Source organism: Salmo salar, chromosome ssa13 (genome assembly GCF_905237065.1).
Source record: "Salmo salar chromosome ssa13, Ssal_v3.1, whole genome shotgun sequence".
Classification (NCBI taxonomy): domain Eukaryota; kingdom Metazoa; phylum Chordata; class Actinopteri; order Salmoniformes; family Salmonidae; genus Salmo; species Salmo salar.
In genome coordinates, this window is record NC_059454.1 from 44,022,711 (window position 1) to 44,153,402 (window position 130,692).

The 130,692-nt window shown below is 42.5% G+C and overlaps 1 protein-coding gene across 11 annotated transcripts; it reads right to left on the minus strand.

Moving 5' to 3' along the window:
* Nucleotides 1-9,076: 9,076 nt before the first annotated feature.
* LOC106567001 (sodium channel protein type 8 subunit alpha) lies at nt 9,077-96,831 on the minus strand. Of its 11 annotated transcripts, none has more exons than XM_014135747.2 (29): nt 96,530-96,831; nt 89,976-90,308; nt 69,625-69,743; nt 66,488-66,577; nt 65,977-66,105; nt 65,275-65,366; nt 53,357-53,578; nt 53,083-53,146; nt 51,738-51,879; nt 46,926-47,132; nt 46,782-46,793; nt 45,792-46,079; nt 42,803-43,126; nt 41,758-41,778; nt 40,605-40,740; nt 38,547-38,785; nt 36,109-36,282; nt 35,332-35,688; nt 34,599-35,072; nt 34,379-34,381; nt 32,782-32,902; nt 32,420-32,574; nt 31,006-31,179; nt 23,582-23,704; nt 17,847-18,131; nt 17,293-17,484; nt 16,879-16,983; nt 15,872-16,142; nt 9,077-15,505 (listed from the first exon to the last, which is right to left on the minus strand). In XM_014135747.2, exons 2-29 carry the CDS (start codon nt 90,249-90,251, stop codon nt 14,355-14,357), a joined length of 5,946 nt encoding a protein of 1,981 aa, XP_013991222.1. In that variant the 5' UTR covers nt 90,252-90,308; nt 96,530-96,831; the 3' UTR covers nt 9,077-14,354. The 11 variants fall into 11 exon arrangements, with proteins under 11 accessions (XP_013991222.1, XP_013991220.1, XP_045549260.1 ...); XM_014135745.2 differs by lacking the exon at nt 65,275-65,366 and adding an exon at nt 64,947-65,038 and having other exon boundaries at nt 96,530-96,830; XM_045693304.1 differs by lacking the exon at nt 41,758-41,778.
* Between the last annotated feature and the right edge of the window lie 33,861 nt (nt 96,832-130,692).

Consider the following 130,692-nt stretch of genomic DNA (forward strand, 5'->3'; position numbering starts at 1 on the left):
CAAATATTTACCCCCAAAGTTTCTTCAGAAGGTTCTTCAAGGATCCATTAAAAGGGGTTCTTTAAAGAACCCTTTTAAAGGGTTCTTTGGTGAACTTATTGGTGTTCCCTCACAGTTTCAATTTGAAGAAGCCCTGAAGGATACTCCAGGAACCTTTTCTCTTTAGAGTGTATGGTAGACCCAAATCAGTGAAGTTGACCTATATCTGCTCTTTTCTGTACACTCAACTTAACCCAGGTGGTACACTTTTGATACTAGCAACAATACTGAATGGAGATTTTGAAGAGTCCACATTCTCGGGTAGGTAATTAGAGCCTTTTGAGCCTCCAACCTTTGTAATCTTGGACACCCAGCGCATCTGTCCACAACAGATTACTACCTTGTGACAGTTATTCGTTGAGAAGAAAATAAATACTAAATTGGTGATTTTTGTAACACACGGTAACAAGAATTTGTTGTTACACCTCTGTAATTACAGACTGCAATTACTACCAGGCACATGTTGTTATTACAGCGAAACTATGAAATTATGGAACTACAATTAACTAATATACTTGTTACAGTGTAATTACACATGTAATTACACTGTAATAATGACCCTTTAAAATGAAGTGTTACCGGGAAGGGTAAGACAAAGGTGAGGCTTCTACAGCCATAGGAAAACTGTTAAATGTGTGTTGTATCGGTATCTACCGGTGTACAGAGGCGACAGATTCAACTTGAACAACCTGAGTTTTCCCAACACAGGAGGTACCAAAGTAATTGAATCATATTAAACCATTTCATGGTCAACACCAATGTTTTCACATTTTTACCCTGCTTTGAATTAGAATAAAAGTCTTGCTCCGATTTGAAAATACCAGTGTGAACAGAACAATGTTCATTCCAGGGTTAAAATTAATTCTGTTACAATATATATGAATATTTGTGACCTTAGAATTACAAGCATCTTTATGCAAAAATATGATTCTGAGATAATTGATAATACAGTTGAATGTTGTAAGCTATTTTTATTGGTAGAGAACATTGTACAGAACAAGGCAATGTCAATAACTCAATTTGTACACAAATGCCGATATAACCTTTCAAGCTCTTGATTTGTGTGAATATTAAATGTTTTATTTAACCTTTGTTTAACCAGGGAAACCCAGTGAAAGGAGGGTCTCATTTCCAATGGTGCCCTGTGAACAACTATTCATCATATCAATACAATATTACAAAATAAATGATGGTTAACTTCAAAAGGGAGCAATAGATATAAATTATATCAGTCAAAATCAGTCCTCATTTATCAGGTTCTTCAAACTGAGCTTTTGAGACCAGACAATTAAGTTTAAAGTGACCTATAGGTCATTCCAGGAGCTACTATAGGGGCAAAGTAACTAAATTCAGTCTTCCCCAACTCAGAGGGGACCCGCAGAACCTCTAAACCCGCCAGCCTTGAGTTCCAAGAAAATTTTATGAGAACAGTCAGCCCTCAAATGCTAGCCACCTGACGTTAGCTATCAAATCAGAGTTGAACAAGCTAGCTAATGTGAGTTAGCAGTCATTTTAGCTGACCAGGTCGTGTTGAAAGCTAGCTATCTAGCTAGCTACATCATATCAAACCTATCATCTGGTTTGCTTGGTTAGCTAGCTAAAAGCTAATGCCATGGCAAGCAAGGTAGGAATTAAGCTAGCTAGCCTGTTATGCTAACAATGACGCTAACCGTTTAGCTAGCTAGCTAATGTCATGAAAACAGTCAGCCCTCAAATGCTAGCCACCTGACGTAAGCTAGCAAATCAGAGTTGAACAAGCTGGCTAGCTCACGTGAGTTAGCAGTCATTTTAGCTGGCCAGGTCGTGTTGAAAGCTAGCTATCTAGCTAGCTACATCATATCAAACCTATCATCTGGTTTGCTTGGTTAGCTAGCTAATAGCCAATGCCATGGCAAGCAAGGTAGGAATTAAGGTAGGAATTAAGCTAGCTAGCCTGTTATGCTAAGAATGACGCTAACCGTTTAGCTAGCTAGCTAATGTCCGCAAGCTAAATACTACATAGCTATGCGTCTGGCTGGCACTGGCAGGAGTATGGGGTAACGTTGGTTACATTAAATTCTTCAACATCTTGCTAGCTAGCTAGCTTACAACATTAGCGAAGCCAGCTGCAGTCACATATTGGCTACCTAGCAACATGACATCGTTTATAATTTATGGATACAGTGGAAATGCAATTTGAGCTAGCCCACCGCAACCTGGGTTGACTTCAAAATGAAAACGGGGCTTAAGAGTTCCAAACCTCTTTGCCAATAACAGCTAGTTTTCATTTTTCCCCTTCCCACTCAGACCACTCCCAGAGAGTCCTAGCAAAATTCTTGCTTGAGAAATTGCTCTTTGCTAAGAAGCTATTTTGTTTTTTCTTTGACCATTTTAACTGAAAACAATCACAGAGGACGTATTTAATTGTTATTCAGAAATGATTTGATATTGAGATAAAAATGACATAAAACAGGACTTTCTACAACCAAAAAAGAAAAGGCAGTCCTGTCATTGGTTTATGTTGTGGTAAATTACATAGAAACCTGGACGTTATTTCTGAACTGTATTACAGGCTATGTCATGTATGGTAACAGGCTGTTCTGATTTTCTACCGCAAAAAGTCCAGGTGATAACATAAAAATTGAGTTTGGTATGCAACAGAATGTCAACCTTCAGGTCTAAACAGCTTACAATGTATTTTCAGTAAAAGTGGCCATTTTGGTTTTCAAATAGGACCGTAAAAATCCACATCAACCAAATTCGAAGGACAGTTCGGTCAGAGATAGCACACTATACAATGTCAGTCGGTAGAGCATGGCGCTTGCAATGCCAAGGGTTGTGGGTTTGATTCCAGCTGGGGCCACCCATATGTAAAAAATGTATGCATAACTGTAAGTTGCTTTGGATAAATGGCATATACTATTATTATTTTAAGGGTTTTTATTGGATGATAATACGGGATGACAAATAAAATGTGTACTGCATTATGACATTTTTACATTTACTGTGAAGTATTTAATTTTGAGCATGAAATTGTGAACTGAAAATCGGCATTTATGGAAAAAAGCTGTATCATTTCAACAGACTGATACACTCTGTATTAGAGGTTGTACATTATGTTTGATACTTTAATAATTTGGATGGTGCTTATATTTGTCCTATTTCATACATGTACAAGTGTGTATTATATTATTTTTGCATATCCCAACTCCCCCTGAGAGTGGGGTCGTGGTCAGCCATTATCAACATTGACCCTGGAACAATTAGGATTAAGTGCCTTGCTCAAGGGCACATCAACCGATTTTCACCTTGGGGATTCGAACTAGCAACTATTCGGTTACCAGGAAGGCGCCATGCACTTTCCTTGTTAGTGCATAGTCATGCTTGAGACACAGGGCTGTGACAGAGACAGGTGATTTTGCAATTAATCTTTCCTCAATTACTCCTATTGTCTCTCTTCGGATTTTACTCAGAGGCCGACAGGTAGCCTAGCGGATAGAGTGTTGGGCCAATAACAGATAGGTCAGCAGTTCAAATCCCTGAACTGACATGGTGAAAAATCTGTCATTGTCCCCATGAGCATGCCACATAACCCTAAATTCTCCAGGGTCACCATTAACAATGTCAGGGAATGTTGTGATACACACTTGTAAAAACAAGCTAGATTTAATCCATATCGCCAATGACCCGTGTTAAAATGTCAAGTTCATTTCTGGCATTTACTGTGAATGCAGTCTCTGCGACCGCAGGAACACGCCTGGAACTGTTCAGTGCTACAGATAGCCTCAAATTTATTTAATTTTATTAAACCGCGTTGAAGGAGAGGAACATTAGACTTTCTCCTCCAATATGGTTGAGAAGGAGATGAGGGGCAAGTAGATCATGGAAAGAAGAATTGAGATAGAGCCTAATACATCATCTGAAATGAGACCCACTGAGAGGGACTGTTGGTAGACTAGCCAATGATGCCAGCCTACTAGTTTCAGTACACTTACATCACCTAACCAGTAGTGGGCACCCTTGCTCTTCAGATGAGACACCAGCCACCAACAACAGAACCACAGCTTCCCACCACAGACATGTATGTTGACTTGGGAATGTAGCCTAGAAACGCTATGCGTGGGAGTGAGTAACAGCATATGTTTAGCAATCACAGTAAATACACTGCAAACATCAACAGTGTCTTCCCACCACAGTAATTATTGCAGGCTATCATCCATGTTACTCATATGTGCTGGCTGTATCATGTGATAGATATCTAGAGAAGGAATGACTACCGGTAATAGAATTGCATTATCCACTGATGGAAGGAGGGCGAGATGGAAGGAGGGAGCAGGTGGGAGGGAGGGGATGTAGATGCAGGAGGGAGGGAGGGGTACAGCGCAGCCTGTGTCCGCCTCTCATTGGAGGGAGAGGCTGCTGGCCACTACTGAAATGGAGAGAGCCCCCTCCCGGCTACCCCCCTCCTCTACCCGGGTTCCCCTACACAGCTCCCTGGAGAGAGACAGAGGATGCAGGGAGGACCAGGAGAGAGAGCGAGCGAGGGAGCGAGAGAGCGGGAGAGAGAGAGAGAGGGAAGGGAGAAAGAGAGAGGAGAGAGAGAGGAGGCAGTAGGACTAGGGGAGGATAGAGGAGGCAGGGAGAGACAGAAAAGAGGGGTAGATGAGAAGGCAGGGAGAGACAAGAGAGAGGGGTAGATGAGAAGGCAGGGAGAGACAGAAGAGAGAGAGGGGTAGATGAGAAGGCAGGGAGAGACAGAAGAGAGAGAGGGGTAGATGAGAAGGCAGGGAGAGACAGAAGAGAGAGAGGGGTAGATGAGAAGGCAGGGAGAGACAGAAGAGAGAGAGGGGTAGATGAGAAGGCAGAGAGAGACAGAAGAGAGAGAAGGGTATATGAGAAGGCAGGGAGAGACAAGAGAGAGGGGTAGATGAGAAGGCAGGGAGAGACAGAAGAGAGAGAGGGGTAGATGAGAAGGCAGAGAGAGACAGAAGAGAGAGAAGGGTATATGAGAAGGCAGAGAGGAACAGGAGTTGCTAGAAAATGCTGAGAGAAGTCACACATGCTTTTCTCACTGCTGATTTTGGCTTTCACCACCTGTGTGTATTGGAAAAAGGCTAATTCCAAATTGAATTAAATTCTGTGTTAAATACCTCAAATGGTTAATAGCTAGCACAATACACCTGTCATATATCATACACATGCTATTCCTGTGTGATACACGAATTGAAAGATCTTAACAAAGCTATACCAATAAACAATAATGGTTGATTATTATAGACGTAAATTGTTAACCAGAATAATGGCCCCCAATTCGTGTCATAAAGAGAGGAATCACATGCTAAGTACTGCAGCTACATGACCAAATACACCCCAGTGAGAGGGGAGGGAGAGAGAGAAAGGGGCAGTGAGAAAGAGAGAATGAGGGAGAGAGTGAGTGGGAAAGTAAGAAACAGAGAAAGAGACAGGAGAGAGAGCGGTAGGTGTGGCTGTCTATGAAGTAGGTCGGACTGTAAGCCTGCCTGCTCACACTAAACACATGACCATTCCGGGGCTCAGCCTATGCCTACAAGCCAACTTCCCCTCCCACCAACCCATGGGACAAGAGGACGTTGTTCTGTAGCTCTGGTCCTTCAGGAAGGCTCAGCGTTAGTAAGCTGCACTAACGCTCTGGACCAGCGCTAACTGTACTGTAGCAAGCTAGCAGAGCACTCGCTGAACACCTACCTACCAGCTCACACACACATCCCATCACACCGCCTCCACAAAATAATAACATTAAATAACATCACTGACTACACTCTCAGTACATGTCTGTCCTGAGACGAAGAGAGGTATAGGGCTGGCCGTTATAATGGTTATAAAGCTCTATGAATGTGATATGTGTTTTTGTTTGGCGTGTGTAGTGTGAGCAAGGTGGAGGCAGGGAGGCTAGTAGCTAGCACAGCATATCCCAGTGCCATGGTGATGTCCCAGTGCTCTGGTTGTTGTCTCCCAGCGTAGTCACTGGGCCATGTGTGTGTGTGTGTGTGTGTGTGTGTGTGTGTGTGTGTGTGTGTGTGTGTGTGTGTGTGTGTGTGTGTGTGTGTGTGGGGGGGGCGGGGGGCATACTGGGAGTGGGCTGCTGAGTCAGCCTGCTCTGCTGCATTAATTTATCTGCACTGCAGTGCTCCACTCCACCACTCCCTCCCCCTCCCCTTCTCTCTGCCGCTCTCTCTCCACCTCACTGCACTCACACAGTCATCCCCGGCAGAGCGAGGGAGAGGCGAAGGAAGAGAAGAGACGGTCAATAGAAAAAAGGACTGGGTCCGACACGCATAATTGTCCAGATGAATGGATAAGATAGAGAAAAACATTTCATATAGAAAAAACCCTGTGAGACCGAACGAGAGAGAGGAGGAGGAGCGGGGGAAGAAGAAGAGAGAGAAACACTGGGAGAGAGCTGAGCAGAGCAGGGGAGACCATGTGACTAGAAGAGAGAACCAGGCAGGGTTGAACATTTTGTGACAGTGAAAAAAAGGGAAAGGGAGGGAGGGGACAAGAAGACGGAGCGATGAGGAGAGAAAGAGGGAGGGAAGGGACAGGGAGAAGGAGAGAGAAAGGAGAGGAAGGAAATGTGAATGTGTACAGTGCAATATACACATAAAGAGAGTCAGTACCATACACTGTCTGTGTGGACGTCAGCAATACAACTCTACTACATCAGATTCATACAACTCCATCTCCTCCTAAATGTATTTCCCCTCTTCCTGCTCTTATTTCAGGCGATGACAGAAATTCACACATATGCTGCATCCCAAATGGGAGCCATTTGGTCAATATTGCTGCACTATAAAGGGAATAGGGTGTCATTTGGGACGGCTGATCAAAAGTAGTGTACTATAAAGGGAATAGGGTGCCATTTGGGACGCAAACAGGGTCTTAAGGTTAGGGGGTGGTGATAGTGATACTGGACCATTGGGCTATCTACTCTCTGGTTCTTTACAATTAACCACAAAGAGAAGCAGCAGTGTTGCTATACAGATGGACTCACCAACATAATGGTCTTTGGTCTGTCTTATGGCTGTGGGGGGGATGTCGTTAACATGGGGCTTTAAACAAATTCAATACAGCCTTACATTTCAAAGGATGGCTTTCAACGGCCTGGAAGGACTGTTAGCTGCTATGCCACACCACACTTGACTCTATTTCCTGGAGTGTGTTGTGATGCACTAATGACATCCACAGTACTGTAGGAACCAAACAAAACGAGCTAATACACACAGAATGGTGAAAGAGTGCAGGGCAAGGGATTCTCAGTGCTAGGCTAGTAACAACACATTGTAAATGATGAGTAAGAGTCAGTAAAAAAGGAACTATAAAAGACTTCCATATTCGAATTTGCATCAAAAGTGTTGCCTGCTGTAACGAAAATTAGTGAAGAATCACAATATTGTATAAGTCTATACTGTAGATACAGTGACTTTGGAAAGTATTCAGACCCCTTGACTTTTTCCAAACGTTATTCTAAAATGGATTAAATAAGTTAAAAAATGTACATAAGTATTCAGACTATGCTATGAGACTCGAAATTGAGCTCAGGTACATCCTGTTTCCATTGATCATCCTTGAGATGTTTCTACAACTTGATTGGAGTCCACCTGTGGTAAATTCAGTTGATTGGACATGATTTGGAAAGGCACACACCTGTCTACATAAGGTCCCACAGTTGACAGTGCATGTCAGAGCAAAAACCAAGCCATGAGGTCGAAGGAATTGTCCGTAGAGCTCCGAGACAGGATTGTGTCGAGGCACAGATCTGGAGAAGGGTACCAACAAATTTCTGCAGCATTGAAGGTCTGCAAGAACACAATGACCTCCATCATTCTTAAATGGAAGAAGTTTGGAACCACCATGACTCTTCCTAGAACTGGCCGCCCTGCCAAACTGAGCAATCTGGGGAGAAGGGCCTTGGTCAGGGAGGTGTTCTCGACAGAGCTCTCGAATTCCTCTGTGGAGATGGGAGAACCTTCCAGTAGGACAACCATCTCTGCAACACTCTACCAATCAGGCTTTTATGGTAGAGTGGCCAGACGGAAGCAACTCCTCAGTAAAAGGCATATGACAGCCCTCTTGGAGTTTGCCAAAAGGCACCTAAAGACTCTCAGACCATGAGAAACAAGATTCTCTGGTCTGATGAAACCAAAATTGAACTATTTTGCCTGAATACCAAACGTTACATCTGGAGGAAACCTGGCACCATTCCTACGGTGAAGCATGGTGGTGGCAGCATCATGCTGTGGGGATGTTTTTCAGAGGCAGGGAGACTAGTCAGGATCGAGGCAAAGATGAATGGAGCAAACAACAGAGAGATCCTTGATGAAAACCTGTTCCAGAGTGCTCAGCACCTCAGACTGGGGCAAAGGTTCACCTTCCAACAGGACAACGACCCTAAGCACACAGCCAAGACAATGCAGGAGTGGCTTCGGGACAAGTCTCTGAATGTCCTGGAGTAGCCCAGCCAGAGCCCGGACTTGAACCCAATCAAGCATCTCTGGAGAGACCTGAAAATAGCTGTGCAGCAACACTCCCCATCCAACCTGACAGAGTTTGAGAGGATCTGCAGAGAAGAATGGGAGAAACTCCCCAAATACAGATGTGCCAAGCATGTAGCGTCATACCAAAGAAGACTTGAAGCTTTAGTCACTGCCATAGATGTTTCAACAAAGTACTGAGTAAAGGGTCTGAATACTTATGTAAATGCTATATTTCAGTTTAAAAAAATATATAAATTAGCAAAAAATTCTAAAACCCTGTTTTTGCTGTCTCATTATTGGGTATTGTGTGTATATTGATGAGGGAAAAAACAATTTAATCAATTTTGGTATAAGGCTGTAACGTATCAAAATGTGGAAAAAGTCAAGGGGTCTGAATACTTTCCGAAGGCACTGCATGTGGAAATATTTTGAAATCTCAACCAATTGCTTTAATAAATCACAATATTGTAGAAGTCTTCTGTACTGTAGAACACTGATATTCTGAATCTTGATCTATAGTTAAAAATAACCCACAGACAATACAGTTTGTAACTGGAAGGCTGCTTTATTGGTAATAAAAAGGTTCGTGCTCAAATGAAGACAATCTTTCATAAGTTCTTACTAAGAGTCCAAGTGGTTGTGCATCACTACCATCATACTGTATATATCCTGTTTTATATCACGGTGTTCAAATGATAAACAACAGTTTGAAAAGCACTTTTTAATTATTTTTCAGCAAAAAAAGAAAAAAGCCTGTAATAAATCCATGCCAAAAAAAAGAAAGAAAAAAAGAAAACAGAGTCCCGTAATTTAATTAATTCAATATTGATACAAAAATAAATTTCAGATGGAAAGAACAGAAATATAGAAGGCAAGCTGCTTTTTCACAAGCGATAGAAGTGGGTGACACACATAAGCACAAGAAACATAACATTTTGACTTTGAGCTGTTTTGTTAGGCAACATCACATTGTTGAAGTCTATCGAGAAGAGAAGAAGTGGGGTGTTAGTTTTGTTTTCTCTTTTGTAATAGTGGTTAGGATGATCTGATCCTCGGCAGTATCATTTCTGACTCGCGTCGTGTGGTACGGACAGACGATGTCGCGCTGTAGCCCCGAGTCCCCGATATATACGTTGTGCTCCATATGTTTAACTCAACGACCACCCCACCCTCACCTGTTCCCTCCTTACACAGTTTTGAACATGTGTGGTATCATCATCTTCCCAAAAATCACAGAAAAAAGCAGAAAAAGGCACATGCCAATGAGTGGAGTTAAACACTAGATTAGAAACAAACCATTCAAAGTAAAAGTGAGAGACGATTGAAGCACAAATGATCAGACACTGAAGTGTTGAACTGTAACAGTACTAATGTTGTGTGACTGTATTTATGTGTGGGTAGTTACTCCTAATAGGCTTTGTGGCTGTAGGTGTGGATAGATACATTTACATTGACATGTAATGATAGATAGATTGGCCTGCTAGACCTTATGTATAGATAGATAGATACTAGAGCGTTGGACGTATCTATAGATAGATCTACTATGCCTTGGTTGGGATAGACATACTCCATCTTCACTGGAAGAGGCAGTCACATCCAACCTACTTCATCTTGTTGGGACAAATTACTGATTAGTTAGGTTGGTGAGTGAATAGTTGTGTGTCAATTTGAATGTGTGTGTGTGTGTGTGTGTGTGTGTGTGTGTGTGTGTGTGTGTGTGTGTGTGTGTGTGTGTGTGTGTGTGTGTGTGTGTGTGTGTCTATTCTGTGTATGTGTTTGTGTGTGTTAAGTGAAGGTTAAAAAGTATGAAAAGTTTGCAGTAGAATGTGAGAAATGTGCTGGTAGCATAAACCTCTAATCATATCAGGCTACAATCCATGGCAGCAGCTCCAGTGACATTGTATGAGCTATTTCCCAACACATACAGTAGGGTGCTGGAAACCAACCAGTTTTACACATCCACTGAACATGTTGCACATAAATCAAATGTGACAAACAAACAGTGTTCTTTTGTAATATGTATATACATATAGACATATATATGTATACATGTATATATATTTTTGTATTATATAATATCTATATTTCATTCAATTTCCGTCAACAAAGTGAAAAGTGTCTCAAAAAATCCAAAAGGTAACAAATGTGACAAAGGGCATAGCTGGAAGCCATTCTATACTGTTATTGTTTCATTTTACATTATTAGTGGTAACTTTTTAAAATTCCGTATTTACAAAAAACACAACAAAGCATGCCGATAAAATAAAAGAATATAGTACATTATTTATAGTTTCTCTCAAAAAGTTCCTTCCTTTTCAGTGATTGTGCCACCATAGTCTGCACTGTACATATATTTCTTATTTTTGTTCATTTTTTTTCTCTCCAAGTAAGTTCAATGATCAATGCATCACTCATCTAAAACATCACATCCAAAATGAACACGGGTTAAAATTGGATGGCATTGTTTGCTCTTATGGTTGTATCGTCAGTGAACGATCAATCGGGAATGTATTTGGTTTTAAGTGTGCAGCAGCCAAACAGACGGACGTTATCTGGAGACATGTCTTCATATTGTAAACAGTCCTCTAGATAGTATTATAATAGACAGGACATGGGGATATCAGGTACGGGTACAGGCAGTGTTCAATCAACACACCACAATGGCTTTAATGGTGTGTCCGTAGATACCAGGTTGTTGTCCGACCAGGCATCCGTTTGTTTGTTTGTTTGTATAGAGGACCGACCATCAAGCCTGTGTAAAAAAAAAACAGCAGAGACCTTAAAGAGGAAGTGTTAATATTATGTCTCATCTTGTCTAACCTGCCTGTCACTCACAGAGATCTGACTCGTATTGTTGGTTCGGCCTACGCTGGCCTGGCCTGGCCTAGCGCTCGCTCTCTCATCTTGTTTCATCTGAGTCGTAGTAGCTTCAAACTGCCTTTAAAATCCCCTCACGAGTTCCTAAAGGCACGATTCTACTGTGAATCATGAATCAACTTACCATGAGTTGATACGAGTTGATCATACAAGGCCTATCTGATAGAAGTCTAACAGATTCTGAAGAGACGGAGACAATCTGTGAGAAACTACGGTTGGACGGTTCACACCACTTTGAGCTTATCCCCAGGCAGATTTTTCATTTATCAAACATACAGCAGGTGACCAATAAAATAATAGCCTGCTAGCATATGACATGATGATGCAAGCCTGGGTCCAACATCCATACACTACAAACAGTGTTGAAGCGGTCCCACAAAGCGCAATGATACACTGACAAACATGGGACTTTCAGCACTCACTCCTAAGAAGACAAAATCACTATTCTCCCTGCTGCTCTGGCTCGCCATCTTTACTTTCTCTGATCATTTTCATTCATGGCAGTCAGTCTAGAAACTGTGGAGGGTCCGGGAGAGGATCTGTCGAGTCTCTCCATTGGTCCATTGTTATACCATCCTCCACCTCCCTAATTAAGCCTATCAAATCAGATCTGTTTTTATTCTCTACAAACCTTCCATGGCCGACCGTCTTTTAGTCCTACAGCACATCATGCCAGGAGTGACTGAGCATGTCTTGCTGCAGCTGCTCTATGTATCCTCTATCTGTCCTCTATGTTACTTCTACAGTATGCATCTATGCTGCTTTATAGATGGCTACGCCACATACATTCTCACTGCTCGAAAATTCGAACTTTCTTCTGAGAATGATTGCACTGCAAGAAGGACATCAGATCCAGAGAAGGACATCTATTTACTTCAGAGCTGGCAACTCAAAGTGTCTGGAAAAGGCCATTGATGTACCACTGGGTCACAGTGAACAATATTCTAATAGGGAACTAACTAAGTGACAGAGGAGAGAAGTGGATAAAACAGATATGAAAAGAAGAACGAATCTATGGAAGCATCGCTATATCTTTAGTACATTTCAAACAGCTGTTTCAAAATCTGTTACATCTCCCCCTACAGATGACACTCTCTCTTCTCTGTCCACAGATAGACAAAGCACTGAAGGAGAATTAAACATTTCAACTGACACTTGATCTCGCTACACACAAATCTGTAAAGGATATGGCTATACAGGATATGGCATCAAACATTGCCTGTTCGTACTGCCACAGCAACAACAACAAGACGGAGTTGGTTGGAGACCACAGGTAAGGGGAGTAGCCGTAGTAACACAGCTAAGACTGGTAACCATAGTAACACAGACAAGGGTGGTAACCGTTGGATGTAAAAAGGTAAATCAAGGTATGTCGCTAAGCCCCAGATTTGGTTTCTTTAGAATGGTCTGAAAAGTTTTTTTTCTAAATCTGTGCATCCTCATTCTGAAGATATACTCTTGGTACAACTCAGCAGCAACTTTCCCTATCCCTCTCAGTACAAACAGAGCAGCAAAAAACCCTTCTAGTTTCTATTTTTCATAAATGTGCCTGAATAAAGCTTTGCCTCTGAGTGCCTCACTACATCCCCTGTTAAAATCCCAATGGGCTTCATAAAAAGATTGGTCTGGCAGTTGAAAAGCAACATTATAGTAAAGGGTAGGTCATACCACTTTATTCCTTCAATATTGTATATATAGATATATATATATATATATATATATATAAAATCATTTTCCAGTTATTGTTCTCATATACATTTTTCCAGTGGACGGCCTCAAACGTATGGTCAAGCCATTGTAGTGGTCAGAGAATTAGTGTCTTGTAGACTATGATTACGTCATGCATGATTCCTGATCAAAACATGCCTTCATGCAAGTCATTTCTATGCATTGAACGAGCACAATAATTATTAGTTATCTGAGACTCGGTCGGTCAGAGCGAGTCCCCGCCCTTCTTCAGCCCAAGTCTAAACGCTGACTAATGCCCCCTACCCAGTGTGACAGTGTGAAAGCCCATGTAGAAAATGTATTTTCCATTATGTCGGTATAACAAAGAGAGAGAAGATGAAAAGAGGCAAGTGTGACATGGGCTAAACGTTATTTGTTCTTTTTTTTGTTGCTGCTCAAATAATGTAAAGACGCAAGTATATTCAGCACAAACAAATGAAAAGTAAAAACCCTTGTCTGCTGTTCTGGGTTTTTTCCTTTCTTTCTCTAATCTTTCATTCTTCGTATTTAAAACTTGCTTAGATGTTGATTATTGTATGTGTTTCCTTGATAAGAAGGACGGTACCGGAACTGGATGTTACAGAGGCCCAGTCAGACTGCGTAGTAGAACAGTTCTAGAGGGTTCTGTAGTGTTCCGTTCCGTTCCACTCCTGGGGTGCTCCCATAGTGGTGGACCTTTCGCTGCAGGGGCTCGTCCACACAGGGTGGTGGCAGTCAGAGACTATTTGCTCCAATAAATCTCCCTCCATTTTGTTTGCAGGGGTTTCTGTCCCTTTTTTTCCGACGATACCCAACATATATGTAATATGTAGTATGCCAATGGCAGGCACACTTTTATTATTATTGAGTTATTATTGATAATTATTTATATTATCATGGTTCTTCCTCACATTATTTCCAAGATATAAAGAAGAAATTCATCATTAGGCAGTAAAATCCTTTTGTGATAATGATGGTGTCCTAACTAAATCCTTATCGTGGGCAACATGTACATCGCCATCGGTGGTTTTCTTCAACCGAACCTAAGTATCCAACGACGAATCTCGATCCTTCATTTTGTATTGAATTTAAGTCCGTAAACATATTTTTTTTTTATATAGTTTCCGTACATTTGTTTTAACTTGCAAATGATCTTTTTATACAGTTGTCTGTTTGTTGGGCTCAGAGTCTGTTCTCGTTGTGTGTCTTAATTTGCTAACGACAGTCACTGAACCCTAACTAACACTTCGATTCCCGCTCATCTTTTTGGTTTCTGTCCTTCTCTTTCCTCTCTCCCTCGTTCTCCTCCTGTTTCTCCTTGTCAGGTTTGGTCACGCTGTCGTAGGAGGGAAGAGAGGCGGTGGAGGGTGTGCTCTCTTTCTTCTCCTCGTTGTTGGTCCCACCATTCTCCAGCTTGGTCTTGGGCCTGCGCTTGCAGATGAAGCCCCGTTTAAGCAGGTGAGCGCGGTAGGCTTTCTGGATGCACCGTGCGGATACGTCCTCCTGGCGCCGGCGCAGTGTAGAAGTGATGGGCTCGTATGAGACCTTGGAGGGGTTAGCCGCCACAAAGCGCTCCTCCATCTGCGTGCGTAGCATGTCCAGCTCCCCACTGTCGCCCAGCACACGCTTGGTGAAGGCAAACAGGATGTCCAGGCAGTGGATGCGGTCGCCACTGACCATGGGCATGTCCATGGCGATCAGCTCGATGGTGTTGGGTTTGGGAACGCGGAAAGGGTGCTCCAGGGTGTCGGCAAAGTCACCCAGTTTTTGGAAGGTGATGAACTGGGAAGCGGAGGGGTCAAATTTCTCCCAGATTTCATAGAAGGTCTCGAAGTCGTCTTCACTGAGCGGGTCGGCGCTCTCTTCTGTTGCTACACTGAAATTCTCTAAGATGATGGCGATGTACATATTGACTACGACAAGGAAGGAAATAATGATATACATGACAAAGAAAAATATGCCGACTGAGGGGTTGCCGCAGTTGCCTGTAGACGGTGCACCTGGGTTCTCCATGGTTGGGTCACAGTCAGGAGGGTAGTTGAGGATTGGGAGCAAGAGACCATCCCAGCCTGCAGATGTAGTGATCATGAATAAGCAGATCATGCTGTTCCCGAAGGTCTCAAAGTTATACATATCGTCTATCCCGGCCCCGTGTTTGACGTAGCCGAAGTTGGACATTCCAAAGATGCTGAAGATGAACATGACCAGGAAGAGCAGGAGGCCGATGTTGAACAGGGCTGGAAGTGACATCATCAAGGCGAAGAGTAAAGTCCGTATGCCCTTGGCTCCTTTGATCAGACGCAGGATGCGGCCGATTCGAGCCAATCGGATAACCCTGAAAAGGGTTGGTGAAACGAAGTACTTCTCAATGATGTCAGCCAGGAACATGCCTGTGGAGGGAGAAGGTAGAGACAAGACAGAGCACACAGTCAGCAGAAATGACTCCCAGTGTCTACCTTCAAATTGTCTCTTCCCTTCTACGATTTTTGGAATTATAGTTACGTTTCCATCCAATTGGCTCCAGAATTTCATGCGAATATTCTACAATCCACATAAAGAAAATATGCCTTTTTCCCACCAGCGGATTGTTTCCACAAAACGGACTTGTTGCGGATAAAAATCAGTGCGTTTTGATGTAGTGCTCACAGAATGTACTTTTTCGCTGCGTCCTGGCCAATAATTAGTGCACTACATAAGGAAGCGGGTGCCATTCTAGACACAGCCTCACACTTCTTACACAGCCTCACTCTACTTACCCGCGATGGACAGGATGACAACGACCGTGTCGAACACGTTCCAGCCATTGGTGAAGTAGTAGTGGCGCAGGGCGAAGAGTTTCAGGACGAACTCGATGGTGAAAGCCACGATGAAAATGAAGTTGACCCAATAGAGGATGTTCTCTGTCTCGTCCGACTGGTCGTCTGTCTCCACCATCATGGTGACCATGTTGAGGCAGATCAACATCATAATGGAGATGTCGAAGACTTGCTGGGTCACAAAGTCAAACACCAACCCTTGGATATAGTTCTGTAGAGACAAGGAGACAACAGCAAGACACATACACACACACACACACACACACACACACACACACACACACACACACACACACACACACACACACACACACACACACACACACACACACACACACACAGAAACGTACGCATGCAGAGAACACACACACACAGACAACAACAACAACAACAACGACGACGACGACACACACACACACATTTTGTTAATCGCAGGGAAATCAATATGTTATCGATTGAAATCAATATTTCAGTGTTAACATCAAATCAGAGTTTATTTGTCACATGCACAGGATACAGCAGGTGTAAACAGTACAGTGAAATGCTTCCTTGCAAGCTCTTCCTCAACAATGCAGTTATGTATACTAAGTCATATAAAGTAAATACATACAAGAACATGAGAATAGTTCAAATAATGCAACAACAACAAAAAAAACCCACTAAAAACAACAGAAAACTGCAAAGTTGAGTAGGCGCTAGCAACAAGGCGGCAGTCTCTGTCATCTTTCCATATCACTATTCAGTGTTCCGTCAACAATGAAATACTGACAATACTGATTTCATTATTTTGTGGCAGTGTTTTACACCATAAAGACCTAGCCTTGTCCCATACTGTGTGTTGAGCTGGCTAAACAAATATGGAGTGATATTACTGCCAACAAATTGTTGGCACTAATATCACTCCATAAAAAAAGCCAGGCTAATAAAAGCAGAGAGCAACAGCCAACCTGTGGTCTGGGAATGGGTTTCTGGGGCTTCTTTGAACCCAGTTTCTTCATGGCATTGTAGTACTTCTTCTGTTCCTCTGTCATGAAGATGTCCTGACCTCCAAAGTATAGGGACACACAAACATTTGGTTACAACCCAAACCTAACCCTAACCAATAACACAGCACTAGGCCATTAGCCAAACGTTGATAACAATACCATTAGCTGCATTATACATTCAGAGCCGTATGCAAACAGTGTAAATAACTACATTAAACTTTGATACTTTCATATGACCAGGTAAAATGCTTTATAACAGGTGATAAGCATGTTTGAGCCATTATAATTTTTTTATAACAAGGCCGTATATAATATGCTATAGGATTTAGCAAAAAGAGGAGGATGAGGAGGAGGAAGAAAGAAAATAGGTCTTATCTTTTTCTTCTGTTGGTTGAAGTTGTCAATGATGACACCGATGAAGAGGTTGAGGGTGAAGAAGGATCCGAAGATGATGAAGATGACGAAGTAGATGTACATGTAGAGGTTGTCTTCATAGATGGGCTGGTCCTCCACCCTTCTGGAGTCTATGGCTGCGTACATGATGTCCATCCAGCCTTTGAATGTCGCCTTGGAGGCAAAGAGATTCGATTAACTTAGAATATTCAAAACACAAAAAAAGTTAAGTCTCGTTTTCATATGAAGAAAAATAAAAAATGTCGAACTCAAACCCAAATTTGATGTGTATCCTGGAGAAGAGCTTGTACATGGAAAGAAATGAGCACATGTGGAAAACAGTATAAAGAACCAATAAATGGACAAACGCATAAAGGAGAGGAATAGAGGGAGAGAGAAGAGCCTCAGAGCGCTGTGCAAGAGGATGGAAGGAAGAGAGAAGAGTAGACACATGACAAAATAGGTTAAAAACAGTGAACGGACGTGTGTGGGGGGGTGGGGTAAGAGAGAGAGGAGGGATGAAGTGACATTCTCACCACTTGAAGCAGAGCCAGGTATCCAGCGCCAACATTGTCAAAGTTGATCTTGACATTCTTCCACCTGACCTCAGTGAAGTTCTGATTAATAAGGGCCAGGCACTGTGTCTTGTTGTTGACCTCGGTGGCAAGAAAGTTATCCTCTGAGGTCTGGTTGAAACAGTAGTAGTACTTGCCCGCAAACAAGTTGACTCCCATGATACTGAAAATCAGCCAAAAGATGAGGCAAACCAGCAACACATTCATAATGGAGGGGATGGCTCCCACCAGGGCGTTGACTACCACCTAGACCCGACCCGACGGAGGAGACAGGAGGATAGAACAGTGTGAGAGACAAAACATACTCCATGATACCTATCAAACCCCCCATCAGAGCAGCAGCATACTGTTATGGCATCTTATAGCAGAAAGTGGTAGCGGAATTGAATTTGACATGTTTTATTATTGGAGTCATATAACAAATTGTGTTTCAACGTTATTATGATATTTGTATCAAGTATAGTATAGTTTACAGTACGGTTAAGAATATAGTTAGAGTACAATTTAGAGTATGTTTGTGTATATTGTAGTATAGTACAGTATAGTATAATGTAATACAGCACAGTATACTACAGTATTATCATAGTATAGTACAGTATCATATAGTATATTACAGTATAATATAGTATAGTTTAGTAAAATCATATATAGTATAACAGTGAAAGAGCAGTATCAGCTCTGTTCTAATTAGAAGGAATAGTCTTTGATCTGATCAAGCACACCGCTATGATTGCCTAAGGGGTCTGCGCACAAACTTTCCTTTAGAGTGAGCATATAACTGTCAAACAAATTGAACTACAACTGTTTTGCCACACCAGTATGCGGCCTCATCTCTTCCCAAACATTCACCCCCCTCCCTCCATCTGTCCCTTTTCATAAAACAGACTCTAAACACCCTCCACCCAAACTACCACTATCATTTCAACACAATGCAATGGAAAGCATTCTGATCCATAGGGTGCATCCTAAATAGCACCATATTCCCTATACTGTATTGCGCATTACTATATTACAAAAGTAGTGCACTTTCTGGTTAAAAGTAGTTCACTATATAGGGAATAGGGTGCAATTTGAGGCACAACACATAGACTACGTCCGACTTCCACAACACCCACGCCCCCCTCGCCTATCCTCCTTTACAGCTTCTATCTCCACACTACCCAGCATCCGGACAGACCGGCCTTCCATACACTGACGTGCACTAAGCTCAGCGTTCTACACTATCCAGAACCTAAAAGGGTCATTCGGCTGTCCCCAAAGGAGAACCCTTTGAAGAAGCCTTGTTGGTTCGAGGTAGAACCCTTTTGGTTCCAAGTAGAACCCTTCGGGAACCCTTTTTTCTAAGAGGGTAGTGCGTAGTGGGGTTTACCACTAGCTCACTAACAGTGTTAGGCAGGCCGACCAGACCAGCAGCTCTCAGGCACACAGCTGAGCTAAGCATGCATGTCATCTGTTTTTAGCAGACAGACTTGTTTTGTGGAGCCATATTCCCTCCTTGCATACAGTCAGGCAGACAGAGAGTAGAACGAGAGCTTCACGAGCAGCATTCTCTCAGCAACGTGCAGGACGTTGCAATGATTATTTAAAGCTACAGTCAGGGATTTTGGGAGCTGTTCAACGGTCATGTCAATGATGGATATTTATTGATTTACCCATTGGTTCTTAGAGAAATATTACTTACAAATGCTTTGAGTGCTTAGCATAAGTGGATGTCTTTATTTTAACCAAAAATATAGGTTCACTCTTCTCTAAGAGGTTAACATGTAAATTATGACATCATAGGTACTCTCTTTCTACATGTTATTGGAAGTGTTAACTACAGGCTTTTGACTGTTCCTCTTGAATGATTACGGCATATGGAGCTACTGGCTGCTAACTGGCTGCTATGGCACTGGGGTTGGATAAACACCATATGGCCAGAATGGACGCTTCAGGTAGTTGGGTGCCAACTTCTTTCTGTGTGAGCATCCCAAAAAATATTATAAAAATAGCTTACTGAAATAGCTGAATTAGCTGAAGGCTTGTTTTTGGACCTCTAATAATGCATGTAAGAATCTATTGTGAAAAATCAAATAGCTGCGAAGGAAAAGCTACCTTTGGAGAGGGAACGATCACGATGCGTAAAGAGTTATCAGTATGCCGCATCATCTCACTAACATCACACCTCCCACCTTTCCCATAAGAGAACACATATCACTGCACATGCTGAGAGAATGAACTACTTGCTCCTACTGAGGTAGTATAATTTAACTTGTTTTCAAAGATTCAAGGTAATATTAGCCATGCCTTATATAATCAAATTGGCCATGCCTTATATCATATATAATATATATACCTGTATATATCATATATTATAAATATATTCTCAAAGCAGAGGGAAAATGGCTTTCAAAAGTGCATAATGTGCATCGGCAATTAGAGTACATGCGTGTTGTTACATGGATGGCATTGTTGTGCAATCTCAAGAACCGTTCAAATTGATAAATAAACAGATAGAGAAATGTTTTGGATAGAGAGATAAAGAGATAACCGCCCAAAATGTTGCTTGTCTTTATGTTACATATCTATCTGACAAGTGGATTTGACACTTGTGTACCTTCTGACACAAATCAAGACCAGTCAGGAATAGATGGTGTAGAGTTAGAATTCAGTCCCTCTGTTCTAAGAACTCAGGCATCTGTGTTAAGGTTCTCAGAACTCAATTCTAAGGTTCCGTGGTTCTAAGGTCTCTCTGTGATTGGTCTGTAACTCATGATGTTTCCTGCTCACGTGTCTGCTGCACATTTTTTACATGATGCAGCTGGAAGGTTTTTTTGTAATTTTTTTTTTACATTTCAAGTTAATAATATACAAAATGTTTTAGAACTAAACATTGAAAATGCAACCAAAGACTAGAGAGCAAGCTCATTAGAAAATATATAGTAAGACAGGTGTAAGGGTGACTTGGCGACTGTGTCATGCTTGTACAGTACATTGCATCGCTCCAAAAGTAAAGAAATGAGGCTACAAAGCAGCATAATTAAAGATATAGCATTTAACAAGTGAACATAGGCAGTCAGGTAGGTAGGAACAGCCCATTGCATCATTGCATGTTAAGCAGTGCAATATATTCAAATTTAAAGCTGTGTTATGCTGCTCTCTCTCAGAGCTGTTGACTTGCATTGGCCTCCACCATCACACAACCTTCCATTGCAACGGCCAGAAAATTCAAGTCAGCAAGAGTTCTCAACATTCTAACTCTCCAGAATCTCTTTCATTATTATGGTTGTTGGTGTCATCTCTCCATTCTCGTACTTCCCTATCAATTTATTTACTACTTTGACTTGTCAATTTTAATTTCAAGTTTTCAAAACAAAATAGCAACTCAATTGATGAACATAGACATTGTCTTGAATAGGTGAGTAAGTCAAGTTTTTTTGGTTTTTTCACTGCTACAGGTATTAGCCTACTGGGCCACCCTCACCTCCTACCACACACACCCAATGAATGAGATCATTCATAGGGGCAATGCAATGTTTGACTACAACATTCCTTAAAAAATGTACCATGATTTTTCACCCAAAAATGACATTGGAATTTTGACCAGTCTAGCTGCCATAGAAATACAACCCTTCTAATTCAATGCTAGTCTCATACCTGAGTAAACCAAACAAAGTAAGTATAGTAGCCATAAGTATAGTAGCCTACATCCATAAAGCCTATCCAGGGCCTAAAAGTTTTGTGATGTCATCAGCTCGTATTTGCAATGTCATCCTCAAATTTAGCCACTGGATATTTAATATGAATGGGCACTTCAGTATGAACAGAAATGTCAGTCAAATTGATGATTAGCTAGCTAACCTCTCCTGTACCGTAGTAACAGTAGTGCATAGCACACGTCTAAGCCACTACACCTGGTCTGTCATTTTTGGGACATAATGAAGAGGAATGGGGGAAATGCTCTGTGACTGTCTAGGGTTTAAGAAAGACGAGTGTTGTACTTATAGTTTAATATAATATTGGCCCTGCCTGCCACCCAACCCACTCCTATTATTTAAGAAAATATAAGATATAAGAGAAAGCTCCAGCGTGCTAAACAATGTTGCCTCCCAGTTTTACTTCCTGTGTGAGTGGAAGGCAACAGGAAGCAGGAAGTAGGAAGCTCTATAAGACCTGCAGTATAGTTGCTATGTAGCATATTGTGTTATGACATGGGGATAGTAATGCCTTAGGTGAGATGGCAGCCTATCAGCATATTTCCTAAGCTTCTGCCTTAGGGTCAAGAAGAAGACAAAAAAGCTAAGATACTGAATCGGGTCTGCATTTACATTAAAATCGGCTCTCGGGCCACATCTGGCCAATGGGCCGTGAGTTTCAAGCCCCTGGTCTACATTGAACTAACTGACATGACTTAACTGACCTCTGCGATTCAGCCATTTAACATCTCAGCCATTTAACATCTCAGCCATTTAACATCACACAAAGTGATAATCACAATGACAGGCAGAAGCTTAGAAAATATTCTCTTCTCAAACCCACAACAATGTGAGTGTGGAGTGTATGTGTGGTTCTTTCTCAGTCCCTGATGATGCAGATAGATCCTGGACGAGCAGGAAACAGAGAGGAGCAGACAGACTGAGACCTGCTGCAGGCCCAGCAGATCTACTTGGCAAAGATGGAGTGAGCAGTGGAAGGTTAGGAGGAGAGGTAGGGGTAGAGGTAAGGGGGTGCTGCACAGGGCTGCACTTACATACGAGGATTCAGGAGAGGGTGAGGGTGGAGAGGGTGGTAAGCTCAAACTAGATGACAACGCAACCAATCCAAGGATAGGGAGATAGAAAGGGACTACATGTGACAGAGAGAAAGAGGGACTACGGGTGACAACAACCAGTTGTAACCTGTCTTTACCACCAGGTACCTGGTTCCTACTGGTTGTTCTCTGTGCCAGGTAGATGTGTTAAATGATAGGGTGAGTATAGTGGTTGGGGTGAGAGTTGGGGTGGGTTAGGGGAACTGGGGACAGGTGGTGGTAGGGGGGAGGGGGGCTTCTCGATTAAAAGCAGAGATTGAGAATCAGGCCAAATGAACAGCCAATTGTTGATTCAAATGTTCTATGAAATGGTATGTAGTTTGGCTTTGTTGACATGTAGTGTTGACTCGTATTAATTTTTATCTTATCCCTCCAGCCAATCATTAAAACAAAAATTAAATAAATAATAGTTTATTTTTCTAGTTTTTATGTGATGAGGCAGCTTTGTGACATATCCCTCTAGTTCACTCTTTTTTATTATTTTCTTTCTGTACATAGCAGTAATACTGAAAATATGAATTAGTATTTATATATATTTTTTATTCAATTAAAACCAGGGAAATAGTTTCTGCTGGTAATAGTGTATAACTTTGTGGCATTAATATTTAACATTACTTTACACTTCCAGCTGCATCATGACGTGTGCGTATATATATATCTATATATAAATTGTATGTGTAAAGTATGGTACAGGATTTGTGTGCATGAAAAGGTGACTTCTTGTCTTGACTATTTTCTTCAAGTTCCTATTAAAAAAATATCCCCCAATAAATAAATGTATCATTTTCTTGTCATTAAAAAAAATTGAGTTTGGTTACTTTTTGAAAAGATTTCAGTTTCTAGCATGCTTTAATAAACTGTTGAATGGGCATGCGTAAGGATCAGCTGCTTAGCGTTTGGATCTTACCCTCATCCCTTCAAAACGTGACAAGGCTCTGAGGGGTCTCAAGGCCCTTAGTGTCCTTAGTGATTTAATAGGACCTAGATCCGAGTAGCCCAGTGCATTAGCTACCAGACTGATTATAGACACCTACACACAAACAGAGAAGCAAAAGAGTTCCAAACTGTTAGAAGTAGTGAGAATATTCTCTAAAAGTAGAAGAGAGACTCAGACGAGAGCCCTTGGAGCAATAGGGCTGGCATGGGTGGAGAGAGTTGCTTGACATACACACATAAATCTATATGTATGTATATACATGTATAATATTGCATTTATATATGTATATACATTGAGAGAGAAGGTCAATGTTTAGTATAGGTTTTATGTGCGTTGTGTTTTAGTAGCAGTAGTAGGTAGGCCGCAGGAGGAAGGGTTTGTTTCTGTTATTTTATGGCAGTTGGACGAGACTTGACAAACTCCTTTGTACCTGCAAAGAAACTTGTGGTTGAGAGAGAGAGAGAGAGAGAGAGAGAGAGAGAGAGAGAGAGAGAGAGAGAGAGAGAGAAAGAGGAGAAAGAGAAATACATAAGACTCAAAGGAAGGGAAAAATAGGCCAAAAATGTTTTGCCACAGCACACGACTGATTCAGTACAGATACAGACAGGCGAACGAAGGGGACCAGGGAGGAGGAGGAGGAGGAGGGGAGGGAGGAAAGGAGAGAGGTTACAACCTGTAGAAGTTAATATAAAAACCCAACAGACTTGTAGAACCTTACCCTGGCCCCTCTAACATTGTCTCTCCATGTCTGTCGCTCTCGGTTGAGGCATAATATCCCATATAATTTAAGACAGACAAACTTAACGGAACCTAAGAGAAAGAATACAGGTAAATATGTACATGTACGTCATTTTGATTTGCCAAAAATCTCCTTATCATATTCACACAGCATTAGAATCAAATAGGAGCCACATACAATTCATACAGTTAACCACACACTGACAGTAGAAAAGGGTTGGGATAGAGGGTTAAGGGGAGATTGGACACATTAGTTATTTGGCACTGGATGGCACTTAAAGGACCACTGGAGAGACACAGAGTACAGTAGAGTTACACACAGGAACAGGTAACAACACACAACCTCAAAGAAACGGGTGCATCTCCCCCACTCTCACACACAATGGCGCAACACCAAATCAACCCCTAAGCTATGCACTTGTGAAGCACTGAGAGGATTTCTCAGGGGTAAGTAATATTGGTAATAGCTCCACCTTGCTCGACCCACTCTCACACACAGTACCGCAGCTGCCACTCAGTCATGGGGCCCGAGTTCTTTTATTTTGATATATTTCTTTTTTAAGACTCATGAGCGTTGATCAGGTTTTATTTGTACTTGCAAACATGATTTTGGGGAATAACACTAGCCAAAAATAAAAGTTTACAGCAGTGACTTTTCTGTAATCAACGCAAAGAATTCACCTAAGCTTGACACTTTAAATATTGATTAGTCCTCATTCCTCCCATTTATCATTCATAGAAAGGCAACATACCGACAGTCAACAAATGAATTGCTTCCATCTCAGAGGTTTCGTAATATAGCTAGATAATAATGCATTGGACCGCTCAGTAAGTGCTTAGCCCAGAGCTGGGCCTCAGACTCTCAGCGTTCTTAAATAAGCTCTGCCTATGGAAATGGACTAGGAACCTTGGTACTAAGTTCAAGCATCAGGTTAGACACTCAGCGGAAAGGGAGCTTTTGCAGAGTCATCATTAACAGGAGAGTCTGGTGATCAATAGGCAGCAGCACATACTGTATGCACTGTATAGAAGCGAGGGAGGGGTGTTAAGGAATGATGAGGTAACCTCAAGGAGGCAATGCCTGTCGTTAGAAGATGAAGGGGAGCTGCTATGACCAGTAGGCCTGTACAGTAGCCACTTCCTGTTGTATCAGACACAATTGGGGTCGGAGCGCCATGAGTCTGGAAAGCAGAACCAGTAGGCATATAGTGAAGAGAGGAGAGCAAGGCTAGTTGTGGCAATGGCTTTTTTCAGTCAATATAGGAAGTAAACTGAAATTCCAATGTCAATTTTCATCATTAGTCATTTCCGTTTACTTCCTGAATTGAAATAGAACTGACCCCCACCCTGACGTGACTAAATGGTACTACAGTATCTCATTGACTCAACATTACAGATGTCCATCTAATAGTTCTTAGAACGGCAAACACAAAATGTTTGGCCCGATCTCTCACACTGCCATTGTTCAGGTGGTGAGACTGGGAAGAGAGAGAGCACCAGTTCCGTAACAAAGGGAAAACAGTGGTACAGAGTAAAAACATGTGAAGGCACCTCCAACCAGCCAACCAGAACATACTGGTCAAACTCACTGCAAAGAACACAACATCCAAAGCTGACCAGACCAGTCACAGATAGAGGGGGGATTCTAACAAAGGCAAAATCTTTATTTAGATTTTAAGGCCATTGGCGGTACTACAGTCTATGAAAACTGATATGATACGCACAATGGCACTCTGGTCATTCCAGTTGATAGCGATGAAGCTATCGGCATGGAACTCACCACTGGACTCATGACTCATGATGAGTCATCTCTGGGTTATGTGGTTCAAGGGCTCCTGAGTCTCCAGGACTCCGTATGACCTGTATATTACACACGATTCCATCAGATTCTAGCTAGCTCAATTCTTTTAGTTGAGGACATCCCATTTGTTGATAATCAGTATAGCTGTATAATAACCCAGCAAGCTGTATGATCTGGGCGATGATAAATTGATTGAATGTATTAATAATATATATTTTTTTAAACACACACATCAAGGATAAAACAATAAAGTCACTGACTTATTTCCATTCTGCTTCTTTAAAACAGATGCAAAAATAAAATAAAGATTTTGCCTTTATTCTACCGTCACAGTATTTGGGGTATTTGTCACCTTCAGCCTCAGCCTGACCCCTTGGAGTGCCCCTCCCCCTTAGAGATCAAGGGGCCTGCTGTGTGGGTGTGGCAGCCCTCAGCGAATCAGCGTCGAGCTCTGCAAGGCAAGGCCAATCACATCTCTGGGCTGTGATCCAATGAGGAACAGTGGAACAGAAACAGAAAGAAAAACAGAAAGACAACGGAAACTAAAATCAAACAGAACAAAAACAACAATGATGAAAATGGCTAAATGTCTTATAAAATAAAAAGGATGGATGGATGGATCCAGCCTCATTCCACTATTACATAACGACTCCATCCCCAACCTCAACTGGCTACTAGCTTTACTAGAAGGATTTGTTTTGATCTAGATTCTACCTTACAGCACTGTGAATATACAATTGAATAGTACTGAGTCCTGCATAAAAATGTTGGTATCCAAAGAAATACTGTACTGTATTATTAAGAAAGCGTCATTAAGATAGCGGTGTACTGTAACTGACTGTTTTCTCAACAATGTAAAGCACATGATTTGATAAAAATCTATTCTTCAAATTTTGGACCAAATAGACTAGAGGTATATTGTAAGTAATGTATGGCTAAACAAAGCAAGGGTCCAGTAAGTTACTCTGTCTTCTCAAAGTAATTCTACTGTATCACATTTGCTATTCACATTTCTAAAATACAAATCAAGAACCAGAGAGGCCAATGAAAATATAACTCAACAGAAATATATCAAAACACAAAAGGTATGTGGAACAGATAAACACGCACACACACACAGAGAGTAATTCATGCTCGTATAAACTTAAGCAATGATGGTGTCCCCCTTCTGATGGTGCCCACAGAGAGACAACATGGTTAATTCCAAACCAAACCACAGACATCACAGTGACAATGACAGACAGTAGAGTCACAGACAGGCCACAAACAGACGGACTACCCAGGACGACCTAGACTCGGTGAGGCACAGCAGCATTATAAGAGGGACTGACTGCTTGTTTGCCAGTCTGGAGGACCAAACTTACCAACTGGCTGCCACCATCATTACATCATCACCTCAGCACAAGGTCAAAGGTCACTCACAACATTCCTGGGGTAAGAGGAAGCGTAAGACTTTAAGGAGGACGGGAGGGGGGTGAGGGTTGGGTCGAGGGAGGGAGGGAGGGAGGGGGTATAGGGGGTGGGGGTATGTCACACTTTGTTGTCAATCATTGACAGCTTGGGAGGGAATTGTCGCCCCCGTACCATACGACCATCCCAAGTGCATCTTGGGAAATGTAGGCCACTGTACGGCCGTAGTACAGTACGGCCATCCTCCCAAGTGTTGGTTCACACCGCAACAATGAACACACTGCAGCTCTGTGCATCACAACCCTGTTGGCTCGGGCTGAAGCCGAGGGTTGTGGGTAAAGATGGGGGTGGGGAGGGGCGTGGTAGAGCCATCAATATACAGAGTTTGGTGAAGTGTTCTGATGGAACCCCATAGTGGCACCAAACTCACCACCTAACTATATTGTAGTGTATATCAATGGCTCTGGGTCGTGGGTTACATTGGAGTCAGTCAGTCCATGGAGGGGACACTAACCCTGTGGGGTACATATAGGACTTCAATTAGATTTAGGTAGAATTTGTTCTACCAGAATCAACACCGAAGGTAAGGTGTCTTGTGTTTTACATGATTGTTTTGTAAGCTACGGTATGTTTTAGGTTACTGTTAACTATATTCTACCACAGTTACTACTGTACATAAAACAGCACCATATCTGGAACATGTCTGACATTAACAATGACTGAAAATAGTTAGCAAAAAGACTGATATTAATTCAAGTTGATTATTCCTTAGGGAATTACTGTGTAACAATGTCATTTGAAAGGCATGAAAAGGAAGTAACTGTACTAAAAATGAGATCGGTATAATATGCCTTCAACTCTGACAATGGCTAATGCCAATCAATACAGCCTGTTGTAAAGTCAAGCATACTGTGACCGTAAAGGCCAAAACACACCGTGACTACCAACGGCTAAAAACAGCGGGCGCCCGTCATTTTCTGTTCATTTCGAGTCTACATATTGTATCACCACCGTTCGTTGACACCCAGCAGGCGTTCGCTAACAGAGCACGGCCACCCGCTGCTTTTCGCCATTTGTCTTTTCTGTGCGTCTCAGCAGTGTTCGTTCGGTGTTTAAGAATAGATGGGTCAACCACGGAAATACATAGAGAATCACAGGATCTCTATGGGGTCAACAGTCACATTCCCATACTGTATCATCTCCAGTGGCGGCTGGTGGCACTTTAAATTGGAGGACGGGCTCACGGTAATGGCTGGAACGGAATGGAATGGTATCAAACACACGTATTCCATCGATGCGTTTGATACCATTCCATTCCAGCTTTTTCTAAGAGCTGTCCTCCACTCACCAGCCTCCACTGATCATATCTAACCTCCAACCATTAGGGGTTAGATAGAACTCCTGTCAGACAGAGATGGCTTGGGCTGGACCATACAAACAGTGTGTCGGCGACTGTTGAGAGGTGGTTAGTTCAAGGGCAGAGGTAAGAATTCAAAAACACACAGAAGAGAGCTTCTTCATCTTTCCAATGACAAGGTAATAACCAAGGTCATTGGCCAAATCTGACCATCGAAGCAGGATTTCCACACCACAGATACAGTTAAGTCAGGGGATTGGATCATATCTAGGCAACATGACATTACTCAATGCCCCTTGCTGAGGCGTCAACTTTCAAGTCTGAAGGAATTTCTCTGCCTGTTTTTATATATATATATATATATATATATATATATATATATATATATTACTGTTAAAGCAACCAACCGTGAATTATAATTCCCATAACTAATCGATTCAATGGTCCTGGATTCATTTAGAATGAATTAATCAACTTAGAATTACATAACGGAATTAAAGAAATTTCACTTTTCCAAAGACTGTCAAGAGTTGTGTCACAGAAGGGGCAGAGAATGACCAATAACACAGAGATATAAAAGACATCCAGTACATTAGACATACAGTAGATTACACTGTAGACAGGTCAGAGACACAGCAGAGGACACAGTAGAGACACAGTAGAGACACAATAGAAGACGGTAGAAGACGCATACCCTGTTGTTGCAGAGCATTCCTTGAATATGTTGATCAATAATCTTGGTTATTGATTGGCTGATTGATTCCAATTTGTGCTGCTGCTTAGCTACCAGCGTTCGCATTCCAATATCATTGTCATCAAATTTGAATCATTTTTCTTATCGCTGTTATTTCATAAAACAATAGAATTGGTTTCTATTTGCACATGATGGGAAACAGAGAGTGCACAATTCCTTGCTTCATCGCACACGAAGGCACATAATAGACAAACTCACAAACAGAGAATTGCCGTTCATATTCAAGCATTGCAGATTGACAAGAAACCAAGTAAACAGAGAGAGAGAGAGAGAGAGAGAGAGAAATTGCTTCATGGAGATGCAAGTGGTGAGAGACATAGATTCACTTTGAAATTGATGGACTAACTCATGGTATAGTAAACATTTCCATGTTCTCTTGGGATATGGATATTGGATATTGTAAGATTGATGTATCCTACACTTTCTGTTAATGTGAATATCATCATGTCTTCTCACCCATTGCGTAACATGAAGTTGCTGTTCGTTTACTACTCTATCTATCCTCTCAACCCTACCGTACCACACCACACCCTGTTAGACAGAAGCCTATGTTAGGAATAACTGTACCAAATACCTCTATAGGGGATAACTTAAAGTAACTGTCCAGTGAAAATCTCACTTTTAAAAAACACATAATCTGTTAACTCATACTCAAATCGAGATGTTGACTTGTCCTATACTCATATTTGTTGCCAAAGCATAGATTAGAGAAAAAAAACTCTAACTTGTATCACAAACAGACCGTTTAAAAAATGTTTTCTATTTCCTCATAGAGTATGACATAATGTTTTTGTCTGAGACGTCGCATTGGCTGAACTGGCCAATCAGCTGTTTACTTGTCATAAAAAAACATTTATTTATTGACAGGTGTACGCCCACACCATTCTGTTGTTGGTGTACGCCCACACCATTCAAACACAGAAAATCTGCTTTTTAACATACTTTATACAAAAAACTTGGAAGGAAAACTATTTCACTCATATTGTAATTAATTATAGATCATATTTCATAGAAATCTAGAAACACTGGACAGCTACTTTAACAGTGTACTGTGTGACTGAAAGCACGCCTTAGGCCCTATATATAATATATGGAATATATCTATTTTTACATAAAAATGTGTGTTTTCACCGTAACTCTAAATGACAGGCAGCCTTTTAGAATGTACACAGTATAGTATGTTGCTTCAACAGAGTGTGGTTGCCATAGAAATAGAATTCCAAGAATGGGCCTCCCCATTCAAGTCAGTTCTATTTCTAAGGTCCTAGCCTCCTATCCTGCCTATACAAAATGGCTACCAAATCTAATGTAAAGAACCAGAAAATGTTACTTACATCGACAATAAAGAAGTCGAGCCAGCACCAGGCATTGGTGAAGTACTTGTGGAATCCGTAGGCGACCCACTTGAGCAACATCTCTAAGATAAAGATGTATGTGAACACACTGTCGGCGTATTCCAAGATGGTCCTGATGGTCTTCCTCTGCTGGATGTACACATCCTCAAAAGCCTGGGGGTGGGGGGGGGGGGGGGCGGGCACATACACAGTTAGCTTCAGCTGAATTGTGGGGTAAATGAACATGCTCTGTGATTGATGAATTTATTGATAGATTTGAAATACATAGCCTATAATTTGCCTCCGCCATATAAGTACAACAATGAATATATAATAAATCATGGAGGATTAGAAACACAATAAAGTCAACAGACTATTTACATTAAAAGTGATGAAAATGTATACAACAACGGTTCTGTTGCTCAATCATGACAAAAAAATATATTTAAAATTCCCAGGAAAAATGTAGTATTGATTGCACTATTCCATTCCTGCTGATTTGACGTCATGCCTGAGGACATAGCTCCCTTGGCACCAGAAATAGATTCCCCCCGCCTATCCTATCTGATAAATCACACAGTCCATTAGATCCCCTCTCAGATAAATGGTACAGTCCATTAATCACAGAGAGAGTCCAGATGTGTCTCAAATGGCAGCCTATTCCCTATGTAGTACACTACTTTTGGTCAAAAGTAGTGCACTATAAAGGGAATAGACTGCCATTTGGGACAAAGCCTCAGTCAGCCTCTGCTCTGATGCTCCTGCCTGGACCCACCCACCCTTCTTAGTACAGCGACTGGCTGAGATGCTGCTGCCTGGCCCATCCCCCCACTCTCCTTAGAACAGTGACTGGCTGAGATGCTCCTGCCTGGCCCCTCCCCCCACTCTCCTTAGAACAGTGACTGGCTGAGATGCTCCTGCCTGGCCCCTCCCCCCACCCTCCTTAGAACAGTGACTGGCTGAGATGCTCCTGCCTGGCCCCTCCCCCCACTCTCCTTAGAACAGTGACTGGCTGAGATGCTCCTGCCTGGCCCCTCCCCCCACTCTCCTTAGTACAGTGACTGGCTGAGATGCTCCTGCCTGGCCCCTCCCCCCACTCTCCTTAGTACAGTGACTAGCTTCTTAGTGACTGGGCCTGCTGACTGCACCACTCCATGTTTTGTCCTATGTCCTCATAGCCAGGCAGAGAGAAACACAGCCCTTAAACAGCCAACCTTCTCCACTCACACTCGACCTCCTTTCTGCCTCCAAAATGGCATCCTACCCTAGTCTCTAGCGCACAAATTTTGACCAAAGCCTCTCTGTCCCGCTGTGTGTGTGTGTGTGTGTGTGTGTGTGTGTGTGTGTGTGTGTGTGTGTGTGTGTGTGTGTGTGTGTGTGTGTGTGTGTGTGAACGTTCCACACTGTGACTTACCAGGGCCCCACTACTGAGTAGGATCATAAAGATAATGACGGTTTCGAACCAGTTATGCTCCACAATTAGATAGCATGTCTTTCTCAGGAACCACCAATATTTTCCCCACCCGTGAGTGATGGGCACGTCGCAGCATGGATACTTGATAATACACTCTGTACGGAAGGGGACAGGAGCAAACACACAACATCATACCGTTACTAAAACATTGAAAAGAATGTTACGAATTACAAACTGGGAGGAGCGGGGCAGGGCAGGAAGGGGCACGGAACGCAAGGGAGTGTCAGGGCGTGGTTTAGGGCAGGGAGGGGCGGGGCACGGAGGGGCGGGGCGGGGCAAGGAAGAGCAAGGTGCAGTCCTACCAGGTGTCCAACAGTTTTCTGGGTCTAGGTACTCTTCCACAGCCTCCACCACCACCGCCTCCACCTCCACATCAGGCTTGATGTCTATGGTGCTGCCCTCCGATGAGCTGGTGTCGTCCAGCTACACACACAGACAGAGATGCGCACACACACACACACACACACACACACACACACACACACACACACACACACACACACACACACACACACACACACACACACACACACACACACACACACACACACACACACACACACACACACACACACACACACACACACACAGAGATACAGACAGACGCAGAGAGAGAGAGACAGAGAGCGAGCGAGCGACAGAGAGACACACAGACACAAAACACACAGAGAGGACGTGAGAATGACAGGGCAAGGGACAGAGGAAATACATCATCGGCAGCAGGTTGACTGATCAGTAGCCCTGTCGGCAGCAACGGCTCTTGGGTTATTGGTACACAGAGAGAGAAAGACAAGAGAGAGACATGACCAACGGCGAAGCCTCTCTCACAGCCATTCATACGTACTGCTGCGTGCATAGCAGTGGGTCTCACTTCCTGTCTCAATGTATAAATAGCTACCTCCCTGAGGCTTCATATAGGTAGACAGATGACGATACAGAGATTAAAGGATGAAGAAGGAGAAGATGTAGACACACTCCTGGGGCTAAGATACATTCTGGTCATACACATAATGAGCTGCGTCTACCCATGTCTACATGCTGAGTGTGTGATCGGTCATGCGCGACGTGTTCTAAATGACCTTGAGTAAACACATGCCATGACTAGCAGAGAACCAATGACCTGGTTGTAATTCACCTGGACTTTACATTACATTAGAGAGCGCTAGATTTTAAACGAGAGCCTCCAATGAGCGATTCAAGTTGACTTAAACACTAGACTACCGTAATAATAAGCAAACGATGAGACTTAACTGGAAATATCAAAACCCCAGCAGCTGACTGCAATTCCTAACCTTATGATATGCCACAGATTTAAGACTACAGGGCTGGAATATCAAATAACCATCCACTCCAGCCATACTGCTAAATGTATTGGCGACGTTTTAAGAAAAGAAAAAAAAACACCAGTCAGCAGATATCCATTTCATCCACGGCTGTAGCCATTACTATATGAGTGTGTGTATATATGAGTAGTGGAGTTACATAAGAGCCTTGGGCAGTGGAAACTAATGTTACACTGGTGACCACACCCATGCTTTACAGCCAGGAGACCACAAAACAACAACCATGGAGTAATGCATTACTCCTACATTGATACAACATCACCGCAACATTACAATAAGATTACCTTGGCATTACCAAAGCACTAATACAACATTACCACAACATTACAATAAGATTACCTCGGCATTACCAAAGCATTAATACAACATTACCACAACGTTACAGTAAGATTACCTCAACATTACCAAAGCATAACTACAACATTGCCACAACATTAATACAACATTACCACAACATTACTACAACATAACCACACCATTTGGTGACTGCAACATTACCCCCATGCAACATTACTACATCGCTGCAACATTACAACATAACCACAACATTACTTACCCCCTGTAAAAATACCACAACATTACTACAACATAATCCTCAAATGACCTCCTGCAACATTACAACAACATCATTATCAAGAAACAAACTATGGGTGTATCTAAAATGGCACCCTATTCCTGGTCATGTGCTACTTTTCATCAGAGCCATATTGATGTACCAGGTTCTCATGACAACATGCTCATTAAACATTTGGCTAACTAACTCTCTGTTCACTCACCTCTTTGCTGTTCTCGTTCTCCGACTCGCTACTGAAGTCCTCAGTGTTGAGGTTCTCAAAGTCGGACTCTCCGACCGCGATGGGAACGCACACGGTCAGGTTCGGATTATGGATGAAGGACATGTGGTCCTCGTCGATCATGTACTTCCCGACGCTGCTCCCTATACCACTAGTGGTGCCGTTACCATTCTTGGTGTAGTCCAGGTCGCGGTTGATATCCACACCACTGTGGTTGGCGATACAGTTCAGTTTCTTGTTGTACATGTCGTCTAAAGGTTTCTGTTCGTCCTCCACCGGCGGCTTCTTGGTCAAGCTGAGCACCAACTCTGCCAGCTTGATCTTGAACCAGGCGATGCCCTTCTTGATGCGGATGACGGAGATCTGAAGGTTGTTCATTTCTCCGTCGTCATCTGTTGCGGCTAAGTTGTCTGCGCTGAACGAGGACAGCAGCAAGGCAAGGAAAAGGTTCAACACCTATAGGGAGGAGAATCAGGCACACACTGGGTCAGACGTGAGGATGGATCTGGTATGGCCAACGGAGATGTGTGTACACATGGGACCTGGTATGTGTAGTGCAACGAACCTGCCGTTCATAAGACGGCAAACTGCTCCCAGAGAGTTACGTTTCTTGGGCCAGTGATTACGGTCACTGCCCTCGGTTATGGCGACTGGGGTTTGAGGGCCATCAGGAAGGCTAGTATTGTATACAAAGATACACTCTGGGGACACTTACCACCAAGTTCCCGATAACCATGACCATCATGAAGACGATGAGACACATGCCCTGGCCGGCCACCTCCATACAGTCCCACATGGTCTCGATCCACTCCCCGCACAGCACCCGGAACACCATCAGGAACGAGTGGAAGAAGTCGTGCATGTGCCAGCGGGGCAGCTTACAGTCCAGGGCGATCTTACACACACAGTCCTTGTAGTTCTTGCCGAACAGCTGCATGCCAACCACGGCAAAGATGAAGACGATGAGCGCTAAGACGAGGGTCAGGTTTCCCAGGGCGCCAACAGAGTTACCGATGATCTTGATCAGCATGTTGAGTGTGGGCCACGACTTGGCCAGTTTAAACACTCTTAGCTGAGGGAGAGGGGCATGGAAGAGAGTGATGGAGAGGGGAGGGAGGAAGAGAGAGAGAGGGAGAGAGGATGTGAGAATGATGGAAGAAGGGAGAGCGGAAACTACTAATTAGCAGCTGGGGTTTGAGTGATCAATAGTTCTGGTTGCGGTAATGGCTCTTGGGGTATTGGTATGGTAATTGATAGAGCAGAAGAAGTAATTATGAAAACTAGCAGTACATATACTAGTAAGGCAGTATATACAGTAAGTTGTATTGCATACAAGTAAATGTATCACTACAACAGACAGTGCTGTAGTTGAGCAACACCATGTAATCATTCAGTACGTGAATCAATGCACACTGTGGAATTGATATGATTTGTGTACACAACTGACAGACACGTACATTTGGGGGGAGGGCGGGGATAAAAGAGAGATTACCAATCGGAATGATCTGAGCACAGACAGCCCCTCCACGTCAGCCAATGCCAGCTCCACTAACGATAGGGTCACGATGAAGCCGTCAAAGCAGTTCCACCCTTCCTGGAAATAGTAGTAGGGATCCATGGCAACCAGCTTGGCAAACATCTCCACAGCAAAGATCCCTGTGAACACCTGGCAGGGACAAATAGAGGTCAGAGGTCAGTTAGAGTAACTGCTACGGAAACATTTACCTTTCAAAGTGACAAACAGAGGTCAGACGTACTGTACTGTAGGAACTGGTACTATAATTATTTTAAAAAGTTAGCGGTGAGCACTACCTTAGATGGAAGTTAAGATTAGCCCACTAGCAAGAGGCTAGCACTTACCTCAATTAAGATTCAAGAACGCTTTCTGGAGTCTCTTTGAATGCATTTCCAATGTCTCCATGGCGTGTGTTTCTCTGTCTAAAGATGACCCTTGTGTAGGCTGCCTTCACGTTCAAAATGTGCAAAACTAGCTCCCTTAGGACAGTGACATTTTCATCACAGGACAGACATTTGGCTAGCAGAATGTCACCTAAGCTAGTAGAAATTGTGGTTTACTAGCCCGGCTAGTCAGTGCCCAAAATCCTTACTTTCCATCCCTTACAGCTGTTCTGAAGTCAGTAAGGCCATTGTGACACCTCTGTGTTCTGCTAATGAGTCTAATGAATGGCTGAAGGTCATCGTTAATCATGGAGTCAGCTGATGTAACACCCTGGGCGTCCATAGATCAAGGCGTGGCCAGGCAGTGTGTGTGTGTGTGTGTGTGTGTGTGTGTGTGTGTGTGTGTGTGTGTGTGTGTGTGTGTGTGTGTGTGTGTGTGTGTGTGTGTGTGTGTGTGTGTGTGTGTGTTTATGTGCGTGAGAGCATTTGTGTGTGTGAAGACTCATGCTTCAAGGTTATACCCAACCCATGAATGAAAATACCTCTAAGAGAACACACACACTGCCCGATGCTGAATATCACAGAAATAGGTAATACACAGTTTCTTTACAAATTATTTCACAACAAGCACACACTGGTCTAATATGTAAAACATGAAGACTGATCTCATAATCTACTGCAAGTGATACATTTTCCAGCTGCTGTAAATTGATCAAACCCCTAATATCAATATCCTAACCATACCACAGAAAGAGAGACTGTGTTCTACTGATATGCTATCCATGCTAACAACATGAACGAGTAGCTTTAGCTGACATGCTAACTAGACAGTGAAATCCTATGTGCATCAGCTCTACTTTTACTGTGTTTCTGTGGAAATTCTAATAGTATCCATGATAACAGCATTAGCTAGTTGCTTTAGCTTTAGCTTGCATTAGCTAGTAGGCTTAAGGCCCTAAGCAATATACTGAAACCGTATGTGCAGCTCAGGAATTTTACTCAGTTTCTGTAGAAATGCTAATTGTAAAAAGGGCCAGGTTGAGATTTCAGAAAGAAAGAGCCGTTCTTCAGGCACCATTTTAGGGGAGCTCATCGATCAGGCAGCATAAAATATTAATGTGGGCCACCCACCAGCCTGGCATGCAGCACAGAGAAAGAGCAGGCAGCGTGAAGCAGATTGCTGCCTGGGACAAGGAAATAGCAGCACAGAAGAATTATATGATAAGAGAGGGGGGTTGAGAGGAAGGAAAAAAGGACAGAGAGAGAGAAAGAGACTCCTACAGTATACAGACCAGCACCATGTAAGAAATTGGGGGGGAGATGAGCAGAGAGGAGAAAGACACAAGGAAGATTTGTATAGATACAGGGACACTTTGGGTAAGGGGTCCGGGAACGTTTTCATTTAGCTTTGAATAGCCAATGAAAGAACTGCCAATTACGTGCACCAAAATAACACAGCTCTCTCAGCAGACGACAAGCGAATAGATCTTATAAGAGGAGTTGTCATTGTCAACGCACCATGACAAGGACGAGATAACAATGAAATGCCAGATTCTGTTCAGTTTTTTAAATGAACACACTATCAATGATGGGATATACAATGGAAACGAGACAGAGAGCTGAGAGAGAGAGAGAGAGAGAGAGCCTGGGGTGGTCACATCGTGGTCTAGCTCGCAGTTAGTGTCGCCGCCCCAGGTGCACACATATGAATCTGTCTGACACACACACTCTCCTCCTGTCTTTCTCGTCCCCTCTGCTGACTGTCCTATCAAGTGGGTTGAATTATTTGAGCTAAATACTGGAAAGTGTCTAATGTTACCATATACTTTCTAAGTTAATACCACACAAATACTAGGTAAGTACTAACTTAAAGTACTTTTTAAAGTGACACTTCACCACTTTTTAACCTCATATTCATTATCTACAGCGCCATACCAGTGTCTACATGTGAATATGAGGTTAAAAAATTCCCCTTTAATTATCAGCTTATAACGGCTGTAAAATACCACACAAAAAAAGAGAGATCCTCACCAGGTTACCCACAGACAGCACCTCCTCAAAGTGCGGTGTCATGGGGTAGTGCTCCATGGCCATGAAGAGGGTGTTGAGGACGATACAGATGGTGATGGCCAGGTCCACGAAAGGGTCCATGACGATCAGGTTGACAATCTCCTTGATCTTCAGCCAGATGGGACAACACTCCCAGATGAGGAAGATGTTGGAGAACTTATACCAGCAAGGTGGACAACTACGCTGAGACTCCTCCAGTTCTGAGAAAATTGATTAAGAGACCACGCCAGGAAAGGAATATATCAAAAATCCAAATAATAGAATAGTCTCCAACAGCGCAAAATCCTGTCCCCGCCCACCTGGCGCTACAGCCAGGCTTAAGGAAACACTCAAAAGTATTTGAAAGAAAACAGAGATACATGTTATAAAATAATAATAATAATAATAATATGTTCTGTTTATGTAATAATAATATGTATGTCATGCAGTGTCTGTAAGTACAAGAATGACAAGCAATAGTTTTAGAACACCTACTCATACAAGGGTTTTTCTTTATTTGTACTATTTTCTACATTGTAGAATAATAGTGAAGACATCAAAACTATGAAATAACACATGGAATCACCAAAAAAAGTGTTAAACAAATCAAAATATATGTTATGTTTTGAGATTCTTCAAATAGCCACCCTTTGCCTTGATGACAGCTTTGCACACTCTTGGCATTCTCTCAACCAGTTTCATGAGGTAGTCATCTGGAATGCATATCAATAAACAGGTGTGCCTTGTTAAAAGTTAATTTGTGTAATTTCTTTCCTTCTTAATGCTTTTGAGCCAATCAGTTGTGTTGTGACAAGGTAGGGGGGTATACAGAAGATATTTGGCAAAAGACCAAGTACATATTATGGCAAGAACAGCTCAAATAAACAAAGAGAAATGACAGTCCATCATTACTTTAAGGCATGAAGGTCAGTCAATATGGAAAATTTAGACATTAGACCGGTGGAAATTTGTAATTTGGTCGGGAGTCCAAATTGGAGATTTTTGGTTCCAACAGCCGTGTCTTTGTGAGACGCGGTGTGGGTGAACGGATGATGTTCGCATGTGTGGTTCCCACCGTAAAGCATGGAGGAGGAGATGTTATGGTGTGGGGGTGCTTTACTGGTGACACTGTCTGTGATTGATTTAGAATTCAAGGCACACTTAACCAGCATGAATACAACAGCATTCTGCAGGACTATCATCTGGTAGGACTATCATTTGTTTTTCAACAGGACAATGACCCAACACACCTCCAGGCGGTGTAAGGGATATTTGACCAAGAAGGAGAGTGATGGAGGGCTGCATCAGATGACCTGGCCTCCACAATCCCCCGACCTCAACCAAATTGAGATGGTTTAGGATGAGTCGGACCGCAGAGTGAAGGAAAAGCAGCCAACAAGTGCTCAGCCTATGTGGGAACTCCTTCAAGACTGTTGGAAAAGCATTCCAGGTGAAGCTGGTTGAGAGAATGCCAAGAGTGTGCAAAGCTGTCATCAAGGCAAAGGGTGGCTATTTGAAGAATCTCAAATATAAAATATATTTTGCTTTGTTTAACACTTTTTTGGTTTCTACATGATTCCATATGTGTTATTTCATAGTTTTGATGTCTTCACCATTATTCTATAATGTGTAAAATAGTACAAATAAATAAAAACACTTGAATGAGTAGGTGTTCTAAAATGTTTGACCGGTAGTGTATATAGATATAGATATAGGAGATGTAGAACTGTTCGTCCAACGAGAGAGAAGGGCACCTCAGTTGAATCCCGTTTGGGGATTAATAAAGTCTTAATGTAAAAATCTTATCTTATCTTAAATCAGTTAGAAAAGGAAATAGCGAAATAGAAAGAACTGTTCGTCCCCAAAAAAAGGGTGTCTAAGGTAAGAGCCTGTTTAGACTAAGAAAATATGGGAAGTAAGATCTGCCTTTCTTCAACATCAGATTTGTAACTTTTTGGTTTACACTGTCAGCTGAAAACAATAGAGCATGGAAATAGCTAGTTAGTTAGTGTAGGGAAATTAATAGTATGAATAGAGTACCCTCCACTAGTGTGTTGGTGATGACGCTCATGACACTGTTGGCCCGCTCTTTCCTTCCGAAGGAGGTATTGAGCTGGTCCACAGACACCATCAGGGAACCAGACAGCTTCTTCTTCACCTCAACCTCAGTAGTGGGCTGCCAGGAGGAAGAAGAAGAATCAAGCACTGATGGTAGTCAAACCATGAACACCATCCCACAGCGCCATCGCTGGCCAGGGAGGGATGTGCACTTGTAACAAGACTGGATTGGAAGGAGGGGTTAGGCCCATATTGGAGGTTGGTCATTCTTTGGTTGGCACAGCAGATAGTACTGTATTTGTCTTGTTATTGCTAGATGTTGAGAATATGTTGGTTCTAGAAACATGCAGGTCATACGCAGCCAGAGTGGGAGCAGTGGTATGGGGATATTTGACTGTTACATAATACTTGAATAAGAACGTAATATTCTGATATTGAGCAGGGAAGTGTTTTGTATTTGTGTGTGTATGTATTAACGTTGTGACTTACCTATTCTCTGAAACTTGTAAAATAGATTCCAACCACCATTACATCACACCCATTCTAACTAAATGCCCCCCTGCCTAAATGTTCCAATGCTGCCACTTTGACCGTGTCCGAAAACCCGTACTTGCGTTCTCAATAGTAGGCTGATTGAGTATAGGAAAATGTAACGTTTTATAGTATGTGACATTTTGAAAATGTTATATGGTTTAAATGCCAGGATGTCATACTAATTTCGCCTTTTATCTAGTAGAATTCGCTGCAACACTATTGAGGAAGAAAAGCGCCTTTTCAGACCCATGTGTGTTTGACAACAGCTGATAATCAGATAAGAGGACGCGCTCTACCAAAATGAAGGAATGGAGGGAAACAACGCAATTGCGCATTAGATGACACCTTCTCAGTATGGGTGAGCCTAGTATGTTGATATTTGTTGCTTACTGCATACATATATACTAGACAGTACGGTCTAAATAGTACGTAGTATGATTAGTGCACAGTATGCTGTTTTATTTAGTAGTAGGCAAGAAAGATTTCGGACACAGCCTTTTGTTCTACTTTCCAAGCATTATCCTGTCCCTAACCCCATCCATACACAGAACTCCACACTATCTGATAGTAATCCATTTTCTATTTGACCCTGAAATATCACCTTCAAGTCCTGTAACAAATCCTGTAGCATTTGAGGAGAACATAGAGGGAAGAGTAGTCTGGTTACTGTAGGAGAACACAGGGGCAACACTATTCGGATTGCAGTTGTTCCAATCGTCATGCATTGAGCATGCACCAAGTCAAAGAGTAGGAGAGGAGAGACATCATAGCCACTAGTTTGGTTGTTATCATGCTGGCTAATTCAAAACATTGTACAAGACCTGGTAGAAGGGCAGGTCAAACTACCATGCTGCTTACTAGCAAGAGAGAAAGATTGGTTTGGTTTTTTCCCGTTTTCTTTGTTTTGGTTTGCTCACTGTTGATTGTTTGAAAAGGGAGGAAATATTTCCTCTATTTTGAAGAGGGTTTTTACTTACAATGACTGTTATATGTGGTTGTTTATACGTATATTTGTTGAATGCACTGACTGAAGTCACTCTAAGATCAGACAGTTTGCTAAATGACTAAAATGTTAAAGGGATAGTTAAAGATTTTGGCAATTAAGCCCTTTTTTTCGTACTTACACAGAGTCAGATGAGCTCATGGATACCATTATGTCTCTGTCTGCAGTTTGAAGGAAGTTGAAGGTAGTTTCTGGAGCCATTCCTAACTAGCATGAGTGCAATGACATGGAAGTCTACAGGAGCAAGGGCCTTGTTGCCAAAATCTCGAACTATCCCTTTAATGTCAATGTAATGTAACACCGTTTGGAGTGAGAAAATGAAAACGTTGAGATATAAAACAACAGTATGCTGGAAGTCACTGAAAACCCCAGTTATAAAGTAACAATAAGAACATGTTTTTCTGATTAAGTAAACTAAAGTTTCTCTATTTTGCTTCTTTGGGTTGGGGGGCAGCATGTCATACACGAGACACTAGGAGCAGGGGAGGAGGGCGAGCGCAGATAGCGCAGACATACGGACTTGCAAAGAAAAAAGTTGAGAAGAGAGACAGAGAGAATAAGAAAGTGAGGGAAGAGAGAAAGTTGAGAAAGAGGGGGCCATGCCTAGAGGAGACGGGTCTGAGTTACTCATTGACTTCCTTACACTGTCGTCAGCAGATGCCTTATCTATTTTCACCTCAGGCAGAAGGCGTCCGCCGGTCCCCGGACTGATCAGCGACACCACGCCGTTGCAGTCCACCGTTGAGTTCCTCTTCCCGCCGCCGTGGTGGTAGCCCGTGTAGCTGCTCCGCCGGTACGGGCTGAACAGGGAGTCCCGCCTCTCCTCGCACTCCTCCACAGTGCTATGCTCGTCGTCGGCGAACTCGTTCTCCGAGCCCACGTCCTTGCCGCGGCCCTTGAAGCTGAAGATGCTGCTCTTGCTGTTGTGCCTTGACAGGAACGGTGAGCCTGGGATACTGAGGAGGGACTGCAAGGGACAAGAAGACAACGAGATGAGGAGAGAAGAGGAAATGAGAGGAGAGGAGAGAGATTGATGTAGCTGTGTAAAACTCCTGACACAAAGCATACAAAAGAGCACTGAAGGTCGTGGGTTGAATCCCCACAACCACCTTTCCTGCTATCTGTCCTCCTGCCTTACGTCTTTATCTGTTTTAGTACTGTCTACATCTGGGATCTCCGTCCCATAGGTTCTCTCTCCAACCCTAATCCAGTGCACCTGATTGTAATAATTAGCTGGTTGACAAGTTGAATCAGGTTAGTTACAACTGGGGTTGGAGCGAAAACCTACAGGAGGGTAGTTGTCCAGGAACAGGGTTGGAGAGCCCTGGTCTAAATGTAGCTTCAGAAATTTGAAAGGAAGGTGGAATTCCTATTGAATTACATATGGAATTATAGGATCCTTATGAGAAGTCCAATCTCCTTGAGAGAAGAAAAGAGATGAGGGGGTTGTTTTGAGTCATTGATGGTGCCGTTACTTGGGACAATCCTCGTTGTCATCAATTCTGGGGTCAAAATGAAAGGCAACATCTGTGTGTGTGTGTGTGTGTGTGTGTGTGTGTGTGTGTGTGTGTGTGTGTGTGTGTGTGTGTGTGTGTGTGTGTGTGTGTGTGTGTGTGTGTCACTTAGGGAAATGCTGATGGAGAGTGATCAAGTGACCTACTAAACACAGGGAAATGCATCATAACAATAATAATATATTGGATTTCTATTTTCAATGATCCAATGCTGGTCTACAATTGTCGAAACTAAACAAAAAACAGAGATCCAAACAAGACAACGGCAGACTAACAACAGGAAGAACATGTAACAAAGAGAAGGGGGAGAGGCTTAAAGAAGGGAAAAGATTGTGATGTGTTGCACTTGGGAACGGCAAGGTGGCCTGCTGTGGTGGAACGGAGTGAGCGAGTAGGGTGCTAGGGGGAGAAGAAGGTCAGAGAGGTAGGTAGAGGGGGGGCAAGGTGATGAAGGGCTTTGTAGGTCAGAAGGAGGATATTGTAGTTAATGCGTTGGGTGACAGGAAGCCAGTGGAGTTCACAGAGGATGGGGGTGATGTGCTGCCAGGACGTAGTGTGCGTGAGGAGTTGGGCTGCAGAGTTCTGAAGCATTGGAGCTTATGGAGGGAGCTTGAGTTGATGCTGGAGAGTAGTGGCTTGCAGTAGTCGAGACAAGAGGTGATGAATGTGTGAATAAGGTTTTAGCTGCAGGAAGGAAGATTTGACGAAAAAGGATTTGACAGTTTGTTGGATGTAGTGGTCGAAGGAGAGGGTGGAGTCCAGGAGGACGCCAAGGTTGCGTGCAAGGGGGGGGCAATGGTGTCATCAATGGTGAGAGTAAGGTTGCCAACTTTGCAGAGTGTGGTTTTGGTGCCTATGAGGAGGAGTTTGGTTTTGTCACTTTTTAGCTTGAGGAAGTTGTGTTTCATCCAGGTTTTTAATGTGGCAGGATTCAATGTGGGTCAGAGGTGCGCTGAGGAGGGATTTGGTGCTCAGGTAGATCTGGGTGTCGTCGGCGTAGCAGTGGAAGTCGAGATTGAAGTGGCGGAGGATCTGACCAAGGGGGAGGATGTAGATGATGAAGGGTAGGGAACCCAGCACAGAGCCCTGGGGAACACCCTGTGTGTCAGAGGTATGGCCATTGAGGGAGATGTAGTGGGTCCGGTTGGTAAGGTATGATTGTAGCCAGTAAAGCGCAGTGCCCTCATACCCAGACCCTCAAGTCTGGTGAGCAGGACTTGATGGTTCATCGTGTCGTATAATCAAATAATTAGGCGACTGACATCCTACCCCAGCAAGGTCAAAAACAGGACAGTCAGACAGGAGAAACACACAGCTGAGCCCAACGCTGCATGGGAAAAGATTCACTTCCTGCTTCTACTTTGTGTTTTTCTTCTATGGGCACACTCAATATTGCTGCCAGTCTACGCATTGTCGGAACATTGATTTGAATGGGACTCTCCATTCTAGCTGTTCTATGGAAATATGAGCTGTTAGCATACCACTGTTCTCACAGTGAACCTGGACCTGTACTGTATCTGTATCCTCTGTACTGTATCCTCTTACTAATGTTGCATACAGAATCCTCTTTCTTACTACTGTTATGTACATGTTAGCTCTGCTGATTCGACATGTTTATGGTCACAAGCCTGCTAGAGTACTCATCTGGTTAGCGGGCCTATTCTCTAATACGGATGATGATGATGACCAAGATCTCAGACAAAACCTAGTTCTAACACCAATAGAATTCACATGAACGCATGAGCGAATACTGCCCTGTGTTGGGGAACAGATACGGTAACAGTACACTATGAAAGATGCCAGAGCAATACAGCACTGTGTGACTGCTCTTCTCTCACTGAAACATTCATGTACTCACTGTTAATAATTCAAGCCTTGGATGCATGCTACTGTATCTTCAGCTACAACAAATACACGCACAGTACTGTATATGTTATGATGCTATAAACTGGTTATAACCTTTAGCTAGAACCAATATACTTCACACACTGTAGTAGGAGCCTTAAACAGATACATTACAAAGCTCTAAATAGTGTTTATCTGAGTTTATCTCTCAAGGCTAAATGATCTATGCCCCAGAATGCATTGCACCGTGACCTTCAACCTTCGCCATCTCACCTGGTTCATGATGGAAGACTTTCGACCCAACCGGTTGTCAGGGAAACGGAAGCGGCTCCTCTTGCTGCCGTCGTCTGACTCGGATTTGACGAACTTCTCGCAGTCCCCCTTCTCCTCCCTCTGTGACTGCTCTTTCTGGCGCCACTTCTTCTTGCGGTTGCGCCGCTCCTTGGCGCTCTTGGAACTGAGCTTGGACATCTCTGACGAGCTACAGGACAGGTTCCCCCCACCGTCGTCCTCCGCTACGTCCTCCGACACCGTGCCTGCCGAAGTCGCCATGGCGTTGGCCTATCGCAGACCGCCACACCAGGACAGAGAGAGTGAAAAAAACACCTGTCTGTGTCCAGCCCTCCTGAAGCCTAATTTTTACCCTGTGCAAATACGCAACGCATTTAGCTAGCTACTCAAAATGGCGATCCTGCATAGTTTCATCAAGATACAAATTGCGGGGCTGCAGCTGCACTTGACTTACTTCACTTACTTGGGGCTGTGGAAGTATGCATCTTTTTGCTAAGCAAGTACGCAGAACGGCCATTTTGCGTAGCTAGGCTTCAGAGACATGGCTGTACAGCTTATATCAGGCTAAACAGATTTAAACTAAGCATTATGTGACAGACAGGGTTCGAACCCCGGTTTGCTGTGAGCCAGAAGAGTGCATTAGCCCGCTAAGCCAAAGCCTAGGCATTGGCTCAGGAAGCCCATGCAGATCTTCAGGTCTCAGGCAAGGTTACTCACCTCCGTCACAAACACAGTGAGGTATAGGAGCACGGTAACGAACACGGCTCCACTGCTTATATTAGGCACAACAGATTTAAACCAAAGAGACAGTCAAGGATAGGAGTGAAGTATAGTAAGCAGAGACAGTGGCAATAGAAAGACAAGCACATACAGTATACACAGAAAGCTGCTGAGAGACAGACAGACGGTCAGACAGAACTGACAGACAGAACAGACAGACAGAACAGACAGACAGAACAGACAGACACTGACCTGTGTGGCCTCCTGCAGAGCCAGTGACAACAGAGACAGAGAAACAAACACATTTAACCAAACACATATGCACTATATCCAGAGAAGGGTGCCATATCGCAACCTCATAGACATGCTGAGACACAAAGACACTGGGATACTGACCTGTGCAGCCTCTTGCTGGTTCTTGATCTGCTCCAGCATGGCTTTGAACTCAGCCTCTTTTTGCTCGGCCTCCTCCATGGTGGCCTGGTTCTGCTCCTCATAGGCCATGGCCACCACAGCCAGGATCAGATTGACCAGGTAGAAGGACCCCACGAAGATCACCAGCACAAAGAAGATCATGTAGGTCTTCCCTGCTGCCCGCAGGGTCTGGGAGGGGAGAGAGAAGACAACAGAGGGTCAGATACACTGATATTTGACCTATAACCACTGACCTCTAAACCGAACAACATCCCTTCCCTGCCATCCTCAGGGTCTGGAAGAGAACAGAGAGTACAGCAGAGCATCAGACACTTGTCACTCATCCAGTCCTCCAGAAGAGGCCGTCACTTTGTTCCCCCCTCCTGTACTCAGATCTGGTTCATTCCACTGCTAACTGGCTCATATGACAGAGCTGTGAGGTTCATATTGAGGTAGAGTTGGAGGGTAGAGGTCAGAGGTTATGTATCAGTTACTGAGTAGTCGTGAAGATGTCCAGGCTTTGTAGAAATGTAGTATCTACTGTAACACTTCATCACTTCAAACACAAGAAATTAGATTTAGATTCCCTTCTGCTTACTAGAGCGTGATGCTGATTCCAATTCACTGTCATGTACATTATGTACGCTGATAATCAATGATTTATAACTGATTTGAAACTAGGAAGTAGGAATTATTCTTGGGTGTGCCAGCGCCAGAAGCACTTCCATGCACTAACTGCATTTCGCTAGGTTCCCAGTGTGTGTGTGTGTGTGTTTATTAGTTTCCCAGCATGGGCACAACTCCCCAATATCTGCATTTTGACCTAGTTTTCCAAGCAGTGCAGTGGAAGCACACTCCATAAGCGAGCTAGCGAGCTAGCTAACACAAGCCCAATGATTTCAGTGGATTGGGATGCTATCCCCAGTGGAGAGAGGATTAAGAGGCTCAAGCAGAAGCACAGAGCAGCAGACAAAGAAGACTCCAACATACCTTTAAAAACAGCCTTTGAAAATAGCCCGTCTCTTAAATGTTTCATAATACTATTCAGAATTCCATGTATGTATTACATGATCATGTCATGTACTAGTTTTCTATTGTATAAATGCAGAGGCAATATTTCAGTCTACTAAAAAAAAATAGTCCACTTAGGGTATAGGTTGCCATTTTGGATGCACGTTTAGTTCCCCTTTCAATAGAGGGAGTACAGTACGGTCTGCACTAGGGCCCTTCAAAAGAGGGTGTATGGTCTGTAGGGAGCAGAGTTGAGGCAGAGAGAGAGGACTTCCTGGGTTCTGGCAGAAGCAATTCCCTACCCCATCAATTATGGATGCGGTTTACATGTAGCACTGGTAAGAATATTCAACACAACACACTGCGACACTCCCCAGCAAGACAGGGTAGGAGCACAAACTGACAAAAGGACAGGAACTCTACTGTCCTCCTGTTTCACACACGGACTTCCGCCCGACATTAGGACAGCAGAGCCCATAAAATAACTAGCTTACCAAGACTGTGATATGCGGTTGTCTCTCAAAGCTACCTTAACATTTCAAAAAATATTTGTCAATGTTTTACCTTGCTTTGGATAAGTACGTGGCTAAACGACCACATTGTAAATGTACTGCAGACCAAATATTCTACACACGCACACACACCTGAGCCTACTCTGGATACAGTGCATATGATTGGCTGCAATCTTAAAATCTGGTCATGTTTGAGCGGGTAGTGTATGCATGCAAAATCTAAATCCTAGGTTGAACCGTAACGGTCTGACAATCTGATACAATACAATGGGAAATCATTTCAGATCATTTCAGATTTTCCTCCTTAGAAAACAAGCACATATTGTACTGTAGTATCTTGATTTAAAACAGGACAGCACAAATATCCTTCTGGAATACAGATGAATGCAAATGATGACTTGAGTCTCCATATTACAACGCTCAGATGAGCGAACACTGGCGCGTGCACAACAGTAGATTTGGAGATCTGAGCAAAAAAACAGGTCTGTTCTGAGCTAAGAGAGAAGAAGCCATGTAACCTCCATCCCAAATGGCACCCAATTCCCTATATAGTGCACTACTTTAAACATAGCCCTATGGGCCCTGGTCAAAAGTGGCTCGCTACATAGGGAATAAGGTGCCATTTGGGATGCAGCCGTAGTCTCCTTGATTGCCCATACTGTAATCCCCAGGTTATTCTCTTCCTTTCCTTCTCCTCCCTCTGACCCCTCCTGCCCTCTCTGCTCTGTATGGCAGAGCCTAAGCGTATCTTTCCACCATTCCAGAGAGCCTGTCCGGCTGAGGAGCTGCATCCCATATGGCACCCTAAATATGTAGTGCACTATGGAATAAGGAGCCACAGTGTGGAAATTAGGCTGTAAAACAAGCAGCATGAGTTGAGCCAGGGGCCACAGTATGGAGATTAGGCTGTAAAACAGGCAGTATTAGTCGATCCAGGAGCCACAGTGTGGAGATTAGCCTGTAAAACAGACAGCATGAGTCGAGCCAGGAGCAACAGTATGGAGATTAGGCTGTAAAACAGGCAGCATGAGTCGATCCAGGAGCCACAGTATAGAGATTAGGCTGTAAAACAGGCAGTATTAGTCGATCCAGGAGCCACAGTGTGGAGATTAGCCTGTAAAACAGACAGTATGAGTCCAGCCAGGAGCCACAGTGTGGAGATTAGGCTGTAAAACAGGCAGTATTAGTCGATCCAGGAGCCACAGTATAGAGATTAGGCTGTAAAACAGGCAGTATGAGTCCAGCCAGGAGCCACAGTGTGGAGATTAGGCTGTAAAACAGACAGCATGAGTCGAGCCAGGAGCCACAGTACGGAGATTAGGCTGTAAAACAGGCAGCATGAGTCGATCCAGAAGCAACAGTTGTAATGTTGTAATATCACCCAAAGACAACCAAATCGGCCAGCTGAATATGTGGACAAAGCATGTTCCATTTTGCATTTGACTCAAAAGTGAAAACCAAACCAATATATAATTTGGTAAAGGATGACCATGTGATACAACCAGCATAGAGATACAATATCATAGATACACACTACCGTTCAAAAGTTTGGGGTCACTTAGAAAACATACATGAAATAAATTGTAAAATGAATAGGAAATATAGTCAAGACGTTGACAAGGTTAGAAATAATGATTTTTAATTGAAATAATAATTGTGTCCTTCAAACTTTGCTTTCGTCAAAGAATCCTGCATTTGCAGCAATTACAGCCTTGCAGACCTTTGGCATTCTAGTTGTCAATTTGTTGAGGTAATCTGAAGAGATTTCAACCCATGCTTCTTGAAGCACCTCCCACAAGTTGGATTGGATTGATGGGCACTTCTTACGTACCATACGGTCAAGCTGCTCCCTCAACAGCTCAATAGGGTTGAGATCCAGTGACTGTGCTGGCCACTCCATTATAGACAGAATACCAGCTGACTGCTTTTTCCCTAAATAGTTCTTGCATAGTTTAGAGCTGTGCTTTGGGTCATTGTCCTGTTGTAGGAGGAAATTGGCTCCAATTAAGCACCGTCCACAGGGTATGGCATGGCGTTGCATAATGGAGCGATAGCCTGCCTTCTTCAAGATCCCTTTTACCCTGTACAAATCTCCCACTTTACTACCACCAAAGCACCACCAGACCATCACATTGCCTCCACCATGCTTGACAGATGGTGTCAAGCACCCCTCCAGCATCTTTTCATTTTTTCTGCATCTCACGAATATTCTTCTTTGTGATGCGAACACCTCAAACTTAGATTTGTCTGTACATAACACTTTTTTCCAATCTTCCCCTATCCGGTGTCTGTGTTCTTTTGCCAATTTTAATCTTTTATTGGCCAGTCTGAGATATGGCTTTTTCTTTGCAACTCTGCCTAGAAGGCCAGCAACCCGGAGTCGCCTCTTCACTGTTGACGTTGAGATGTTGGTGTTTTGCGGGTACTATTTAATGAAGCTGCCAGTTGAGGACTTCTGAGGTGTCTGTTTCTCAAACTAGACACTCTAATGTACTTGTCCTCTTGCTCAGTTGTGCACCGGGGCCTCCCACTCCTCTTCTATTCTGGTTAGAGCCAGTTTGCGCTGTTCTGTGAAGGGAGTAGTACACAACGATGTACGAGATCTTCCATTTCTTGGCAATTTCTCGCATGGAATAGCCTTCATTTCTCAGAACAAGAATAGACTGACGAGTTTCAGAAGAAAAATCTTTGTTTCTGGCCATTTTGAGCCTGTAATCGAACCCACAAATACTGATGCTGCAGATTCTAAACTAGTCTAAAGAAGGCCAGTTTTATTGCTTCTGTAATCAGAACAACAGTTTTCAGCTGTGCTAACATAATTGCAAAATAGTTTCCTAATGATCAATTAGCCATTTAAAATGATAAACTTGGATTAGCTAACACAACGTGCCATTGGAACACAGGAGTGATGGTTGCTGATAATGGGCCTCTGTACACCTATGTAGATATTCCATTAAAAATCTGCCGTTTCCAGCTACAATAGTCATTTACAACATTAACAATATCTACACTGTATTTCTGATCAATTTTCTGATATTTTAATGGGTAAAAAAATTGCTTTTCTTTCAAAAACAAGGACGTTTCTAAGTGACCCCAAACTTTTGAACGGTAGTGTATACTGTATATAATACTGTATATCATACTGTTTACCCTATATCATACTGTATACTGTATATCCTACTGTATATCATACTGCACAATGTATATAATACTGTATACAATACTGTATACCATACTGTATATCATAATTTATACTGTATATCATACTCACCAGCATGTAGAGGTTCTCCCAGAAGTCCTGTGTCATGAGTCTGAAGAGAGCCAGGAAAGCCCATCCAAAGCTATCGAAGCTGGTGTAACCGTAGTTTGGATTCCTCCCAGCTTTCATGCATGTGTAGCCCTCGGGGCAGCGGCTGGGGGGAGAGGAGAGAGGGCCACACAGCCATTCAATGACTCAGCATTATACAGTGCATTCGGAAAGTAATCAGATTCACTTTTTCCAAATGTTGTTACGTTCCAGCCTTATTTTAAATTTATTCAATCTCCACACAATATCCCGTCACCCCAGTCTGAGGTCCTGAGCGCTCTGGAGCAGGTGTTCATCAAAGATCTCTCTGTACTTTGCGCCGTTCATCTTTGCCTTGATCCTGACTAGTCCCCTAGTCCCTGCCGCTGAAAATATCCTCACAGCATGATGCTGCCACCACCATGCTTCACCGTAGGGATAGTGCCAGGTATCCTCTAAATGTGACGCTTAGCATTTAGGCCAAAGAGTCTAATATTGGTTAAATCAGACCAGATAATCTTGTTCCTCATGGTCAGAGTCTTTAGTGGGCCAAGTGGGCTGTCAAGTGCCTTTTACTGAGGAGCGGCTTCTGTCTGGTCACTACCATAAAGGCCTGATTGGTGGAGTGCTGCAGAGATGGTTGTCCTTCTGGAAGGTTCTCCCACATTTTTTGGTACCTTTCCCCAGATCTGTGCCTCGACACAAACCTGTCTCGGAGTTCTACGGACAATTCCTTTGACCTCATAGCTTGGTTTTTGCTCTTACATGCACTGTCAACTGTAGGACCCAAGCAACTGAATTTACCATAGGTGGACTCCAATCAAGTTGCAGAAACATCTCAAGGATGATCAATGGAAACGGAATGCACCTGAGCTCAATTTTAAGTCTCATAGCAAAGGGTCTGAATACTTATGTAAATAAGGTTTTTCTGTTTTTTATTTGTAATAAATTTGCAAAAAAAATACAGTTTTCGCTTATGGGGTATTGTGTGTAGATTGATCAGGATTTTTTTTTTTTTTAATCCATTTTAGAATAAGGCAGTAACGTAACAAAACGTGGAAAATGTGAAGGAGTCTGAATACTTTAAAAATGCACTTAACATACAAAAACATCATGGCTGCCGTATCATACAGTTGTCTGGTTTAATAAAAGGATAAGAGAAGAGTGGGTCTGAAGAGGAGAAGGACAGACAGACAGACAGACAGACAGACAGACAGACAGACAGACAGACAGACAGACAGACAGACAGACAGACAGACAGACAGACAGACAGACAGACAGACAGACAGACAGACAGACAGACAGACAGACAGACAGAGTAGGTACTCACCCAGAATCGGAGCTGTTGCCACATAAAAGGGCATCCAATTGTCCAGGCAGGAAGTAGAAATTGGCTGGTGAAAGAAACAAACACACACACACACACACACACACACACACACACACACACACACAAAGAACAGCATCAGAATAACATCTCTCTCTAGCTATGTAGAGGGATATAGGACAAAGGTTTCCAGAGAATTTAACCCTTTTGCTATGGTGTGCCACTGTGCCCTAAAGAACACAACCCTGGTGTGTTTGACTGTGACTAGGCTACTTACTGTCGTTATTGATGTATTCATTCCACTCGAAGCCTTTGCTGCCGTTGGCCAAGTAGTTCTCGGTGGAGTTGATTGGCCAAATCACGCATTTGTGCCGTAGGTTGCCCATGAAGAGCTGTAGTCCAATCAAAGCGAAGACACTGAGACAGAAGACCGTGAGGATCATAACGTCTGACAATTTCTTCACAGATTGGATTAGAGCACCGACAATGGTCTTCAGGCCTGGAGAGGGAGAAACACACACACGCACGGACGAACGAACAGACAAACGTACGCACACACGCACAAACCAAAGAGGTGATGCAGAAGGTGTGTATACTTGAAGTGTCTTGAAGTTCCCAAACAAGGTGACTGCGATTTTTTAAAGATGCTATAGCTACAGTACTGTACTGTACTATCCTGTCTGTATTACGGCCATTCCTTCATCAGACAGTATTCAACTTACAGTATATTGTTTGAAGGGAATGGATTGTTCTGAGCATTATAATGACCATTATAATACGCATATTAAAACCTAATGCCTGAGCTGGTTATTTAATCACATACAATACGAATGTAAATGTTATCAGTATAATACACAGTTTTTATTTAAGCATTAAGGCCTGAGGAGGTGTGGTATATGGCCAATATACCATTGCTAAGGGCTGTTCTTCAGCACGACGCGACGCAGAGTGCCTGGACACAGCCCTTAGCCATGGTACATTGGCCATATATCACAAACCCCCGAGGTGCCTTATTACTATTATAAATGGGTTACCAATGTAGTTAGAGCAGTAAAAATGTTTTGTCATACCCCTGGTATACAGTCTGATATACCACGGCTGTCTGCCAATCAGCATTCAGGGCTCAAACCACCCAGTTTAAAATATGTTATATGTTATGTACAGTGCATTCGGAAAGTGTTCTGACCCCTTCCCTTTTTCCACATTTTGTTACGTTACAGCCTTATTCTAAAATTGATTAAATAAAAAATATCTACACACAATACCCTATAATGACAAAGTGCAAAAGGGGTTTTAGGAAGTTCTGCAAATGTATTAAAAATTAAAAACAGAAACATTTCATTTACATAAGTATTCAGACACTTTCCTATGAGACTCGAAATTTAGCTCGGGTACATCCTGTTTCCATTGATCATCCTTGAGATGTTTCTACAGCTTGATTGGAGTCCACCTGGGGTAAATTCAGTTGATTGGACATGATTTGTAAAGGCACACACCTGTCTATATAAGGTCCCACAGTTGACAGTGCATGTCAGAGTAAAAACCAAGCCATGAGGTCAAAGGAATTGTCCGTAGAGCTCCGAGAAAGGATTGTGTCGAGGCACAGGGGAAGGTACCAAAAAATGTCTGCAGCATTGAAGGTCCCCAAGAACACAGTGGCCTCCATCATTCTTAAACGGAAGAAGTTTGGAACCGCCAATACTCATCCTAGAGCTGGCCGCCCGGCCAAACTGAGCAATCAGGGGGAGAAGGGCATTGGTCAGGGAGGTGACCAAGAAACCGATGCTCTGACAGAGCTCCTCTGTGGAGATGGGAGAACCTTCCAGAAGGACATCCATCTCTGCAGCACTCCACTAATCAGGCCTTTATGGTAGAGTGACCAGACAGAAGCCACTCCTCAATAAAAGTCTCGACACCCCGCTTGGAGTTTGCCAAAAGGCACCTAAAGGATTTTCGAACCATGAGAAACAAGATTCTCTGGTCTGAGGATTTTCAAACCATGAGAAACAAGATTCTCTGGTCTGAGGGTGCCAAGATTAAACTCTTTGGCCTGAATGCCAAGGTCACGTCTGGAGGAAACCTGGCACCATCCCTACGGTGAAGCATGGTGGTGGCAGCATCATGCTGTGAGGATGTTTTTCAGCTGCACGGACTGGGAGACTAGTCAGGATCGAGGGAAAGATGAACGGAGCAAAGTACAGAGAGATCCTCGATGAAAACCTGCTCCAGATCGCTCAGAACCTCAGACTGGGGCGAAGGTTCATCTTCCAACAGGACAACGACCCTAAGCACATAGCCAAGACAACGCAGAAGTGGCTTCGGGACAAGTCTCTGAATGTCCTTGAGTGGTCCAGCCAGAGCCTGGACTTGAACCCGATCGAACATCTCTGGAGAGACCTGAAAATAGCTATGCAGGAACACTACCCATCCGACCTGTCAGAGCATGAGAGGATCTGCAGAGAAGAATGGGAAAACCTCCCCAAATACAGGTGTGCCAAGCTTGTAGCGTCATACCCAAGAAGACTCGAGGCTGTAATCGCTGCCAAAGGTGCTTCAACATATTATTTAGTAAAGGAGCAGAATACTTATGTAAATGTGCACTCAGCTTTTAATTTTACATTTGCAAAAATGTCTAAAAAACTGTTTTTTGCTTTGTCATTATGGGGTATTGTTTGTAGATTGATGAGGGTAAAAAACTATTTAATCCATTTTAGAATAAGGCTGTAAAGTAAAATGTGGAAAAAGTCAAGGGGTCTGAATACTTTCCCAAATGCACTTCATAAACTGATTATAGAAAACATTAAGAACACCTGTTCTTTTCATGTCATAGACTGACCAGGTGAATCCAGGTGAAAGCTATGGTCCCTTATTGATGTCACTTGTTAAATCCACTTCAATCAGTGTAGATGAAGGGGAGGAGACAGGTTAAATAATGATGTTTAAGCCCTGAGAGGGTGGATGGGCAAGACAAAAAATATAAGTTCCTTTCAACGGGGTATGGTAGTAGGTGCCAGGCACAGAGGTTTGTGTCAAGAATTGCAATGCTTCTGGGTTTTTTACGCTCAAGTTTCCCCTATGTATCAAGAATGCTCCACCATTCAGCCAACTTGACACAACTGTAGGAAGCATTGGAGACAACATGGGCCAACATCCCTGTGGAATGCTTTTGACACTTTGTAGAGTCCATACCCCCAACAAATTTAGACTGTTCTGAGGGCAAAAGGTTTGTGGGGGGGGGGGGGGGGGTCAAATCAATATTAGGAAGGTGTTCCTAATATTTGTTATACTCAGTGTATATCAAAAAGGTAAAATTGTCTCTAAGAAGGTGGGCTGAAAAACTGACATTTGGTTAAATCTTGGCAAATAGAATACTGAAAGTAGTTTCATTAACATAATCACAGAAATCCCACTTAAATTTACATTTCATTGGTTAAAGACAGTCAAAGTTTAGACAAATTTCAACAACTGAACACATACAACACGTTTTAAAATACAAAACGAACAAGAAATATTAAAGAGCCATCCCCCTCTGTTCTGAGCTTCAGTATTGAAACTCAATGGCTTTATACAGTTAGTCAGAGAAAAATATGACAGAGATAATATATCACTATTGAACCAGGAAGAGATATCACTATTGAACCAGGAAGAGACCTATAGTATCTTGCCTTTCAAAAGATTTGCACGTCTAGCCAGCAGGGCCAATGGTGGATTACACCTGAACTAGAGGGGGAGGACGAAACAAAACAGTGAAAATCCATAAGAAAGAAAGGAAAATAAATGAAGCACAGCAGCACAACACGGGGCCCATGATAAGAGGACAGAGGCACAAGCAGGCAAGGAAGTCGAAACCAACCACATGCAGGTCATTTAAACTCCAAGGCTGAACAGAAACAATTCAATGCCATTGCCACTCTGGGGCCTTTCCTTTCTTCTTTTCTTGTATTTTAGTGTCGTTAGGTTGAAGCACAGACTCTTACCCCTTCTTAGCCCAACCCTACTACAGCCAGACTCTTTCTCCAAACCTACAGCGCTTTACTGAAGACAGAATCATATTATTTTACCTTCAGGACAGGCATCATCCTCAGGCAGAACTCACAGTGGCTGAAGCAATGGGTCCATAAAGTGCAGGAGGATTCCAAACATTTTCGGAAGCGGAATGTCTCTTACTCTTGAAACCGGAAAGTCCCCTCAAACATGGAACTGAAACCCCTGAGGGGCTTCTGTTGACTCTTTACATTAGGGGTTCTTAAACCTTTTCAGCTCGAGACGCAAATGTGAAATTGAACATCGGTGACCCAAATCGTCATCCAACAACCCAAATTAAGAACAAAATAGGGTGTGATTATAGATGTACTCTCATAACTCGCGACTCACCTCTCACATACCCAGGGCCAATTTTTGGTTTAGGCCAAGCCTGCACTAGTGGTACAACAGGCTTGGCCTCTCATTCTATAATATGTTCCCATCTTATGGTGTGTTCAAGACAGCTCGGAACTCGGAACAAGGAAATCTCAGAACTCTGACGTCAGTGCATTCAATAGAACTGGGAACTCTGAAAAAAACGAGCTCAGACTGTGAAAAAAGTTTTTAACTGTCATCCAACTTGGAATTACAAATCGGAAACTCTGGCATCTTCCTAGAGTCACGACTTCTCCGACATGAAGAGATCACTGACGACCCCATTTTTCATAGTCTGAGATAGTTTTTTTCCAGAGTCCCCAGTTGTCTTGAACGCACCAAAAAACAAAACCACTACGATGCAGACTAGTGGCAAAAAACGGACCACTAACAAGGTGTCATGCACCTAATCAATATATCGTTGACATAATAAGAAACAATTTCTTCTATATTTTCAGTGACGCTCCTGAGTGAATTTACTTCATACATAATAAAATCTATTTATTCTTAATGGCCTTGCCCGAATACCCATTCCTGCGGTCTAAATAGTAAGCATTTTGGCTATGCGAAAATAATGTTTTTAGTATATAAAGTTTAAAAGAAAATGGTATGCTTTAAATGCCAGGAGATCCTAATCTTTTCGGCTTTTCATGCTATTGAGGAAGGGAATTGTCTTTTCATACCCATGTGTATTTGACAACAGCTGATAATCATCTGATAATCAGATAAGAGGACGCGCTATATCAAAATTAAGGAATGGTGGGAAACAACATTAGATGATGCATTCTAAGGAGGAACGTGGGCTATCTAACCCCCTGCCTATAATTCTCACAGAAACCACTTTATGTCACCAATTTTATTTGGAACACTTTCCCTGGCTGTCAAACCTCTTGCTCAGCTAATAATCTAATATTTTTCCTCAAAACAAAAAATAAAAGTCATTCCAGCAAAATGATTTTGAGGTAAATGTATTTAATAATTTAAGAAAAAGTAATATATAATCTAATTAAGTTATATATACACCATTAGGGGAGCCTAAAAATTTATAATTTACTTGTTTAATAAAGCAGTACAATTTAAGGTGAGAATGATTGGAGCAATCCAATGCAAGTCTATGGTACATAAATAAAACAATTTGGGGGACATGATTTGGTGCAGAAATGAAAGGAGGCTCCTTACACCCAAAACCTCATCATAGTGAGGATATATACAGTGCCTTCGGAAAGTGTTCAGACCCATTGACTTTTTCCACATTTTGTTACGTTACAGCCTTATTCTAAAATGGATTAAATAAAAAAGATCCTCAGCGATCTACACACGATACCTCATAATAACAAAGCGAAAACAGTTTTTTTTATTTTCATTTTATTTACATATCTTATTTACATAAGTATTCAGACCCTTTGCTATGAGACTCGAAATTGAGCTCAGGTGCATCCTGTTTCCATTGATCATCCTTGAGATGTTTCTACAACTTGATTGTGGTCCACCTGTGGTAAATTCAGTTGATTGGACATGATTTGGAAAGGCACACACCTGTCTATATAAGGTCCCACAGTTGACAGTGCATGTCAGAGCAAAAACCAAACCATGAGGTCAAAGGAATTGTCCGTAGAGCTCCGAGACAGGATTGTGTCGAGGCACAGATCTGGGGAAGGATACCAAAAAATGTCTGCAGCATTGAAAATCCCCAAGAACACAGTGGCCTCCATTATTCTTAAATGGAAAAAGTTTGGAACCACCAAGACTCTTCCTAGAGCTGTCCGCCCGGCCAAACTGAGCATACGGGGGAGAAGGGCCTTGGTCAGGGAGGTGACCAAGAACTTGATGGTCACTCTGACAGAGCTCCAGAGTTGTGGAGATGGGAGAAACTTCCAGAAGGACAACCATCTCTGCAGCACTCCATCAATCAGGCCTTTATGGTAGAGTGACCAGATGAAAGCCACTCCGCAGCAAAAGGCACATGACAGCCTGCTTGGAGTTTGCCAAAACGCACCTAAAGACTCTCAGACAATGAAAAACAAGATTCTCTGGTCTGATGAAACCAAGATTTAACTATTAGGCCTGAATGCCAAGCGTCACGTCTGGAGGATACCTGGCACCATCCCTATGGTGAAGCATGGTGGTGGCAGCATCATGCTGTGGGGATGTTTTTCAGAGGCAGGGACTGGGAGACTAGTCAGGATCGAGGCAAAGATGAACGGAGGTAAGTACAGAGAGATCCTTGATGAAAACCTGCTCCAGAGTGCTCAGGACCTCAGACTGGGGCGAAGGTTCACCTTCCAACAGGACAACAACCCTAAGCACACAGCCAAGACAACGCAGGAGTGGCTTCGGGACAAGTCTCTGAATGTCCTTGACTAGCCCAGCCAGAACCCAGACTTGAACACGATCTCTGGAGAGACCTGAAAATAGCTGTGCAGCAACGCTCCCCATCCAACAAGACAGAGCTTGAGAGGATCTGCAGAGAGGAATGGGAGAAACTCCCCAAATACAGGTGTGCCAAGCTTGTAATGTCATACCCAAGAAGACTTGAGGCTGTAGTCACTGCCAAAGGTGCTTCAACAAAGTACTGAGTAAAGGGTCTGACCCCTTATGTAAATGTCATATTTTTATAAATTAGCAAAAATGTCTACAAAACAGTTTTTGCTTTGACATTAGGGGGTATTGTGTGTAGATTGATGAGGGAAAAAAATATTTCATACATTTTAGAATAAGGCAAAATGTGGAAAAAAGTCAAGAGGTCTGAATTTCCCAAAGGCACTGTATAGTAACGTGTGTTGCCATTTTGTTTCAATATTTGATTAAAATAAGATACCTACACTGTACAGGGGTTACCATGAATTTGACAGTAAAATGTGGTAATTCAAATTACATGGTATCAAAGCAAGTACTGTGTAATGACAGTATTTTACTGTCATTACAAGGGATTGGTGCAAGCAGGTTGGCTGCTTAGTCAAGTGTTTACAAACATTACAGAATATTAATGAATATTTGGTGTTTATATCATATGCACTTCTAGAGGCCTTAACAAAGGCTTCCAAACTTGCAGTGACTACAGGGAAAACAAACCAAAAGGACATGACAAAATGCTCAACCATTTAAGGTTAAAGACGCTGCCACTCCAATCTGTCCCCTGTAAATGTTAAATTGATGGGGCACTATAACCACATATGAATGAAACTGGTACAAAATCTAAATAAAATATATAAAATATATTTCAATACACTAATTTTAACTCGACATAGGGGGAAAACGCTGCTTTTCTAAAAATATATATTTTATTAAACAACAAAAAATGTGTTAACAGTAGCCACTTACTTCCCTTCATAGTTTGTTTGCCTAAGCATAACCATCATCACATACTTAATTCTTACCAAACTTTACTTTTTTGAGCAAGCAATTAGACATTGTTTTTAAGGGGGGCAAGTTACCACAAGCTATCGATGAGTCTGGTATGTTGATATTTGTTGCTTACTGCATACATTTTTACTACACAGTACTTTCTAAAAAAGTATGTAGTATGATTAGAACACATTAAGTAGTTTTAGTAAGTGGTAGGCGAGACTTCGGACACGGCCATTGACTATTATCCAGACAGCGTTTACTTTAAATGAATCTGAGATAAATATTTGTTTATTTCTGGCACCTCACTGCTTTGACATCAACTGAGTTGTCAATATTATAATATATATAATATATAGATTCCCCCAAAAATGTTCCATCAAAATAAGAGAAAACCGCATTACTCTTTTCTATGAGAAGAACAATAACCCAGTGAGTAAACAGGTTAAAATGACATCATTACAACCAAAAAACAGGTCATCATGATGTCATTTCATCATGAAGTTATCATTAGGTAAATTCAACCAGTTTTGCTCAGCTTTGCCTGCTGAGAATAAAGAACCACATTTGACCATCCTTCATATATCATATACATTACCAGTAGAAAGTTTGGACACACGTACTTATTCAATGGTTTTTCTTTATTTGTACTATTTTCTACATTGTAGAATAATAGTGAAGAAATCAAAACTATGAAATAACACATTTGGAATCATGTAGTAACCAAAAAAGTCTTAAACAAATCCAAATATATTTTAGATTTTAGATTCTTCAAAGTAGCCACCCTTTGCCTTGATGACAGCTTTGCACACTCTTGGCATTCTCTCAACCAGCTTCCCTGGAATGCTTTTACAACAGTCTTGAAGGAGTTCCCACATATGCTGAGCACTTGTTGGCTGCTTTTCCTTCACTCTGCGGTCCAACTCATCCCAAACCATCTCAATTGGGTTGAGGTCATCTGATGCAGCACTCCATCACTCGCCTTCTTGGTCAAATAGCCCTTACACAGCCTGGAGGTGTGTTGGGTCATTGTCCTGTTGAAAAACAAATGATAGTCCCACTAAGCGCAAACCAGATGTGATGCCGTATCGGTGCAGAACGCTGTGCTAGCCATGCTGGTTAAGTGTGCCTTGAATTCTAAATAAATCACTGACAGTGTCACCAGCAAAGCACCCCCAAACCATCACACCTCCTTCTCCATGCTTCACTGTGGGAACCACACATGCAGAGATAATCCGTTCACCTACTCTGCATCTCACAAAAACACGGCAGTTGGAACCAAAAATCTCAAATTTGGACTCCAGACCAAAGGACAGATTTCCACCGGTCTAATGTCCATTGCTCGTGTTTCTTGGCCCAAGCAAGTCTCTTGTTATTATTGGTGTCCTTTAGTAGTGGTTTCTTTGCAGCAATTCGACCATGAAATATTCAATGCTTCTCTTTTTTTAACTCTTGAGAAAAAAGTACAAACAAAAAAAACACTTTCAGTGCATTCACACAGTCTCCCCTAAACAGTTGATGTTGAGATGTGTCTGTTACTTGAACTCCGTGAATAATTTATTTGGGCTGCAATCTGAGGGGCAGTTAAATGTAATGAACTTATCCTCTGCAGCAGAGGTAACTCTGGGTCTTCCTTTCCTATGGTGGTCCTCATGAGAGGCAGATTCATCATAGCGCTTGATGGTTTTTGCAACTGCACTTGAACAAACTTTCAAGTTCTTGACATTTTCAAGATTGACTGACCCTGTCTTAAAGTAATGATGGAATGTCGTTTCTCTTTGCTTATTTGAGCTGTTCTTGCCATAATATGGACTTGGTCTTTTAGCAAATAGGGCTATCTTCTGTATACCTCCCCTACCATGTCACAACACAACTGTTCCTTAAGAAGGAAAGAAATTCCACAAATTAACTTTTAACAAGGCACAGCTGTTAATTGAAATGCATTCCAGGTGACTACCTCATGAAGCTGGTTGAGAGAATGCCAAGAGTGTGCAAAGCTGTCATCAAGGTAAAGGGTGGCTACTTTGAAGAACCTCAAATCTAAAATATATTTGGATTTGTTTAACACTTTTTTGGTTATTACATGATTCCATTTGTGCTATTTCATAGTTTTGATGTCTTCACTATTATTCTACAAACTGGAAAATAGTACAAATAAAGAAAAACCCTTCGAATGAATCGGTGTCTCCAAACTTTTGACTGGTACTGTATGTAATGTAGGTACAGTATGAGTTGACTCAATTAAAGGTTAGCGGGTCATTCAGTCCCCCCGTCAGCAGAAAATATGCTCGTGTTCTACTTTCTTGTCAAGTATTATTTCTAAAAATGTATCATCAAAATAAACAAAACAACAACCGAAAACTGGAAAAACAAACGATTTCAATGCCATTTTGATATCAGCCAAGCTTCTTGGTAGGCTAATACTGTAAAGCAAGTGACTAAAAAGCATCATGCAGCATAAAATATGTCCACAAACTAGGCTTGGCAGTCTTCATCAATAATAGATATATTCACAGCCATATATATAGAGAGTTCACAGCCATACGTTCCGAGACGCCACTTTTTCCTCCATAGCAATTATTAAGTGATTATTAATGCTTCCGTTTGTGCTGTTTATTTATTAAATTTCTCTTGTTTTTTTGTATTTTACCCCCTTTTTTCTCCCCAATTTCGTGATATCCAATTGCGATCTTATCTTGCAACTCCCCAACGGGCTGGGGAGAGGCGAAGGTCGAGTCATGCGTCCTCCGAAACATGACCTGCCAAACCGCGCTTCTTAACACCCGCCAAACCCGGAAGTCAGCCGCACCAATATGTCGGAGGAAACACCGTTCAACTGACGACAGAAGTCAGCCTGCAGGCACCCTGCCCGTCACAAGACCGCGATGAGCCAAGTAAAGCCCGCCCGGACAAACCCTCCCCTAACCCGGACAATGCTGGGCCAATTGTGCGCCGCCCTACCGGACTCCCGGTCACAGCTGGTTGTGACACAGCCCAGAATCGAACCTGGGTCTGTAGTGACGCCTCAGACCTTAGACCACTGCGCCACTTGGGAGGCTGTTTATTCTGATAGTTTTCAAAACCTATTAAGACGTCCAGTGAAAGCAGATATGCAATTTTTTGAAGCTACAACACGTTATCCAGAATGCTAATCACTAAAAAAAAGTCTGTTCAATTCGCTGCTCTGTTTTGCTTGTTTACAGTGGGTCATTTCATAGGTCATTTGTCGGAGGTGCTCTCGTATTGTTACATCAACACCAACAATTCAAGAATAAAGTTCTATATGGAGGCTAACATGGCAGCCGTTCTAAAACCTGGTCTAACTCTCTATATATATGTTTCTGGATATATTCTGTGGGCTGTCGCTAAGAGCTATGTCAGCTCTCAACTTGACGTCAACATATTCTAGCTTTCCTCTTCAAGTCGGATACATAGAGTAAAATTCGGAAATGTCCATCCTTTGTAATAAATAATATAAATGGATTTGGTTAATTTAATCTTTTCTTCCAAGCCAATTATCAAGTTATTTTTGTATTATATGAATAATTATCTTCATCTTCCGAAAAACCTGGAGGCTTTTTCCAATGGTAAAAGTACTATGGATGAGCTTTACTGTAGCTGATGAGCTCAACTGTCTTCGACAAAGTGTATAGTACAGTGAATTAGGAAAGGTTAGTTAACTATAAGCTATTCCTTATGTTAAGTTAAAGAAAAATGTATCCCATAAATAATCGACATATATATTTGACTTTGTCTCTGGTTGTATTCTAGTGATATGCTATCGGACTGGTACTGTCATTGTCCTTTTCTTTATAATAGCCATTTGCAGTGGTTTACAGCTATTTCTGAGGAGAACCAAAGCTGCCTTAGAAACTAGAGCCTTATTTAGGATGAGAGTTTTAGTAGAAGAGAGTGCAGACACGTTGGAGGGCCCTGGAGTAGACTGCAAAGCCTATCAAAAATGTATTAGTACCATTTTTGATCATTTTGGAAAAAATAAAATAAAAATGATTATTATTTCCAAATCTTTTTTTTGTTGCTTAAAAATTATAATAATAGTGAGTATAAGAAAAGTAAAAGGGTGAGATATAAGTATCAGCCTTAGTGTTTAAACTGAATCTCACCTGGTATGACAGAGATAGTTTTCAATGCTCGGAGAACTCTGAATGTTCTCAGCGCAGAGACATTGCCCAGGTCCACAAACTCTGTTATATATCTGTAAACAGGGGAAGGATCACACACAAACAAACACCAATGACAAAACCACACGCAAGAGCACCACAACACCACCACGCACGCTACGCACGCACCGAACCAGGAAGTAACCACGACGCCACTCACAGAGCCTGTCCACTGAAGGGGAGGAAAGGAAAAAGGAAAGAAAAAACACGACCCACAATACACCTAACACTGACCCCATGGACCAAACCCCCATCCCCCATCCTGTCTTACCTGGAATTACAGAAATAGTTTTCAATGCCCTCAACACTCTGAACGTGCGCAGAGCTGAGACATTGCCTAGGTTTACAAACTCTGTTATATACCTGCAGAATCAAATCAAAGTTACAAACTCTTGTTATTTACACACAGATACAATCACAAATGTAGTGGTTCAACAGAAACACTCTTCTTGATGTTTAAGACATTGAAAGCCCAAGTCGCTGAACTAGTTCTACGTATCATCAAAAACATGGTAGCATACAGTTCTAAATAGTTAGCGTTATAGTTAGTATGTAAAAATGTCATGTATTAGTAACTATACATCTAAAAACATCTATATCATGTCAAATCCAACATGGTGAGAGCAAATTGAAAGAGAAAAATGGAGACTTGAGTGAGTAAGAGAGAGAGAGACAGAGAGAGAGAGACAGAGAGAGAGAGAGAGAGGGAGAGAGAGAGAGAGAGAGAGAGAGAGAGAGAAAAAATGGGAGAGAGATAAGGAAGTATGCAGGAACAGTCAGGAACCTTCTGAAAACACCTGATTGAACCACTCTTTCCCAAAGTAAAGAGAAAGAAAGAAAGACTGGACAGTTCTGGACAGTAAAAATAACTTGAGATGTATTTATGCTCTACTCAATGATCTCACACAGTAATAATGCTAAGTATTTCTTAGAAGAAGGACCAGGTAGGTATGTAGAGGAGTCTGATACTTACGCCATAGAAATGACCATGAAGTCCAGCCAGTTCCATGGATCCCTTAGGAATGTAAACCCATCTATACAGAATCCTCGAGCGACAATTTTTACAAGAGATTCAAACGTATAAATCCCTGTGAACGTGTACCTGGAAGACAGAAGCATGGAAGCATGATCAGAATTAGCAATTTATCAAATCCATGAACAACAAAGAGTTTTTATCTGTTGAAATGATGCACTGGCAATACACTAAGGCATCGTCCGAATACCCAACTTGCGTTCTAAATAGAACATTCTATAGTATGTGGAATTGAGTATGGCCTAATTGGCAGGATTTAATTTTATTACACGGTATGTAGTTTTAGTAAGTAGTAGGCAAGAAAGATTTCAGACACAACCTACGACTTTTAGTGCAGTTAGTAATACACCAATGATAAAATTAACCTTATGTTGGTTGAGACATGCATAATAAACTTGTGCTAGTATTTACTATGTACTTGTGTAGATAAATATACTAAACGTGTACTTACTCTACTTGTTTGGACCACTCAGGAGGATCACTAAAAGTCATGAATATACAGTTGGTCAAAATAGTACACATAATGATCATGCTGAAAAGAGTGGGGAAACGAATTAAGGAAAAGTCCAGAGATTCACAGTGGGAAACAAACCAAAAATGTCATCCAAAACAGTTTACTAACTATCAGATTACGTTTGATGGTAATTTTCCACTCAGTTCATGCAGATTATGCACACTCTTTTCACTATCTCTCATAGGAATATTACTATATGGATGATTCGACAGAAGTGGTGCAAATTGCAGTCCCACCCCAAAAAAAATATTTAAAAAAAACAGTCGTCTCCAAACTTAGGACATTTATTTACATCATGATACAGTACTGTATGGTCTAATTCAACCAACGGCTATTACAAACATATTGTTAAATTAAAATAGTACAAAGTCATTGTTTATACACCTATTTCTATTGAGCGGTGGCTGTGCATGGCTCTCTATTACTTCTTCACTATGTTTCAGTAGCGACAAATTTTGTGGGGCGGTAAGGAATTCAGGTAAATATTTCAAATATGCAATACAAACCAAGTGTGCGAGTAGTATAAATTATATATTGGAAGACGTGTGCTGAAAGTTTTGGAAAAATAGGATCCAAAATGTATTATTCTTTGCACCCCTTCTGTAGAATGACCCATATCCTACTACTGTAGTACTACTGAACCTTACTACTACCTACTAGAAATACAGATTTAGGATCTTAATTTGATCACCCTGTTGCAGGAGAACTTTCCTGCAATGCAGGATATTTAAAACTTGTAGAGTATGTGACGATTAAAAAGGCTTCTGAAGTTTGTAATTTCCATTTTGAAAATTCAGACTAGATTTTTCCTTACGAAAAATGTTTCAACCCCTACAAAAAAATGTCCATTAATTATAATTTCCTGTTGTTGCAGGATAATGTTCCTGCTGTAGCAAACTGGCTCAAATTAAGATCCTACATCTGTAGAACTATTCATACATCTGCAAAAGGCAAGAATGAACACATCAAATCGAGCTAACAGCATATCCTAACGGACGTTCATAGTAGATGAACTTAACACTAACTGAAATACTAGTACAATGGGTTAAGTGTGTCCACAGGTCACATATAGGTTCCCTCTAAAACCATTGTTTCCCATGAAATATGTATCTAACGTATAGGTGGTGGGAGTGGACAGCATCCTATTCCCTTTATAGACCCCTATGGGCCCTGGTCAAACATAGTGCACTATAATGGTGCCATTTGGGATGTAACCATGAACCATACTGCACTATACCTTTCAAGACTAACAAGGCTTCACCACAGGAAAAAATATGTGGTTGTGTGAAGGAAACGCCAATGTCAGCAGTAGAGCAACCAGGGATGTATTTCAATACTCTAAAGTGACTTCCTCTCCTCTATGTCTCCTTTCCTTTATCTGCACTGATCTCAAAACAGACCATGTGAAAATCAAAACGGAGTCCACCTAGCAATGAATTACATCTCACCTGTCTAGTGGTTTAATGACAAAGAGAAGAGAAGAGACCAGTAGGAGACAAGGAGAGGACACATCTTTAGACTAGCGAGATGCAGCCCCAATGTGTCAGCAGACCCACATGGCAGGCTGTGATTGGTGCTGAGTGGGAAGTCCAATCTAGGAAGTGACTGACATGATCAAACTACTCAAGACAGGATTAACCTTGAAGTAGTAGGCCTTATAGTGCCTACACATTGGATGATTTCAATAACTAAGACTCATCAGGACCGTATTCACAAAACGTCTCACAGTATGAGTGCTGATCTAGGATCAGGTCCTCCCTGTCCATATATTTGTATTCATTATAACTTAAAACTGATACGAGATCAGCACTCCTAGTCTGAGAAGCTTTATGACTTTGCGCCCTGGATTTGTGTGACTGTTAAAATAGCAGCAACCCCACTGAAAAACCAAAGCAACCCCCATATTAATTTCACTCTCAAATCTCAAAGTAATCCTTCAAAACAGATTGTCTGTGGTATACGAGCACAATCTCTTGTGGGTGCATGGATGGATTGTGGGTCAAACACACATTTTGTAACTGGATATGTCTATACGTCTACCTGTCGAATCTGTAGCAATATATGATGTCTATAAGTCAGTGCCCAGGTCAGGATCACGAATGAAGATCAGTTTCAGTGCTATTTTCAGCATCTTAATACATCAATGGATGTAGGATGTACGGACTAAGCCATCTGACCTCCTCTTATATTGGTAGACAATAGCTATCCCTTCTTCTAACATCTAAAGACTGGATGTGACATCATTATTAGTCAGAGTTCCCTCCCCCTTCTCCATGGCCGAGAGTCATCCTGATGAAATAATACATTATAAGGGGGTCCTTTACCATAACAAGTCTTAATACATTATAACTGAATAATACTGGATTAATACCTGCATTCTTATCGAAGTCACTCTTACACTAGCCCTCCACTCCTCCCCTCTCCCAATTTAGCAATCTGCTCTGATCAGTTCCGTAAGCGTAAACCCAGGTATGTCTACGTTACCTAAGGTTTCTGTGGAAATCATTGGGTGCTAGCCTGGGTTAATAGATACTAGAAGTCTCCCAAAAAAAGGGAAAGAAGAAAAGGTAATCCCTCATTGTAGAAGACTTTAGAAGCCCCTCTACAAGGGGGCTTAGTAAGAGGGTTTATGGTTGTCAGGTTAAGGATTGATTAAATGTAAAACCATACATGTAATCTTTCCAAGATTAAGGATCATCTACTTTGGAATTTACCCATTCTCATTGGTGGTTTAATCTTAAATTTAAAGAGCATATCCATGTATTTTTCCCCACTGTAGTTAACAATCTTGCCATTGCTGATATCTGCAGCTTTCAGACTCTATAGCGCTGACTGTGTGTCCAAAAACTTCACCCTGGCTTATTCCATATAGTGCACTATAAAGGGAATAGGGTGCCATTTTGAACATCAACCCATGACATGATACAGTCTATACTACCTACACCGAAGCAGTAGTCATATGAACAGTAATAGCAGCAGGCAGCAGAAACAGAAGGAGCAACATCATAGTAAATACTCTAAATGAACAGGTAAGACTGTTGTCTCTCCTGGTAGGACACCATTTGAAAGGATATGAATGTATCAAAATTTTTATAGCTATTCGCCTGAAAAGATTAAAAGGACTTATGATGTACAAGGCAGGGTTGGCACTAAAGCGGAAGATTGTCTTCCCTCTGTTTAGCACTATGAATGTCTGTGGAGAGAAGAAACAAGGAGAAAGGGATCAAGAGAAACAGAGAAGTGAAATATTGAAGTAATAATTTAAGGCATGCACACCCAAAATAGCTATAGGTGGTTCATCCATCCATTTGTGCTCACAAAAATGTCAGATAAAACATAGTCTACAACATACATCATTCCAAACTTGTATGTATAATATAGATATTCATCTATTATTTGAACAGAAAATTCCCAATACTAGTATTCTATTCTACCAGAATAAATACTGTTGGTTTTGTGTAAAAAAAAAAACACCTTTGACTAACAAAAAGCATAAATCTATCATTTTCTAATTCTCCACCTTATCTTACATCAGATCAACATAGGTAAACTACAGGTTTGAAATACTGTACTATGCAACATCCTGAAAATGGCCACCAAGCAAACTCGATGCAGGGCAGGCAGCCTCTAATCTCTGGGTTTTACACATCAGCCCCTGTCACCCAATCATAACGGGAAATGTGCAGTGTGTAGAGAAATGTCCTGTCGTAATGTTTCAGCTCCTGCCTCTACATTGTGTCCTGCCCTGCCTGCCGTTGATGGCTGTAGTGGTTTTGAAAGGAGTGGAAGCAAGCAGAGGAACCGACGGAGGAGGAAGGGGCTGGCAAACCTCTTTCAGCAGATAACCTCATAATTGTTTCAATAAAACATGACAATTTCCATGAAACTTTAATGAGACCCTGTGTGCATTTGCAAAAGTGATATGTACCCTTGTGCTTTTAACAAGACAAGGCTTCCCTGCATTACGCCTTGCAGAGCATAGACCACGGACCAGTGTTTTAGCCCAAAGACAGAAAAAAGGAGATGAGAGGAGAGTGTCCCAGCCCCATTGGGAGACCTGAAACTGGGCTCCCCATCTAGTATTTCACTGAGAGGAGACGAGAAGAGAGGAGAGAAAGAAAGAAAGAGAGGCCATATACTGCGAGCACACTATATCATCCTCAGCTGACATGCTCTAACATGCACTTTTGTATACATCCTGTACAGTTATGTATGAAATATTGTACAGTTATTATAGAAAAGTGCTATGGGGAATAATACTGTACAAGACACAGGATGGAAATCAAAACACACCCATATGACTTGACTTGTTTCAGTCACATGGCTATCAGACCTTAATTTGATTGCAATTCAAATCAGATCCTGATGTAAGGCAGGGTTGAGTGATGTTGAGTAAGTCATTAACTACAGTACAGTGCTAACTACAGTACAGTGCTAGCTCCTGGAGCAGTACTGTATGTACAGTATCAGTCAAAAGTTTGGACACACCTACTCATTCAAGGGTTTTTCTTAATTTTTTACAATGTTTTCTACATTGTAGAATAATAGTGAAGACATAAAAACTATGAAATAACACATTTGGAATCATGTAGTAACCAAAAAAGTCTTAAACAAATCCAAATATATTTTAGATTGTAGATTCTTTAAAGTAGCCACCCTTTGCCTTGATGACAGCTTTGCACACTCTTGGCATTCTCTCAACCAGCTTCACCTGGAATGCTTTTCCAACAGTCTTGAAGGAGTTCCCACATATGCTGAGCACTTGTTGGCTGCTTTTCCTTCACTCTGCGGTTCAACTCATCCCAAACCATTTCAATTGGGTTGAGGTCAGGTGAAAAGGTTGAATGAGGTGTGTCCAAACTTTTGACTGATATATATATATGGGTCAGGATAGCGGGCCAGCGGCATTAATGCTATCATATATTCTGAACATTACAAGCCAACCGCACAGGTCTAGCTATAGTGTGATACACTTGAACATGTACCAATTGCCATTTAGATATGCCAAGAATACCAATACGACATTACAGTGGAAAGAAGCAGTTGCTTGGGCTACATATGCACTTACGTGTAAGGAGAGACACATTTATGAACAAACACACTACAGATATGCACACAAACACACACACAGACACCACACCAGCAACACACAGTCTCACACAGACACACCCGCATGCAAGAGTCCTTTTTGTAATGCATGACTAAACTGCTGCAAAGCTACTGAAAATTTGATTATCCAGAGGAACAGGGAGAGAGGCAGGCAGACCGAAAGGCTCTGGGCAGGCTAGAAGCAACTGCAGCAGCAGTAGCAGTAGACTAGGTAGAGAGAGAGAAGGGGGGCAGGACAGAGGGAAGGAAGGAGAGTGGCGAAGGAGCGGTAAGGAAAGTCAGAGTGAGGAGGAGGGGGATGGGTGGGAGACAGAGAGAGAGAGATAGAGTGAGAGAGAGAGAGAGAGAGAGAGAGAGAGAAAGCAGTAGCTCAAACGCTGTAGCTCCAGGGTTAGTGCTATCTGGAATCCTTTGCAATGTCCCTACCCTAAACCCTAACCTAACCTTAAGCATAACTCTTATCTAACCCTAATATCCTCCACCCATATCATTTTAAATGTCAACTTTAATGGGGTAACGTCAGAGTTGGGACGTCCCAAGGATTCCTGATAGCATTGACCGTAGCTCCAGTCACCAGGCACTAGGCAGAGCAGAAGAGGGTTGTTTGCAGTAGCAGCAGCAGCAGCAGAAGCAGCAGGATATGCATCCGAAGGACAGCAGTGGCCATTTAACCTGTTAAACTAGCCGGGATAGCTGCTTAGTGCTTACATCCTCAATTCAACTCTTCTTCAATCAATCAATCCATCCATCCGCTACCCAGCCACCACACCCCTATGTCATTCACTCTCTCAGTTTCCATATGTCAAGCATCCTCTCTCTGTTTTTTTAATTCACCTAATTCCATTGTGGTCCTCTCTATGCAACATGGACTCAGAGGTAGACGTAACATAGTAAACATACATTTGGGACTCTAATGTATGATATGTTACGTTTCATATGGCATGTATTCATTTGTGGATCTCCATCATCCATTTCATATGATATGTTACGAATTACATTTCATATGATATCTTACAACTTCCAAATTCATACAATATGTTACGAATTTGCAGAACATCTGATATGTTAGAAATGGCAATTCGTTGCGGCTAACGTTAGCTAGGTGGCTAATGTTTGCTAGGCTAGGGGTTAGGGTTATGGGTTAAGGTTAGGGTTAAGGTTAGGGTTATGGGAACGTTGATAATTAGCTGAGCAAATACATAATTTTAAGTTGACAACATTTTGGTAGTTGGCATTGCAAATGGCGGCGGCGTCTACAAAGTTTTAAAGTAATTTTCCAGTGAAAATCCAACTTTTAAAATGTAGTATTTTGTTGACTCATACCCAAATAATTTCATTGACTCATCTTATATTCGTATTTGTGGCCAAAGCATAAATTGGACAAAAAACGAATTGGTCTTTTGACCAATCACATCAAATCTTTTTCAGGGCTGATCTGATTGGTCAAAAAAACAATAAGTGAGAAAATAAATCAGAATTGGGCTGCCTGTGTGGCCAAACAAACCGCTTCAAAAATGCTATTTCCTCAGAGAATGATATCATCCTCCATCAATCAGCAGTCTACACACATTCATATTTTTAATGACTGATATACATCCACACCATTCTGTTTTTGGGGTACGACCACACCATCCAAACACAGAAAAGCTGTGGTATTTCATAGAAATTTGGAAACAATGGACAGTTACTTTAAAGCTACAGTAATTTCCAGCAATTGCCATGGGGCTATAAAGAAAATGTGGAGTTTTAAAGCTAAATTCCTGCAATTCTGCCATGGCTTATGCCATGTTCTTATGCTATCTGAGTGACTCAAACATAATAACTAAATCAATTGGGGGCGATATGCCATGATATTTTTATAATTTTAGATTCTCCCTGACTATCTAGTTTCTATTTTGGTGATTGTTAGTTTTCAAAGATTATGTTACTTAAAAATATATAGCTTTTCTACATACTTTATGTCTGGTTTTAAGTTTACACTTAAATGTTTTACTATCAGCCGCTGATAAATGAACATAGGGGAAACACTGATTGAATAGCACATGGTTACATCTGTATCGTTGTTGTTTCAAGTCCGATGCACTTCGAAATGTTGTTACCTTTGTAGAATTTGATGGGAGCGCATAACAAGCAAAGTTATTTGTAGAATTTTACTTTGCCTATGAGAACCATTAGCACAGGCAAGTCTGATTAGGCTTAGCTGTACCACAGCCTCTGCCATCGATAGAAACAAACGGAGTATGGCTTTGTGTCAGTGGTTGCACCTTTACAATGCAGAAAACCACTTGTCTCTAGCTCAAACCATTCAAAATGAATGACCTATTTTACCTGAGCTATAAATAAAAAAATTCTAGCATGGATTCGCGGGATGCTCTTAAAGGGTTACTCACAAATTATCACAATGAATAAGGAATTATGAAAATAGTTTAAATAAATCTATTAATCTATTAAAAAAAACATTTGTCACAGAAAATAGATTATTGTAAGTCATTATAACTTCATGAGGATTCATGAAAAAAATGACCGTTAAGAGGAATATATTAAAGTAGACAAACAATTATGCATATTTTTCGTCATTAATTTACAAAAATCACTATTTTACAAGCTATCTTGCTAGCTAACATTAGCCAGCTACTTATACATTTAGTTTGCTATATGGGTGTTTGACATTTGTATGAATTGTAATTCATTTTTTAGTGACTCCTGAGCAAACCAGCAAACCATCTTGGGAAACCCAGTGGATGTAAAGAATGTAGCTAAAGCATTTAATGTTACTGAAAATTGAATAAAACAATTTGGTAAGCTTGCCTTGCTGTTCATAAAAAAGTCTGACTTTCTATCGTTAACATTAGAGATTGAAGATATCTGTCAAGCAATGCAGCTGAAATAATGTCAACTAGCAAACTATTTTTACTTATTGTGTAGTGGAGGATAAAAATACCTGTATGCCTATGGATGCATAGCAATGTAGCCAATATGTGTAGGGACCCTAAAATGTTTGGTATAAATAAACTCAGCAACTTCAGGACCTTGTCTTTCAAAGATAATTCGAAAAAATCCAAATAACTTCACAGATCTTCATTGTAACTATTTCCCATGCTTGTTCAATGAACCATAAAAAAAATGAATGAACATGCACCTGTGGAACGGTCGTTAAGACACTAACAGCTTACAGACGGTAGGCAATCAAGGTCACAGTTATGAAAACTTAGGACACTAAAGAGGCCTTTCTACTGACTCTGAAAAACACCAAAAGAAAGATGCCCAGGGTCCCTGCTCATCTGCATGAACGTGCCTTAGGCATGCTGCAAGGAGGCATGAGGACTGCAGATGTGGCCAGGGCAATAAATTGCAATGTCTGTACTGTGAGACGCCTAAGACAGCGCTACAAGGAGACAGGATGGACAGCTGATCGTCCTCACAGTGGCAGACCAAGTGTAACAACACCTGCACAGGATCAGTACATCCGAACATCACACCTGCGGGACAGGTACAGGATGGCAACAACAACTGCCCGAGTTACACCAGGAACGAATAATCCCTCCATCAGTGCCCAGACTGTCCGCAATAGGCTGAGAGAGGCTGGACTGAGGGCTTGTAGGCCTGTTTTAATGCAGGTCCTCACCAGACATCAACCTCAACAATGTTGCCTATGGGCACAAACCCATCGTTGCTGGACCAGACTGGACTGACAAAAATTGCTCTTCACTGACGAGTCGCGGTTTTGTCTTACCAGGAGTGATGATTGGATTCGCGTTTATCGTTCAAGGAATGAGCGTTACACCGAGGCCTGTACTCTGGAGCGGGATCGATTTGGTGGTGGAGGGTCCGTCATGGTCTGGAGAGGTGTGTCACAGCATCATCGGACTGAGCTTGTTGTCATTGCAGGCAATCTTAACGCTGTGCGTTACAGGGAAGACATCCTCCTCCCTCATGTGGTACCCTTCCTGCAGGCTCATCCTGACATGACCCTCCAGCATGACAATGCCACCAGCCATACTGCTCATTCTGTGCGTGATTTCCTGCAAGACAGGAATGTCAGTGTTCTGCCATGGCCAGCGAAGATCCCGGATCTCAATCCCATTGAGCATGTCTGGGACCTGTTGGATCGGAGGGTGAGGGCTAGGGCCTTTCCCCCCAGAAATGTCTGGGAACTTGCAGATGTCTTGGTGGAAGAGTGGGGTAACATCTCACAGCAAGAACTGGCAAATCTGGTGCAGTCCATGAGGAGGAGATGCACTGCAGTACTTAATGCAGCTGATGGCCACACCAGATACTGACTGTTACTTTTGATTTTGACCTCCCCCCTTTGTTCAGGGACACATTATTCAATTTATGTTAGTCACATGTCAGTGGAACTTGTTCAATTTATGTCTCAGTTGTTGAATCTTGTTATGTTCATATAAATATTTACACGTTAAGTCTGCTGAAAATAAACGCAGTTGACAGTGAGAGAACGTTTCTTTTTTTGATGAGTTTATTAGTTCAGAACAGTGGTTTTAATTTTTTATTGGTTCCACTGGTTAATCATTAATCCCCAAGAAATTGCAGAAAAAATGACTGAGTGAAGGAAATGCGACTGTTACATGTCAAACTGCTATTATGGAATGTCCTTATTCAGTACTACTCTACTTTGAACAATCAGCCTCCACTCTTCTGGGGAGGCTTTCCAGTAAATGTTGGAATATTAGTGTGGTCGGGCACTGATTGATATTGGCTCGCAGTCTGCATTCCAATTCATCCCAAAGGTGTTCGATAGAGTTGAGGTCAGGGCTCTGTGCAGGCCAGTCAAGTTCTTCCACACCGATCTCGACAAACCATTTCTGTATGGACCTTTGTGCACAGGGGCATTGTCATGATGAAACAGGAACGGGCCTTCCCAAACTGTTGCCACAAAGTTGGAAGCACAGAAGACTCTAGAATGTCATTGTATGCTGTAGCATTAAGATTTCCCTTCACTGGAACTAAAGGACCTAGCCCGAACCATGAAAAACAGCCCCAGACCATTATTCCTCCTCCAAGCACCAAACTTTACAGTTGGCACTATGCATTGAGGCAGGTAGCATTCTCCTGGCATTGGCCAAAACCAGATTTGTCCGTTGGACTGCCAGATGGTGAAGCGTGATTCATCACTTCAGAGAACGCGTTTCCACTGCTCCAGAGTCCAATGGCGGCGAGCTTTACACCATTCTAGCCGACGCTTGGCATTGCGCATGGTGATCTTAGGCTTGTGTGCAGCTTTTCGGCCATGGAAACCAATTTCATGAAGCTCCCGACAAACAGTTCATGTGCTGACGTTGCTTCCAGAGGCAGTTTGGAACTCGGTAGTGACTGTTGCAATTGAGGACAGACGATTTTTACGCTCTACGCTCTTCAGGACTCAGCAGTCCCCTTCTGTGAGCTTGTGTGGCCTTGCCGTTGTTGGTCCTAGACGTTTCCACTGCACAATAACAGCACTTACAGTTGACTAGAGCAGCTCTAGCAGGGACGAAATCTGATGAACTTACTTGTTAGAAAGGTGGCATTATATGACGGTGCCACGTTGAAAGTCACTGAGCTCTGCAGTTAGGCCATTTTACTGCAAATGTTTAGGTATGGAGATTGCATGGGTGTATGCTCAATATTATACACCTGTCAGCAACGGGTGTGGCTGAAATAGCCGAATCCACAAATTTGAAGGGGTGTCCACATACTTTTGTATATATAGTATATGTTGCTCATATGGTTAGTATGCATTTTGCATGAGAAATATAAGGAAAGCTATTACTGCTGCCAGTATAGGCATTGTGAAAAACACAAGGCACGTCGTCAATGAATTGCGTGGTAGGCTATCCTAGCCGCTTCTGCTGTTCGCGAGTGAGTATTGTAGCGATGTCCTATTCCATAGAGTTATTTATCTCTCCCTACCACTAGTTGCTCCGTTTTCGAGGGACACAAAAAAAATTAGGGGGAGGGCTAAGGGGAGAGTTATTGGGATTGAGCCTAAGTGTACCTCAAAGGTTCCTCACAGCGAAATACATTTCAATAACATGGGCTTGGCTGCATCTAAGAGAGAGTGATGCCGCTCTTTCACGCATCCTTGCACACGTCTTCCATTTCGCCCCTGTCCCCCCCCCTCGCCTTCCTTTCCAGCCTCCCTCCCATTAAACTGGTCTGGTAGTGACAAAATTCCACACCCGGCACAAGCTAGTCTCGCATTACCACACTGCATAGTCTCGTTCATCACTCGGCTGATGAGAACGGACGTGAGGAAGCTTGGAAATCGAGGCTAAGCACAATCTAGCTAGCACAGCCTGGCCCATCCCCAACTCAACCCAGGACAGTATAGCATGGGTCAGCCCTAGCCCCAGCCTAACACAACCCAGCCCGCATCCAGGTTGGCTGACCTGGTGTTCTGACAAACTAACCTACACACAGAGGGTGTGATACACTTGAATGAAGATTCTCACCTGCGCCCCAAATGGCATCCTATTCCCGATATGTGCCCTGGTAAATGTAGTGCACTATAAAGGCAATAGGGTGCCATTTGGGAGTGGGACACACGCATCAGTATTCTCAGATAGTCAGAACGGCGTCCCAGTATAGCCCAGCCCCAGCCCCCACACAGCAGACTGAGGTAGAGTGCTGCATCATCAACCATCAGCCGGCCAGACTGTTCGTTGGCCGGCCCTTCCTTCTCACTCCCAGTTTCAGCCTTGACACACTCTAACAGAGCCAGTACTGTGTCAGGGGAGGGGAGACAGACCAGTAGGGAAGCAAAAGCAACCTCCCATCCTCGCAGCTTCCTCCACATTATATATTGTCCTCACATCCGTCCATCCATCCTCCATACACAGGCTGTTGGTGTGTTTCCTTCATTTGCTTATTATTCCCCAAAGCAATAACACGGTCTCTCATGACTACTAGCAATAACATGGTGTTCTCCCATCATGGCTGTAGTATTCTCGCGAGCCATAAGCGACTCTCCAGCTGAGAAACTGTAGATAGGCTACAGAGATGGAAGAATCTTAGCCTAGGGAGGTTGACTTCCCTTTCATTAGCTTTTGCCCCTTCAAGCAGTAACTGGTTTCACATAATGGCTGTACAGGGATGCTATAATCTTAGCCAAGGAGGATCTGTTCCCTTTGGCATTAGCACAAGACTTGATGCTGGCCATAATCAGATTCCCCTGTTAGCTGAAAGCTGAGAGGGGTGTTGATAAAAGGCTGGGAGGGAGAGTGGTTGTAAAACAGAGGTTATGTCTAAAATAGCACCCTATCCCGTATATATTACACTACATTTGACCAGGGCCCATAGGGATCTGGTCAAAAGTAGTGCACTTTGTAGGGAAAAGGTGGCATTTCAGACATAGCCTAAGACAGAGACGAAAAACATAGATCTCGTTCCTCCCTGCATTCATGTGAGAGAGGCAAGAACAGAGTGGCTGGGGGGTGGATTCTAAACTGGCTCACCTTCCCTCTACTGGCCCTGTGTCTGTTTTTCACATCTCATCAGAACATCATTTCCTTCTTGTGCACTGAACTTGTTTGTTACATAACTGTCAGCGTGTACTACATAGAGAGAGGGAGGTAAGTGAAACACACACATATACTAGAGCACGCGGGCTCTTTATAACATAATTTAATATAATTCTACATCATCCAAGACAATAACTTCCATAGAGGTTAGCTATAGACAGGGCTCTAAAGTGTGACCATTTTGGTCGCATATGCTCCTAAAGATTTAGCTGTAAGACCTAGAATATTTATTTGGGAGAACGATGTTGGCGCTAGTCGGCTGTACCTGCCCCAAAAATCTGGTATTTCTCCTTCGCCATAATCTTCTTTTTAAATGGTGAACCAACATGTTGTCAGCACTTTTGTTACCATGATTGATCAAAACGCGTTTTCTCATGGTTCTCCATTGTCCTTCTGCAGCTGATAAGCGATTCGAGCAATTTGTTTGGAACATCGAATCACAATAAAATGGCAGTATCGTATCGCAATATGTATAGAATCGTGAGAATTGCAATACATATCATATTGGCACATAAGTATGAAGATAATAATTTGTATCATGATGTCCCTGGAAATTCCCAGCCCTAATTAGTAGAGAGAAAACGGATGGTTTCTAGCCCAAACAAAATATATGACCCATATTACCGGCGCTATGTTTTTTGTTACTGTCAAGCATTGGCGATTTTTACATTCATAAACCAAGTCGCGGACCGTTGTAAAACTACTTGCGGGCTAACGATTTGTTTACACCTTATTCAGTTAATAAGCTAATAACTATCAAGCTAATAACATGGTAACTTTACCAGTGTATCCGATCATTTGGGAGCACAGAAAGAAAGGAAAAGGGATAGCTTCATCAGGAGATCAATGACTCCACCAGATTTGCCAGTTCTTGCTGTGAGATGGTACCCCACTCATAGTAATTAAAGAATGAATGACTGATCTCTTGCATGTTGTCACTCACAACATTGATGTTCTTATAGAGACAGTGTTACATTTTCAATGTAATGCATCTCAATAGGAAAATAGTAGAAACCTATTCCACAAATTACTTTGTAATTTCAATGACAGGTATTTCTATTAACGTTTTAGCTTTTTATAATAAACAATGTATTTAAAGGGTTATTACTTTTTAGGGCGCAAGCATGTGCTTTAAAAGTAGATAAAATTCCTATAGGCCCAATATAAGCTTTATCTCAATCAATTTACAAACTCTGCTTATCTGGTGCTCCTAAAGTGTATGTTATGCTCCTAACTTTTTTATGTTGGTAGCACCAGCGCTACCAATTACTTTTTAAAATGTAGAGCCCTGGCTAAAGACCCAAGATCAGGGGCTGTATTTATGAAGGGTCTTAGCATATGAATGCTGCTCTAGGATCCCCCCGTCAATGTAATATCATTCATTATGATCTAAAATAGTCAGGAGCCATTTTACATTTATATCGACATAGTTAAAACCTGTTGGGGCTCGGGGGCAGTATTGAGACATTTTGAAAAAAATATGTGCCCATTTTTAACTGCCTCCTACACCAACTCAGAAGCTAGGATATGCATATTATTAACACATTCGGATAGAAAACACTCTGAATTTTCTAAAACAGTTTGAATGGTGTCTGTAAGTATAACAAAACTCATATTGCAGGCAAAAACCTGTGAAAAATAGATTTAAAAAAAATGTGAATTTTGTGACTGTACTATTTAGTGTCATTGTTTTATAGATACCATAGTGAGAAAGGATTCATTTCGCAACACCTACGGCTTCCACTAGATGTCAACGATCTTTATAAAGTTGTTTGAAGCGTCTATGATAAACAGAGAGCAAATTAGAATCCAAGGAAGTTGACATGTCATCACTTCATTTTTTTGTGCCTGCGCATAAATCTGAGAAACGTGAGTTTTGTCATAGGATAGGTTGTGTGAAAATATTACTGATGTTTAACGTTAAAAATGGACCAAAAGATTAATGCTAAACAACATTTGACATGTTTGAACGAACATAAATAGATTATTTACTAGGTTTTTTTAGCTTTTCGGCTTGATTTTACAGTCCCCCCACCACGTTTTGTGGGAGCATAATGAACGCTAAGTACTTGGTGTTATTTGGACATAAATTATGAACTTTGTCAAAAGAAACCACATTTGTTCCGGACCTGGGATGCCTTCCGGACCTGGGATGCCTGCCTTCTGATGGAGATAATCAAAGGTAAGGGGATATTTACAATGTTATTATCGATTTTAGATGATGCTAACTGTATAGCATAGCCTGTTGTTCTTAGCATAGCACCCCGTTTATTGCAAAATGTGATTTCCCAGTAAAGTTATTTTGAGATCTGGCCATTCGGTAGCAATTACGAGATGATAATATATTATTCTTTGAATGACAATATTATAATTTACCAATGTTTTCGAATAGTAATTTTGTTATGTTCACCGGAAGCATTTCAGAGAAGAAAAAATCTGAATTTCACGCTACTGTAAAATGCTGTTTTTGGATATAAATATGAACTTGATGGAACAAAAAATGCATGTATTGTATAACATAATGTCCTAGGAGTGTCATCTGATGGAAATTGACAAAAGTTAGTGCATAATTCAAGCTGGTTTCTGCTTTTGGTGACGCCTGACCTTGAATTGAAAATGGATGTTTGTACTTTTGTGGCTATGTACTGTCCTAACATAATCTAACTTTATGCTTTTGCCGTAAAGCCTCTTTGAAAATCGAACAATGTGGTTAGATTAAGGAGATGTTTATCATTTAAATTGTGTAAAATAGTTGATTGTTTGAGAAATTGAAATTATTAGATTTTTGATGTTTTGAATTTCCAGCCTTGTTAGCAATCCCGGCTCGGGGTTCATTGCTAACCTGTAGCCCCAACAGGTTTTAAGACTGACGAAGGAGGGAAGTAGACAGCACTTCAACCAACATGAGACAAGGTGCAGACAAAAATCATAACATCAATAGGTGCTACTGTCGCTCTTGTGACCTCACCTCTATTGACTTATACAGTTTTTCTCCATTATCATTTAGGTACAGTAGAAGATATTCATGATGAGAGAGGAGGATGGGACCCCCTTGTCTCTTTTACAGCTACACTCTTAGAAATATCGAGCCTATATCAACATGCATGATGACAAAAACCATTTTCAAGGTCATACTTACACTTGGAGTGGCAGGTAGCCTAGTGGTTAGAGTGTTGGACTAGTAACCGAAAGGTTGCAAGATCGAATCCCTGAGCCGACAAGGTAGAAATCTGTCATTCTGCCCCTGAACAAGGCAGTTAACCCACTGTTCCTAGGCCGTCATTGAAATTAAGAATTTGTTCATAACTGACTTGCCTAGTTAAATAAAGTTCAAATAAAAAACACACCAACAATGCAACATGCATCACAAAACACACTGTCCGCACTGCTTGTTTAAGTCAGCTAGCTAATGCATTTCTGCTCGTTTCCTTTGCCTTATTTCTTCTGCAGGAATACATTTTCAAACAATTAGAAAAGTCATCTGAAACGTCAGTGTTTCAACTAACAGTGTCTGCCATTAACCTTTTCCCCGTAGCCCTCTGAGCCATTGGGGAGAGGGAGGGAGAGAGAGGTGGACATAGAGAAGAGGGAAAAGGATAGATGGGGGAGACAAACAGGAACAACAACTGAACCTCAACAACTACAGTATTCTAGAGTAATCAAGCACACTAAACCTTTAATGCCTTGGGGACAGCAGGGACAGGGCATTGTACAGCATAATAATAATAATAATAAAACATATACTGTATGTCACGTCCTGACCATAGTAAATGTGATTTTCTTTGGTAGAGTAGGTCAGGGCGTGACAGGGGGTGTTTTGTGTTTTTCTATGTTTTGTATTTCTAGGTTTAAGTTCTAGGTTTCTATTTCTATGTTTTTTGGGGGGGATGATCTCCAATTGGAGGCAGCTGGTCCTCGTTGTCTCTAATTGGAGATCATACTTAAGTAGGGTTTTTTTTCACCTGTGTTTGTGGGCAGTTATTTTCTGTTTAGTCTCTGTACCTGACAGAACTGTGCGCTGTCGTTTTTTCTCTTTGTTATTTTGCTTCAGTATTTTGAGTTGGTCCCTTCTCTACGACAGCCGTTACACTGTATGTAGCTTTTAGGGCTGTAGCGGTTCACAAAACCCACGATTCAGTAGGTAATGTGGTTTTGAGGTCACATTTTGGTACAGCAGGAAAATGAAATGCAATTCACAATGTTCAGCATTCACGATGTTCATGACATTTTCTGTTGTGACCAGGTTGTTATGTTGGGCCTCTCAAGTTGCCATCCTGATTCTACGTTAATAACCATGTGGGAGATGCCAGTTGTGAAGTTGTAAATACAAGTTGGATACATTCATGTGATTTGAACTCGTTGAGAACCGTCAATTGGCTAACGCCCAAGAAGCTGTGTCAACCATAAACTATAAGTACAGCTATCATGATTGTAAACAAATTATAAAGTTCAAAAACCACATTCATAGATTGCTTTTTATACATAATTGCATTTAACTGCCAAAAATGCTGTTATAGAAACCATTTCCTTAGTAGGTGACGTCAGAGGTCACCATGTGGGAGAAGTGGGTGCTCAGGATGATAGACGAGTTTCCCACTAGTAATTACCAGTTTTAAGGCCGTTCAAGTGGATTTTTACCAGTCATATGTGGTAAATTCCCACTTCCCACTTGGTTTCGAATGCACCATGAGCGTGTCTGTAGCACAGTACATCTCCCACTCCGGGGTAATGGGATGGGCTGTCACTGTTAAGTAAGTGCAGGGTGCTTTGGCCAATTCATTGAAAACGTATGCTTTGGTTTGTGGGTACTACCTGTTTGCTGAAATGGGTGCAAGAGGGATGTTCGTAAAGTACTTTCACGAGTTGTTGAAACGCGCTATTCTCAACCACCGAGAATGGGCGCATATCCGCAGCTATAAACCAAAGACTGTAAAAAAATATATATAAACATAGCCTACCTATCGCTTTTGTAATTTCTTTGACCCTATCAGAATCAGCTGCCAAGGGCTGCTTGAATGCAGAGGGGATACAATGTTGTGGTGTTGTTTCTTTGCTTTTCCATCTTGCTCCGGTATACTGGGGTGATGTTGGAGTAAATGTGTCCACATATGAGGTGTTGGCAGCTGCATAGGATATTCTCATTGACTGTGGCAACATACTGTTAACGTTTTATCCACAACTCTCTATCCAACATCGTTGTAATCTAATGGGAAGCCAAATGTTCCCAAACTGAAGATTTAAAGGATGATGGAGAATCCTCCGATTCTGGTTTATCGTCCCCACCACTCACCAACGTTCAGACATAGTTCCCGGCTGCGCCTCACAAATAGTTTGAAATGCGCCAATTAACATGATACATTTGATTACAACTTGCGCATATGCTGTAGTTGTTTTAACAGAATAGCCTAAAAAACATCCGCTCAGATTTACTCAAGAGACATACAACGCAGCAAAGCCATAGCCTGTAGATAGGTACAGTTGAAGTTGGAAGTTTACATACACCTTAGCCAAATACATTTAAACTCAGTTTTTCACAATTACTGAAATTTAATCTTAGTAAAAAATTCCCTGTCTAGGTCGGTTAGGATCACCACTTTATTTTAAGAATGTGGAATGTCACAATAATAGTAGAAATAATTATTTATTTCAGCTTTTATTTCTTTCATCACTTTCCCAGTGGGTCAGAAGTTTACATACACTCAATTAGTATTTGGTAGCATTGCCTTTAAATTGTTTAACTTGGGTCAAACGTTTTGGGTAGCCTTCTACAAGCTTCCCACAATAAATTGGGTGAATTTTGTCCCATTCCTCCTGACAGTGCTGGTGTAACTGAGTCAGGTTTGTAGGCCTCCTTACTCGCACATGCTAGTTCAGCTCTGCTCACAAATTTTCTATAGGATTGAGGTCAGGGCTTTGTGATGGCCACTCCAATACCTTAACTTTGTTGTGCTTAAGCCATTTTGCCACAACTTTGGAAGTATGCTTGGGGTCATTGTCCATTTGGAAGACCCATTTGTGACCAAGCTTTAACTTCCTGACTGATGTCTTGAGATGTTGCTTCAATATATCCACATTATTTTCCTTCTCCTCATGATGCCATCTATTTTTCTCCAAAAAGTACGATCTTTGTCCCCATGTGCAGTTGCAAACCGTAATCTGGCTTTTTTATGGCGGTTTTGGAGCAGTGGCTTCTTCCTTGTTGAGCAGCCTTTCGGTTATGTCGATATAGGACTCGTTTTACTGTGGATATAGATACTTTTGTACCTGTTTCCTCCAGCATCTTCACAAGGTCCTTTGCTGTTGTTCTGGGATTGATTTGCACTTTTCGCCACAAAGTACGTTCATCTCTAGGAGACAGAACACGTCTCCTTCCTGAGCAGTATGACGGCTGCGTGGTCCCATGGTGTTTATACGTGCGTACTATTGTTTGTACAGATGAACGTGGTACCTTCAGGCGTTTGGAAATTGCTCCCGAGGATGAACCAGACTTGTGGAGGTCTACAATTTTTTTCCTGAGGTCTTGGCTGATTTCTTTTGATTTTCCCATGATGTCAAGCAAAGAGGCACTGAGTTTGAAGGTAGGCCTTGAAATACATCCACAGGTACACCTCCAATTGACTCAAATGATGTCAATTAGCCTATCAGAAGCTTCTAAAGCATGACATTTTCTGGCATTTTCCAAGCTGTTTAAAGGCACAGTCAACTTAGTGTATGTAAACTTCTGACCCACTGGAATTGTGATAGAGTGAATTATAAGTGAAATAATCTGTCTGTAAACAATTGTTGGAAAATGACTTGTGTCATGCACAAAGTAGATGTCCTAACCGACTTGCCAAAACTATAGGTTGTTAAGAAGAAATTTGTGGAGTGGTTGAAAAAAAGAGTTTTAACCTAAGTATATGTAAACTTCCAACTTCAACTGTACATATCATTTTCTAGGCTGACCTATTGTTGAGGCCCTTGAGTTTCTATGTATTTATTCGGGTTCAGTGCGGATCGAACCGTGATCCGTGTACCGATCAGTTCGATACGAATACGTGTACCGTTACACCCCTAGTAGCTACTGTACACAGACCAATCACGAGCCAAAAAGTAACTCCTGTACACGATGACATGATCTTTTGTGTCATGGGTTTATTATATCGGGAATTGAATAATAATATATACAAAGTGGGACTTACAGTGGGACTTAAAGGGGTTGTTCAGTCACATGATATACTGTAGCTGACACATTTGTCAGCTACAGTATATCATGTGACTGAACAACCCCTTTATGTGGTTTAATTACATATCTCAACTGGACAACATGTCAGTATTTTGAGGATGAGATCTTTACCGCATTTACGTGAAAATCATTTATTAAATATGCATCAAATATCTATACTGACATCAAACTGTCAAAACCACCAAGCCATCGATGACAGGAATCCTGTCCTCTAAACCAACTGAATAAGGTTAAAACTCATTGACAATGCTGAACCTGCACAGAAGCTGACTCATTCTACACAGGACAGGACCTGAGTCATGTTGCTTACTATCTTAGTTAAATGACAGCCCTTATTCCACTAACCTACAGTGCCTTCGGGAAAATATTCAGACCCCTTGACTTCTTCCACATTTTGTTACATTACAGCCTTATTCTAAAATTGATTCAATAGTTTTTTCCCCCTCATCAATCTACACACAATACCCCATAATGACGAAGCAAAACCAGGTTATTAGACATTTTTGCAAAGAAAATAAATGGAAATAGACATTTACATAAGTATTCATACCGTTTACTCAGTACTTTGTTGAAGCACCTTTGGCAGCGATTACAGCCTTGAGTCTTGGGTATAATGCTATAATCTTGGCACATCTGTATTTGGGGAGTTTCTCCTATTCTTCTCTGCAGATTCTGTCAAGCTCTGTCAGGTTGGATGGGGAGCGTTGCTGCACAGCTATTTTCAGGTCTCTTCAGAGATGTTCGATCGGGTTCAATTCCGGGCTCTGGCTGGTGCACTCAAGGACATTCAGAGACTTGTCCTGAAATCCCTCCTGCGTTGTCTTGGCTGTGTGCTTAGGGTCATCGTCCTGTTGGAAGGTGTAAGTTTGCCCAGTCTGAGGTCCTGAGAACCCTGGAGCAGGTTTTCATCAAGGATCTTTCTGTACTTTGCTTCGTTCATCCTTTCCTCAATCCTGACTAGTCTTCCAGTCCCTGCCACTGAAAAACATCCCCACAGCCTGATGCTGCCGCCACCATGCTTCACTGTAGAGATGGTACCAGGTTTCCTCCAGACTAGACACTTGGCATTCAGGCAAAATAGTTTAATCTTGGTTTCATCAGATCAGAGAATCTTGTTTCTCATGGTCTGAGAGTCTTTAGGTGCCTTTTTGGCAAACTCCAAGTGGGCGTTCATGTGCCTTTTACTGAGGAGTGGCTTCCGTCTGTCCACTCTACCATAAAGGCCTGATTGGTGGAGTGATGCGGGAATGGTTGTCCTTCTGGAAGGTTCTCCCATCTCCACAGAGGAACTTTGGAGCTCTGTCAGAGTGACCATCGGGTTCTTGGTCATCTTCCTGACCAAGGCCCTTCTCCCCTGATTGCTCAGTTTGGCCAGGCGGCCAGCTCTAGGAAGAGTCTTGGTGGTTCCAAACTTCTTCCATTTAAGAATGATGGAGGCCACTGTGTTCTTAGGGACCTTCCGTGCTGTAGAAATTTGTTGGTACCCTTCCCCAGATCTGTGCCTCCACACAATCCTGTCTCGGAGCTCTACGGACAATTCGTTCGACCTCATGGCCTGTTTTTTTCTCGGACATGCACTGTCAACGGTGCGACCTTATATAGACATCTGTGTTCCAAATCATGTCCAATCAATTGAATTTACCACAGGGATGATCAATGGAAACAGGATGCACCTAAGCTCAATTTAGAGTCTCACGGCTGCTAGAATCTTGACAAGAACCAAACAATGTGATCATATTATTCCAGTGTACTCCAGTACTCCACTGTACTCCAGTGCTAGCCTCTTTACACTGGTTTCCCGTTAAGGCTAGGGCTGATTTCCTTACTGTCCCTAGAATTTCGAAGCAAACAGCTGGAGGCAGGGCTTTCTCCTATAGAGCTCCATTTTTATGGAATGGTCTGCCTACCCATGTGAGAGACGCAGACTCGGTCTCAACCTTTAAGTCTTTATTGAAGACTCATCTCTTCAGTGGGTCCTATGATTGAGTGTAGTCTCGCCCAGGAGTGTGGAGGTGAACGGAAAGGCACTGGAGCAACGAACCGCCCTTGCCGTCTCTGCCTGGCCGGTTCCCCTCTCTCCACTGGGATTCTCTGCCTCAAACCCTATTACGGGGGCTGAGTCACTGGCACTCTTCCATGCTGTCCCTAGGAGGGGTGCGTCACTTGAGTGGGTTGGCGCCCCCCCCCTTGGGTTCGTGCAGTGGGGGAGGTCTTCGTGGGCTATACTCTGCCTTGTCTCAGGATAGTAAGTTGGTGGTTGGAGATATCCCTCTAGTGGTTTGGGGGCTGTGCTTTGGCAAAGTGGGCGGGGTTATATCCTGCCTGTTTGGCCCTGTCCGGGGGTATCGTCGGACGGGGCCACAGTGTCTCCCGACCCCTCCTGTCTCAGCCTCCAGTATTTATGCTGCAACATTTATGTGTCGGGGGGCTAGGGTCAGTCTGTTTTATCTGGAGTATTTCTCCTGCCTTATCCGGTGTCCTGTGGTAATTTAAGTATGCTCGCTCTAAATCTCTCTCTTTTTTCTCTGATTCTCTCTCTTTTTCTCTCTCTTGCTCTCTCTCGCTCTCTTTCTCTTTCTCTCTTTCTCTTGGAGGACCTGAGCCCTAGGACCATGCCCCAGGACAACCTGGCCTGATGACTCCTTGCTGTCCCCAGTCCACCTGGTCGTGCTGCTGCTCCAGTTCCAACTGTTCTGCCTGCGGCTCTGGAACCCTGACCTGTTCACTGGACATGCTACCTTGTCCCAGACCTGCTGTTTTAAACTCTCTAGAGACAGCAGGTGCGGTAGAGATACTCTGAATGATCTGCTATGAAAAGCCACTGACATTTACTCCTGAGGTGCTGACCTGTTGCACCCTCAACAACCACTGTGATTATTATTATCTGACCCTGCTGGTCATCTATGAACATTTGAACATCTTGGCCATGTTCTGTTATAATCTCCACCCGGCACAGCCAGAAGAGGACTGGCCACCCCTCATAGCCTGGTTCCTCTCTAGGTTTCTTCCTAGGTTCCGGCCTTTCTAGGGAGTTTTTCCAAGCCACTGTGCTTCTACACCTGCATTGCTTGCTGTTTGGGGTTTTAGGCTGGGTTTCTGTACAGCACTTTGTGACATCAGCTGATGTAAGAAGGGCTTTATAAATACATTTGATTGATTGACAGCAAAAGGTCTAAATACTTATGTAAATAAGGTATTTTAGTTTTTTTATACATTTGCGAAAAATTTCTAAAAACCTGTTTTTGTTCATTATGGGGTGTTGTGTGTAGATTGATGAAAGAAAAAAACGATTTAATTAATTTTAGAATAAGGCTGTAACGTAACGTAAAATGTGGAAAAAGTCAAGGGGTCTGAATACTTTCAGAAGGCACTGTATCTTTGATGTAAGGTGTTGAGAAAAGGCAAGGGCAAGAAGGGGTGTGTGTGTGTGTGTGTGTGTGTGTGTGTGTGTGTGTGTGTGTGTGTGTGTGTGTGTGTGTGTGTGTGTGTGTGTGTGTGTGTGTGTGTGTGTGTGTGTGTGTGTGTGTGTGTGTGATGGAGAAGGGGATATGGAGGAGGTGTGTTTCTTACTTACTTTCTGAGCCTGGTAAAAGGGGTCCAAATCCTCCAGTGGTGTCGCCACCATTCCACTAGGGATGTCGCCATAGATGAAGGGCAGATTCCGCCCAGCCTCCAGGTCGCTGTTGGGCTTGGGTTTGTTGTCATCGTCGTCGTCACGGTGACTGCTGTCCTGCTTGGGCGGCGGTTTGTTCTTCTCCTCGTTGATCCGGAGCTCGATGTTAGCCAATGATTCCGCGGTAAAATACTTGAAGCTGTCAGGTCCTGGTGGTGCCATAAGGGGTGCAGCCATGTTTTCATCCTGCAGCTACTTGGTCGTCAAGTATTGTACCATCCACTGTAACCAGCTCTGGGGGGGCCAAAGAGGGAGAGTAGAGAGGAGGAGAAAGAAGAACAATTGAGCCAAGAGAGTAGTTGAGGCCCTTGAGTTTTTGATGTGTTTTTCTTGAAAATAAAAGGCATAAAATATTAAATGCTTTGAATAATTGTGTATATTTTTTGTAAATGTCATACATGAATTATCATAACAGCAAGATGTATCTGTATGAACTGGAAGTATTATCATTATTATTACTCAGTGTAACTCTTTTTATGCATGCACTATGGGCCCTGGTCAAAAGTAGTGCACTATATAAGGGATAGAGTGCCATTTTGGATGCAGATACAGTCTCCCTGTTTGTCTACAGTAAGGAAGAGCCTCAGAGCAAGAGAAGGTCTTTCTAGTTCTGTCACAGCAGAGCCGTCACAGAAATGGACCAGTACAGTCTAGTCTTGACAGAAGAAGAAAAGAACAGAGGGTGTGTCCCAAATGTGTCCCTATTACCTATAAAGTGCACTACTTTTGACCAGAGTTCTATGGGCCCTAGTCCAAAGTATTGCACTATGTAGGGAATAGGGTACCATTTGGTATGGGCCCCCAGACACTAACACTGAACGAGAGATACGGGTTTTAATGTGAGATCATCAAACTAAAAATACCAACGAAAACATCAAATAATGATGCTGCTATTTTTGAAACACATTACAGATGTAGAAAGACGGAACAAACATGAGTCAATGGCTTTCATCTATGATAGATATGACAAGTAGGTTTGATCATTGGTTGCATCTCAAATGGCACCCTAGTCACTATATAGTTTACATAGGCCTATGGACCCTGGTCAAAAGTTGTCCACTATACAGGAAGCAGGGTGCCATTTGTGAGGAAGCCATTAAGTGCTGTAGGTGACACCCTGTGTTTTATTAAAATATATTTTTATTAAAAGATAAGTATTTTGGGGGGAGAAACTACTCAATAGCATTTTACTCAGATTGATATATTATTTGTGCTCATTATCAATTGAAGATACTGATTGCATCATTTTAAAAGGTGTGGTTGATTCAGGCGTGTTGAAATCAGAGATGAGTCAACTTACTGAAAGAATGATGAATATTCAAAGGATATTATTATGATGATGACAGGATTTGGTGGGCAGCGTCTTGGAGGAGGAGCTTCATCCTGACTACCAACCCAGTATAAAACGCTAATATTGTCTACATATGGCAAGCATAGAATTAGAACGCTTGCCATTTCATTTTATGATGGCAAGTTTCTCACTGTCACAATCCATGCTAACCATGCTTGGCCCAATGTAGGAAACGCAATAATATTATGATAATAGTTTCGTAGTATAGTAGTAGTATAGAAATGTGTCATGTCATGAATCTCTGTGCCAATACAGGAAATAAGAGACCCATCTGGCAACAGACCCAGCAGACCACAACAGACTAATGGGATGTGTAACTAAGGAAACACCTTCCACTGTCCTGTATTTCCTGTTGATTCAGAGAATACACAGACACACTATAGTAGAACAGAATGTGTTTTACAACAGCAGCACAATGCATAGGCTATCATTCATAGGCTCCCCCTCGTAAAAGAGGTTTCTTACCTTTTGGGTCTTTCCCGGATTGATTAAAGGTAAAACAAATGTTACAACAATGCCTCATAAGTGCATTCATAGGTTCATGTTTCCTAGTTTGACAATATGGACACTTACTTGACCGAGCTAAAGATGCTACATGAGATGGCTACATGAGATGGCTACATGAGATGGCTACATGAGATACTACATGAGATGGCTACATGAGATGACTACATGAGATTCTACATGAGATTCTACATGAGATGGCTACATGAGATGGCTACATGAGATACTACATGAGATGGCTACATGAGATTCTACATGAGATTCTACATGAGATGGCTACATGAGATTCTACATGAGATGCTGCATGAGATGGCTACATGAGATTCTACATGAGATGCTGCATGAGATGCTACATGAGATGCTACATGAGATGGCTACATGAGATGCTACATGAGATGGCTACATGAGATTCTACATGAGATGCTACATGAGATGGCTACATGAGATTCTACATGAGATGCTACATGAGATGCTGCATGAGATGCTACATGAGATGCTACATGAGATGGCTACATGAGATGGCTACATGAGATGCTACATGAGATGGCTACATGAGATTCTACATGAGATGCTACATGAGATGGCTACATGAGATTCTACATGAGATGCTACATGAGATGGCTACATGAGATGGCTACATGAGATGCTACATGAGATGGCTACATGAGATGGCTACATGAGATGCTACATGAGATGGCTACATGAGATTCTACATGAGATGCTACATGAGATGGCTACATGAGATTCTACATGAGATGCTACATGAGATGGCTACATGAGATTCTACATGAGATGCTACATGAGATGCTACATGAGATTCTACATGAGATGGCTACATGAGATGCTACATGAGATGCTACATGAGATGGCTACATGAGAGGACTACATGAGATGCTACATGAGATGCTACATGAGATGCTACATGAGATACTACATGAGATGCTACATGAGATGGCTACATGAGATGGCTACATGAGATGCTACATGATCATGGGATGACATCATGCTTTTAGGGCTATATTGTATTCGTAGCTTTGCCTGCAGCCAAAATGTCACCCTACTTTTGACTAGTGCCCATAGGGTTCTTTTCAAAAGTAGTCCTGTGCCTATAGGAATCTGGTCAAAAATAGTTCAGTGTTATGGGAATCTGGTCAAAAGTAGTCCAGTGTTATAGGAATCTGGTCAAAAGTAGTCCTGTGCCTATAGGAATCTGGTCAAAAATAGTTCAATGTTATGGGAATCTGGTTAAAAGTAGTCCAGTGTTATAGGAATCTGGTCAAAAGTAGTCCAGTGCCTTTAGGAATCTGGTCAAAAGTAATCTAGTACCTTTAGGAATCTGGTCAAAAGTAGTCCAGTGCCTATAAGAATCTGGTCAAAAGTAGTCCAGTGTTATAGGAATCTGGTCAAAAGTAGTCCAGTGCCTTTAGGAATCTGGTCAAAAGTAGTCCAGTACTGATAGGAATTTGGTCAAAAGTAGTCCAGTACTTATAGGAATCTGGTCAAAAGTAGTGCAGAGAATAGGGTGCCATTTGGGACGCAACCTGTGACTCTTAAGAGAGAAGGATGAAGATACTAAGACAGCGGTCAGGGGGATGAATGAGCCAGCAGCAGCAGTCCCTCCCTTGCCTGAGAGCACACATTGAGAGCCTACACACACACACACACACACACGCACACGCACACACACACACACACACACACACAGAGAGAGCCAATGAAAGACAGTCAGAAGAGCAAAACTCTGGCACACTGTCACTACACAGTTTAATCCCACTAATAAAATACCGGAACTTTCACTTACACTGGCACTGTCTTACCTACGGGTTCCCAATACAGTATAACTATACCTTTGCTTTGAATTTCCTTAAGAAAGTATCAAAACAGCACCAATTCAGTTGCTGGTAGATCTATTTCCCACATCATACCTCACATAATAGGATACTGTACAGTACATGACATTAGTACAGAATCATGTTGGGGCATCACATCTGTCAAAAGACCATTTCAAAGCATCTCTAGGAGGGTACTTCTGTCCATATAGAAAAATCATGCTGTCCAGATTACAGGTATGTTAAACACATATCAGAACAAATCACACATTTTACAAATTGCACAGTCTATAGGCTACACATTCTGTATAGGTTTATATCTAACCTCTGAATCAGATCTCTCATCAGACCCAGAAGGTCGGAGGAGGATGAGGCCCAGGCCTACATCCAAAATGGGCCTATCATTCATCATTTAGAAACCTGTAAATATCGAAACTTCCTGCTAACATATTGCAATGAATAACGTTATATAAATCTCACTATTTCAAATGAAAGATTCAATTCAACAAACGACAAAATGTCAAGGCTTGTTCTCATGCTGAATGCTCGTCCACTGTAGAGCTTGTATAATTGTGTCGTTTGCATTGACACAATATAACTAACTACAGAGATTGACAACATAACTAACCTTACAGCTCATAAAACACTTAGAAAATGCTAAAATCTCATATTGCAGCCTAAAATCGGAGATAAGAGAAGGAAAGCTGCATTCCAATCCCTCATCTCACGCTTCTCACGGGCGCTGTCCATTTCAGCACCACAAGATCGAGCAAGGAAAGAGACCAGCGGCTGAAATATCAGGTTCCAAAATAGCCGTTTTAATGCGATATCAACTTCGTCGCTCTTTTTATTTTATTGCTTTACACTCAAAAAGGATATAGATAACAGGACAAACAAGACAACAAGATTTTGGGATGCATGCAGGCCATGAGCCTATAGACATAGGCTTACTAACAGGGATATGGGCTGCAGGTGTGGTACAATCCGATCGTTAAATATGTCACGTTGATAAAACAAACACTTAACTCATCAAGCAAGATCAAAAAGCACATGATGGTTGTTAAGGCTACAGCGTTTACTTACCGACGTAAATGTTACACACTGGCTGGTGTAAAATAAGGCTATGCATCAGCATAATGTGATAGCAACCATCCCTCATTCTATTCTTACTTGGACCCAATGGGACATACGAAATTAACCGTTTTTCAGTCATTTTGTTTCATCCAGTAGCGATGCACCAGCATGTTTTATGTAACCATTTCAGACAGAGAGCACCATGCAGCTATTCCCGTTAACGACCGTGTCTCACAGGTAAACCGGTGGCCAAATGTCCTTAGGTTAGGCTACCTAAAATGCCTTACATAATGACCACCCCGTTCCTTTTCCAAACATACCCTAGGCTACACATTCGGCGTCATGGTATGATGGCAATCTATATTCTGTAAAGAAGCAGGCAGGTCTCAGTGGGTTGCTGCACCACCTGCCATATTCCTGGTAGTCGATGGCCCTATCAATTTCAGCTTATACTATTGTTTACTATATTACAAACTCAATGACACCAATCTCCCTGGCAAAGACATACACACTAGGCCACTGTATCGTTGTTATCTAATCTCATTTTTCACAGGCGCAATAGGCGAGCTATTGCTGAATGGTGTGTTTGTTCTGATGTATAACCATTAATTTCGATCATTCTATCGTTGCCAATCGTATTACAAAGTCGATTTGTAGACTTTACATAATAAGGTATGATAAGCATCGTGCACAGATATTGTGATGCACACGTTTAGCAGCAGCCTACCCAAAAGTGCGGCCCATCGGAGCCAAGGAAACACTGCGAAATGCTGCAGTGGGTGGTTTCTATGTTATGCTCAGGTTTTTCCACGGAGCAAAAAAAGTCCCATATCGAACACATAGTCCTACCTTGTCGCCATCAACATCATAGACTCAGGAAAAAAAGATTGTTCTCCATCATTTTCTCCAATAATTCAGTGTTTCTAGGATATTCTGAGCATTTAACACGCTGCCTTGTCCTAAAATAGGCTCCTTGAAGGAAGGAGATACAGTATGTAGGCTACCACACCCGTAAAGCCATGTCGACCACCAGATCGATACCAGGGTATGTGTATGCAACGAAATTACAATGGTAATAAGATTCTTGCTTTGATTAAATTTTTTGGGATGAAGGGTGGATGAAAAAGAGGTGTGAAGGATAGCGGCACCATTTCAAAGGCTCTGGTACCAACCAACCCCCCCCCATGTTAGAATAGGCTAGAATAGATGGATGATTTTAAAAAAAAATGCATGGTGGAGGAGAGAATTAGGCTATCACATTAGGCTACTGGTTCTCATCACCATACATTGGCCCATATTTGCTGCGTGTCATAACTATCACGAAAATAAATACACATTTAAGCACGAAATCCTTCATTTTCGTTTGATAATCATTCATTTCGATTTAAAAAAAAAAATCATTTCATCGTTTAGTTTTTTTAAGCAGTCAAAATCGGGGACATCGTCACCCCGTAATTTTTCCTATTTGTCTGAACAATATTATGGTTAGCTCTGTGAAGGAAATTAGCAATATATCGATTAAGCTTAAACATAACGGGAATCTGGTTTAGGCTCTGGCAGGCAGCCTATTCAAGCAACAAAAAAAATGCTGGTCAGAGAGCGGCTCTGCGACATTTTTATAAGGTTATTGACAGACTATAACCAACAGATTCGTCAAAACATGCAACCGTTTTAGAAAAAGCTAAGAATTCACCTACTGTATAAGCGTTACAAGGAACCCAGAAAGGCGTTGTTGGACTGCAGATGTCGAAAAGATTCGGGAGAAACTGCGGTTGTCGCCATATTGTTGCTGCTATCTTCCCTCTCAGTACTTGCAGCTACCCTGGCTGCATAATTGATGACTCTCAGCAGAAATGTAAGGGAGTGTCGCCAAGTGCCTTTCACGGAAGAAATCAGTGACCACCACCACCATTCATCTTCGCTTAAAAATAGGCCTATGATAAACTAGGTGAATTGTTATCTAACATTTGTTCAAATACCTCCACGAGATGTGAAATCGTTAAAAAAAAGACTAGCCTTATAAGACGTTCAGCATAGGCACAGCAACTGAATGAGCCAAGCCATATCAGCTGAATATGGTGTGGACCACTTTTTACAGTCTTGTAAGATTTCTGATGGATGATACGCGGCTTACTACTTACTGTACACGGTGGGCAAAGTAATGAGATGTTGGCATAGACCTACAGGAATGTTTTACTAAAATTATTACATGACAAACTTGAAATTGGGCCTAAAATTCGTTGCAAATAAGATATGCAAAATCAGAAATTATATTGTAGGCTATGGTAGGATAAACCTATAATATTGTTCAAGGGTATCAACATTATCCCCGTTGTTTTTTTTTTACAGGCCTAGTAGGTTATTGACTCAAGTGACCTCTCGCACAGTCTGCAGTACTAGTTAAATAGTGACCAAACGTGGTATTACGTTACAATGCCGACACCTCTACACTTTGAAATAGTAAATGAAGGAATCAATGAATGAACCCCCGATTGGATCCACCTGTCAGTTTTAGTCCATCTAGCCTACATTCCCTCACTCAAATAATGGACTTCAGGGCATTTGGAATCATTCTACGTGCCCTGTATATAAGTGTATTGTTGTCTGAAGTTTCAGCACAAGGAAGTACGTCGTAGACTTGTTCGCAACGGGTAGGCTAGGGTTTGCACTTGGAGCCCGCGCTAAATGATGCTTGAACGTGGCCTGAATATGGCTCACTCAAAGTTGCCAATACATTCCCGTGGCGATGACAGCGAACGCTGATTCTATTTAACTGACACACGGGAGATCTAACCCATTTCTAATGTAAATCAAAACTTTAACTGAAACTTAAATGTACATTCTAAACGTCCAACATTCGGTGTTGTTAATGATCGCATGCTGACAGCGGCCGTTGGCAGACGTTCCAGGAGGTTCACGTGTTGTTGGAGGTCGTGATACTCCTTTGGGTGCTTGGCCTTGGCAGGCCAGCGTGCAGGTGAAGTCGTGGCACCTCTGTGGCGAGACTATCCTCAACAACCTCTGGGTGCTCACTGCTGCACACTGCTTCACAGTCGTTCCGTGAGTCATTTACAGGCCTGCAAGAATAGGCAGCCTATATTTAGTAGATATTTTTATTAGCGAAATCCTAGCCTGAGTGCGAGTCTGATTGTGCTATCATGCCAACTCCTTGTCACTCATTGTCATGCCATGTGTTTGGCTGGACAACGACAGCAATGTAGTTGGCAAGAGCACACATTGGTATAGGCTAGAGGAATTACTGTAAAGCAGATAAATCCAAAAAAGGCATAAAGGTATAATTACTTGAGATAGGTAATTGACAGTACCACTGATACATGCAGGCTTGGCTACACCTTTCAGATTACTATTTTGTTAATTGTTTAGGCCAAATAAGACAATGCTTTAACACTTTGAAATGACATTAGTGACCGCCACACGCTGCCATTTTTCCTAGTCATTGCTCAATGTAAAAAAAAGCTGCTATCACTTTTCTGCTAAATATAGTCATTTTTGTTGTTCAACCCAACTCTCTTTTCTGCTGCACCTAGACCCCATAGGATGTCCAGTCTACGCATGTTGGCAGAACTCAATGTGCTAACGGCGCTATGTTACAGAGGTCAGAACTCATGAGAAGTTTCACCACCCCAGCTTCTCCAATGACCTACCTCTTCTGCGTCTCTGCTCTCCACTGGAGTACACTGACTTTGTCCAGCCTGTCTGTACAGTGGAAGACAAGATGGAGGAATTCAATTTAAACCTCAACCTGTGTTTTGTCAGTAGCTGGGGCAGCACTTATTTCAAAGGTTTGTGTGGGATCTATTAGGAAATTACAATACAGTACAATATTACATTTATTAATCAAACTGTTACATCTGAAGCTGGTCTCCTGCACTGATTTCAACCCCCAGTATAACACAAAGACACCCATTTTGAGAGGACTACAGGGTTAGCCACAGTTCAGTGCCCATGGGTCAAGAGCAGTTTAGGGGTTAAGAGCCTTAGCCTGGGTACCAAACTGTTTGTGCCATCATGACAAGGAGTTGACATGATAGCACAAACAGATGTGGGACTGGACTATAAGAGCCTTGCTCAAGGGCACAACAGTGCTGAATGTTGAATTTAGCAGTAGATGAATACAGCATGTGTGTCTGGTCTCTCTTTAGAAAAGCCGATGGGCATACTGCAGGAAGTTGAGGAGAAGCTGATTGAGAGAAATACTTGTAATCGGATAGACTGGTACAACAGTTAGATCAAGAATGGTATGATCTGTGCTGGCTCTGAGACTGGAGGGGTTGACACATGTCAGGTGAGATGGCCATCATGTGTGTGTGTGTTCAAAATGGCACCTTATTCCCTTTATAGTGCACTCCTTTTGACCAGAGCTCATGGGAAATAGGGTGCGATTTGGGATGTAGACTATTTTGAACTTTTTTTTATTTTTATAATCTGCTCCCTGTGCTAACCCCATGCATTATGCCTGTCTCATAACTAAGGCGTTATATGTCTGCATATGATGCATTATAAAAATGGGTTAATTCATTCATTTTTTTTCCTTCATGAATTCATTATGAGAATAAAGTTGTGTTCTCCATTACAGTTCCTTCGGAAAGTAGTCAGACCACTTGACTTTGTCCACATTTTGTTACGTTACCGCCTTATTCTAAAATTGATTCAATTAAAAAATTTCACACACAATACCCCATAATGAAAAGCAAAAACAGGTTTATAGAATTTGTTGCAAATTTATAAAACATAGAAAACAGAAATACATTATTTATATAAGTATTCAGACAGTTTGCTATGAGACTCGAAATTTAGCTCAGGTGCATTCTGTTTCCATTGATCATCCTTGGTCAATTCAGTTGATTGGACATGATTTGGAAAGGCACACACCTGTCTATATAAAGGTCCCACAGTTGACAGTGCATGTCAGAGCAAAAACCAAGCCATGAGGTCGAAGGAATTGTCCGTAGCGCTCCGAGGCAGGATTATGTCGAGGCACAGATCTGGGAAAGGGTACCAAAAAATGTCTGCACCATTGAAGGTCCCCAAGAAAACAGTGGCCTCCATCATTCTTAAATGGAAGAAGTTTGGAACCACCAGGACTCTTCCTAGAGCTGGCCGTCCGGCCAAACTGAGCAATCGGGGAGAAGGGCCTTGGTCAGGGAGCTCCAGAGATCAGCACTCCACCAATCAGGCCTTTATGGTAGAGTGGCCAGGTGGAATCCACTCCTCAGTAAAAGGCACATGACAACCTGCTTGGAGATTGCCAAAAGGCACCTACAGGACTCAGACCATGAGAAACAAGATTCTCTGATCTGATGAAACCAAGATTGAACTCATTGGCCTGAATGCCAAGCGTCACGTCTGGAGGAAACCTGGCACCATCCCAACAGTGAAGCATGGTGGTGGCAGCATCATGCTGTGGGGATGTTTTTCAGCGGCAGGGACTGGGAGACTAGTCAGGGTTGAAGAAAAGATGAACGGCGCAAAGCACAGAAAGATCCTTGATGAAAACCTGCTCCAGAGCTCTCAGGACCTCAGACTTGGCAGACCTTGGCATACAGGTGTGCCAAGTTTGTAGTGTCATACCCAAGAAGACTCAAGGCTGTAATCGCTGCCAAAGGTGCTTCAACAAAGTACTGAGTGAAGGGTCTGAATACTTACGTAAATGTGATATATATATTTTATATAATTTAGCAAAACATTTTAGAAACCTGTATTTGCTTTGTCATTATGGGGTATTGTGTGTAAATTGATGAGGGAAAAAAACTAACATTTTAATCCATTTTAGAATAAGGCTGTAACGTAACAAAATGTGGAAAAAGTCAAGGGGTCTGAATACTTTCCGAATGCACTGTATAGGGGATACAATCATCCCACCCCTGCAGATTTTGCTCACGAAGAGACAGACTCATTAGATCATTTGTTTTGGTACTGTCCATATGTAGCTTGTTTTTGGTCGCAGGATACTGAATAAAAATATAAATGCAACATGCAACAATTACAAAGATTTTACTGAGTTGAGTTCATATAAGGAAATCAGTAATTTGAAATGAATTCATTAGGCCATAATCTATGGATTTAACATGACTTGGCAGGGGCGCAGCCCACCCACATCGGAGCCAGGTCCACTCACTGGGGAAGCAGGCCCAGCCAATGAGTTTTTCCCCACAAAAGGGCTTTATTACAAACAGAAATACTCCTCAGTTTCATCAGCTGTCTGGGTGGCTGGTCTCAGACGAACCTTAGGTGAAGAAGCCGGATGTGGAGGTCCTGGGCTGGTGTGGTTACATGTGGTCTGTGGTTGTGAGGCCGGTTGGACGTACTGCCAAATTCTTTAAAACAAAGATGGAGGCGGCTTATGGTAGAGAAATGAACATTAAATTCTCTGGCAACAGCTCTGGTGGACATTCCTGCAGTCAGCATTCCAATTGCAAGCTCCCTCAAAACTGGAGACGTCTGTTGCATTGTGTGTGTGACAAAACTGCAGATTTTAGGGTGCCCTTTTCTTTTCCCCAGCACAAGGTGCACCTGTGTGATGATCATGATTTTTAATCAGCTTCTTGATATACCACACCTGTCAGGTGGATGGATTATCTTGGCAAAGGAGAAATGCTATAATTATCCAGGCTCGGGCTAAGACCCAGATGCAGACACAGGAGGCGAATAGTACGAGTCTCAGAGTTTATTATAGTACAAGGGGCAGGCAAAAGGTAAGTCAAAGCAGGCAAAGAGTCGTTATCTAAATCAGAGTCAGGCAGGTACAGGACGGCAGGCAATCACATTTACATAAGTATTCAGACCCTTTACTCAGTACTTTGTCGAAGCACCTTTGGCAGCGATTACAGCCTTGAGTCTTCTTGGGTATGACGCTACAAGCTTGGCACATCTGGATTTGGAGAGTTTCTCCCATTCTTCCCTGCAGATCCTCTCAAGCTCTGTCAGGTTGGATGGAGAGTGTTGCTGCACAGCATTTTCAGGTCTCTCCAGAGATCTTCGATCAGGTTAAAGTCTGGGCTGTGGCTGGGCCACTCAAGGACATTCAGAGGCTTGTCCTGAAGCCTCTCCTGCGTTGTCTTGGCTGTGTGCTTAGGGTCGTTGTCCTGTTGAAAGGTGAACCTTCGCTCCAGCCTTTGCAGTCAGTTATGAATACCAGGCCTGGTATCCAAGATTTTTCATAGTGTTCTACTGTTTCCAGTACTTGTTTTATATTATTTCCAATGTATCGTCCATGTAAAAAAACTAGGCTGAATAATATCCGACAATACGTTTTTAATTTTATGCGCTAGGTATTTTGTTAGAATTTTTGCATCACAACACCGAAGTGTAAGGGGCCTCCATGTCACGTCCTGACCAGTAAAGGGGTTATTTGTTATTGTAGTTTGGTCAGGATGTGGCAGGGGGTGTTTGTTTTATGTGGTTCGGGGTTTGTTGGGCTATGTGCTTATGTAAGAGGGGTGTTTGTCTTATGTGTTCCGGGGTTTTTTGGTCTATGTTCTATGTAAGTGTATTTCTATGTTAGTTCTAGTCTTTCTATTTCTATGTTTAGTTAATGGGGTTGACCTTCAATTGGAAGCAGCTGCTCCTCGCTGCTTCTGATTGAAGGTCCTATGTATAGGGGTGTTTTTGTAATGGGATTTGTGGGTAGTTGTCTCCTGTTTTGTGTCTGTGCACCTGACAGGACTGTTTAGTGTCGTTCATTGTTTTGTATATGTGTTTCTTTTGTTTTTCCTTCTTTTCAATAAATAAAGAAGATGAGTATACACGTTCCCGCTGCACCTTGGTCCAAACCTTACGACGCCCGTGACAGAACTACCCACCACCAACGGATCAAGCAGCGGGGTAAGGAGCTGGAGAGGAGCTATCGGGAGTCGTGGACCTGGGAGGAGATCCTAGCCGGAGTGGGACCATGGAGGAAGGCTGGAGAGGACCGGGAGTGTTTTGTTGGAACACAGTTGGCATGGAAGCCTGAGAGGCAGCCCCCCCAACATTTTTTGGGGTGGGCACACGGGTAGTTTGGCTGGGCCAGGGTTGAGCCCTAAGCCAACTCTCCGTGCTTACCAGAGGCAGCGTGGTACTGGTCAGGCCCGGTGAAATATGGGGTGATGCGCACGGCGTCGAGGCCAAGCATCCACAGGCCGGTATGCTCGGTGCCAGCGTCCTGCATTTGCCGGGGGGAAGTGGGCACCCAGCCAGTAAGGGTGGTGCCAGTCCTGCGCTTGAGACCGCCAGTGCGCCTTCACGGCCCAGTGTATCCTGTTCCCGCTCTCCGCACTAGCCCTGAGGTGCAGTCTCCAGTCTGGCATCTCCAAAGCCAGCACCACACACCAGGCCTTCGGTACGTCAGCCCAGTCCAGGATGTCCTGTTCCCGCTCCTCGCACTAGCCTTGGGGTGCGTGTCTCCAGTTTGGTATCTCCACTACCAGCCCCACGCACCAGGCCTCCAGTGCGTCAGCCCAGTCGAGTACGTCCTGTTCCCGCTCCTCGCACTAGCCTTGGGGTGCGTGTCTCCAGTTTGGTATCTCCACTACCAGCCCCACGCACCAGGCCTCCAGTGCGTCAACCCAGTCCAGCTCGTCCTGCTCCTGCTCCTCGCACTAGCTCTGTGGTGCGTGTCCCTAGTCTGGCACGTCCTAAGCCAGCTCCAAGCATCAGGTCTTCAGTGCGCAGTCCCCGTCCAGAGCTTCCGGCAACAGTGCCTCGTCCAGAGTGTCCGGCGACAGTGCCTCGTCCAGAGTGTCCGGCGACAGTGCCTCGTCCAGAGTGTCCGGCGACAGTGCCTCGTCCAGAGTGTCCGGCGACAGTGCCTCGTCCAGAGCGTCCGGCGACAGTGCCCCGTAGAGAGATGGCCCACAGTCCGGAGCCAGTAGAGATGGCCCACAGTCCGGAACCGAGAGAGACGGCTCACAGTCCGGAACCGAGAGAGACGGCCCACAGTCCGGAACCGAGAGAGACGGCCCACAGTCCGGAGCCGAGAGAGACGGCCCACAGTCCGGAGCCGAGAGAGACGGCCCACAGTCCGGAGCCGAGAGAGACGGCCCACAGTCCGGAGCCGAGAGAGACGGCCCACAGTCCGGAGCCGAGAGAGACGGCCCACAGTCCGGAGCCGAGAGAGACGGCCCACAGTCCGGAATCGAGAGAGACGGCCCACAGTCCGGAGCCGAGAGAGACGGCCCACAGTCCGGAGCCGAGAGAGACAGCCCACAGTCCGGAATCGGCGCAGCGAGAGTCGCCGTACAGTCCGGAATCGGCGCAGCGAGAGTCGCCCTACAGTCCGGAATCGGCGCAGCGAGAGTCGCCCTACAGTCCGGAATCGGCGCAGCGAGAGTCGCCCTACAGTCCGGAATCGGCGCAGCCATAGTCGCCCTACAGTCCGGAATCGGAGCAGCCAGAGTCGCCCTACAGTCCAGAATCGGCGCAGCCAGAGTCGCCCTACAGTCCGGAATCGGCGCAGCCAGTCGCCCTTCAGCCCGAGGTCTCCAGCGACGCGCACCAGCCCGAGGTCTTCAGCGATGCGCCATAGCCCAGAGACTTCGGGAGGGGTAAAGTTTAATGAGTATTTAGCAGGGGTGGACAGGGTAGGTTGGGGAGTAAGGCCGGAGCCTGAGCCACCTCCATAGGGGGAGTATTGGGAGGGGGGGGTGTTGCAGAAGAACCGTCAGTGACGGTGGCCACCCTCCCTTCCCTCCCCTGTAGTTTTGGGATTTTTTTGTTGTGGGTTATTGTTTTGCTAGTTTTTGTTTCAGGTGCATCCGGGGTCTGCACCTTTGGGGGGGGGGGGGGTACTGTCACGTCCTGACCAGTAAAGGGGTTATTTGTTATTGTAGTTTGGTCAGGATGTGGCAGGGGGTGTTTGTTTCATGTGGTTCGGGGTTTGTTGGGCTATGTGCTTATGTAAGAGGGGTGTTTGTCTTATGTGTTCCGGGGTTTTTTGGTCTATGTTCTATGTAAGTGTATTTCTATGTTAGTTCTAGTCTTTCTATTTCTATGTTTAGTTAATGGGGTTGACCTTCAATTGGAAGCAGCTGCTCCTCGTTGCTTCTGATTGAAGGTCCTATGTATAGGGGTGTTTTTGTAATGGGATTTGTGGGTAGTTGTCTCCTGTTTTGTGTCTGTACACCTGACAGGACTGTTTAGTGTCGTTCATTGTTTTGTATATGTGTTTCTTTTGTTTTTCCTTCTTTTCAATAAATAAAGAAGATGAGTATACACGTTCCCACTGCACCTTGGTCCAAACCTTACGACGCCCGTGACACTCCAATTTACTGAATGGACTGGATCTATATATTGTTTCAGTAATTGTGAAATCAGACCTTCTTGTTGAGTATGATACTACTTTTTTTAGGAGTGGTTAAAACATGCTAATAACGGTCCTATGAGTACATCCAAAAAGGTTTGATGTACCTTAACTGGTATGCAATCCAGCCCTGGAGTTTTCCCAGATTTAAAAGGCTTTAATTTCATCAAGAAGTTTCTCCTCTGTAATTTGGCCTTCACATGAGTCTTTCTGTACAGCTGTTAATTATTAATAGAAAAAACGTCTGAACAATTAACTTTGGTTAATGGAGATGGAGAAGACTGAAGCAAAAACATATGCTTAAAGTACTTTGCTTCCTCTTTCGAAAGATAGTTTGGTGAATGATGGGTGCCTAGCATTTCTATGTTGAAGATTAAAAAATAATTTGGTGCATTATCCCCCATATTCCATCCAGTTCGCTTTATTTTTACAATATATTACACTTGATCTTTCTTGAATAAGTTCCTCCAGTTCTTTTTGTTTTTCCTCTTGCTTATTCTGTGCCTCTATGGTACAGTTTTAATTGCTATCTATCTGTACTGTTAGTCACTCTATTATGAACTCTATTGACCTAAATTGATGTTGTTTTAAATATGAGTATATCATTTCATGGCCTCTAAAGGCACATTTAAAAGTGTCCCATATAATAATAAATGGATCTGCTGTACCTATGTTTTGTTGGAAAAAGTCAGCTATAAGTTCTTGTCCCTAGTTTAAAAACAATTGTCATCCAAAAGGTTGATTACATTTCCAATATCATTGCCCAAGTGGAAATTCTGTAAGAGTAATGCCAATTATTTGATGGTCCGACCACATTCTGTTCCCTATCAACACTTTTTCAACTTTTGATGCCAACGAGAATGACATAAGTAGTCAAGACGACTAGCTTGATTGATCCTCCGCCATGTATATCTCACTAGGTCAGGATATTAAACCTCCACCATGTATATCTCACTAGGTCAGGATATTAAACCTCCACCATGTATATCTCACTAGGTCAGGATATTAAACCTCCACCATGTATATCTCACTAGGTCAGGATATTAAACCTCCACCATGTATATCTCACTAGGTCAGGAAATTAAACCTCCTCCATGTATATCTCACTAGGTCAGGATATTAAACCTCCTCCATGTATATCTCACTAGGTCAGGATATTAAACCTCCTCCATGTATATCTCACTAGGTCAGGATATTTAAGCCTCCATATATCCACTAGTTCCATTATTTCCATGATATTCGTGATTTCCTTAAGTGGATGAGGGTGATAGTTTGTAGTGTGATTTCCTTTGCGGTCCTTTAAGGTATTTAAAGATCATCAAGATAATCTCCCATCATAATAATAGAGTGTTGTATTGCGTGTAGGCTTGATAAATTCATATACACTACCGGTCAAAAGTTTTAGAACACCTACTCATTCAAGGGTTTTTCTTTATTTTTACAATTTTCTACATTGTAGAATTACAACTATGAAATAACATATATGGAATCATGTAGTAACCAAAAAAGTGTAAAACAAATAAAGCTATATTTGAGATTTGAGATTCTTCAAATAGCCACCCTTTGCCTTCAAATCAAATCAAATTTTATTTGTCACATACACATGGTTAGCAGATGTTAATGCGAGTGTAGCGAAATGCTTGTGCTTCTAGTTCTGACAATGTAGTAATATCCAACAAGTAATCTAACCTAACAATTTCACAACAGTTACCTTATAAACACAAGTGTAAAGGAATTAATAAGAATATGTACATCAAAAAATATATGAATGAGTGATGGAATAGAACGGCATAGGCAAGATGCAGTGGATGGTATAGAGTACAGTATATACATATGAGATGAGTAATGTAGGGTATGTAAACATATAAAAGTGGCATTGTTTAAAGTGGCTAGTGATACATTACATCAAGATGGCAAGATGCAGTAGATGGTATAGAGTACAGTATATACATATGTCATGACGTTGGCCTGTGGGTAAGGTTTATGACCCCCCCCCCCATAAATACCTTTCTCCCTTCCCCTCTCTTACTGACCCTACTGAAGGACTGCTGTCCTGTTAAATATAGAGAGTCTGGGAACATCAAACAAATGGGGAAAGGAACCATATTTTGGTAATAAAACCAGTTGGAAATATGCTTGATAACGTAATAAGTATGGATGTCAGTTCGTTGTTATCTGGGACATTATGATTGATGACAGGACGACATAAACTGTACCTGAGAAAGTATCCACCCTCTAGTTATCAGAGTCACATGGAATTGTTATGCAATTGAAATGTTTGATATTGAAATTGTTTGTTAGGAGATTAAATGTAATTTTAGCTTCCAAATGAGAGAATTGGGTTTTCATAAGGAAAGTGCCCTGCTTGATCAGTGGCCCAACCCTGTGAAGAGACAGGGGTTATAAACGATGAAACACCTCCCTCCCCTCTCCACTATATAAGCCTTTGACGAAAAGATAACCAGGTTGTTCCGGTACGGGAGGTCTGCAGCCTCTACGTTAGAAGGACACACATGTCAAGGACAGAACTAGGCCAACCTCGACGTGAGCTATGGTATGAACTGGTATGAACTTTGAGCTTATTCACTACAGAAGTGCTACTTCCTAGCCGTTGAGTTAGCAGCGGCCGCTGCTTACGTGGGCTAGGAAAGGACGGACGATGGATCCAGTCTAACAGACGGACGAAGATACCACCACGTATCCAATTTACCACCAGAGACATTCTTAAGAGTTTACAGGAAGATCTGTTGGCCAACCCGGCCAGCATTTACGACCAATCTACCGAAGCGCAGCTCAGAGTAAATATTTATTGCATTTTCCTTTTCCAAATGGGCGGTAATTTAGAATGCATAAGATAATGTATTTACGATAGCCTAGCTGCTGTTTCTCTGTTCCTAAATCTTCCTGCTCTTTCATTCAAGCCCAACCCCCTTTCCTTTGTGTAACCAGCCATGATACAGGTTCCGTCCACCAGGACGTTTTCTGTATGACATCATTTGTATTCTGTGTATATGTAATTCTGTGTGATTAGTTTAGGTATTTAGTAAATAAATAATTAAACCCAATTTTGTATTGCTGATTCAACTTGTTAGCCAGGGTTCGTGAAGATAGCCAAGAATTTACAACTTTCATTATGAGACTGAAAATAAGACAAGGGTTAACATTGACTGCTATTGATGTAAAATATTACAAAGTATTTTAAGAGTTTATTCGGAAGATAACGGCTCTATAAACGTTCTTCCGTGGTGCCCCGACTTTCTAGTTAATTACATTTACATGATTAGCTTAATCAGGTTATATTAATTACAGAGAAATAATTTGATAAATTAGCATGTCATATCACTTAATCCGGCATAGCCAAAGACACGACATTTGGTGCCCCGTGTGAGGAATCTAAAATAGGATGAAGCTTTCATTTTGATTCAGCATATATAAAATTGAAAAGCAGATTACATAATATACTAAGTTTATGATTACATTATGGGAATTGTAGACTGGAATTATTGGTGCGTGTGTGCTCTGGAGAATCGCCTCCGTGTTGTGCTCTGACATAGTCAGTGGGTAGCATAAACTATACATGTATGTATGATGGCTGATAAAACTATCTGAGAAATAGCGCGTTTGGCCAAACGCTGGGTTATTTCTGCCTCTCGCGTTTCAGACGCGTGTTGGCTAGGTCATTATTAATTTCTCGAGCGAGGACAAAGAGCCAGCCGATTGAAATTTAGGAGAGATTAGCTTGACCAGCGATAAGTATCTCTCTGTCTCTCGCGTTTCGATGCGAGTAGACCACGGTGCATTTCGTTGTTTCCCGCGAGTTCCGGTTAAAACATCGTGAAATATCGGCGAAAAGGGTTTGAACATAATACGTTATAAGTAAAACCTTTCCCTTGCCAAGGGAATCCTATGTTGAGCATTTTTCAGGCATAAAGTAGCATTAGCTTGCTCGAGATGCTAAGCTAACAAAAGGGAAATTGCCAGATTTACATTCTCAAGTGGAACTTTTAAATAACATCCAAATTGATGAGTTTTCTAAATGAGACATTGTAATCTTTTTTTCACATTAACCTAGATGAATAAACCTCTCAGGTTAATTAAAGTTTAAATCCCAAATAGCCTATACAGGTTTGATTTATCATTAAAATGGATCAATCAGTAAAATTTGGTTTTTGCAAAACCCATTCAGTAATCCAGTACTGACAGAAGTCCCGCCCCAGCGGGAATCCCATGTGGCTTCGGCCCAAGGAAGAAGTGTACCATAGTGGGGAGTGTTCCCAACATTTGATCCACTGTTTACACTTATGATATCCAATCAATGGAGATTGTATGGATTATCATCTCATTCAATTTAATAAGTTAAATTGTTGAACATACCTTAATGTTCTTGCAATCAAATGAGACACTTTTAAACTTCCCATATTAACCTGGATGAAGCAACCTCAGGTTAATTCAAGTTTAATACCCAGATAGCCTACCCAGATAGGATTAATCATTGGCATTGATTAATTAATTCAATTTGCTTTTGAAAATTCATTCACGTCCAACTTCCACATTACTGGTACAGTACTTATGGTTCGTCAACATCTATAAATAGATTAAACTTGTCTTTGCAGCTTCCAATGAATTCCAAACCCAAACATTGAAAAAAAAATAGGAACATTTTTCCTCTAAATTTTTCTAATAATGTGCAAGCTACCAAAGGAGGTGGTCACCACTCCTCCGCTAATTAGTGAACCTCCACCCATAAAAGGATTGATCTCTGACCTCAGCAGTGATACCAACCCTAATTATGCCATTAGAAAAACAACAGCCGAAATTGCGAACGCTCTCCAAAATCAACCATCAAATACAGGCTTTGTGACTGTTCTCTCCACTTTAGCACTTATGTATCGCCATCAAAGGTTGGCATCGGTCCAATACCACAGTGCACAGCTGAAGCATGTGCAAGACATGGCTAGCTTGAGGGCAAAGGTGGAGAGAACTGAGCAACTATTGACAAAAGCAGGAAATGAAACATTCTGCTAGTCGAGGAACTGCGTTTGAAATCGGAAGAATTAAAAGTAATTGCAAATACTTATGACGATGAACGAGCACAAACTCTCCAACAAAATCATCGTCTGCAGGAACAACTCGATTTAGCCAAAACTAAATGCGATGTAGTCCACGCCAAACTAAATAAATCTGTCGAGTTATCTACAAACAGGAACGCGCAATTTGATAATATGCAGGCAGTTTTGTTGAACGTTACTCAAGGTAACAATGTTCTACTCCAAATTCTGCAGACCAAAGACGATCAGTTGATGAACACAATGACAAAGTTGGATGACAAATCAGCAGAACTTATTGAAGTTGCTGACCAAATGAATGATGAGAGAACTCAGGTGATGAGGATGGAAATATTGATTTCTAAGCAAGCAGAGGAAATCTCATCACTGAATCTCTCGCTCCGTACTCGAGACCTCTATCTGCAAACCATGACAGATAAGTTTGAGACCGAAAGGAGCAGGTGTGACACTCACCTGTCCGAAATTGGTACTCTAAGCGCTCAAGTGGACTCTGCAATGCAGCAGAAGACCACCCTTAGGTACCATCTGGAGGAAGTCCAGAATGGTCACGCTCTACAGCGTGACTACCCATCCAAGCAACCGGAGTCCGGTACTCAAAGGAGTGAAGACGATAGGTTTCAGACATTGCCTCCATCATGTGTCCCTCAGTTTTCTCCTCTTGGCCATTCGGCACTGAGTAATATGGAGCCTCTTGGCCAACAAAGCCAAAGCTTGGCTTCTCCTCTTGGCCTGTCGGCCCCAATTTCTCCACAGGATGAAGCCAACCCTCTCCGCCCGCTTGGCGTGGAATACCTTGACAAACTCGTCAAGAATTTCCCCACCTTTGACCCCGTTCCAGGTCAGCCAAACGATACTGAGACGTTCCTAGCTGACATAGAGGACGCGTTGGGTGGCTACCCGAATGCTACGGGTTCTGACAGGGTTTACCTGTTGAAGCGAACGTCGAATAGACACGTGACGAGGTTCATTCGCCTACAACAGCAACACGTGCTAAATGACTACGCTAAACTTGCCACAGCTTTGATATTAGAATTATGTGGTTCTGCGACTCGCAAACACGATAGCTCACTGGCTAACACCGTCAAATAAGCTCGGAACGAACACCCACAATCTTTCTATCATAGGCTTCGTTCAGCTTACTTTGGCCTACTCACGGAAACAGGAATGGAAGAGCTGTTACCATTCAAACAAATGTTTCTGTCGAACATGTATCCCACCTTCATTACCTACTTGGGCCCTGCAGCCCACGTTGGCTTGCCTATCTTACAACTCAGAGAGCTTGCAAGCACAGCTTTTGAGGCATCAAAAGCTCGCAACACTAAGAGCCCTGACCACTCGGTTTTCAAGTTTGACCAGGAGCACTCACTCCAGTTAGAGGGTGCATTATCAGGTATTGGAGCGTCGAGAGATGACGCACCACAACAGTTTCTACCACGAAACCATGATTCCAATAACCGCCGCGGTCGAAATAACTGTAAAGTACGTCGCCTTCAAAACGACTACCGCTACAATCGACCTGTTCGCTACGTTCCTGCACCCAACCCACACAAAGTGTCAGAGCACAAGGGTAACAAAGGGTTGAAGGACGATCAAAACGTAGACCAATGTTCTCCAGAAGTCCCACTACGGGAAGAACTAAAGCGAGAACAATTTGAGAAAAGGGTAAAAGATAAGTCACAAGGACTAGACGGGGAATTACCGGACACCAGGTCCGCAGAAATTAACACCCATAACAAGGACGTTAAAGTTCAAATTTCTCCCGCTCTCATTCAAGACCCTATCCAGGGCCCGCTTGATCAAGAAACAAGCCCCCGGGCTTTGTCTGTAGACTCTGATACAAAAGTTGCGAAGAAAAAGGTCAAACGCTTCGTTAAAGCCAAGCCCACTCAAAATCGGGAAAGTCAATCTGCTTCCACCTTGAACAGAAATGGCACATCACGTCGTTGCGAACGACCACTCCACTTTGTGGGGAATATGTCCACTAACCACGAATCTAAACGGCCATACCTGGAAACAGTCCTGGAGGACTGCTTAACTTGTCATGCGCTAATTGATTCGGGTGCGACAATATCACTCATCTCTCAAACATTGTTTGATGATCTCAAAAGGGCTTTGAAGCCAACTAAACGTTGGTTAAAAGTGGAACGATGCGACACTACACTTCGAGGGGTCACTCAGACTACCTCGCCTCTCACATTGAGAGTCATGCTGAAACTACAGTTCAAGGACGTATCGCTCGTTCACCCTGTGTATGTTACCAGCCTCGAAACTGTACCCCTGCTACTTGGAGCAGACTTGATGGATCGATTACTCCCATTGATGGATTGGAAAACCAACCAGGTATGGTCACAGGCCACAGTGCCTTCTCCACTGACCACACTGTCTTCCCCTAACGCTAGCTGCAACGCAGTCCTTCACGAGGGGTATCTGTCGAAAGCACCCCTTTGGGAAAAGACGTTTAGAAACCTCTTGGTGCAGAATCCGATCCAAGGAGATATTACGATATCTCGACACATTCCATCAGCCAATCTGATTGACCATTCTTTTCATGATTTCGAGCCAGCTGTCTCTGTGAATGAGCAACTTCCCTCCTCCTTGCAGTCGTGCAATACGGTAGTTGAGATGAACTTCTCTTGCCCTTTGGACACTTCCGCAAGCACTGCGGCCGTCTCAGCAAGAAAAACATTGATGCGCAGAGTACACTCTGCTTCCGATGATACACCTTCCGCTTTGTTGGGGACTGTCACCCCTTACAATGACACTAATGGCGTCAGTCCAGCAACTGACCCGATGACTCCCACTGGTGAAACACTTTGCGATATCACAGACCGATATCCTCGTCTCAGTTTGCAGGTACTGAAGAGGTTGCCACACGCGGACGCGGTGGTGACTGACAGACCTCGACAGCCACTGAGGGTGTTGAAGCACAAACACCAGGAGATTTGTTTGAAAGGTTACAGCCATTCTCATAATAACGCGGCCACTGACAACTCGTACATAGGGTCCGACCTTTTCGTTTGCGCCACGGACACCAACACCACCCGCTGGTGGGGGGGTCCCGAGACACAAAGGGGGGGAATAGTAGCCCAGACCCATGATGAGCCTCATCGAGGCCAGTGGGGGGTCCAGACTACGGACAACACCGTACGAGGCCGCCAGAGCATAAATCAAATCTAGTTGTAAACTCCCCTATGAGAACAGTGAGGAGCAGACAGGCCCCTAGACGGGGATTATCTTAGAACACGTCTAAGATAGTACTGAGGTGTACCACACTGGTCGTAAAGGAAGTCCAATGGACTTGTCCACCTCCAAAACAAATGGCAACAATAATCATTCCTTGCCATGTGTAGGTTCAACTACAATACAACTAGTAATATGCTCCAATCATGTGTTCCGGTAGATAATATTTCAGAATAAATCGGTAGGACAACTGGACCCCTTGAATACCAGTACCAATACCACAGTCAGTCCAGCAACACTCAGTAAGAGGATTAGTAACCTCACAAGTTAAATTGCTATTGATAATAGCGACATAGGAGTCACTCAGAGTGCAACACGGGGAAGGGAATCTCCATTGCACTCTTCCAATGGTTAACACATGCCACTAATAAATAGAACCCTCCGTTCAGGAGAAAATTATTAGAAGTCATGAACCATGATCACACCACGTACGACTGGTCTAATACTTAGAGTACTTCCGTCGTGAGGTTAGCTCCTCCGTGGATAACATAGCTATGAAATTGACTTCATACCTACTGCCACTACAATAGTGGAAGACACAGTGACTTGTAGAAAACTACTACAGACTCCCTTGACACCAATTCTGACTGACCTCCAGGCATTGACCTGAAAATTACCTGACTACGTCAGACTCATTCTGAACAAGTTGTAATCTGCCAGGATACTTGGTTTTCTTCCCTTGACATGCGCGATTGTGTAAGCATAAACGCACATGCACAACGGAACATCCAATTAGGATTTATGCTAGGATCACTTAAGGGTCCAAGCAAAATACCAGCCTTAGTAAAGTTGAACATTTACTTCTAGGCCTTTGACTCTACAGCACTCACCAGTTTTCTAACCAGAAGTCCATAGGTCATCCTGTAGACTGCCCAAAACTAGTGCCTTACAGCTGTAGACTTATCATATAGTTGTCAACTTAGGATAGTACCCTAAGCGCCACCCCGCAAATTAGGAAAGCCCTAGATATGACATTAGACAATGCCATGATAGGGTCATTTTGCCAAGACCATGGACGTAGATAGAATACAGTCCAATTAGATGATTAAGGTGGCATAACTATTTTGTTTTGTTTATGCTTTCATTAATTTTGTTTCATTTTCTTTGGCACATAGAAAGTGATAGAGCCATAAACAACTCCCCCATACAACCATCAGTTAGTGCCACAACGCCGCTCATTTGGGAGGAAATGTAATGATATATTTCATGAGTGTGTGTGCGTTGTTAACATCTGCCTAAGTTACTGCCCAGATATTCCAGTCTGGACGACCAGACGACGAGTCCGGAACGGCGATCCCAATCCGGACATCCGCTGCCGAGCCATGGAAAGGACTTCTTCATTTGCAGAGACCCTACCCGGGTCGACCACCAGAGGGGGGACTGCAATAGCAACCACCAACTGGACATCTGCTGCCCAGCCTTGGAGCGGATTTCTTAATTTGCAGACACCCTACCCGGGTCGACCGCCAGATGGGGACCACAACGATGATCCACAACCAGGACAACCCACGTTCATTTTTATGTTGGTTTATAACATGCAGGTTAATCGCAAGATTGAACCCAACATGGGGGGACTGTCATGACGTTGGCCTGTGGGTAAGGTTTATGACCCTTTCTCCCTTCCCCTCTCTTACTGACCCTACTGAAGGACTGCTGTACTGTTAAATATAGAGAGTCTGGGAACATCAAACAAATGGGGAAAGGAACCATATTTTGGTAATAAAACCAGTTGGAAATATGCTTGATAACGTAATAAGTATGGATGTCAGTTCGTTGTTATCTGGGACATTATGATTGATGACAGGACGACATAAACTGTACCTGAGAAAGTATCCACCCTCTAGTTATCAGAGTCACATGGAATTGTTATGCAATTGAAATGTTTGATATTGAAATTGTTTGTTAGGAGATTAAATGTAATTTTAGCTTCCAAATGAGAGAATTGGGTTTTCATAAGGAAAGTGCCCTGCTTGATCAGTGGCCCAACCCTGTGAAGAGACAGGGGTTATAAACGATGAAACACCTCCCTCCCCCTCTCCACTATATAAGCCTTTGACGAAAAGATAACCAGGTTGTTCCGGTACGGGAGGTCTGCAGCCTCTACGTTAGAAGGACACACATGTCAAGGACAGAACTAGGCCAACCTTGGCGTGAGCTATGGTATGAACTGGTATGAACTTTGAGCTTATTCACTACAGAAGTGCTACTTCCTAGCCGTTGAGTTAGCAGCGGCCGCTGCTTACGTGGGCTAGGAAAGGACGGACGACGGATCCAGTCTAACAGACGGACGAAGATACCACCACGTATCCAATTTACCACCAGAGACATTCTTAAGAGTTTACAGGAAGATCTGTTGGCCAACCCGGCCAGCATCTACGACCAATCTACCGAAGCGCAGCTCAGAGTAAATATTTATTGCATTTTCCTTTTCCAAATGGGCGGTAATTTAGAATGCATAAGATAATGTATTTACGATAGCCTAGCTGCTGTTTCTCTGTTCCTAAATCTTCCTGCTCTTTCATTCAAGCCCAACCCCCTTTCCTTTGTGTAACCAGCCATGATACAGGTTCCGTCCACCAGGACGTTTTCTGTATGACATCATTTGTATTCTGTGTATATGTAATTCTGTGTGATTAGTTTAGGTATTTAGTAAATAAATAATTAAACCCAATTTTGTATTGCTGATTCAACTTGTTAGCCAGGGTTCGTGAAGATAGCCAAGAATTTACAACTTTCATTATGAGACTGAAAATAAGACAAGAGTTAATATTGACTGCTATTGATGTAAAATATTACAAAGTATTTTAAGAGTTTATTCGGAAGATAACGGCTCTATAAACGTTCTTCCGTGGTGCCCCGACTTTCTAGTTAATTACATTTACATGATTAGCTTAATCAGGTTATATTAATTACAGAGAAATCATTTTATAAGTTAGCATGTCATATCACTTAATCCGGCATAGCCAAAGACACGACACATATGAGATGAGTAATGTAGGGTATGTAAACATTATATGAAGTGGCATTGTTTAAAGTGGCTAGTGATACATTTATTACATCAATTTTTCCATTATTAAAGGGGCTGGAGTAGTGTCAGTATGTTAGCAGCAGCCACTCAATGTTAGTGATGGCTGTTTAACAGTCTGATGGCCTTGAGATTTAAGCTGTTTTTCAGTCTCTTGGTCCCTGCTTTGATGCACCTGTACTGACCTCGACTTCTGGATGATAGCGGGGTGAACAGGCAGTGGCTTGGGTGGTTGTTGTCCTTGATGATCTTTTTGGCTTTCCTGTGACATCGGGTGGTGTAGGTGTCCTGGAGGGCAGGTAGTTTGCCCCCGGTGATGCGTTGTGCAGACCTCACTACCCTCTGGAGAGCCTTACGGTTATGGGCGGAGCAGTTGCCGTACCAGGCGATGATACAGCCCGACAGGATGCTCTTGATTGAGCATCTGTAAAACTTTGTGAGTGTTTTTGGTGACAAGCCGAATTTCTTCAGCATCCTGAGGTTGAAGAGGCGCTACTGCGCCTTCTTCACCATGCTGTCTGTGTGGTTGGACCATTTCAGTTTGTCCGTGATGTGTACGCCGAGGAACTTAAACTTTCTACCCTCTCCACTACTGTCCCGTCGATGTGGATAGGGGGGTGCTCCCTCTGCTGTTTCCTGAAGTCCACGATCATCTCCTTTGTTTTGGTGACGTTGAGTGTGAGGTTATTTTCCTGACACCACACTCCGAGGGCCCTCACCTCCTCCCTGTAGGCCGTCTCGTCATTGTTGGTAATCAAGCCTACCACTGTAGGGTCGTCTGCAAACTTGATGATTGAGTTGGAGGCGTGCATGGCCACGCAGTCGTGGGTGAACAGGGAGTACAGGAGAGGGCTGAGAACGCACTCTTGTGGGGCCCCAGTGTTGAGGATCAGCGGGGTGGAGATGTTGTTACCTACCCTCACCTCCTGGGGGCGGCCCCTCAGGAAGTCCAGGACCCAGTTGCATAGGGCGGGGTCGAGACCCAGGGTCTCGAGCTTGATGACGAGTTTGGAGTTTGGAGGGTGTTAAATGCTGAGCTGTAGTCGATGAACAGCATTCTCACATAGGTATTCCTCTTGTCCAGATGGGTTAGGGCAGTGTGCAGTGTGATTGTGTCTGTGTCGTCTGTGGACCTAATGGGGCGGTAAGCAAAATGAAGTGGGTCTAGGGTGTCAGGTAGGGTGGAGGTGATATGGTCCTTGACTAGTCTCTCAAAGCACTTCATGATGACGGAAGTGAGTGCTACGGGCGGTAGTCATTTAGCTCAGTTACCTTAACTCTCTTGGGAACAGGAACAATGGTGGCCCTCTTGAAGCATGTGGGGACAGCAGACTGGGATAAGGATTGATTGAATATGTCCGTAAACACACCAGCCAGTTGGTCTAGGCATGCTCTGAGGACGCGGCTGGGGATGCCGTCTGGGTCTGCAGCCCTGCGAGGGTTGACACGTCTAAATATTTTGCTCACGTCGGCTGCAGTGAAGGAGAGCCCGCAGGTTTTGGTAGCGGGCCGTGTCAGTGGCACTGTATTGTCCTCAAAGCGAGCAAAGAAGTTGTTTAGTCTGTCTGGGAGCAAGACATCCTGGTCCGCAACGGGGCTGGTTTCCTTTTATAGTCTGTGATTGACTGTAGACCCTGCCACATACCTCTCGTGTCTGAGCCATTGAATTGCGACTCTACTTTGTCTCAATACTGACGCTTAGCTTGTTTGATTGCCTTGCGGAGGGAATAGCTACACTGTTTGTATTCGGTCATGTTTCCGGTCACCTTGCCCTGATTAAAAGCAGTGGTTCGCGCTTTCAGTTTTGCGTGAATGCTGCCATCAATCCACGGTTTATGGTTTGGGAATGTTTTAATAGACGCTGTGGGTACAACATCGCCGATGCACTTGCTAATAAACTCGCTCACCGAATCAGCATATTCATCAATGTTGTTGTTCGCCGCAATGTGGAACATATCCCAGTCCACGTGATCGAAGCAATCTTGAAGCGTGGAATCCGATTGGTTGGACCAGCGTTGAACAGACCTTAGCGCGGGAGCTTCCTGTTTTAGTTTCTGTCTATAGGCTGGAAGCAACAAAATGGAGTCGTGGTCAGCTTTTCCGAAAGGAGGGTGGGGAATGGCCTTATATGCATTGCTGTCACGTTCTGACCAGTAAAGGGGTTATTTGTTATTGTAGTTTGGTCAGGATGTGGTTCGGGGTTTGTTGGGATATGTGTTTATGTAGAGTGGTGTTTGTTTAGAGTGTTCCGGGGTTTTGGTTTATGTTCTGTTAGTATATTTCTATGTTCTAGTCTAGTCTTTCTATTTCTATGTTTAGTTGATGGGGTTGACCTTCAATTGGAAGCAGCTGCTCTTCATTGCTTCTTATTGAAGGTCTTATTTAAGAGGAGTGTTTTTGTCATGGGATTTGTGGGAAGTTGTTTTTGCATAGCTGTGTGTTTAGCCTGCAATACTGTGCGTTCGGTCGTTTTGTTGTTTTGTTGTTTACGTGTTCTAATAAAAGTTAAAATGGGCACTCAACCCGCTGTGCCTTGGTCCATTACATACGACGACCGTTGCAATTGCGGAAGTTAGAACAACAATGATCTAGGGTTTTGCCAGCCCTGGTAGCGCAATCGATATGCTGATAGAATTTAGGGAGCTTTGTTTTCAGATTAGCCTTGTTAAAATCCCCAGCTACAATAAATGCAGCCTCAGGATATGTGGTTTTCAGTTTACATAGAGTCAAATGAAGTTCGTTCAGGGCCATTGATGTGTCTGCTTGGGGGGATATATGCGGCTGTGATTATAATCGAAGAGAATTCTCTAGGTTTATAATGCGGTTGGCATTTGATTGTGAGGAATTCTAAGTCAGGTGAACAGAAGGACTTGAGTTCCTGTATGTTGTTATGATCACACCACGTCTCGTTAATCATTAGGCATACACCCCCGCCCTTCTTCTTACCAGAAAGATGCTTGTTTCTGTCGGCGCGATGCATGAAGAAACCAGCTGGCTGTACCAACTCCGATTGCGTGTCTCAAGTGAGCCATGTTTCCGTGAATCAAAGAAAGTTACAGTCTCTGATGTCTCTCTGGAAGGCTACCCTTGCACGGATTTCATCTACCTTGTTGTCAAGAGACTGGACATTGGCGAGTAGTATGCCCGGGAGCGGTGCGCGATGTGCCCGTCTACGAAGCCTGACCAGAAGACCGCTCCATCTGCCCCTTCTACAGCGTCGTTGTTTTGGGTCGCCGGCTGGGATCCGATCCATTGTCCTGGGTGGTGGGCAAAACAGAGGATCCGATTCGGGAAAGTCGTATTCCTGGTCTGTCACGCCCTGACCTGAGAGAGCCGTTTTTCTCTGTTTGGTTAGGTCAGGGTGTGACATGGCGTGGGCATTCTATGTGTTGTATGTCTAGGTTTTTTCTTTGATTGCCGAGTATGGATTCAAATCAGAGGCAGCTGTCATTCATTGTCTCTGATTGGGAATCATACTTAGGCAGCCCTTTTTCCCACCTTCAGTTGTGGGATCTTGTCTTTGTGTTGCATGTGTTTGCACGCCTAGCTTTTCGTTCGTTGTATTGTTTATTGTTTTTGCTGGTTCACATTTAAAACAAAATATGATGAACCCAACTCACGTTGCGCCTTGGTCTACCATTAATGACGAACGTCACATGGTCGTATTGTTGGTGAGTTGACGTTGCTCTTATATCCAATAGTTCCTCCCGACTGTATGTAATAAAACCTAAGATTACCTGGGGTAACAATGTAAGAAATAACATATAAAAAAACTAAATACTGCATAGTTTACTTCGAACGCGAAGCGAGGCGGCCATCTCTGTCGGAAGTTTTTGCTGACAGCTTTGCACACTCTTGGCATTCTCTCAACCAGCTTCACCTGGAATGATTTTCCAACGGTCTTGAAGGAGTTCCCACATATGCTGAGCACTTGTTGGCTGCTTTTCCTTCACTCTGCGGTCCAACTCATCCCAAATCATCTCAATTTGGTTGAGGTCGGGGGACTGTGGAGGCCAGGTCATCTGATGCAGTACTCCATCACTCCTTCTTGGTAAAATATCCCTTATACCGCCTAGAGGTGTGTTGGGTCATTGTCCTATTGAAAAACAAATGATAGTCCCACTAAGCCCAAACCAGATGGGGTGGCGTATCGCTGCAGAATGGTGTGGTAGCCATGCTGGTTAAGTGTGCCTTGAATTCTAAATAAATCACTGACAGTGTCACCAGCAAAGCACCCCCACACCATAACACCTCCTCCTCCATGCTTTGTGGTGGGAAATACACATGCGGAGATCATCCGTTCACCCACAACGTGAATCACAAAGACATGGCGGTTGGAACCAAAAATCTCCCATTTGGACTCCAGACCAAAGGACAGATTTCCACCGGTCTAATGTCCATTGCTTATGTTTCTTGGCCCAAGCAAGTCTCTTCTTCTCATTGGTGTCCTTTAGTAGTGGTTTCTTTGCTGCAATTCGACTATGAAGGCCTGATTCACACAGTCTCCTCTGAACACTTGATGTTGAGGTGTGTCTGTTACTTGAACTCTGTGAAGCATTTATTTGGGCTGCAATTTCTGAGGCTGGTAACTCTAATGAAATTTTCCTATGCGGCAGAGGTAACTCTGGGTCTTCCTTTCCTGTGGTGATCCTCATGAGAGCCAGTTTCATCATAGCGCTTGATGGTTTTTGCGACTGCACTTGAAGAAACTTTCAAAGTTCTTGAAATGTTTCGTATTGACTGACCTTCATGTCTTAAAGTAATGATGGACTGTCATTTCTCTTTACTTATTTGAGCTGTTCTTGCCATAATATGTACTTGGTCTTTTAGCAAATATGTCTATATTCTGTATACCCCCTGTATACCCCTGACAACACTGATTGCGTCAAATGCATTAAGAAAACAAATTCCACAAATGAACATTTAAGAAGGCACACCTGTTAATTGAAATGCATTCCAGGTGACTACCGCATGGAGCTGGTTGAGAGAATGCCAAGAGTGTGCAAAGCTTTTTTGGTAACTACATGATTCAATATATGTTATTTCATAGTTTTGATGTCTTCACTATTATTCTACAATGTGGAAAATAGTAAAAATAAAGAAAAACCCTTGAATGAGTAGGTGTTCTAAAACTTTTGACCGGTAGTGTATATGAAGAACTATCAATAGAAAACAGGTATCTGTGTTGTTGGCTAGCTCTTGAACAAGTGTCCCGACGAGAGAGTACCTTTTCTATGCCAGGTGAAATCTTGCATCATTAGCTCATTGTTATGGATGTATATAAATAAATGTCACTAGATAACAGCTTAAACAAATGCAAATGAAGCTACATTGTTATTCTTCTGGCTGCACTGTTTGAAGTGACTAAGTTAGCCATAGTTGGGCTAGCTAGCAAGAAAGGGTTATTAAGAACGTTGTCAGCCAATATGGCAATGGAACTTTTAGAACGAACGACTGGGATGCAGCCGTAGATACAGAACAAAAAGACAACGACTGGGTCGCATTAGGAAGCAACCCTAGATTTGTGTTGGGACTATATCTTGTAGGATGAAATAGTACGAGTAAATGAATCAAAAATAACGTTTTTAATGAAAATATGTCAATCATTATTTGAATATGTTGGTAACCAAATGAATAAAAGTGATAATGCCCTCAATGCCAGAGTTTGGAGGATATATTGGCACGGTTTGCCGGCCCTCGACCTCGTCTTGGCCCTAACAACACCCGTGCCAATATATCCTCCAAACACCGGCTTTTCGGGCATTATCACTTAAATATGTAACGTTGGCCTAGTAGGCTCACGTTAACTAGTGTCATGACTGTCCTGTGAGGATCCAAATAGGTCAGATCAGCTTTGCAATAAATAACTTCAACCAGACCCCCCCCCTCACCTGCAGAGGGGGGGAGGAGGGAACTGGTAGGGGTTAACACCTCACGCCCTGTTGTAAATCAAGGACAGAACATTAAGCATCTCCCTTTCCAATGTTCACCAGAGGAATGTGCCTTTGTTTTAACAGGACTGGGTTCCAGTCTGTTTCTTCTCTCTTGCCAACGCCTTATGGAATTGTCAATGCTTTGTTTGACAGCGGAGTAGGCAAAAGCTACCCACCTAGCCCATAGAGGTTATTAAGAAGACTTCTCCTGCCGAAACTCTAACACGTAACTCTAACACGTTCTAAAGCGAATACTTGAACAATATTTCTAACTTAGAATGTGGGGAATGGTCAGAGGCGATCCAAAGAATACTAATGTCTTTTTGGTTATTTTGTGATGTCATTAAAAATGTTATAAAGGAAATACTGTAACTTGGATAGTATATACCCACTATATGTGTGAAGTGTCCATCCTATGCGTTGTGCATGAAATATGAAAAATGATGAGTGTTTTTGTTAAGAGAGGGACATGAATTTTGGAGCCATAAGAGATAATAGTTTTACATAACTGCACAGTGACAAGTCACGTCCGTGAGTGAGGTCAGAGAGCGTGTCAGCCTGACAAAACTGCCCTTTTGAACAAACTGCATAAAATGATGAGTTAAGAATTAACCTATCAGACCAGAGAGACATAGAGCTGCAGCTCACTTTTAAAGTAGTTTGAACTCAATCTCAACACGAGGTAGAGATGCTAAAGTCACCTCCTGAACAATCACTGGTACGGCTGATTAGCTGTCCTAAGTAAAGTATCTTCAAAAGTGAATTTAAGTGGGACCATTCTACTACTCTTTTCAAACCATCATATTCTCATCACCCCACTGGGAACCATCAACACGGCTGGCTAGCCTATCTTCAAAGAAGCTTCAGGAGCGAATGGAAGGAAAATCAACTCTGTAGTTCTGTTCAGGACTACACGACAAGTCACCGGATACCGGACGACTGCAGAGGAGAACAACAGTAGAAGACAGGTGGGGACCCCTTTTGGACAATCAGAGCCTTACAAGCGTGCCACGAAAAAGTCCCAACCACTTTCCAAGACGACCTGGTTCAGAGAGATACACAGCAAACCAAGGCATTTTCATGTAAATACATTCATGATTTCTTACTCCAAGCCGGTGGCGGTTGGTGTGTAAAGCATAGGAGTGCTATAAGTGAGAGTAGTATCTAAAATGTACCAACATTAAGTGTCTCTGTCCGTCTCTCTCCATGTCTTTTGTAACAAGCAGCCATATTGTTGTCAGTCCGCTAGGAACCTGTTTTTAATGTATTAAGTGTGTATGTTTATCCAGTGTTACCATTTAGTTAGCTAGTAAATAAATAATTAAACCAATTTGTGTAGTACTGAATCATAAGTAAGGCTCGGATTTTTGCAGATGCAAAGAGGTTACGACTGTTCAGAATGATGATATGATACGAGGTTATGACTAATAAGTTGACTGTTTATAAATGTGATAGGTAAAGAACTTTAGAGTTTAATTCGGGAGATGGTAACTTTAAAGAACTGCTCTCGTGGTGCCCCAGATCCTAATTTGTTAATTGTGACATGATTATTTTAAATCGGGTAACAATTAAACATATTTAGGTTGATTAGATAAATAACAGTCTTCAGATTAATATTAAAAGTCAAGTCACTAGCTAATTTAGCTGGTTCATTTTTGCCCATGCGAGGAAGTTAGGCTAGCAAGCATTTTAGCTAGGTTCAACTAAACTTTAGTTTTTTTTTACTTGCTTGCTTGTGCTCTCACACACATACACACACACACACACACACACACACACGCACACACACACAAATCAGTACCATGGATAGCCACATGATATTAAGCTACATTGATTGAATTACATTTTTTTTGGTATCTTTATGTTTGTTTTCAGTGCATTAAACTAAGCATATATAGCATTGTTGATTTGATCATGTTTAAGTTCAGATGGTCCTGGAATAGCGGCGGCAGTGCTCCTGTTGTCTTTGTGCTGACTTGCCGTAACTACGTGGTTCTAAATCAGTAGCTCGTTTTTTTGTAAAATTACGAAAACATGAACTTGCTTCACTATGCTGCAGGTCATATAACTGCTTGTTACGTGCAATATTTGCTTTGTGGACTTCATTGGACAGATGTTGCTCTCCGGCTTTGTGATGAAACAAACGTATAGTTGAATTTATCCCACTACTGTGTGACTGTCGTCTTTTTGTTGTCAGGGCCTTATTGAAGGCCTATATCATGGTGGCTTATGAACGAATGGGTTACAGAGCAAACAACGTAAATATCACAATATGCGTTGTAATATGGCTTTACTGGCTTGGCTTCCCCAGTGATTTTACCCACGTACCGCTACTGATCGTGGATGTTAGGCCTCATCCATAGCTCAATTTATTAATTTGTGTGGTAACATTTTCCAAGCAGCCCCATCTCAATCAGCTTTATGCAGGCCAGGGATGGGCAACTGGTGGCCCGCGAGAAGGCCCTTGGATCAATTTCTACCCCCCCAAAAAATATATAGGCCTATATATACACAATGGCAAGAAAAAGTGTGTGAACCCTTTGGAAATACCTGGATTTCTGCATAAATTGGTAAAAAAAAATCTGATCTGATCTTCATCCAGGTCACAACAATAGACAAACACAGTCCGCTTAAACTAATAACACACAAACAATTATATGTTTTCATGTCTTTATTGAACACACTGTGTAAACTTTCACAGTGCAGGGTGGGAAAAGTATGTGAACCATTGGATTTAATAAATGGTTGACCCTCTTTTGGCAGCAATAACCTCAACCAAACGTTTTCTGTAGTTGCTGATCAGACCTGCACAATGGTCATGAGGAATTTTGGACCATTCCTCTTTACAAAACTGTTTCAGTTCAGCATTATTCTTGGGATGTCTTGTCTGAACTGCTCTCGAGGTCATGCGACAGCATCTCAATCGGGTTGAGTTCAGAACTCTGACTGGGCCACTCCAGAATGTGTATTATCTTCTGTTCAAGCCATTCTTTTGTTGATTTCCTGTCTTATTGTCCTGTTGCATCATCTAACTTCTGTTGAGCTGCAATTGGCGGACAGAAAGCCTAACATTCTCCTGCAAAATGTCTTGATTAACTTGAGAATTCATTTTTCCGTTGATGATAGCAAGCTGTCCAGGCTCTGAGGCAGCAAAGCAGCCCCAAACCATGATGCTCCCTCCACCATACTTTACAGTTGGGATGAGGTTTTGATATTGGTGTGCTGCGCCTTTTTTCTCTCCACACACAGTGTTCCAAACAACTCAACTGTAGTTTCATCTGTCCACAGAATATTTTGCAAGTAGTGCTGTGGAACATCCAGGTGCACTTTTGCAAACTTCAGACGTGCCGCAATGTTTTTTTTGGACAGCTGTGGCTTCTTCCGTGGTGTCCTCCCATGAACACCATTCTTGTTTGGTGTTTTACGTATCATAGACTCGTCAACGGAGATGTTAGCTTGTTCCAGAGATTTCTGTAAGTCTTTATCTGACACTCTAGGATTCTTCTTAACCTCATTGAGCATTCTGCACTGTGCTCTTGCAGTCATCTTTGCAAGACGGCCACTCTTAGGGAGAGTAGCAACAGTGCTGAACTTTCTCCGTTTATAGACAATTTGTCTTACCGTAGACTGATGAACATCAAGGCTTTTAGAGATACTTTTGTAATCCTTTCCAGCTTTTATGTAAGTCAACAATTGTTAATCTTAGGTCTTCTGAGATCTATTTTGTTCAAGGCATGGTTCACATCAGGCAATGCTTCTTGTGAAGAACAAACTCAGATTTTGTTAGTGTTTTTTATATGACAAGGCAGCTCCAATATATCCAATCTCGTCTCATTGATTGGACTCCAGGTTACCTGACTCCTGACTCCAATTAGCTTTTGGAGAAGTCATTAGCCTAGGGGTTCACATACATTTTAGAATCTACACTGTGAATGTTTAAAATATGTATTTTTTTTGTCTATATTGAATACAATAATTTGAGTGTTATTAGTTTAAGCACACTATGTTTGTCTATTGTTGTGACTTAGATGAAGATCAGATCAAATTTGATTACCAATTTATGCAGAAATCCAGGTAATTCCAAAGGGTTCACATAATTTTTCTTGCCACTATCTTTTTTTTTTGGAACTCAGTCAGGGTGTCAACTTACTGTTTCGAGTGAGAATAATAGAATACAAAATTTGCTTGTGCGTCAGCAGTTTCTCTCTTTTTCTCAGTCACTGATATTCAGTCAATTAGCCATGTCATCTAACATTTTTTAGATTGCCAAGTTAGTTTAGTGGCCAGTTATCTAAACTTGTTATCATGATCGATTTTACTCAGATATCATATTAAAAACTGCAAACATTTCTCTCCACCCTATGGCAAAATGTGTAGAATTGAAAGAAATGAAAACAGCTAATTTTCCTCTCTGCCCCATGGCAAATGTGTAGAATTGCAACAGACTTGCTTTAACACTACAACATACAGTTGAAGTCGGAAGTTTACATACACTTATGTTGGAGTCATTAACACAAATTTTTTCAACCACTCCCCAAATTTCTTGTTAACAAACTATAGTTGTGTTAGGACATCTACTTTGTGCATGACACAAGTCATTTTTCCAACAATTGTTTACAGACAGATTATTTCAATTAATCACAATTCCAGTGGCTCAGAAGTTTACATACACTAAGTTGACTGTGCCTTTAAACAGCTTGGAAAATTCCAGAAAATTATGTAATGGCTTTAGAAGCTTCTGATAGGCTAATTGACATCATTTGAGTCAATTGGAGGTGTACCTGTGGAGGTATGTCAAGGCCTAACTTCAAACTCAGTGCCTCTTTGCTTGACATCATGGGAAAATCAAAAGAAATCAGCCAAGACCTCAGAAAAATAATTGTAGACCTCCACAAGTCTGGTTCATCCTTGGGATCAATTTAGAAACGCTTGAAGGTACCACGTTCATCTGTACACACAATAGTATGCACGTATAAACACCATGGGACAACGCAGCCGTCATACCGCTCAGGAAGGAGACGCGTTCTGTCTCCTAGAGATGAACGTACCTTGGTTACGTAAAGTGCAAGTCAATCCCAGAACAACAGCAAAGGACCTTGTGAAGATGCTGGAGGAAACAGGTACAAAAGTATCTATATCCACAGTAAAACAAGTCCTATGTCGACATAACCTGAAAGGCCGCTCAGCAAGGAAGAAGTCACTGCTCCAAAACCCCCATGAAAAAAGCCAGACTATGGTTTGCAACTGAACATGGGGACAAATATTGTACTTTTTGAAGAAATGTCCTCTGGTCTGATGAAACAAAAATAGAACTGTTTGGCCATAATGACCATCGTTATGTTTGGAAGAAAAAGGGGGAGGCTTGCAAGCCAAAGAACACCATCCCAACCGTGAAGCACGGGGGTGGCAGCATCATGTTGTGGGGGTGCTTTGCTACAGGAGGGACTGGTGCACTTCACAAAATAGATGGCATCAGGAGAAGGAAAATTATGTGGATATATTGAAGCAACATCTCAAGACATCAGTCAGGAAGTTAAAGCTTGGTTGCAAATGGGTCTTCCAAATGGACAATGACCACAAGAATACTTCCAAAGTTGTGGAAAAATGGCTTAAGGACAACAAAGTCAAGGTATTGGAGTGGCCATCACAAAGCCCTGACCTCAATCCTGTAGAAAATTTGTGGGCAGAACTGAAGAAGTGTGTGCGAGCAAGGAGGCCTACAAACCTGACTCAGTTACACCAGCTCTGTCAGGAGGAATGGGCCAAAATTCACCCAACTTATTGTGGGAAGCTTGTGGAAGGCTACCCGAAACATTTGACCCAAGTTAAACAATTTAAAGGCAATGCTACCATATACTAATTGAGTGTATGTAACTTCTGACCCACTGGGAATGTGATGAAAGAAATAAAAGCTGAAATAACTCTACTATTATTCTCTCTACTATTATTCTGACATTTCACATTCTTAAAATAAAGCGGTGATCCGAACTGATCTAAGACAGGGAATTTTTACTAGGATTAAATGTCAGGAATTGTGAAAAACTGAGTATAAATGTATTTGGCTAAGATGTATGTAAACTTCCGACTTCAACTGTAGATGTGGGTATGCAGACCTGCGAGCAACTGCGGGCCCTCATGAGGAGTTGATTGTTTGTGGCCCCCACCCCCATCAAAGTTGCCCATCCCTTTTGTAGTCCCACCAAATCAAAATGGAGGGGTTGTCTGCCATTAGGCTGAAGCACAAACTCAGCATTATGGTTCTTGTCTTCCTTTTTAGTAAATTGTGGAAAGAGACCAGACAGCATCAACGATGATGCCATCTGACTATGGTGATTATGGTGGTGGTCGGTTTGTTAGTGACACTCCAATGCATTGTTTAAAACTGTGAATTGGGAAGTCTCCGACTTCAGTGTGTTGAAGACAACTGGGAACTCTGGAGAATTTTTTTTTAACCACCACCCAACTCGGAATACAAAGTCGGAAACACTTGTATCTTTCTAGAGCTACGACGTTCTGACCTGAAGGTCACTGACATCGTGATTTGACCTAGTTTTTTCCAGAGTTCCCAGTTGTCTTGAAAGCACCACAGTTGACCCTATTATTTGGCCATGGCAAGTCTCTATCATGAACTGGCCGACCGCAGCAGATCCTTTCCAGCATCATTGTGGAGGTCTTCCCTGTGTCTCAGTTGGTAGAGCATGGTGTGTGCAACGCCAGGGTTGTGGGTTCAATTCCCACGGGGGGCCAGTACAAAAAAACCAAAAAAAATACAAATATGTATGAAATTTATGCATTCACTACTGTAAGTCGCTCTGGATAAGAGCGTCTGCTAAATGACTAAAATGTAAATGTATGGAGGAGCCATCGTCATCAGCCAGGACTGAATACTGACAGTTGCTGTATGTGTTCATACACCACCGCATTGGTATATATACATATATTGAATGTATACTATTTAGCTACTTTAGTTTTGACTCTTTCCAAAAATGTAACTTTTCATTTGCGCTTTTTGTTGCAGCCTTTGGACCTACCTGATAGTCAAAGCTAGGACCATGGATGCAATCAACAATGACGCTAACACACAGGAATTACACATTTAGAGAATAGTCAGTCAAGAGTTTTAATCCCATCACACTGCAATACAACGTTGCACTTATGAACATGAAAACCCCCTTGTATTCAACACCTTTGTGGATCAAATTTGCATCCCAGATTAATCCAAATGTTAAGGAACATAATTATAGTATCTGCCACATCACAGGCTATGCAGGACCCAATGGAAAATCCCAAAATACTACACTGCTTTGCATCGTCAAAGTATAGCTCACCACATAGCCTACTGCTTCAAATGGTTAGACACACCAGTACCAGTCAAAAGTTGGGACACACCTACTCATTCAAGGGCTTTTCTTTATTTTTTACTATTTTCTACATTGTAGAAAAATAGGGAAGACATCAAAACTATGAAATAACACATATGGAATCATGTAGTAACCAAAAAAGTGTTAAGAAAATCAAAATATATTTTATATTTGAGATTCTTCAAAGTAGCCACCCTTTGCCATGATGACAGCTTTGCACACTCTTGGCATTCTCTCAACCAGCTTCATGAGGTAGTCACCTGGAATGCATTTCAATTAACAGATGTGCCTTGTTAGAAGTTAATTTGTGGAATAACTTTCCTTCTTAATGTGTTTGAGCCAATCAGTTGTGTTGTGACAAGGTATACAGAAGATAGCCCTATTTGGTAAAAGACCAAGTCCATATTATGGCAAGAACAGCTCAAATAAGCAAAGAGAAACAACAGTCCATCATTACTTTAAGACATGAAGGTCAGTCAATAAGGAACATTTCTTCAAGTGCAGTTAGAAAAACCATCAAGCACTATGATGAAACTGTCTCTCATGAGGATCACCACAGGAAAGGAAGACCCAGAGTTACCTCTGCTGCAGAGAATCATTTAATTAGAGTTACCAGCCTCAGAAATTGCAGCCCAAATAAATGCTTCACAGAGTTCAAGTAACAAGACACATTTCAACATCAACTGTTCAGAGGAGACTGCATGAATCAGGCCTTCATGGTCAAATTACTGCAAAGAAACCACTACTAAAGGACACCAATAGGAAGAAGAGACTTGCTTGGGCCAAGAAACATGAGCAATGGACATTAGACCAGTGGAAAATGGTTTGGGATGAGTTGGACCGCAGAGTGAAGGAAAAGAAGCCAACAAGTGCTCAGGATATGTGTGAACTCCAGCTTCACCTGGAAAAGCATTCCAGGTGAAGCTGGTTGTGAG

Excerpts from the sequence above, each read along its gene's own strand:
- LOC106567001 (XM_014135747.2), bottom strand. The coding sequence starts at position 90,251 with ATGGCTGCACCCCTTATGGCACCACCAGGACCTGACAGCTTCAAGTAT. Across the intron at positions 65,367-65,976 it reads TTCATGGTCATTTCTATGGC|GTATATAACAGAGTTTGTAA; the intron begins GTAAGTATCAGA and ends TTGATTCTGCAG. Across the intron at positions 43,127-45,791 it reads AGTCTTCCATCATGAACCAG|TCCCTCCTCAGTATCCCAGG; the intron begins GTGAGATGGCGA and ends TGTCCCTTGCAG.